This window comes from Psammomys obesus, unplaced genomic scaffold (genome assembly GCF_907164565.1).
Source record: "Psammomys obesus unplaced genomic scaffold, mPsaObe1.curated_primary_1811, whole genome shotgun sequence".
Classification (NCBI taxonomy): domain Eukaryota; kingdom Metazoa; phylum Chordata; class Mammalia; order Rodentia; family Muridae; genus Psammomys; species Psammomys obesus.
The window spans coordinates 4202355-4343174 of NW_026596443.1; the positions used below are offsets into that span (position 1 = coordinate 4202355).

General features: G+C 50.2%; 4 protein-coding genes across 10 annotated transcripts in view; all 4 read left to right on the top strand.

The window, feature by feature from the left end:
• Tmem9 (transmembrane protein 9) overlaps nt 1–10233 on the top strand; it is a 17353-nt gene extending 7120 nt beyond the window's left edge. The window contains exons 5-6 of the mRNA XM_055598225.1: nt 2899–3030; nt 9918–10233. Of these exons, the coding sequence (XP_055454200.1) occupies nt 2899–3030; nt 9918–10070 (285 nt within the window). The 3' untranslated portion in view covers nt 10071–10233. The remainder of the gene's footprint in view (nt 1–2898; nt 3031–9917) is intronic.
• Nucleotides 10234–26219: 15986 nt separating this feature from the next.
• Ascl5 (achaete-scute family bHLH transcription factor 5) lies at nt 26220–26786 on the top strand. The gene has a single exon (XM_055598046.1). The coding sequence runs from the start codon at nt 26220–26222 to the stop codon at nt 26784–26786; it is 567 nt and encodes a 188-aa protein (XP_055454021.1).
• A 1456-nt stretch (nt 26787–28242) lies between these two features.
• On the top strand, nt 28243–94289 carry Cacna1s (calcium voltage-gated channel subunit alpha1 S). The gene is made up of 44 exons (XM_055598074.1): nt 28243–28394; nt 29810–29915; nt 44800–44939; nt 46465–46607; nt 46744–46896; nt 49214–49419; nt 50562–50665; nt 52223–52368; nt 52927–53008; nt 54578–54738; nt 58581–58806; nt 59643–59850; nt 60888–61008; nt 62119–62233; nt 63121–63214; nt 63890–63959; nt 66102–66234; nt 67002–67131; nt 67743–67802; nt 69367–69473; nt 69944–70031; nt 70255–70362; nt 72607–72659; nt 72922–73068; nt 73491–73692; nt 73840–73998; nt 75535–75645; nt 76494–76577; nt 79685–79741; nt 80527–80655; nt 80867–80932; nt 81394–81485; nt 81981–82140; nt 83060–83187; nt 85986–86082; nt 86712–86814; nt 87944–88045; nt 88346–88470; nt 90148–90276; nt 91413–91663; nt 92764–92846; nt 93485–93582; nt 93824–93967; nt 94116–94289. The coding sequence occupies exons 1-44, from the start codon at nt 28243–28245 to the stop codon at nt 94287–94289; spliced, it is 5547 nt and encodes a 1848-aa protein (XP_055454049.1).
• A 12230-nt stretch (nt 94290–106519) lies between these two features.
• Kif21b (kinesin family member 21B) overlaps nt 106520–140820 on the top strand; it is a 47233-nt gene continuing 12932 nt past the window's right edge. For 4 of the 7 annotated variants that reach the window (XM_055598086.1, XM_055598087.1, XM_055598082.1 and 1 more), the window contains exons 1-26: nt 106520–106829; nt 119556–119778; nt 120083–120265; nt 122302–122451; nt 122536–122670; nt 123011–123181; nt 123489–123604; nt 124081–124276; nt 126296–126485; nt 127398–127461; nt 127559–127777; nt 128180–128261; nt 128642–128759; nt 129514–129705; nt 131516–131715; nt 134083–134190; nt 134832–134900; nt 135598–135830; nt 135999–136146; nt 136376–136570; nt 136668–136769; nt 137794–137959; nt 138129–138180; nt 138359–138416; nt 138744–138949; nt 139028–139105. In XM_055598086.1, the coding sequence (XP_055454061.1) occupies nt 106789–106829; nt 119556–119778; nt 120083–120265; nt 122302–122451; nt 122536–122670; nt 123011–123181; nt 123489–123604; nt 124081–124276; nt 126296–126485; nt 127398–127461; nt 127559–127777; nt 128180–128261; nt 128642–128759; nt 129514–129705; nt 131516–131715; nt 134083–134190; nt 134832–134900; nt 135598–135830; nt 135999–136146; nt 136376–136570; nt 136668–136769; nt 137794–137959; nt 138129–138180; nt 138359–138416; nt 138744–138949; nt 139028–139105 (3695 nt within the window). In that variant the 5' untranslated portion in view covers nt 106520–106788. Of the gene's footprint in view, nt 106830–119555; nt 119779–120082; nt 120266–122301; nt 122452–122535; nt 122671–123010; nt 123182–123488; nt 123605–124080; nt 124277–126295; nt 126486–127397; nt 127462–127558; nt 127778–128176; nt 128262–128641; nt 128760–129513; nt 129706–131515; nt 131716–134082; nt 134191–134831; nt 134901–135597; nt 135831–135998; nt 136147–136375; nt 136571–136667; nt 136770–137793; nt 137960–138128; nt 138181–138358; nt 138417–138743; nt 138950–139027; nt 139106–140820 lie in introns of all 7 variants that reach the window. The other 3 variants (XM_055598085.1, XM_055598081.1, XM_055598083.1) reach the window with 1 other exon arrangement.

The window sequence follows — 140820 nt, forward strand, 5'->3', positions numbered from 1 at the left end:
TTACTGTTATGAATCATAATGTAAATATCTGATATACAGGATATCTGATACGTGAATCGCAACTCATAGGTTGAAAACTACTGCTCTAGAGAGAGCGCATTGAGTACATCTCTGGGAACCGGACTGTCTGGGTACAGTGTACAGAGCTGGGAGCAGAGGTAGACTCCTAGGGAGCTTGCAGGTTATCCAAAATGATGTCACTGCCCTTTGAGAAAGCCTCCACAACCACATGAGGTGTTAGACATCAGACTCGGGGTCTTTTGCTTTTCCTGAACCTCGCCCTTGTCAACCATCTGGGTGAGTTGAAGACAGAAGTGATAGGTATGGCCACCATACAGGGCATGGAGACAGGTGTTACAAAGTACTTGTCTGTCCTTCTGTCATGAGGCCTGAAGCCAACCATCCTCTGACAAGTCGAGAAATAGCAACAGACATAATTCACCTGAGTTTGAAGACTGAATTCTCCACACTGACCCTCCTACCTGCCCTAGGGAGCTGTGACCCTTTCTGGACTGTAACTCCCTGTACTGCCCCCTTTGTGTGGGAAATGGCTGTCTGCCCTTTCCTAGCCCTGTCAGACTGTGCAGGGTACGCCCTATTCACCCTCTGCCTGGGGCAGCCTCTCCTGATGGTTTGGACTTCTTCATAGGTCCCCACCCTCTAGAGACCATGTAGGTGCCCTAGACCCTCAGTTCCGAGCCTAGTGTCACCTCTTCCCTGTGTGGAAGGGAAGGTGCTTCCAGCATGGGAACCACATCAACATAAGCCCCTGATCTCTCACAGCTTGCTCTGCCTAGGAGCCCCAAGCGCTTGTATGACCTCCCCTCTCCTTGCCCCATCTTGTGTGTAGGCAACAGTTCTGAGTGTGACCCTGTTTTAGGTGCATGAACACTGTTACTGTTTGCCCAGGGTCAGGAGGAAGTGAGTCCAACTGACCTTGGATTTTGACAAAGCTGAGAATCAAGCTAGTAAGTCCTGAGGTTCTCCATTTCCTATGTGTATCCATGTCCACGAGGAGGCCAGCGGTAAACTTTGAGTGTCTTCCTCAGTTGCTTTCTGCTTTGTCTTTTGAGACAGAAGCCGGAGCTTACCAATTCAGCTGAATTAGCTGGCCAGCAACCCCCATCTCCACTTCCGAGCACTGAGGGTAACAGCGCATCCCATCACCCTTGCAGGTTTTTGAGTGTGGGTTCCAGGGAATTAAAATCATACCTTCATGCCTGCATGGCAAGCACTTTACTGACTAAGCTATCTTCCCGGCCCACAGTGTTGGTTGGTTTGTTTTTAACCCCCCTTTTACAAAGAATCAGGGCCACTGCTGGAATCAGAAGCAGCAAGGGCTAGGCATTTGGGGAGGGAGTAGAGTGGGTAGAAAGTGCGTTTGAGGTATAGCCAGCAAAGCTAAGTCCAAGTTTCATCTCTACCATTTCATCTACCGGCCTTGGGGTACTGGGTAAATTCTTTGGCCTTGTGGTGCTCACAGCCCCTCAGGACCATTTCAGGCTGAGCGAAGATGCTTCTGTCATCTTAATAACAAGGTATTATTAGTGACATGGTAGAAAGACCTCGAGTGCTGGATATCATGTAGGGGCCCACTTAAAAAGCCTGTAGTTCCCACGCTTCACCTTGAATTAGTTGTAAAGGTAACTTTAATTCACCTGATTTTATTGTCATCTTGGAGGCTTGCTGTCTCTGTCTGCTAACCTAGGCCTAGTCCTGGAATCTTCTAGGCTGTGTACAATCTAATCTAGGCCTGGAATGTTTTCATCCTCTGAGATTTACTGCTGAATAAGCTCACCTTTCTTGCTCTTTCTAAACTCAACATTTCTAAGCTGACTGATTCATGCTCATCCTCTGACTGAATTGCTCTGCTTGGCCTCAAACTAACTCTAGCAATCTGTTCTAATTTTCTGGCTCCTTCTCATTCTCTGGCTTGTTCTGTCTTTACCTGTGTCTAGCTTGTTCTTTTTTCAACCTTTCTCTGTAAAACTCTTCTGGTAAAATTGCCCCTGAATTCCACAAACTCAACTACCATGAACTCAGCTCCACTGCACTGCCTCTCAACTCGCTGGCTCAACTAAACTGCTTGAACAGAACTGACTATAACTCAGAGATCTACATGCCTCTGTCTCCTGAGTACTGGTATTAAGGACATGTATCACCACCCCTGGACCTAAGCTTTTCTTTAACCGAAACTTGCTCTCTATCAGGCTGTCCATGAACTGGGAGATCTGCTTGCCTCTGTCTCCTGGGATTAAAGGGGTGTCTGTGTTCCAGCCAGAGTACCCATGTTGCTGGATTAAAATTCCTCTATAAGTAATCTTATTGAATCTGCCCTTTAAATTTTTTCGTTTTTTTTTTGTTTTTTTTTTGTTTTGTTTTGTTTTGTTTTTGTTTTTGTTTTTTTTTTTGTTTTTGTTTTTTTTTTTTTTGCAGCCTCTCATCCCTGTATAGTGATCCCTGCATGGAGCAGCATACCCTCTCATGACATGAGCTGCCCCTGCCATCCTGCATCCACAGTGCACCCAGCCTAGATTCCCAGGCTTACTCTTCTTGGTCTCTGCTCTCTGGCCTCCTCAGGTGGTCATCCTTGCTCTAGCCCACTTTCTTATGAATCTCTACTCTTTGATATAGGCTCTCTTATGACCCTGCCTCTCACTTCACTTTACTCTTCTGTCATTTTGGTGCCTGCTGGAATGTTGTTTCTTGTCATAGAACTGTCTCAGACTAGCACAGAGCCTGTGGTGTGGGTCATTCCTCCTTCCTTCCAGGCCCACACCATCTCCTAGTACCAGTATCTAACCTGATGGTCGCTGGCAGCCAACACGGATATAAGACTGGAAATAGGGTCCTGACTCTGGATGCTGGGTCCCTGAACAAGGCTGATGTCTTCCGTAGGTCATCATCGTCATCTACCTGTCTGTGGTAGGGGCCCTCTTACTCTACATGGCCTTCCTGATGCTGGTGGACCCTCTCATTCGGAAACCAGACGCTTACACTGAGCAGCTACACAATGAAGAGGAGAATGAGGTAAACATGGCTCTTGGCTCCCAGCATGTGAATCTCTGGGCTAAACCCAAAAGCAGGGGTTCCCCTCCTCTCTGCCCCTGTCTTTTTAAGATTGCTTTTCCCTGTCCATTTCTCCATACTTCACCAATACACAGCAGCAAATTGCCCTCTGCCCCTCCAGCTGCAGGGGGTGGTGGCCCTGAATTTCCCTGACACCTGGCCCCAGGCAGCCTGAGTACTTGGTGTTACTAGGCCTGGGTAAAGAGCTGCGTGGAGGATGATCCACTCAGGGCCTGTTGCATGGAGGTACACATGATATGCTGCCTGCTCAGAACGGTGACAAGTATACGGAGGGCTCGGAGGCGGCAGGTTTATTCTTTTGTTCAGGGACTCTACAAACATCTGCAAATGCTTGCTCAGTTCAAAGCTCGGCCCTGGGGCTGGATGCAGAGACAGAACTTCAGAAGCAGAGGGGCCGGGTGGGCGGTACCCAGCATTGCTGTGTGCAAGAGCAGAATCTGGTTTTTTGAGGAGAGGATAGGTGCAGGGGCTGGAGAGATGGCTCAGCGGTTAAGAGCATTTGTTCTTTCAGAGGACCCAAGTTCTATTTCCAGGACCCACATGGCAACTCAAAACTGTCTGTAGCTTCAGTTCCAGAGGCTCTAAAGCCCTCACACAGACATACATGCAGGCAAAAACACCAGTGAACATAAAGAAAAAAAAGGTGGGTACTAGGAGAAGGGTAGGTACTAGGAAAAGTGGCAAGTAAGTGCCCAGGAAATTCAGCCAGATTAATGAAGGCCTTAAATGTCAGACAAAAGGGTTTTGATTTTATATGATAAGAAAATAGGAACCACTTCCTCAGGCAGCTTATATACCTATCTGAGGGACAGGCCCTCTGGGCTCGGTCCCTGCAGCTTAATTGCTAAAAGATACTATGGTCTGTCAGAGAAGTGGGAATTTGGTACAGGGACCTAGATGTGTCCAAATGAGTGCACAGTGGGAACGTGCCTGAGCCATGTCCACCTGGTACCTGGGAGATTTCATTAAAGAAACCAGAAGGTGGCTAACTTAAGAAAGAAAAGGTGTAAAAGGCCAGCTGCTTTTTGGTGTTTGTAGACAAGAGCTTGGTCCAGGGGACAGAAGGGCCCGCAAGTTGGAATGGGAGATGTAACAGGTGTGTTCTTACACAATTTGGTGGTGGAGAGGATGGCTTTTTAATATAGTGAGCTGTGGGTCACTAGAGGTGACCAGGCCTGGGCCAAGCTGCCCTAGGCAATTATAGTTTTAGAGGTTTTGAAGTTCTACATTGGAGACGAGGAAAGACAAGTTCAAATCCAGAGCGAGGACCCTGACACTCAGGTTTGTGTGAAGCTTCTCAGGTGGTTGGGTCTGGGCCAGCCCAGATAGTGAGGATAAGGACTGTCAGCCAGGCACTCTCACCAGCCTCCTGCTGGCATGGATTTGGCCAAAGGTGGGGCAGAGGTGACGAGCCTCACCCCCCTGGAAGTGGGACTAGAGAGGTGGTAGCCCTGGCAGTTGGGTGGTCTGTGCTTGGGAGGAAAGCTCGCTTGCCTACCTGGTTATTAATGTAGAGTAATAGCAGCTCTGATAGGAGAGGAGCATCACTAATAAACATGGGGTGATTAAGGGTAATGTGGTAATTGCAGTCCTGGCCGGGGGAGTAATTGAGAGATGCAGCCGATGATTACACAGCTCGCGCCATGGTTCCGTAGGAATGCATGGCTCTTGGGCATGGTCTTGCCATGTCTCCTGCCATCCCATCCTAGATATGGAGCCAGGGGAAGGGTGGTTTGCCGCCTCTACGTCTGAGCCTAGGCCTCCCTTCCTATGAGCTACCTAGGTGCTCCATACTCAGAGCCTATCTGTGTGGGGCCTTGAGGATGTGGAATCAGGGTAGATGCTCCCTGCCTGTAGGGTTGGCCTGGTGGGAAGGATTCTCTAAGAAGGATTGCAGCGGGCTCTTGCTGGCAGACTTAAGCCAGAGCTTAGGAGCTCATTCCCATTTGTAGAGGACACTGCTCACCTCCCACCCAAGGCTTCTAAGGGTCGTAAAATGCTGTGTTTAGTTTCTTGGAGACTCTGACCTGAAGTCAGCTTGCTCTGCTTGGTCTCAAACTCTGGGGGGAGGGTTGAGGATGGTGGGAGATGGGGGCCCAGGATGAGTCTCATTCAGTATCCTCAGAGTAGGCCAGAAAACACTGTTCTCATTATATGTCATCTCACTTCCATCCCCTGACTTCCTGTTATCTGCGTGGTGTCCAGGCCTAGGTGCCTGTGGCTCAGCAGCTCCCATCCTCTCCTGCTGTGTTCTGAAATCCTGCAGGCTGTGGAGAGATTTGCTAAGACCTTTGGCCCGTCCACAGACTTCAGCCCCATGATAGCTGAAACCAGATGACTGGGCCAGGACCACAAAAGGCAGGAAGTTAAGATCTGACTTTGTGGGATGGCAGTCTTTGGGGAAGCTGGGTACTTTGGGAAAAACCCTCTTTAAGATCTAGTAAAAAGAGGACGTTTTCAGTAAAAGCATTCTGTTAGGAGGGAAGGCTTCCTAGCAGAGAGGGATTCTGAGCGTGGCTCTGAGGGCTGCTTGGAGAGTGAGAACTGCACCTTCTGAGCTAGAATGGCCTTGGGGTGCCTTCTTATGGGGCCTTTGACAACTCCAGGCTGGGATGATGAGGGACAGCCCCTGATATTCAGTACACAGGAGAAAGGTCTCATGGCTGCCTTCTGAACAGCTACAAGGTTAGGCCTTAGCCATATCTTTGGGCTGTTTAGAGGCCTGGGCAGTGTTTACCTAACACAGGAAGGTCAGAGGCCTCCCCTGACCCAAAGGGACTTAACTTTCAGCTCAAAAAGGGAAAGTTAGGGTGAGCCTTCGGGTTTCTTTAAAGGTCATATGAGCTTATGCAGCCACTGGCCTCAGAAGTGTCTGGTCCTCCAGGACTTTGCCTCCCATCTCCCAGGAGCCTGGGGCCCAGGCTGAAGTAAAATTTAATAGCCAGAGTGTTTGTCAGGATTGGGGGGCTCCTTGACTCCATCACCCCAATTTTGTAGGTAGAAGCTCTTCTGCCAGGAGCTGGGGGCCTGGCAAAGAAAGGGAGGCACCCCCCTACACACATACACACACACAGCAGGGCCCAATCTGCAGAGGGAGATGAAAGCCTGTCATGCTCCCTTTGAAACCGCTGGCAGAGCCTCAGTGGGCCTAGCTGCTGGGCGCTGCCTCCCCGGATTCCAGTGGCATTAGCCCTAATCCCTGGGCTCAGACGCCCTTTGAAAGGAGGAAGCAAGCATGTTTGTGGGGACAGAAACAGCAACAGAGCTGTTTTAGATGTACAGAGCTGGCCCCCTTTGAAGGAGAAGTGAGGGTTTCTCTGAGGCTCTTGCTTTCTCCTCCACTCACCCCTGAGCTCTGACAGGTCTTCAAAGTTCTCACCCCAGTGGGAGGAGTGGATAGAGTTTGTTCTGAGACTTCTGTAGAAGAGGGTGTACAAAGAAGCCAAGAAAGAGGATAAGGATGATGGGAACTGAGGACATTGAGGGCTAGATGAAAAGAAAGCCAGGATCTCCAAAGAACAGCTCATCTTCCTGTGGTTGGATGGGCAGTATGTACTGAGAAGCCTGGGCCCCTGCGGTCTGGGGACCACTGATCCAGACTGTTCAGAGACCTTTCACCCTGATGAGAATTGGTGTGCCATTCAACAGACACGTCTAGAAGATCTTGGGGCTGGACTGCATAGCACTTGAGAGTAGTCCTATTTGGAATCCCAGCTCTGCCACCCACTGTCCTTCTTATCTCAGGGTGCAGTTTTCTAAACCTGGAGCAGAGGCAGTAGCTCTTGCTTCTGTCAGTGTTTGGAACCTGCACTGAAGCAGGCATTGGGTGCTCTGGCCTGGAGAGGTGAGCCTCTGGCCACAAGTGACCTGCAGATAACTTGTCTTTGATCTAACTCTGGGGTGAACTTTGCCTGCTTCTTTGGTTGTCCAAAGATGAAAGCAGCTGAGTCCTAAGACAGGAGATAAGGGTATATGTGTAATTTCAATTCCGCTGCAGCCAGGTGACCTCGGCTTGCAAGGTGATTTCTCCTTCAGAGTCTAAGCTTTGTGCACCAGATGGAGGTAATATTTATTACCCATTTGCTAGTAGGAGCCTGTAAGTAACCCCTGGGAAGTGCCTGGGAAGGAGCCTGTCATATACTGGTGTATGTCTGTCAGAGTCACATCAGTCTGGCTAACTGAGGACCTTTAGGGAACCATCCACATTAATGCCTTACTATGGGAGGCCCTCCATCCACCCCTGTCCTAACTCTCCCCTGCCTCCCTGCATTCCTCAGTCCCAGCCCTGATGGGAGAAGGGAAGTTAAAAGTGATGACTTACCTTCTCCCCCCACCCAGCCACCTGCCAGCTCTACTACTGAGCAGGCAGGCATGAGGTCCTCCATGGGTCTTCTTGGGAACAGATGTAGCTATTCTAATACCTTTTAATCAGACTGTTAGGGACTACAGAGCCTCTCAACAGCAGCTTTTTTACACTTGGGAGCTGTCTGCTAAGACTTCACATGAGCGCTCCCAAGAGGAATTATGGTAATGCAGTGAAGTTGCAACACACTCCCTTAATGCTTTGCTCCAGCTCTCTCTGGCTCCCATTTCCTCAGACAAACTAAGAGCAGAGATGCTGCCCTCCCACCCTCTCCAGTCTGTACAAGATGACCCTAGGTTCATATCCAGGCACTCATTTGCCAGAGCCCTCATGGCAACCCTGGGACTAGAATAGACAAGAGTCAGAATGGGGAGGAAAGCAGGCCCTTGGGCTCCTGAAGCTGGAATGGGGTCCTGGTAGACCTTTTGTCTCCCAGGCAGGCAAGTCTTTGTTGCCCAGCCCAGCCTCACAGCCATTCGAAGAGCAGTGCTCTTTGCTTGAGCCACTGAGGTGGCGCAGCCAGCCTGAGGAGGAGCAGAGTAAAAAGGCTGTGTTGGCCATGGTGATTATTCAGAGGCAGCTCCCCTTGACAGCCTGTTTTTACTCCCCGCCCTGCCTCAGTGGATCCTCAAATCAGCATTTGAAACTCCTCGCACTGACCTTGAATACCTACCAGCTCTACATGCTGACAAAGTTTCTGTATTCGTTGTGTCCTTCAGACCACCTCAGTCTCCATTCTGTATGGAGAGATGGGCTCTGAAATTGACTCACCTAAGGTTGGTAGGAGTCAAAGCCAGGTTTGTTGAGTCAGTACCACTGTGCTGAATTCCCAGGGAGAAGGCCGCTTGAGCCCCCGTCCTTGCTTGCCATTTCAGTTGACATATGAGTCTCCCTCTGACAAATACATCCACTAGTCACATTGTGGTACTCAAAGCACATTAGGTCATTAAGGAATTTTGTGAGGCATGGCTAGGATTTATGTTTGGGTTTGCTCTTTGGTTGGCGTGTTGCTAAAAATTGTACCTACAGCTTCACACATGCTCAGTCAGTGCTTTATTTACTACTAAGACCCATACCTAGCTCTTCAACCATGGTTTAAAGAGCAGCAGCATCTCACTAAGTTATTCCTACTGGCCTCAAACTTGCTATCCTTCTATTTCTGCTTCCTGTATAGCTGGGATTACAGGCCTGAGCCTCACTTGGCCTGCCAGTGATGCCCAGCTCAGGGTCCTGAGCAGGAGTTCCCAGAGGACCATCTCTAAGTCACCTTAGAAACAAGTGAGCTCTAGACAAATTGTCCAGTACTAGGCTTCAAGGATAAGACTATTCCAGCCCCTTCGCAAGCCAGCCACCTCTGTCAGCCCGTCTATATCTTCCCACTCCACCCTGCTCTCCAGCCTGGCAGCTGTGTGGTGACAGAAGCTATGCCAGCTCAGGGCATTAGAAGCAAAGTTGCATTTACTGGGCGGCTCTGGGCTTAGAGGGGTACACTAATCCTTTAAGAGATATGTGGCAGGAGATGAGAGGCGGGGAGAGCTGGGGAGGAAATCCCCATGGGCTGTGGGCCTGGCCCTCGGCACTAATTCTCCCCCAAAGATCAACTTTGGGTCCTGCAGGAAATGCATGGGCTCTGGAGCTTCAGAGGCAGAGGGGTGGTAATTAAGGGGAGACTGATGACAAAAGCGAAGCAAGTCTGAGAGCAAAGGGGAAGGGGACAGGCAAACAGGCTGAGAGGGAGCAGAGCTGCCAGGCAGGGAATGGTCACAGCAGGCCTTGGAACGGGAATGTTGAGGCCTAGATTTATACCCTGCCAGACTCTAAATCATGTCCATCTCCTCTTCCTCAGGAGAAGCAAGCTTTGTGTGTGTGTGTGTGTGTGTGTGTGTGTGTGTGTGTGTGTGTGTGTTCCCATCCATTCATCTGTCCACTTGTCTTCTCCAAGAGACTCTGCAGCTGGCTCCTTAAGAAGCCCCTCATCCACCTATTTCCAGGAGCAATCTCAGGGTAGCCAGGCTCTGGTCTCTGGCCTTCCTGATGTCCCCTTGGCAGTAGGATAGGTAGGGGAGTGTGCCAGCCTATTACCAGCCCTGTGCATTTGGGTATATATCTCTTGAAGCCTTGGTCTATTTATGTGAGGTCTTGAAGCCAATAGTCAGTACTTCTCCTGAGGCTTAGGAGTGGGCCTGTGGGGTGGGACCTAGGTTTGAGCCAGCTCTGCTAAAAGAACTAGGGCTCCAGAAAAATGCTCCTTCTGCCTCTTGAAGACGACAAAGCTTTTCTGGCCAGACACAGTGTTAAGGTTTTCAGATGACAAAGCTAGGCCCTCATGGAGCCCACAGCCATGGGGGAATTTAGAGTTTAGAAGTGCTCGTGGGGCACTTAGTTCCACGGCAGACTTGAAAGATCCAGAGCCCTGACGCAATAATCGTCATTTCAGATTGCTTCCTCTCCCTGTCCAATGCAGGATGCACGCTCCATGGCAGCAGCTGCTGCATCCATTGGAGGACCCCGAGCAAACACTGTCCTGGAACGAGTGGAAGGCGCTCAGCAGCGATGGAAGCTGCAGGTGCAGGAGCAGCGGAAGACGGTCTTCGATCGACACAAGATGCTCAGTTAGATGGCTGACATGGTTGCATCAGGGACCCAGGCCATGGCTACCAGCTTCTGGGGTTGGACAGAGCCAGTGGCTAATTCCCTTCCCTATTTGAAGTCTTCCCTCAAAAACCCATGGCATCTGTCCTTCTCCCTCTCTAGAAATGTACTTGACTGTTAAAACTAGGGAGTGTGGTTGGGTCTCTGGTCTCTAGTGTCTCTTTAGGTCCCTGGGTAAAAGGGAGGGAAGGGAAGGCAGATGGGAATAGAGACATTTGAGACGGCCACAAGACTGGGTGGGATTCACCCCCCTATGGTCACCATTCCTCTCAGCTCCACATCTTAGGGAATCTTACAGCCCCTTGGGAGATGGAGCTGTGTCATCAAGAACTTGGTAGGTGCAAGGAAAATATGACCCAGCACTCAGCCTGTGCTCCAGGATGCTGTGGTCCTCATTCCCACTTTCTCCAGTGCCAATATCGTAGCTTGGCCTGGCCACAGCCTCAGGAACTGTTGTGGTGCCACTGCGCCCATGGTGGTCTCCAGAGCCCACCTGGAAGCCTGCTTCCCTCTCCTCAGCTCCTGGCCCACTGATGCATGGCAGTGTCCATGCATGGCAGCACACTCAGTAGCTGTCACCTTACTCCCATCTCAGGAGGCCACGCAGCCTCCTATCGTTCCAGTGACTGCAGCTGCTGAGCCATAAAGTTGGACCACATGTCACAAGGCTGAGCAGCAGCCCCTGTCCTTGGATGGCTACTTGTCCCTGAGTTTCATTGTACCATGCATGGAGAGAAACATTTGTCTTTCTGTTGTCTGTAAATCAAGGAAGCCATTAAATTGTTTTCTTTCTAAAATGTTCTAGATTTCAAGCGAGATGGGGAGCCATGAGAAAGTGTTCTGCACTTTCTCATGATCTGGTTAGGTGTGCTATCTCCTGCAGGGGACAGGGCATGGTCCTAGGTGGGTTCAGACAGAAGCAGAGCTTTGCAAAGCCAGGGTAGACTCTTGTCCCCTGCTGAGGGAAGAGGCACAGGCTCAGGTACTGCCGCTGCATGTGCATGCCAGAAGGAGACAGCAGGAGTTATGTTCACTTCACCTTTGGAACTGCACAGTACCTGCCTGATGTCACCCTCATGCCCTAGAGGCCCATTAAATGGGTTGCTTGCAAAATGTTGCCAAGTAAAACCCAGATAGGGGAAGGATTAAGAGGTTAGTCGAGAAAAGTGTGCCCTAGAAAGAACTCGGTGGCTTCTGGGGTGGCCACTCAGCAGAGCCCAGCGCTGGGTCAGCTCAGCCCTCAGTGTGCCCAGTGGGAGGTGTCGCCTGTCAGGAGCCATCTGTTGGATCGGAGGGTTGTCCCTGTGAGCATGCATGGAAGATGTCGTGAAACCTGTGGTTCTTGGTGAGTGATAGAAGACAAGAGAATGACTCGAATTGGGAGTTTCAGTTTGCAAGGACTGCTGAAGTTCATTGCGGTATCAGGGAGATGGGAAGGGGGACATGCAGACGAAGCTTCTAGAAGGTGCAGAGATGTGGATGTGGATCAGTAAGAAAGCCGATCATGGGATCCTAAGCAAGCATTCTTAACTGGTGTGAAGTTCCAGGTGAGGTTAACAGGAGGTACATGATCTTGAGTGCAAGGTCGGGGCAGGACCAGGCTTGATTACAGTGCTCTGCTGCCCAGTTAGCCTGGCATTTTCTCAGCCCCTCCTAAGGCTCATCTCTGATTGGGAATCTTGCGATTCTGGTGTGCTTGTTTCATAAAAGAAGCAGATGGGTGCATTTATTTACCAATCACTCATCTGGAACCCGGAGTCTAGAATTGCTAGACCTTCCCTTTGCAACCGCTCTACCTGAAAGAGACCTTGAGTACCTGTGAGTCCTGGGTAACTGCAGAGATCTGCCCAGACTCTGATAGCTCTAAGGATTTGATGTGAAGCAAACACCTGATGTTAATTAGAAATCAGCCTCGACATAAGGAAGTCCAATATAGGAAAATTCTTAAGATTAGAAATGGGCGTCTACCACATAGTGTTTCAATGTAACCAAACACCTAATTGTGTTAGAAATTCATTTAAAAACAAAACCAACTTGATTTTCAGACATGGACTCCAGACTGCATGGCAATACCTCCTGCCTCCAGAGGAGAGACCATGTAGCCAAGAATGAAAGACCGGAAGTAGCATTCTCCGTTGTATCTCATATGATGGGAAACGAGCACAACTGTAATATCCTATCTGGAAATCTCATCAATCCCACCAGCATGGTGTTGTGCAGTGCTTTGGTCCGACCTGGAAGAACAGCTGGATGGTTCCTCCTTGGAAACCGGAGCCTTAAACTGGCTAGCGATGGATAGAGAATGGAAGTGAAAAGGAAGGGAATGGAGGTGGAAGCCAGCTGCTGACGCAGGTCTTATGTCAAGCTACCCTCTGAGCTGCCCTCTGGAGCTTTTATTCTTGCCAGGAGGCCTGGGCAAGAGCTAACTCAAGCTTCCTGTGACCTAGTCACTGCCTTCCTCACTTGTCTAAGGCTATCATCATCCTTACACTTCTGTTTCCTGGCATCCTTCCTCATATACCTGCCAGCAAAACCAACATAGCCCAGCCCAGTTGCTCTGATCCCTTCCTGAGCTACTCTGTGCTGCTGTAATCTCTTAAGTGGGACCATTTCAGGTCCATGGTGTTCCCTGCAGAGGCACCCATCCTGTCTTGAGACCACTAGTCTGTATTTTCCCTTTGCCATACTCTAGAAAACCTTACATACTAATTATTCCAAGAAAACTAGGTCATTAGCTGTGATCTGAAAATCCCCCTATCTTTCATTCCTACTCCTCTTGACCAATTTAGCTATGGTCAACTCAAAACCAGCCTACAGAGGTTCCTGGGACCCTCACTGTCTCCTCATCCTCACCCTCTATCCTTCCCCTTTCATTAGAGTACCGACGACTTTCATAGGGTCCAGTCTTGGCCGTAGTGGGGTCTCCTCCCTGTAACTGTCTGCTGCCATCCCTTTCCAGTCACCCACTCTGTGCCTTCTGTAGGCTGACCTCACACTCCACCTTCTCCGGAAACAGTTTCCAGCGGACTCGGGTGGTCCTGCAGTTGCCAGTTGCAGAGGATGTCCCTATTATAACCTTTGTGCTCCTGTCTGCCTCACTTGATTCTTTTCATCGTCTCTCTCCTTCACAGCGTTCTCTGCCTGGCTTCAGTGACAGTGCCCTTGGCCTCCTCTCTCACAACACTTCACATCTCCCTGAGGATTGCTCTTTCCCAGGCTTCTGTCCTCAGCCTACTTGGGCTCAATCTACATAAGTCAGAAGTCCTGTGCTCAGAAGTTCCTTCTCTTGGGGTTCCCTGGTATCTGTCTGTCCCCAGGCTCCTGACTTGTCTTTCTGCCTGTCAGATGGAGCAGTCTTCTCTAGTACGTGTTCAAAAGCAGCACACTTAAGATTGAATTTACCTTTCCCCTAAACAGTCTCCCTCACATTCTTAATCAGTGGTGCGACCATTCACCAAGTCATTCAAACCAATAACCTGGGGGTTTTCAATTCGTGAGAAAATCTGATATCCAAACAACCCAAACCAACTTTGCCACCAAATACTCCCAGTAGCGGTCTCTCTGCTCCCTGCCCTCTCTCCCTGACCTAGTCCGAGCTCATCATTTCTCATTCACTGACCATTCTTGTTAGGAAACACCAGAGAGCTCGCTCACAATCCAATCATGTTATTTTCCTGTTTCAGAATGTGCAGAGTGGTGGGGTTCCTAAGGTATGTGGGTTCTTTATGTCTGCCTGTCCCTCAGTAGCATGCGCTACTGAGCTGGGTCTATGCAGGCTCTTGGCAGAGGGGCCCCTTGGGACGCCCTACAAAGAGACATTTGCAAGAGGTGTCAGGTCTTACGTCAAGCTATTCTCTGAGCTGCCCTCTGGAGCTTTTATTCTTGCCAGGAGTCCTGGGCAAGAGCTAACTCAAGCCTCCCATTGCTCCCAACTCATTAGTACTAGTGCACAGGGCTGGAAAGCAAGCTGAGCTGGAAGGAGAAACCAGTGGGATGTCAGAAAGACCCCCAAGCCTGAGTGTGCTGCCCAAGCAAGCCTACAACTGCATCTGCTTCCCAAGGTGCACGCCCTCCAGAGCTCCAGAATCAGTAGGCAGCGGGCCCCGGCTGAGCTTAGCCCTACCCCTCGCTGCCAGTCCCCCAGTCTGTGGTAGTGCCACAGCCAGGGTCCAACCTATGATTTGTGTTTGTCAAAGGATGCCATCAGAGGGGCCAGGCAGAAGTCTCCACATGAGATCATTCCTTCACTTGGAAGCAAGGGGGATGTTAGCACGTAGATACAGGCCAGCAGTTGGGTACAAGTCTCTCTGCCACTCACCAATCAAGTAGCTCTGAGCCGAATTTAAAACTACAGGTTGGACCAGCAAGATGACTCAGTACTTGCTGCCAGGCCTGACTGCAAATGTACATACCTAAGTGGAACTTTAAAAGCTCTACATACACTGATCTATGGGAATACACATGAAATTCTTAAACAATAAAAAAGCATCACATTGTATCATATGAATCCCCACAATTATTATCTGACATTATAGATGATTAATAGTAAAATTTTAATATATTCTTAAATATTTCTTAAAACATATCATTTCAGGACTTTTTGTCCCAGAGCAAATACCTTTTAAAAATACTCTACCTGCCTCACTTTCTTCACTGTGGCAAGAAGCACCTACCTCCACCCTGGCTATAAGGATGAGGTTTTTGATGCAAATCCCTGAGCCTGACCCATAAGAGCACATGTTGAGTGTGGGCAGCTTTTGTTTGCATTACCACAATGACTGTTCAGCATGGCTTCCTGTCACTGTTACCAGAGACTCCCAGCCATCAGGCTATCTTGACCAACCAACCTTCAGCTAGCTAGACCACCCAGTGAGGCTTGATTCAGAGTTTCCAGGGGCTGTTCTCCTCTTCCAGACATAGTATCTGGGGGCAGGCAAGCCCAAGGATGCTCAGAGCCTCTGATAGCTGTATGCACGGACACAGAAGGCCAAGGTTCTGGTCCTAGTACCAGATCTGCAGCTCCTCGCTATGTGACCCAGGCCAGCCTCCTCACTGACCCCCTCTTTTATAGATGACTACAGAGCCTACTAAACTTGCTTGTGGTTTCTCAAAAGGTCAGTTTACATGAGCAAGATGATTTGAGGCTTGCTTGTAATAATGCATTTTTTTTTCTCAATTGCTTACACATTTTATTGAGTATTCCAAAGAAATAATTAGTACACACACACACACACACACACACACACACACACACACACACACACTTGATGGCCCTGAAGATATTGATACTGAGAGCACAAAGGATGCTGGGAATGAAAAGCAGACATGGTGGAAGCAGCCTGTACAAACAAGTTTGGAACAGCTGACATCTGGTCCCTTCAGAGCTGACACCAGTCAGTGACTTGCTCTCTCTAGGTTTCTGTCTCCTCATTAAGGAAATTTGGGATGAGAGGGACCAGCAGAGGGCTTCCCAATGCTGGGCTTCTGGTGTGATACAACAGCAGCTCAGCGCAGGCCTGAATGAACCTATATTGGACCCTGGACCTTCTCCTGCCCCATTGGGCACTATGGTGGTAGCTGAGCCATAGATGCAGAGCTAGCCTCCAACTCCCAGTGCAGACCCTTCCTAGCATGCCATCTTGGCCGGGTCAAGTTGCCTTCCTCTCTGGTCTCAGGTCAAGCTGCCTTCCTCTCTGGTAGTGCTGTTTCCCTGGGTAGAGTGATGTGTGCACACGCACACATCAGCACACTAGCATACACTTGCAGCAGACCCGGGATGTCATAAGCCTTCAGGAGGTGTGTTGTCTGTTATTCTCAGCGTATGTGTATGTGGTGGGAAGTAGGAATTCCCACTATGGATGAGAAAAGTCCTTGCTGGCTCTACAGCCCCTGCCTAGGCTCCCATCTGTGGAGAAGCAGCATGGGGTGACGGTGAGGTAGCTGCCTACTGCTGGAATATGGGTCTCCCAGATTCTAGCCGATGCCTTCTCTCTGGTTTGGCTGTTCTCCTTAGCCAGATCTGGGCTACGTGCAGTTCCACAGGCCAACTCTTCCCCTCTCTCCGGCCCACTTTCCTCAAGGAGTCCTGAGGACAGTAGTCTAGTTAACCTTCATGGGCTCTGCTGGCTGGCTTTGGGTAGTTCTACACACATGCCGCTCCCTCTGCATTCTGCAGTCCTTGGCAGCTGCAGCTGTGTAAAGTCAGCCACCTCCACCCGCTTCCCCCCACCCCCAACACTACCACCACTAGCCTTGGAACTGTCCTGGAGGGCCACTGTGGTTCTAAACCCCTCCATTCAGCCTAGTAGGGTCTGGCAATCATCAGACAGCCCCAATCCTATCCAGTACCATGAAACCAACTCTAGAATGATCCCCATTAAGCAAAGAACACCCCTCCCCAAGCCCTCATGTGTTCCCTCTGCGTGTTTTCGGTGTCCTTCCTAAGACCTTACTTCTGGGCCATACATGCAATCTCCCCTTACCCCATAGAAGGGCAGTGCTTGGAGGACGGCAAGGCTGTCTCTAGACTCCAGCCCAGTCTCTCACCCAGGTTCAGGGCAGCCAATCACAGCAGGCCAGGAGTGGCCTATCCCCTACTCAGGAGCCCCCTCCTCTCTTCCCTCCCTTTCTGGGTGTGTCACACACACTGAAGCTTAATCAGGTGAAGTGTACCTGGTTCCCAGTGCTGTGGCAGTGCAGCTGGGCCAGAGGCGGAGGGAGAAGCAGAGAGGCACACAGGCAGCTTGGAGGGCCTGCAGTCACCTGAGTCCCAGGCGCCCCTGGCCAGGAACAGCAGTTCAAACAGGAACGAAGCTGAAACCCCAGGCAAGTAGCTGATAACTGTGTGATGGGGATGGAGGGATGTGCTTCAACCTGAAATAGAGTTGGAGGAGGGAGGTCGCTGTTTACTTAGGGCTTAGTCACCCCTTCACACTCGCCTACCCAAAGGAGAAGAAATAGAGCCAGGCCACCTGCTGGTGGGGTTGCAGCACCCACCTCTTGTGGGGTGGGGGGGTGGGATTAGCTGTGCTGCCAGGAACAGTGCCACCAGCCAGGTCCATGGACCTGCCCCCTAGAGAGCCCCCTGCGGTTGGCTTAATGCCTGGTGGTGCCTAGAGATCACCGTGGGTTTTTTGTAGAGATCAGCTGGGAGATGCCTTTCTTGGACAGAAGCTAAAATTCGAAGGGATTCAATAAAGGAGAGAGCCTTGACCTGGGTCTGAACTTGAGACCTGGGCCCCCAGAAGGAAGTGGGGGCAGCAGTGAGGAACAAGGCTTTTTGAGCAGATTTGTGATAGCTCAAATCCAGCTTCTTCACACAGCAGCTGCACAGCAACCTTGGCCCACTTGCTCTTCACATCTCCGCTTGCACCTGTTAACGGGGTCAGTAGTGGCTGTCTCCCAACGCTGCTGGGAAAATGAAATGCCTGTTTAGCAGTCAGCACAGGGATGAATGTTAGGGAAATATTTTGCAGCTTCTGACACTGAGGTTTACTAGACCTACAGCCTTCCTGAAGCACAGCTCAGCTCTCAGGCCCTCAGCTCTGCAGTCTGTGAAAGGGGGTAAAGAGCTACTCAGAAGGGAACTCGAGGGAAGTAAATAAATTGCTAGCATCAGGTAGGTGTCCAATAAGCAGTCACCCTTCTCTGTGTTATGAGCCAGTGTTGTGCCCGTTAACGATATAGGTTTCCTCCCGCTGACACTGGGCATTTATCTGGAGCAGGGCTTGCACAGTGGGTTTTATCTTTTCAGGGTGCTGGACCTCTGCATATCTGCTTAACCACAGACATTAGGTATAGATGTGGCTGTCAAGACTGTGTGCTTGCCATAGCCACATTCAGCTCAGTAGCCTGTTCTAAGGAAGAAGCACATTCCCGTTTATCTTAGGCTAATTTCTGGGCACCTCCAGCCTGTCAGGAACAGTGATGGGCCTTACAGGATGAATCAGTGCACAGGGCAGCATTCTGCCTTCTCTAGAGAGAACAATATGCAAAAATGTGTGCAGCAAGGTCAATGACCATGCAAGAGACCCACCAGTGTCCCACACACACTATGACCAAGGAGTGACCGAGAGACAAAGGCTTCGGGAAAAGAAAAAGAATAGAAACAGGAGAGGGAGAAGAAGCCCCCATGGACAAAGATGTACTCAAACAGGTCCCAGCAGGAGGAGAAGGAGGGGCGGGAGGGTGGGTGGGTAGAGAGAGGAGTGGCTGATGTCCCTGGAAGGGAACATCCCACCAACACAGGCTTGGAGGAGAGGGCTCGGGGCTGATAGAGGGAAGGAAGCGAGCAGAGCAGCACTGTGGTGGAGCTAAGGGCTGGTGGGGACTGGGAGGAGGATGATAGCAGCCCGCTGAGAAGCCTATGTGCCAAGCAAGGAAATCAGGACCACAGGAGGCATCAGTTGTCTCTCTCGGGGCACCATGACCAAAGCATTGTTTTAGGCAGATGAATCCGGGCATCCAGAGCCTGGACACCAGCTACTGCCCCCATCAGTAAACAGCAGCTGCTGTTCCCTGAGCACACAGCCAGGCAGCCTTCGGGACCTTAACCCTAGCGGGTCTGGTGCCAGCCCCAACCAGGAGCGGCACAGAAGGTACTAAGCTCTTCATGCCCCCAACTGGGAAATGCCCACGCCAGGGTTCAGGCCACGTCTAGCTAGTCCAGAATTCCAGCTCTGGAATTGAGGTAGGAAGAAATGAGAAGGCAAAGGAGGCAGATGAGAGAATTCAGGGCAGCCAGGTGAATGAGGTGGTGATGACCTCAGCTGCCATCAAGGGGACAGTGGTGGCAGCTGAGAAACTAGGAGAGCAGTTCAATCTGATCTCAGGTCCTGATTCGACTAACCTCATCTTCCTCCCATGGAGTTCACTGGAGACATCTGACACAAACACCAGGACGAATGCCAGCAGGAGTGACCCAAGGGCTCCACCTGCTCTGTCTGCTCCCTCCTTTCAGATGCTATAGACCATTGAGCCCCGGAGTGTCGAGTCACTCCCCACCTCTAAGTTCTGAGTCTGATGTCTTCCCAGGGGAATCTCAAAACTTTTCTTCGTGCTCCCCAAAGGATTTCCATGACGAAATCCTGCAAGGGAATCCTTTGTGGAAATGGACTCGAGGATTCCTTTCTCCTCTGTCCCCTGGGTTGGCAATGAGTGACGTGAGCTGAGCCCTGTGGTCTAGAGCAGGACCTTCAAGGAAGCAGGCAGCCATGGTGATGATGGCCAGCTCCCCCAGGCAACGTCTGCCTCAGCGACACCCCCATCCCAGCCACGGCTCCAGCGTGCACGCTGACTGTTCTACACAGGGGGATACTCCTAGAATTTCACAATGGATTTCTTCATCAGAACTTCCTGCCTCGTCCCTACCATCCTTCACTGTCCACAGGAAGGTTTCCATTCTGTGTAGCCTGTCTTTGAGATCAGTGTGATGGAGCCCAAAATCTTTCTGAACACCTTGGGGTGGGGGGCAGTGCTCAGGAAAGGAGTCACAGCGACACAGCCTTGGGACAGCAGTAGGTATTCCTTCAAGCCAGATACCAGACTCCTGGTCAAAGCTTATCAGCCCCACCCCCATTCTCCAGTGGTCTGATTCCCACCCCACTGGACTTGTTGGACTCCTCAGAGGGGATTCCACCTTGGAGAGTGGAAAGGGCAGTTTTGTCTTAGAATAAGAGTTAGCTTGGAAACAAGAATACAGATGTCCTGGCTCCTAAGCCATAGCCTCTTCCTCTGTGTTTGGTGTAAAGTGGGAAGCAGTACTCAGGTTTGGCTGGGTGAGCATTGTGGATGAAATGGACTTTATCTCTTCTGAATCTCAGACTTGCTCACTCTCCTGGACTCATAAAGATTCCTCGCTGGACTGGCTAATGACTGGCTTGTCCCAGAACACATACTTGATTCCCAGCTAAGATTTAGTCATCAGAGTGACCTTGGGAATGTCACTTCCTCTGTCTTTCCTACCTGTCCAGTAGTGAGAATTAATGGACTTCATACACACACAGAGAGACCACGCGCACACATATGCATGTAAGCACATACATGAATATTTATTGTTTAGAATAGAGACTGGCATGGAAGATCCCGGCCTTCCAGGGTTAACTATTATTGTCTGGTCTGGGCATGCTCCAAATTCTAAAATGTTGCTGACTCCTGGGCCAGCATGCCATTGCTTCTGTGGGTGAGTCTATCAGGTCCCCTGACGATAAACTAAGAGCAAATGTTTCCCAAAGCTCATTGCAGGCTTGAAAAGACATTGGAAAAAAATGGTCCCAAACCAAAGAGAGGGTGATGCTGGATGGGTAGCTGCTGTGACAGATGACAATCACAAAAGTTAACGCCGGTCTTTCTCTGATACCAGTCTGGACTCCAGTTCACAAAATGGTTTAGCCAGCCTACCGGCCGGATCCTTAGTTCCCGGTTGCATCAGACACACAAAACTGCCCACATGTGCCAGAAGCTAGGGGCAAAGCTGATGCGGGCACAGGACACTTCCCACTCCACCGCGTGGGGCAGTTTATTCCCTCCTTGGCTTCTCTTGGGTGGGATTGGTTTTCTCTGTCATGCACAGTGAGTGGGGCTTACACAGGAGCCTAGCTGCCCCAATATGAATCAACCTGACTATAACAACCATGTGACCTTGTGCAAGGCACTCGGCTACCCTCTACCTCAGGCTCCTCCTCTGCGACTAGGAATATTATCACTACCAACACTAACGGCTTGGAGTAGTTCCCGGCACACTTAGAACAGTGCCTGGTACATGGATGAATGCCTTATGCATAGGAGGCATGGCTACTGCTGTAAGGTCCCGCCCTCCTCTGAGGCTGAGGACAATCTAGGTCATTCTCAGCTGCACTCAGGCCACAAAGAGCTCCTAGGAAGAGCTCAGGGGACGTTTGTGGGAGTGGGTTGACAGATCACATCTGTGCATGCATTTGGCATAGAATCAGGTGACTTCTGTTACCTTTCTCGTTCAGACCTTTGAGGGGAAAATTGGGACTTAACATACAGAATTTTCCTTTTTTATGTGGTTGTCAGGACAGATGCGATTCTGAGAGCTGTTAGGCACAGCATCAGGGTGCTTGCCAGCTGCAATATAGGTAGAGGGCACTGCCACCTAGAGCTTCCTCACAGCCACCACCAGGGGCCCTACAGATCTTGGTAGCTCTACCCTGGGTCATGTGCCTTAGTGACCAGAACTCCATTCTTAGATATTTCACGTATTCCATGGACGTGACCCTCATCTACAGTGACCACAGAGGTAAACGGCATTACTCTCATTTGGCTGTTGAGAAGACTGAGGCATGTAGAAATCAGAGCTAAGGCTGCTTGGCCAGAGACAGGAGCTGTCAGTGCCAGCTGACACCCAGTGCCAGGGCTTCCTGCCTCAGGCTGCCTTTCCCATAGGCCTCCTGGAGAGCAGGCTTTCTGAGGCTGTGCTCCCCAGTCCTGGAACTGAGAAGGTAGAAGCCCTTCCTATAGAGTGGGGAGTGCTCTCAGGTCATCTTCCTGACTCCTCCTAACAGTACCAAGGCTGAGGGTTTAGGAGAGACTAGGTCCTTTACCCAACTCCAGCTGCTAACACACCCCTTAATGATCACAACTCTTATTAAAACCTTGGGGCCCCTGTCGAGCCAAGAAGACCCTCCTACATCAACCAACTAGAGCCCGATAAATTGCAACCAAGCTTTGGGACCATGAAAGGCTCTCATTCTCAGTTCTGGAAACAAAGGAGGTCCTGGCTCCTCTCAGGTGTAACATGAACTAAGGAAACAGCATGCTAGGCAAAGCAGCAAGCACCAGAGGGCGCCTCTGTGATAAGTCCTCGGTAAAACTGGCTGCAGAAATGGGACCTGGGAGTAGACCCCAAAGCTGAGGCAGGAGGGGCAGTGTGAAAGGAAGATGACGGCCTTTCAGGGGTTTCACCTCATTCTGGAAAAATCAAGGGCAAGTGGGACTGACCCAAGCTGCTGAGTTGACATGACATTTTCTAGGCCATCTAAGGTACAGGTGAGCTCACCGTTACGGGATGTGATATTGGTCACCTCTGCTTGATCCCATAGCTGTAGTTACCATATCCCATGTAGCATAAAACATCCCAAAATGTCTGCTCGTGTTGATGCACATTTGAAGGCATTAATATGTACTTGTGAGAGTGGCCAGGTTATCCTTCTAAAATATCTATAGGCTATTAGACATACCCCCCAACGGAAGTTGTGATATTTGGCATTTATTTCCCTTCCTTCCTTCCTTCCTTCCTTCCTTCCTTCCTTCCTTCCTTCCTTCCTTCCTTTCTTCCTTTCTTCCTTCCTTCCTCCTTCTCCTCTCCTCTTCCTTCTTCTTCTTTTCTTCCTTCTCCTCCTCTTTCAATAGGGTTTCTCTGTGTAGCCCTGGCTGTCCTGGAACTCACTCTGTAAACCAGGCTGTCCCTAAACTCAGAGATCTGCTCACCTCTGCCCTCCAAAGTGCTGAGATTAAAGGCATGTGCCACCACCATCCAGCCCTTTTCTGTTTTAAAGTATTTATTCTGGATACTTTTGTCGAACTCTCGGAAAGCATATATAAGGCTTAAGAATTTCTTAAAGTGTTGTGTATAGTTCATTTTGAATTTTCAGGTTCAACACAAACAGGTTTCTTTACTGCAGAGCTTTTCAGGGCCCCGTGTATCCCTGAGGAGGAGAGTGCAGGCTGTGTTCATCAGAGTGTTTGACTGTGGACATTTCGGGAAAAGTGCCTACATTGTCCAGGGATGGGGGAGATGCTGCCGAAAGCCCAGGATTCCATCCACTGAGTGCTTCTTCTGGTTTAGGGAGGTTGAATGGAGGGGAGGTTCAGGAGGTGGTCTCCTTGCTGCTAGGAAGTACCACTGTACACGGAACACCAGCCAGGGGCCTCTCCGAGCCATAGGACAAGCAGCCGAGTTGTGAAGAGCTTGCGTTCCACAAACCCTCTTCCAGAGCCACGATTGCCTGTGGAAAGGGTTATTCTGCCATCCTCTGGCCTCAGATCCCAACTCTGGCCCCAGTGAAGACAGTGAGAAAAGCAAGGCCGCTGGGGATGACATGTGCAGGGAAGGCTACAATGCACTATTTTAGCGCCACCCCCTATCCAGTGAGGTGCCTAGTACTTACTCCGGCGCTCTCTATTTTTATTCAAATCAAATAAAAAGTAATAATTGCACATATTTGTGCAAAGAAAGTTTGTATGAGGTGTATGTTTAACAAACTCAAGGAAAAATAGTAGCGTTGACAGAAGTCCATGAAGCTTTGCTTGCTGACCCTAAGACCTTCAATCTCCAAGAAGAGCCATGAGAGGAATTTTAGAACTTCACAGGATTGGGACCTGAATTGTATTCACCCCCATCTACTTGCATTTCTCTCCATCACCACACTGTGGTGAGGTTGGAAGCCATTTCTACTAGGGAGACCAGGGGCAGATACTCTGGGCCTTTGAAGTTGGGAAGAAGGCCACTGCTCCTGTTTATTTTGTTTTTGTTTTTGCTTAAACTTGGGGAAAAAAGGTTCTCATCATATTCTCAGCGGTGATGTTTGGCTCCAAGAATTCCATGCCCCATCCCTAACAAGACCCTAGTCTTCCCACGGGTGACCCAAGTGACCCCTCTCAGCATAGGTTAAAAACCAGCTCCATAACTTCAATCTGCAGGGGGGCATCCCTCCAGCAGGAGCTCTCACTTAATAAGATCCTTTGTTAAGTCAGTGTGAACCTTTCGGATTCCCTAATTAGGTGCCAAGTCACCAAGAGAACTAACACAGAAGAGCAGGAAGCTGAGCATGATTGGTTAGCACTTACTAGTTCATGAATCCTAACCCAGAGCTTTGGACAAGTGACTTCACTTTCATGCATCTTCTGTTTCCTCACCTGCAAAACTAGATAATATTAGCTACCTCACAAGAATGGTGTGAGAGTATTTAAGAATAGCATTTAGAACAGTGTCTTACACAGCTGAAATTACTACCCTCTCATGGCAAGTCTGCTGACTGGAGTGGGCTTCTTGTTTGATTCACCTTTCTGAATAGTTTTATGAAGAACAAATGCTAATTCGTGGACTATTTATTTTTAAAAACAGTTCTCGGAATATTGAATCAACATGAGAAGTTAAGCTGTGTTCTTAAAACTGCCGTTAACACCACTTAACTTCTGCCCTCTATCAGACCAAATATAGGCAATCAAGTCTAGATCCTGTTTTTAAAGATATAGAACAATACTAGCAAGTACCCTGAATGTGCTCCCAGAACTGTGTGAGGGACTTTATCTTTAGATGAAAAAGCCCAGCCCTGACCACTGAAGCTCATGTCCTGAGTAAATTCACAGAATCTCAGTCTTGACAGCCTAGGCTGGGATCTGGAAAGCTCTCCAGTGTGGGCCAGACCCATATTTAAACTCTCGCATGGGTAGCAAAAGGATTAACAAGGTGAGAGAGGTATTCAGGACCCCACAATTGGAATATTAGCCAAGGTGTGAGTGAGGAATGAACAACAACAACAGAAAAACAACAACAACAACAACATTAGATTACCCTAACAGAGCCAAGGGTTCATTAGAGAAAAAAAAAAATCTTCCAGTGTTCTTCTACAATCAGTGGGAAGCTCCAGGGTTCTGCTAAGAGCAGGGAGATAAAGACTTAGGCCTTGGCCTCTTAAACATCAGCTTCCACTTGTGAGCAAGAGTGAGTCTCTGTGAGGCTTTGGATCATTGTTGATTCCTTGTTCTCTGTCAGCATGGAGGAGAAGGCTAAGGGGACAGACTCAGGGCCTGCCAAAAAGACAAAAGCAGAAGGGCACAGAAGACACCCAGTAATCTGAGATTGCCACCAGCTTCTCAGCAGGGAGAGGATTGGCTCTTTTCTGCCACACAGACAGGTCACACTGCCGAGGCCTGGTGAGGTCTCATCGCTTTCAGCGCAGGTGCTTACTCCCCCATTCAGTAGACTCTGGACGTCATCCTCAAAGGGGACAAGGAGAGCGATGAGCACTACAAGGATGCCTAGGAACATGGTGGACACACACTAGGCAGGGAGCAGGGCCAGAGAGGCAGAATATACACCTTGAACCTGATAAGCACAGCTGGTGAAACCTGGTGGCATTTAAGCTCAACACAGACCAATTGTTTCCAAAATAACAGCTTTCTGAAACCTGGGGAAGCTACGTGTAATTATGCCCCACCCTGACAAACCCAGTTTTTGGCCTAATCCCCTTTCTTGACTGTTCAGCCAGGATCTATGAAGCATCTATTACATGCTAGGGAATGGGCTTGGCTTGGGCAGATACAGAGTGAGTTCCAGGAGCTATGTCTCCAGCCCCTCAGTAGGCTTTTCTCTCGCTGGTTTTAGATGTAGAAGGTTCCAGCAATGAGATGATCTGCATTTTCAAAGGAAATGACGTAGATGGCCACTGTTATCAGCCAGGCCAGGTCCTGGATGCTCCAGGATATGCTTTTACTCTTTTTGCTTCTTTTATCTTAGGAGCTGTGAAGGATGTTTTCCGTCTCTCCAAATACAGAAATCTGACTCAAGGATGTCATCTGACTATTGAAGGGTGAACACAAGATTTGAGCTCAGACCAATAGCTCTCCAAGTCCGCACTCTCTTCCCTCCTGATCGTTTCTAGAGATAGGAGTCCCTCAAAGGCCTTTTCTTACTGACATGTTCGCTCTTGTTTTAGCGAAGTTTTGGGGCCTCTTCTGCTGCTGCTTCCCACACTTCCCCGCAGCTTGGGAATCCCACAAGAACGAGTGAGGAACAAGTATCCACTAGGGGATCCCATCATGGAGGCCCTCAGCTAGAGCCAGGAGCAGTGCCGAAGCTGGGCTGCAGGGAGAGCAGGGAGAGCCAGGGAGGAGGGCGACAGTCCTCAGATTACTCAGCCCATGGCACCACACGCAAGATCGCGGCAGGTATGCGCTGAGCCTCTGCAAGGTGCTGCACTTGTCCAGGGCTATGACTCACATTAGGAAGTCCAAGCCAACCCAAAAGGGCAAAATGAAGCCTCAGCAACTAGCGGCGCCTCAGAGCTGCTAGCGATGTGACGTCCGCGTCGTCAGGACCAGACAGAGCCCGAGCAGGGGCCTCACTCGGGGTCCAGCTCCACAGGGCACAATGAATAGCAACTTCTGCCGAGCCCTGGTGGACCGCGGTGCCCCCAGCGGCATGCAGCTGGGTGTCGTGGCAGCGGGACAGACGCCGCTGGCAGCCACCGAACCCCTGGGCAATGTTCCCTTCTTGCTGTACCCGGGCCACGCAGAGCCGTCTTACTACGACGCCTATGCTGGGGTGTTCCCCTACGTGCCCTTCCCCGGAGCCTTCGGGGTCTACGACTACCCGTTCGAGCCCGCCTTCATCCAGAAGCGCAACGAGCGCGAGCGGCAGCGCGTCAAGTGCGTGAACGAGGGCTACGCGCGCCTCCGCGGCCACCTTCCCGGTGCCCTGGCCGAGAAGCGCCTCAGCAAGGTGGAGACGCTGCGCGCTGCCATCCGCTACATCAAGTACCTGCAGGAGCTGCTGAGCGCCGCCCCCGACGGAGCGTCACCCGCCGCCACACCCCCGCAGCCGGCCCTCGCAGGTCACGGCGACGCGCCGCAGCTCCCGTCCCTGGTGGCCAAGTCCAGTGGGTCCTCCTCTTTTTCCTCCTCGCCTTTCTTGGAATCGGAGGAATCCAGCCTTTGATCTGGCCAGAGGCCTGACTTGTCCCTCTAGGGAACAGCATGGGGTCTTCTGGGTCATCTGTGCGGGCGGGGGCAGGACAGTGATGTTCGAGGTCTGTGATCCCACCTCCACCGACTTGAGCCAGATGTTCGGGCCTAGGGAAGAAAGGGACAGATAGGGATCTCAGAAGGTGGTTAGTGCAGTGAGGAGCGGAGCCCTGGACAATTCCTAGACCGGCCTCGGCGGACAGCAACAGGCTCCCTGGAAGCCGGCAGTACTTTGACTATTATGCGCCATGCTTGAACCTTCCACAAGATGGCCTCAAATACTAGCGAGGAGTTTGCCTCTAGAGAGCAGGAATTCAGAGGGAGGGACTAGGGAAGGGAGGGCAGGCAGCTGCTGGAGCTGACAGACTTGAGAGAGAGAGAGCCTGTAGCTTCCCTCTCCCACCCTTCAGTATAGTTTCCCGGTCTTTTCCCATGCTAAGGACTTCATGCCTCCCACAACCACAAGACTTGTACACTTCTTGTAAGCTTCCATTGACATTGTGTTTACATCAGGGGTTAAATAAAAGGACTATGAAATTTGTCATTTCTGAATTAGTGTCTATGCCCACCCTCCACCGTATTCCTCTTCTTCATTTGATTCCACGGCCCAGGATACTTTCTGCAAGGGTATATGGGTGTTTACTAGCTCATGCAGCCAAGTAACATTTCCAGAGAGCTGAGTGTATACAGAGACTGTATACAGAGACTGTGCAGAGCTTGTACAGTGAGGGCTATGAGGGCCAGGGGGCAGGGGAGAGCCGTGCACACTCAAGGTTGGGTTGCCTGGGAGACTTTCACTCAAGTGGGAGAGGGGCCCCTGCCTGACAGGAGAAGACACGTGGTGGTAAGAGCGAGAGGGGGCCTGGTCGGATCCTGACCGATGCTGAGGCTGGAGTGGATGGAGATACGCCAGGCGAGGCTACCGCCCAGCACATTCTCTGGACAGAGTCATAGAGCTGGGCTGGGGGGGAAACTTTATCTCAGCATGAGGGACCTGCCTGAATTCTGTGCCTCCACACCACAGGCTCCTCTCCCTGAACCCCATTGCCCCAGCTCCGAAGCCTTCCTGTCTCCCACCGCCCCTGCCCCATCTCAGGCCTGGGTGTAATAAGGGACACCGTCTACTCGCTCAAGTCTCACCCCTTTGCACCCAGCCTTTGCCCTCCTTGGGGGCAGATTGGGATGTCATTGGCTGGACTGGAAGGAATGACAGCTGCCTGGCCTCAGGAGCTTGGGCTGGGCAGCAGGGGCTAATTTTACTCGCTGGGAGTAGAGAGAGTAATCCTCCCACCCCCACGCCCTCCCTGTCTGATTGCCTCAGCAGTACAGGCTCAGTCAGGCCCAGTCCCCAACGTGGGGGCATTGGGGACACAGGGAGGAGAGGGCAGTGGGCTGGGGGAGCAAGGGAAAGGAAGGGTGTTGGGGAAGCCATGGAGCCGTCCTCACCTCAGGATGAGGGCCTGAGGAAGAAACAGCCCAAGAAACCTGTTCCTGAGATTCTGCCGAGGCCACCCCGGGCCTTGTTCTGCTTGACTCTCCAGAACCCTCTAAGGAAGGCCTGCATCAGCATTGTGGAGTGGAAGTATCCTTTTCCCCGCCTGAACAAGATGGGGCGGAGAGGGTGTAGGAGGTGGGTGGGTGGTGGTGCCATGGAGTGGTCACAGAGCTCAGATTATCAGCATCTGGGTGGCCAGGCTCTGGGAACGGGGCAACCTATTACCTAAGACCAGCAAAAGAAACTCTCGTGAAGGTAAGCAGGAGGCCTTCACCACAATGGAAAGCAGAGCTTCAGGGAGCCTGAGGAGACCAGCTGTCTCATAGGCCACAGCCAGAGACAGCTCTTGATCATCTTAGGAAGGCTTGTGCTCATGGGGGCTATTTCTAAGTGTGTCTGAGTCTCTGTCATCATGGGGTACCCCTCAAGGTTTTGAACAAGAAGATGAGAGATGTAGCACTCCTGAGGAAATCTTCCACAGCCCAGGGACAACCTCTGCTAGCTCAAGTCGCTGTTACAGATGGAGCTGGAGAAATGGATTTGAGGGAAGCCCTGCCCTTACTGGCTCCAGGATGCTGGGGAGTGGATGTTTTAGCTCCAAAGTAGTGCTCTGGGGACAGGGGCCTCGATCTCTCTCTGGGTTTGCATGATTTCTGGAAGAAGAATGATGAAAATATCTATGTTATTTGGGGGAAGGAGGGGCTGCAGAGAGGAGGGAGGTCTGTGTTGAGTGGGTTCTGAGACAGTCAGGAATATTTGAAATATTTTTGACATGCTCTGAAAGAGTGGGAATCCATCAGCTGTTCCTTGGAAAAAAAGGAGAACGGGGGATGACCGGAAGGGTGAGGAAGATAAGGAGCCATGCAGATACAGTGGGTCTGGGGTCAGGCCTGATCCCCCACATGCCAGGCCCTTCCCTCCTTATCTGTCTCCCCTGAAAGAATTTCTCTTTTCTCCACTCTCTACTCTCCTGAGCTCACTCCTCCCACGGAGCTATTCCATGACACCCCCATCCCCTGTCTCTCTTCAAACACGGAAGTTTCTGGGAAGAGAATGAATGGGGTTTTTATCCATATCTATCCACACAGCATGGCTTCTGCTCCCAACCCTAAACAATCCCCCAGGGACTCTGTCTTGCTTTCCCCTCCCCTCACATTTGCTTTCTAAGTGACCAGGAAGGGTGGGTCCCAGAGCACCCTCTGGGAGACAGCTGCTGCTGGGGAGGAGGTGTATCTGGGAGGGGGTGTGCATGAGTGTGTGCCCATCATTCTGTAATCTGGCTTTCCTCTCCATTTCCCCCTTTCCCAGTCCTATTCAGCCTGATCGTGGTCAGCTCCCAGCCTCCCTGGCCATTCTAGGGTGCAAGCCCCCACAAATCATGTAGCCTGACTATCTCTTAGCATTATACTGATTGTCCAGACTGGCCATTAGCAGTTTCTTGCTCTCAATCCCCACAAATCCCACAGATAACTTGAGGGCTCTCCTTAACCTGGTGCCACCAGACCCTTTGAGACCATCATCTTGCTCACCATTTTTGCCAACTGTGTGGCCCTGGCAGTGTACCTGCCCATGCCTGAAGATGACAACAACACTCTGAACCTTGGCCTGGTAAGAAAGCCCTTCCATCCTTCCTCTTGCAGCCCAGGCTGGGCGTCGTCCTTGGACTCTGTTTTGGTGGAAGATGCTGCTGTCATGGCCGCTGCCCTCACACTGCCAAGGTGCTAAGTGGCCCTGCAGCTTACCAGATTTAACCTCTTCAACCCAATTCCATGATAACCATCAGTCAGCATTCCTTATACTAAGCGTCCAACAGGCGCAGACTCATGGAGCTTTCCCAAGAGCTCCCAGGAGTAGTACCAGTGGGCAGACGTGGAGCTGACCACAGCAGGGTGAACCAGGGATGCTGAGGACCAACCTCCCCTCTGGACAGAATCCAGAACGTTGCTTGCACTGAGCTGGCCTACTATCTCAGATGATACAGGAAGCTGCAGGAAGGGCATTGCAGGCCTACAGTGCTGCTCTCTCCTACCTCTTCCCCAGCAGCACAGCCAATTCTGTACTGAGGAGGTTTCATCATTGAATTATTGAATCTGAAAGTAAGTAAGCAGATAAACAAATGAACCAATATACAAATAGATAAATAAGTAAGTAAGTAAGTAAGTAAGTAAATAAATAAATAAATAAATAAATAAATGGAACAAAAGCCTACCTGAAACCCCTGAGGACTGCAATCTAGGTTTATTATGTGGAGTAGCACCCATATAAGCTTCTAATAGGGCCTCATATCCTGGTCTTACTGACATTGAGACTTGCTTTTATATTTTAAAAATATTTTTTTTAAATCTTTGTATACATCTGTGTCTATGTATGAGTATTTACAGTATCCTCAGAGGCTAGAAGATGACTTTGGATTCCCCCAGAGCTGGAGTTAAAGGCAGTTATGAGCTGCCCAAGATGGGTGCTAGGAACTGAACTCCGGTCTCTTTCGAGAGCAGTACTCACTCTTAACTACTGAGCCATCTCTTCAGGTCCTGGATATTGTCCTTTTGCTGGTTGTATTCACAGGGTGGTAAACAGAATGAGGACTTCCAGAGAAGTCCACTGGGAACCAAAGAACTGACACTCAATGGAGGGATACCTGCTTAGCATCCAGAAGGCCTAGGCTTTTACTCTAGTACCACACACACACACAACAGGACAGGAAAATGGATTTCCATTCTCCAGGGCTTTCCCCTGCACTGAGACCACAGGGCTTGGAGAGAGGAGGCCCATCTGCACGCATCCAGGGCCAGAAAGAAAAAGTGTGTATCTCTGCCTCTTCTCGGGCTGGTTTCCATGGTAATCTATTCCGAATTGGGCAGAAGCTTGCTAAATGTGTGCTTGCTGGGAATGGAAATAACTGAGTTCCTGGAATGGAAAGAGAGCAGGGCTGAATGAGGGCAGGGCCAGTGCAATTTCTGCTGCCAGGGAAGCTGCTGTGTGCAACTAGGACCTTCTATAAAAAAAAGCCCAATTATCCGTGTCTGCAGATTTAGGGACAGTCCTTGTCCACCCCATTCTTCATGGCTTCCTAGTTTGGCTTCGTATGCACTGGATGCTTTTGGTAGAGTGTGCTTGTGATCCACTGGGAAGGTGGGACAAAGTAGTCACTGGGGCTCACTGGCCAGTCATCCCAGCTGAGTCAGTGAACCCTAGTTCCTAGTAAGAAGCTCCATCTTAAGAAACAAGGTAGACAGCGCCTGGGGAATGATATCATAGGTTGTCCTCTGGCCTCCACACACATATACACATATGTACACATGTACTTGCACACACATGAATACCACAAGGTGGCACACACGCATGTGTGTGAAACACACACACACACACACGAAGTTGATATTTTGCAAGAATCTGCCTTCTTTTAAGGACATTAAATCACACCTCAGTGATTATGTGATCTTTCATCTTCTAAACAAAATGGTTTCCGGAATAGTCCTATGCTGTTTCTCTTTAGTCTGTGGCTGGAGCTGCAGAGCTTCAGACAAGTCTAGAGCGCAGAGGCATACCATAGGTAAGCGCCCTAGAAGAGGACAAGCTGGCCAGCATCACCCCATGAAAAGCCATTACTCCATGGGACACTAACCTCCTGGGAAAATCTCTAATCTGACCCTCTGTTGAGAAGTCAGAAGACAATAGGCCACACCCAGGGTCAAAGGCAGCTTCTGCCTGAGACCTCCTCAGCATCCTGAGATCTTCTAAGAAAGAATCCTAAGGCCCCTGTTGCTGCTGATAAAAACGGTGTTGGCTAAATAATGCTGCTATTGTTATTAGCCCTATGATTATCATGGCAGTATTACTTAACCTGCTATCACAATTAATAAGACACAGACACCTGTTAGATTTATAATTGCCTTATTTACCTTGATCTGGGCAGATATTTCTACCTATGCTATCTCAATAACCTCACCATCCACCTCCCAGCTCCCATCCAATGCCATCTGCCTTAACCATTCCTGTCTAGACTACCTTTCATCCATAATCTTATGAATACTTGCTTATGTTTTTCATCTTGGTGTTTTCTCCATCCATGACATCCTTGGAGTCCTTTCTGCTAGCTCACATGGTTCCTTTTCCACACTAACTCATTGTGGCTTTGTCCTTCCTCCTTTCTTCATGTCTGTCTGTCTGTCCATCTGTTTCCTGTGATTCTCCAAAACCTGAGAACCTTGGCCATACCTACCCTGTTCTGCCCTGTCCAGGTTTTAAGCCTTTTAATCAACTAACCAGGAATAATGTCTAGGCAGGTTTACACAACCAGGATAGGACAGTAACCAGACCTTGAGGGCCAGTAATTAGCATCAAAATACAAGCATCAGACCAACCCCCAACAGGCCTCCTCAGCATCCTGAGGCTCCCTGTAGCATCTTTAGCATCTGGAGACCTCCTCAGCACCACTTGTCAGGCACATATTCATCTCTCCAACACCCAGAAGAGGACAATGAGCTGTGGCAGAACAGGAGGAGAACAGATTAAAGATTTATCTCTCCCCTATACTTTATGACTACTTGAGAGTCTACAGAAATCTGGCAACATTCCAATTGTCTACAACAACACTTAGCTTTTAAAAAGGGAGACTCTAGGATAAAATCTGAATTAATTTTCTCATTCATTTTACAAATATACATTCAGTGCCTGGAAATACTCCAGAGATGTCATTGTGAATCAAGAAGACAGTTCCCATCTTCACAGAGCTCAATTAATTAAACCAATTACACAAATAATTACAATTTAACAAGTTATACATGTACTTAAAAATGAAATAAGGCACATGTGAGGTATGAGAAAGAGACTATAAACTGGTCTGGGATCAGAGAGGCTCCCTAAAAGATAGAATATTTAACCCAAGGCCTGAAGGATGTGGGTAGGGCAAGCTTTGTGGTGATGTCTGTTCAGAGCACCGCCCCTTAGAATGGATGCTCTCAGTCATGGCATTGAAGTTTTAATTTCACCTTGGAATTCATGCTTTGTAAGTAGAGTCCACTGGGACAGTGACCCATACTCTGGGAGCTTGGAGTTCCCATACATTCTCAAATTCTGCCACCTTCTGACTCTAAGCACAGGCTCTTACCTCCCTCCCTTGGGTCCTGGGCTCCCTGGGAGTGGGAGTGGAAAGGCCTGATTAGAGTATACATCTTTTGATATCTCAGAGATGGGCATGGTTGGGGATGTCCCAGCCTTGGGCTGGCCAGGGCATAGCCCACACAGTGGGCTGCTCTGCACAGCTGAGAGTCTAAGGTCCATCTAGGGACAAAGCATCTCCTGAAGTGGAGGTCTAGATGCCCTGAGGTGTCTCTGTTCACTGTGGATGGCAGTAGCAGCTTTGTGTGATGGAGAAGTGCCTGGCCCTCCTTCTTTATCTCTAGCTGGGTCACAGGATGGCGACTGTTGGGTGGTGAGGATAGTGGAAGAGGGATTAACAGAATTCTGGTGCTTGCAAATCTCCGACTTCACCCACACAATAGTTAAGTGGCGGTTAATGCCATGGCGATTTCAGAAGAAAGATAAATTGTTTTGTTTTAGCACCTCTCTGAGTATTGATTTCCTACTTTTTGAAAAAAAAAATCCTCCAATTTTCTTATGAGTAGAGTCCCCACTCCTCTTTCTGCTCTCAGCAATACACCGGGTCCTTGGTGAGGAGTGAGAGTCTGACTGTGAGTATACCTTCACAGTGCTATGAGAAGGTTCAGCAAAGAGAGGGTTAGGTTGAAGGAGCTACATGCGCAAAGAGATTAAAATTTTTTCTTTATTTTTTTTATTCCATATGTAGACAGTTGTGAGCAGCCATGTGGGTGCCGGAATTTGAACCCAGGTCCTCTAGAAGAGCAGCCAATGCTCTTACCTGCTGAGCCATCTTTCCAGCCCACCAGGGTAACATTTCAAAAAGCCTTAAATTTAAATTAAAAAGAAAAAAAAAGCTTTTCAGGGCATCACCTGGGGCATGGACTGGGATGAAATGGGAGCTAGGAAAGGCACACAAACCCACCCCTGCAGGAACTGAAACAGGCACTGGAGATGGAGATGAAAGATTTATGAAGTGGGCCAGATGGGACCTGGTGACTAACTGAGAATGTAGGGACAGAGTGCAGGGAAGGCATGAATGGCACTGGGGTTTCAGAGCGGGGGCAGACAAGTAAGCGGTAGTGTCACTAAGCAAGAGAGCTTGAGGAGTAAGGTAAATTCAGACTCAACCATTTGGGATCCGGGTATCTGTGTCTACACCCTGGACAACTGGTTCTGCAGGCCCAAGTATTTAGTGACAATGGTCCTCCTGCTATGGCATGTGCCAGACCAGCTAGGGTGTGGGGTAGGCAAAAATGGTTTCCTCACTTTGCACAAGCCAATTCTGAGAGTTGAAGTCATGGTTATGACTGAGTGCCCTGACACTTGTCAGAGGGGATGGGCTCCCTTGGGCTGTCTCCTCTCCTGCTCTCTTTCCTTACCTCTAGCATTCCATGAGCGTATCAGACCTGTATTTGGGCCTGGGGTACTCTTCTGATTCTGCCCTATTCTATATCATCAGGAAAGCCACAGGTTCTCCCTTAACAGAAGAGGAAACTGAGGTCCAGACAGGGCAAGGAGTTCTGGCAATACACAGTGGTCAAGAGTAGCAAGATGAGGATCTTGAACAGCCTTGTGACCTGGTGGTGGATGGGGGTGTGGGCTCTAAAATCAGCCTTACTGGAGGAGCAGTGCAGCTTGGTGGCCAGGGTCTGGACTAAAATGAATACTCTTGAGTCCTGGCCCCTTCATGGAGATGTGCTCTTGGACATATTGTATGATCGCCACATCCCCTCAGCATCCTTGTTTGTGGTGTAGTAACCTGGTATACTTCTGAGAGGTTTCTGTGTGAAAGAGGGTTGTATCTTGTATCTTGTGCATCAATATTAAGAGCTTCATGTTGAGGGTCCCCCCTGTTCCTCCTAGGGGATGATCCAGCAAGGCAGCCCCAGGTCACTAGATACCCAGGTAGTTCTAGAATCCAAGGCTATAATCTCCAATAGCTGTGCCAAATGATTATGCCAGATAAAAAAAAGAATCCTCTCTTCTGTTGGGAGGATGTACTTCAATGACAATATGTTTGCCCAGCATGTACAAGGTCCTAGGTTTGGTCCCCTTATAATGGGGGGTTGGGTGGAGGAATCCCTCTTCATCCAACCTGCTGTCTGTCCCTGTTCTCTATAGCCCTTCATCTTTCTCAGAGGCCTCAGTGTGTCCAACCAGCCTTCCTAGGTCCCTGTTATCACCATGGGCAACACTGAGTGTTTGCGGAGGGCTCCATTCTATCCAGCATGTCCGACCAGCCTTCCTAGTTCCCTATCATTACCGGTAACACTGAGTGTTTGTGGAGGGCTCCATTCTATCCAGGGTGTCCGATGAGCCTTTCTAGTTCCCTATCATCATCACCGGTAACACTGAGTGTTTGCGGAGGGCTCCATTCTATCCAGCATATCTGAATAGCCTTCCTAGTTCCCTGTCATCATCACAGGCAACACTGAGTGCAGAAGGCTCCATTCTATCCAGTATGGTTCAGTTGCTTCCTCCAGATACAAAGCGGCTAAATCACCACCCAGCCCAACAAGCAGACCTGTGCCTTTGCAAACACTCAGCACTGGAAGAGAGAGGGCACGGGAAGAAGCAAAATCAATCTGAGCTCTGGCCCTTCGCTGTAATCCTGTTTCTCCTGACTATGGTACTGCTGCTCACTGCAGAAAAGATGTTCCAAATACCTGGTCTGGCCTCCAGGACTGTCTTGCCCAGAGATAACCTTACTGTGTCTCGGCAAGGGGTAGGGATGGGGGCTGTGGGCTGGTGCATCCTTGCTCAGCATTCTCCTAGACACAGACACTGAGCTGTCCTAGGAAAGAGAGCAAAACGTTCACCCACAACTGGGAAGCAAGACAAAAGCCCAGAGCCTGCATCCCCAGACTCACTGGTCTTGCCTCAAACCCAGGCTTCGATAGGTGTCTGCTCCTGGCTTGTCTTCAATTGAACTAAAAGGCGATTTTGGGAGGGCCACATCTCTAGTCTTGGCTGACCTTAGGGGACCCGTAAGAACCACCAGCCATGATCAAAGTCCCTAATTAACAATTAGAAGCAGATTACTTTTGCTATGATCTCTTCTTTTGCCCTCAAAGCAACTCTGTGTCAAAGCATGCCTTTCACAAGGTGAGCCCTGAGCCAGAACTCAGACAGAAAAAACACGTGTCGACACATGTTATTATTAACATACAGAAAGAACATATGCCAACATGTTTCTACACCAGGAAGAACTCATCTCTATAGGACCCAATAGTGAGAATGAAACTCAGGAACACCCCTCAAGGCAGTGCTTTTCAAAGGAGGGACAAAAGGAGGATTTCGGCCCACCAAGGGACATTTGCAATGTCTAGAATCAAGAAGTTGGGGGCAGGAATGCATGTACTGGCACAGGACAGACAGAATTCTGACCCCAATGCCAGTTAGGATTGAGGTTGAGAGACCCTGCCTTAGACAGTTAAGTAACTTATAAAATATTCCTTTGTGAGGCTGGCCAGATGGCTCAGAGGGTAAGATGCCTGCTGCCAAGCCTGATGGCCGGAGTAAGAGCCCCAGAACCCACACAATGAAAGGAGAGAGCCAATTCCCACAAGTTGTCTTCTGGCCTCTACAATGGCATACTCACTCTCCTCCAGCAGCTAACTAACTAAGAAATGTTTAAAAAACAAACAAACAAACAACAATAGTGTCAGACATGGTAGTGCATGCCTGTAATCCCAGCACTCAGGGAGGCAGAGGCAGGCAGATCTCTGTGAGTTCGAGGCCAGCCTGGTCTACAAAGCAAGTTCAGGACAGCCAGGGCTACACAGAGAAACACTGTCTGAAAAAAACCAAAAGTTATTAATAAAAGTAATAATATTCTACCTTGATGTTACAAGAATCTTGTAATGTTACCCTGCTTGCTTCTAAGTTCTGAATGGTTTTTCCTAACTACCATAGGGGACATTGTCTGCTGTGTAGGCCATGGTGAGTTACTCTCCAGACTGCCACCCACTAAGTTCCTTCTCAGTTCCAAAGCAGCCAGCCCTAAGCCATCAGAGGACTCTCCATGCCTCTGCCACATTCCTGGGGTTCAGGTTGCCACCCGTCGTCCTCCACAGGCTGGAGGCTAAGCCTCTGGCAGCCAGGGCGTTTGTCTTTTTATAGGGTCCAGAATGTCCTGCTGACACCTGCGGCCAGTGGCCCACTCTCCTTCACCATCTGGGGAAGCTGGGCCTTCAGCAGGGCCCTGCTCAGGCCTTGCTTTCAGAGGGTCAGAAACAGGTTGTTCCTTAACCACTGGGGGCTGCCTGGCTGGGTCACCCACGCTGAGGGACAGATCTGTGAAAATAAAACAGATTCCTGGCTTTTGCCCCACCCCACAGCTTGCCCTCTCCCCACTGTAAGGGCTCAGCTGCGTCTCTGGACACTCCATTCCCCACCAAATCTCCACACACAACCTTCACAACACATGGGCTGCACAACAAAAGCCTTGGGAGTGTCCCTGGTATGTGTCACACTCTTCAGTCTTCTGAGGACATGTGGAGAAAAGCAAAGAGCGCTCAAGTCAGACAAGCCTGCAGCTTTGCTGGCACCTCCCTAAACTCAGTCTCCGTTGCCCTGCCTGTGAGCAGGGGCCAGTACCTCCCCTTTCCGAACTGTTAGAGCTCTGTGAAGTGAGCTCACATGCAGCCTGGTACACAGGTATTAAGCAATAAGAGTTCATTCCTTTCCTCCTCTGCCCTTCCAGCCCTGATAGCCCATAGCCAAAGTCATACTGTGCCCGGGCCTGCAGGAACAATGTGCTCTTGTGGGCAGGCTCCAACAGATGCGTGTAGTCTCTCTCCACTGTGGCTTGGTGCTTGAGACTGTGGGGCTTTGATTTAGACTCTGCACACGTATTTCAGTCCTGCCACTTGGCTGTGTGATTCTAGAGAGTCCTGTCTGTACTTCAGCTTACTTGTCTGCAAAGTGGATTTGAGAGTGCTTACTGTGCAGGGTTTCTGTTAATGTAGATCTGGTGTGTATGTATGGCTAGAACAGGTCCTGGCAGGTAAGTGCTGCTTAATAGGGCTAATTATCATCCAAGACAGTCCTGTCCCCAGCTGGTTAGGCCTTCTGTTTTCCCTACCTCCCCTCCTATCATTAGGTCCCTTCTCCATAGCTACATGCTCCTGACATGTCTGCCAATTGACCTGAAGAAGCTCGGGTGGAGGAGGAGCAGTGGGATGAAGAGCCCCCCTCCCCTTAGGTATGTAGAGTGACATGAGTGAGCCACCCAGGTCACATCTGTTTGAACAAGGATTCATCGGGCTAAATTTAGCAACTTCCCTCACTCCTCAACTGGTCATTGTCCAAACCCTCCAGAATGAGGGGTCAGAGAGATTCCAGGCCCAGATATCAGTGAACAGCATGGCTGAGCAGTGGCCTAGCAGGCTGGTTCACTGGATAAGTTTTGCCAGGATGGGGGTTGGGGCAAGGGCCCACTGCCCCCAGCAGAACCTCTCTTCTACTTAGATTTTTGTTTCTCCCATATAGGAAACAGAAAATATGGTTCTGCATCAGGATCCAGCCCCAGTCCACACTGTCTTTTTTGCCTGTGAGCTAATTTTAGAATCTTCGTTTGCATTCTGAGTCCACCACTGTCTCCCCTGAGCCTGGAGTACAGAAAGCACCGGCTGCACTTGTTCTGGGTGATTGTGGCCACCTGGCCTCCTTTCTGTCCTGAGTTGTACCTTTTCCAGTGCTAAGGTCACAGGGGTCATGGGCATTCTGCACTCTTATTGGAGCAGGAACCTGAGGAAAGCTGAATGGACTCCACTCTCAGGGGCCCTAGGGCCTTCAAACCCTGCCTATCTTGGAGCCATTTTCAACACCACCATGTAGACCTCTCATCCTGGGGTAAACCTCCAGTGTTAAGAAACAAAAGCAGGGTACCATGCCACAGACTTCTCCAACTTCTCCTGATGTCTGCTCCCAGAACCAAGAAAGAGGACGAAGCCCAGAGACAGGCAGCCATTACTGCTATAGAAGTGTCTTGTGCCTGTCAGGCATGCCCCCAAGCACCTGCCTGGGAGGACCCAGGTGGAAAGGGATGTGTGGGGACACCCAGCCGACCTCCGCTGCACTCTCAGCCCAAGTTCTAGCTAGCACCAAATTCCCATCAAATTCCCTTGGACCCCCTAAAGCAAACAGGCCCCAGCAAGTGAATTCTGTGAGTCTAGCACCTCTGGCTCCTCTAAGCTTCGTGTCTGTGCAGATCACATGCCTGAACCCTAAAGAAGAAGCCCCTCTATACCCCATGATGCATCTGAGCTTCTGCCCGGAAGCTCTGTGGGCTCTTTTGGAGAACTCTGTGGGAAGACTGAGAGCCTTCCAAGGGGGACATAGAAGACCTCAAATAGAAGTGCAGACCAGGCCATGGTGTTTGGGGCAGGGCAGGGGAAGGAAAGAGTGACAGCTGGTCCTGTGGTCCAGACAGAGAGACTGCACTGGGCAAGCCCCTTTGCAGAAGGGTCTGGCCAGCTGCCATTATCTGCCCTCAGAGCCTAAGCCATGCCTGGGCGGGAGTCACTGGGAGATGGGGACAGAGGCAGTGCAAATGGTGTGTGCTATGAGCCCTGGTCTTCAGCCCAGGACATTGGGGATGCATGATATGGCACAGATGCAAGGCCTGCACTCAGACTTACCCGGCTAGAAGCTCCCTTAGCTCCTCTCTGTGGGAGGACAAGACCCTCTTGCATGTGTACCTGGTGATGAAGGCCTTTGTAGGTGGAGCCACTAGAGTTTTTACCTCACAGGCAGCTTCCTACCCTTCCCGAGAGCTCAGAAAGGCAGGAAGGCAAAGAGCCTGGCCAAGGGTCAAAGACTATCCCCCTAGTCTGGTATCAGCCAGCAGTCAAGGTCAGCAGGGGTCATTTCATAAGGGACCACCTACTCTATGTGATTGCCTGATCAGCTACATCACCATGGGAGACCAAAGGTAGTGAAGTGGCTAGAGGAGAGCTGGGCTAGGGGAGAAGGGAACATCAAAGGGAGCAAGTGAGGGCAGAGCTGACAATGTGATCCAGGCCACATGCAGGGGCAGCTCCAACAAAGACAAGATGGATGAACCAGGCATCAGAGCAGTGGATCTGGTGGGACTCAAGCCCAGAAAGACCCTTGTCTTGAGTAAATGAACACTATTGGCCAAGACAGGGACTTATGAGGAAGAGAGGTTCAGGCTCAAACATGTTGAGATCCTGGTTGAATAGAATCATGCCTTGGCGTGCCACTCACTGATGTATCCCCATCCAGCAGCCCTGTGAAGACCAAGAGAGCATTATAGATGCCATGATGCAAGCAGAAGGAGTTCTCCACAAAAAGCCAGGTGTACAGAAAACCTGTGATGTACTGAGCAGTGGGTGCTCCCCCTTATAGGAGTCCATTTAATCCTCATGACAGCTCTTGGGAGATGGGGGTCAATTAGCCCAGTTTAAAAATTTATTTAATTTATTTTATATGTATGGGTGTTCAGCCTGCATGTATATATGTGCACTGTGTGTGTGCAATGCCAACGGAGGCCAGAAGAGGGCATTGGATCCCCTGGAACTAGATTGTAAACCACCACATGGGTGTTAGATATTGAACTGGGTTCCTCTAGAAGAATAGCCAGTGCTCTTAACCTCGGAATCAGCTGAGTTTTACACACGAGGAAACTGAGGTTCCTAGAAGAATTTGAGTAAAGGAACAGTCAGTGAGGATGTACACCATATTCCTTCCACAACTAACAGCAGAGTCCCCACAGACAATGATGGAAATGCTTTGGGAAGGCTATGACTTTGATTACAGGATGACAGCCAGTTCGTGCCCAGGGGTTTAGTCTCAAGCTTAATAATAAATACCTGGCGAGTGAAGAGCCCTTATTCCTCTGTGGATGACACATGGGCTAGAGAGGCATGAGGCCAGCACAGTGTAACACTGGTAACACTGTCCCTGTGAAGCAAGAATCCACATTTCCTGGTCCATGTCTACACAGCAAGGGGCATGCTGTGTGCACTCCAGGATTAGGTTGCAGAGTGGTAAACAGAGAGAGTTGGGTCTTGGAGCTGGTGGACTATGAACCCCAAGTGACTCCTACCTGAGGCCCATAGCCCCTGCAAGCTTGCTCTGCTGCCAAGAGACAGACAGACAGACAGCAGCAGGTGCCGGCAGCTCGCTGGTATACGTGGCCAGCCGCCCGGCCTGTGAGCACTGCAACTATTTTGAGTCCTGTTTTCCCTTCCCTCAACAAAACTTCTCCTGTCTGTCCCCTGGGTGTTGAATCAATCTGAAAATTTACATGCTGACTTAACCTCACTCTCCTTACACGCATCTTCCCCTGGGAGAAGGGCCTGATGCCTAGACACTTACCACACGGAGAGAAGACCACCCAGCTGATCTCTAGAAGGCCCTCCCAAGGTCTTTACTGTGTTCCTCTCAGCAGGGATGATACCCAGTCTGCCCCTGGCAGCTCTCTTGTATGGAGGCAAAATTTGTCCCATAATCCACCGCCCCCCATGATGCTCAGCCTGGGACCTAGTAACAGCCCCATTAATGGGCTGGTATAGAGGCACCTTTCCGTTGTACACTACCTTTCAGTTGTACACTAGTTTTGGAAGGAGAAAAATTTGAGATTGCTGACTGAGGAGGAGTTGGGAGCGAGCGAGATTACAAAGAACAGGTGTAGGGCATAGATGCCTCCGTTTCTCCTTCCACGACTTCCAGGGTGTTCTTGGGATGGCCAGCTTCCCTATCTGGATGTGCCCACAATAAAGGAACACGAGTCATAGTAAAAGAGGCCCCTGAAGGGCTCTTGGAGAGCCCCTAGTGCTGAGTTGCTTTACTGGGAATGGGTACTGGTGGGTGATCGTAGTAAGGCTGCTGGGCTGTGGGCGCGGACCTGCTCTTGCTAAAACAACTTTGTGTGCGCCAGTAAAGCCACTGCTGGAAGGTAAGGTATCAGGAGTATACAGCCCTGATATCTTGTCAGGAGGCTAGGTTGTTCGAGGAGCCTGGAGGATCAGGGCCATTGGGTTCAGATAGCTGCAAGAAGAGCAGTTTCAGCCTGGAGCCCAGCCAGGAGGGAACTGTTTTCTCAGTTAGAAATAGCTCTTGCCTGGGCCCTGAGTAGGGAAAGGGTGACCTGGTAGGCTCAGGGTGACCCAGAGGATCAGGCTACAGGGCTGAGGATGGAAGAGTCAGCAAAGCCATCTTCAGGGTGAGGCTGAGCTGAAACCTCTTACACAGGGCACTCTTTTCTCATCCCCCCGCCTGGTGGTAGCTGCCTGAAGACAGCTGTAGCACATGTGGAAAGGGAGATGCCCAGAAAATAAGTAAGAGCAAAGGCCCTTGATGAGCAAGAGATTGTCGTCTGGGGGCTAGGTCCACACTCCTTCCCACTTTTAGTCTAGTGGGAGGCGGAAGAGGGAAAACACCGCACTGGAAGCCACCTGGGGAGTCTCTTAGTTAAGGTCTCTATCTCTGTGACCAAACACCATCTCCAACAGTGAGCTGGAGAAGAAGGGATGTCTTTCATCTTACAGCTGCCACTCCACCACTGAGGGAGCTCAGTGAAGGCATTTAGGGTGGGAGCCTGCAGGAAAGAAACTGAAGCCATGAACACTGCTCACTGGGTTGCTCCTCATGGCTTGCTCAGCCTATCTTTTTTTTTTAATTCTTTTTTTTCATATTAATTACAGTTTATTAACTCTGTATTCCAGCTGTAGCCCCCTCCCTCATTCCCTCCCAGCCCCACCCTCCCTCCCTCATCTCCTTCCTGCCCCTCTCTAAGTCCACTGATGGGGAGGTCCTCCTCCCCTTCCATCTGACCCTAGCCTATCAGGTCTCACCGGGACTGTTCGTCTACTATCATGTACAACTCAGGCCCACCTTCTCATATCTGGCACTGCCCACTGGTGTGGGCTGGGTATGCCCGCACCAATCACTCATCATGAAAATGCCTGACAGACTTGCCTAGAGGCCGATCGTATAAGGCATTTTCTCAACTGAGAGTCCTTTTCTCTAAATGATTCCAGCTGTGTCAAGTTGAGAAAAAACTAGCCAGCATAAGATCATTCATTCATTCATTCAATTCTAGGTCCTGCAAGTAAGGAAGGAAATGGGCAGAAATTCCACCGTGTTGTAGAGTTTCTTGATGGTGTAATTATTGACTACTTTATTAGGTTCTTATATCTTCCACCCTTCTCTACCCCTATCTTTTTTTTTTTAAGATTTATTTGTTATGTATACAGTGTTCTGCCTACATGTATACCTTCATGCCAGAAGAAGGCATCAAATCCCATTATAGATGGTTGTGAGCCACCATGTGGTTGCTGGGAATTGAACTCAGGACCTCTGGAAGAGCAGCCGGTGCTCTTAACCTCTAAGCTATCTCTCCAGCCCCTCACCCCTATCTTTTACAACACCCCAACACCCAATAGGAGAGACAGAATGTTAGTGGGGAAAGTAAACATTGAGAACTGTTTAGACTACTTCCTTCTGATTAGGGGTGTTGAGTTCCTTGGGGCAAGTCCAACCTTCATCTCATCATAATATCTCTAACTTCTTCTTGATGTCTCTTTTCTCTCCACTACTTGACAAACCAGCAACAGCAGCAGCAGGAGCAGAAACCAGCAGGAAGAACAGCCACACCCTCTCTTTGACTCCTGGGGCTCTGCTCTTTTTATACCCTCTCTAGAGTCCCCAGAATTAAAATATCTTCAGCTGGCTGAATCACACCCCTGTCAGAGCATGCACAAGGCGAAAAGTCTGCTGCTGTGGACAGTCTGAAGCAGCTCCATATCCCACACCTGGGACTAAAACAGACAAACAAACAAGCCGATGTGGTGAGGTAGAACACTCCTTTAATCCCAGCACTCAGGGAAGCAGAGGCAGGTGGATCACTGTGAGTTCAAGGCCAGCCTGATCTACAAATCGAGTACAGGAAAGCCAAGAGAAACCTAGTCTCAAATAAAATAAAATAAAATAAGATAAGATAAGATAAGATAAGATAAGATAAGATAAAATGAAATAAAATAAAATGTTTATACAACATAACTGAGTTTTTAAAGACACCAAATTTTTCACTACAGTTTATGTTCTGGTGAGTAAAGAGTTAATGGTCACAATGAAAGCATATATGTGACACTCAGCACATATGTGACAACACATGAAGCTTGGAAAAAGAGCTGGAAGGTTGGAAGTGGCTTAAATCACATTTGGTAGCCAGGAAAGACATTGTTAAGGGGATTTTGAGTGAAGAGTTGAAGGGGGTAGGGGCTCCCCAGGTGGGAGGGAGCATCCAGGAGTGGCAGGAGCTCCTGGCTAGAGGACAGTTCAAGGCTAGGGCAAGGGGCCACTGTGGAGTGTGCAGAGGAAGAAATGATCACGTTTGCCACCGCCTTCTCTCCTCCAGGAGAAGCTGGAGTACTTCTTCCTCATCGTCTTCTCCATCGAGGCCGCCATGAAGATTATAGCCTACGGCTTCCTGTTCCACCAGGACGCTTACCTGCGTAGCGGCTGGAACGTGCTGGACTTCATCATTGTCTTTCTGGGGTAAGACTTGGCTGCAGCTGGGGGCTAGAGTCGGATATGCCCTGAGGACTCTTATCTCAGATACTAGCAGCAGTCCAGGCGCAGGATGGGACCTCAGCATGGTGCTGACCATTCTAGGGTGTGGTCAGTATTGGTGGGAAATGAACCAGTGACCCCAATGCCTGCCTGAAGGTCACAAACAGTTTCCCTCATCTTCCCCCACCACATGCAAGAGGACATGTGAGTGGCTCCAGTGGCCAACGTTGCCATTTGTACATCGGCTCCACAGACCTACATTATGTACATGCTATTTGAGTACACAACTGTGGACATCCCGTAGCCTGCATGTGTGCTAGGGATGGCCGTCAGACTCTGCAGGCTGAGGGCTTACACAACGGAGATTTGTCGGAGGTGCCAAAGTACAAGGTCCAATGTAGACAGGCCTGGTGTCCCCGGGCCTTCCCCCTTGGCTGTAAGCAGCCGCCTTCTCACTGTGCCTTTTTGTGGACTGTCTCTGGTGTCTTCATACATCTAGATTTCCACCTACATATCCAGCAAATCAGACTACACCTTGATGACCTCATTTTAATAGCCCTGTGTCCAGGGCTACATTCTGAGTTACTGGGTGTCAGAACTTCAACAAAAGGATTTTTTTGCTTTCCTATAACATCACTTTTATTAATCATTGCCTAATTACAACAGCCGCATTTACTGAGGGCTTACTGTGTTTTACATGGAACGTTCTTCCACAACTCTTCCGTTTCCTCCATTTCACGGATGAAGAGAATGAGATACAGAGAACTGAGCAACTTGGCCACAGTCACACAGTGAGCAGGATGCAAACGGAAGCAACCGTGGCTCCAAAGGCTGCACGGTTAACCACTACACTCTCCCTCAGCACAATTATATCATGGTGCTTAACTGTTGGTCTTTCAAGGAAGACCGAAGCATTCTCAGACTCAGCTTGACCCTTGTGAGGTGCTCTGGTTGGAAGCCATGGCAGATGAATAGAGCACCAGAGAACAGCATGGCTGTTTCACAGAGCGTCGTTGTTTCATAATGAACTCAGGGGTCATCGTCTGAAGATGTTCCTAGAAGAGAGTTGAATGGGCTTCAGAGCTCTGCGGCGGAAAGGGGGGTGGAGCAGGAGCACACCCAGCATTGGCAGAAAGGCCAGTTCCAGGGAGAGCCCAGGAGAGCCCCCCCGCCTCTGACCTCTGGTTTCTCTGGATCACCTGATGAGTAAGGAGCTAACCTGCAGCTATTCTCATGTCCTCTGCCTTGGGGCCAGGAACTGGGCCATGGCACACTTGTATCTCAACCTGGAGCCTCCCATCTGTACCCAGCACCATCCATCACCCATAGCCCAAAGCTGAACTTGGCCTCAGAATCCCTGAATAAATACATTTCTTCAGCGCTGACAGTTGGGAGCTACATTTGCCCTCTGGACCCAGGCCCTTCACGTGCTGGGATACAAGGTCCCAGAGCACTGGGCCTCTGGCTCAGCTGACTGCTGACCCCCTTCTCTCCATCTTTTTTCTTCCAGTGTCTTTACCGTGATTCTGGAGCAAGTTAACATTATTCAGACGAACACGGCCCCCATGAGCAGCAAAGGAGCTGGCTTGGATGTGAAGGCCCTGCGAGCTTTCCGCGTGCTCAGACCACTGCGGCTGGTGTCAGGGGTGCCCAGTGGGTGACAGCATCTCTTCTCCCAAGCCCTCCCTTGCCCCTTTTGGCCTGGGAATCCCTATGTTTATAGAGGCAAGGTCATGAGACTGGGAGGGGAGTGACTCTTTTTTTCCCCTCTCCTTGCTGTTTGTGGCAGGCCTTCAGGTAGTCCTCAACTCCATCTTCAAGGCCATGCTCCCCCTGTTCCACATCGCCCTGCTTGTCCTCTTTATGGTCATCATCTATGCCATCATTGGGTTGGAGCTCTTCAAGGGCAAGATGCACAAGACTTGCTACTTCATTGGGACGGGTGAGCTATTTGGACTGTGAAGGGGTGGAGGGCCCCATTCAACTCTGAATGGGACCATGGAAGCTGCTAAAGGAGCTCTGGGTCAAAGCCAACCCCCTCCCCATTGCCCACCAAGGGAACAGGCATCTCCTGAACTCGTGAGAGTGGGAGGAAGGACAGCTCCACCCAGATCAGAGATGAGAGGTCAGCCTTGGGGGCAGCATGCTTCACCCAGCCTGTACCTTCCAGGCTTCCTGAGCCAGCTGTGGATTAAAGCATGCATGGGCTTAGAATGAACTTGAATATTTCATATTTTCCTTGAGGCCATAGTTTACTTTGGTCTGAGCTGTCTCCCAATCAGGCCTGCAGGATATGGTCTGAATGAGATTGGGACGGGGAGGGGCTTTGTGGGATGTCAGAACCAACCCTTACTGAGGCCCAAGTAGACTCCAGGTCCTAGAGTCCAGGAAGTCTTCGTAAAACAGAAGTTCTCACCTTTCTGGCTTTAGGACCCCCTTCACATCCTCACAAGGTAATGAGGAACTCAAAGAGCATGCTTTGTATAGGTCTGACTCAATGTTATTCATATGGAAATTGGAACAAATATAACAACATTAATTCATTTCTAAGAGCAGCAATAAGCTGATGACATAAGAACAGAAACATAGTTTTGTAAAAATGACTATATTCTCCCAAACATAATCTACTTAATGAGAAATGACACTGTTTGCTTTTTTTTTTTTTTTTTTTTTTTTTTTGCAAGCCTCCTCAATGCCTGGCTTTACGAAAGTGGGCTGGAGCTGACACCTGCTCTGCATGAGGGCGTTGTCACATCTCACATCATGTGACTGCTGGGCAGCTCCACTCTCCACTGAGAGACTGGGATGCCAAGCTTCTAGCAAAATCTTAGCATCACTATGAAGATAGTTTTGAGGAGGCAGATGACTCGGAAGGCTCTCTGGCTCTTGCCTTTAGCCTTGCTACTTTACAGCAGTTTCCAAGAACTCAGACAAGTTCCTCAGATGAGTTCCTGGAAACTTCTGAGCCTGGCCTACATCAGAGTCTTCAGGGTAGAGAGGATGATACAGAGAGAGGACAGGCCCTCCACTAGGTCTCAAATATACAACTCACCAGAGCAGCCCCTGCGCTCACTGACTCTTGCGGAGAGGCTACTTGCTCCCTCAGTCCCATGGGCAACAAGGGTCTGTCAACACAGGGTCAAACCTAGCTTCTAAGAGTGAACTCTGACATGTTGCTGTGGGCAGCTTCCTAGTCCTCTCCCACAGCAGCCTCTTCCACTGTCAGAACCGTCCACACCCAGTAACCAGCATTGGTGTCTTCCATCGCCATGATTTTGCACTTCCCATAATCATTGCTGTTAGGCAGATAGCAGGGGCCATCTAGAATGAGCTTTTGGGACAAATTTGGAGGTGCCAAGCCATCAGCAAATGCTGAGCAGCAACATTCAAATGCCCCTCTCGGATCAGAGGCACCAGCTTCATAGAACCAATGATTCCAAGCTCCAGAGATAACCTATCCTCAGAACACAGCAGGACGCCATAAGACAGACACCCTAAGATAAGGAACATTCCAGGGTATTTCAAAATTGCTAGATTTCAGTGGCTAGGGACACACGTGGGTAAAGTGCTTACTGTACAAGCATGACGACCTGAGTTTGGATTCCCAGAACTCACGTGCTGGATCTACAACCCCAGCTCTGAGGGTGGAGACAGACAGATCCTAGGGGCTTGCTGGCCAGCCAGCATAGCCAAAGCAATGAGCTCCACGCCTCAAAAAATAAAGTAGAAAACAACTGAAGAAGACAGCTGATATTGATCTTTGACTTTCAAACATATGTAGTAGCGCATACAGAGGGGGGAGAGTTTTAGAGAAAATAAGACCCCGTGGGGGAACACAGAAGGGTGTGATCTGTAGTCCCATAGCAGCTTCCCTAGAAGGCAGACCGAGCCCTGTGTGCTTCGTGACTTGGACAGCTCAGCTCAGTGCTGTTGGAAAGGCTCCATGTTGACTCCCCAGACTGAATCTCAGTTCAGAACCCAGGAGCCCCTGTCCCTAGTCTACCCCAGCAGGACAATGCCTCCCTTTAAGTCTCAGAAGGTACAAAGGCCCCTCTGCTCCCTCCTGCAACATGAACCTCAAGAGACAGTTCATCCTAGGTGTAGTTTTTTTCTAAAGCTGTTTTAGTTCTTCTAAAACATAACTGCTGCCACCAGTATGTGCTGACGGCTGTCTTGGTCCGAGGCCCCTCTTCATCTCTGTTCATCTATGGTCCTTGAGCAGTTTGCCTCTGTCTAATGCTACTGCCTTCTGCCTCCAGACATTGTGGCCACAGTGGAGAATGAGAAGCCATCACCCTGTGCTAGAACAGGCTCTGGGCGCCCCTGCACCATCAACGGCAGCGAGTGCCGAGGAGGCTGGCCAGGGCCCAACCACGGCATCACCCACTTTGACAACTTCGGCTTCTCCATGCTCACTGTGTACCAATGCATCTCCATGGAGGGGTGGACGGATGTCCTCTACTGGGTGAGCCTGTGCCTCCAAACCATCCCTCTCTTCTAAAGTCTTACTAGGGAGCAGGAAGGGAGAGCTTCTAAGCCCCGCCCCAGAGGCCAGCCACTGCCCAGTGCCATTGGTTCTGTCTTGCGCTCCCTGGACATACATACAGGAATATGGCCTTTTTCTCATGCCTAGAGATTGCCCAGTATTTACTGGAGCAAGTCCCATAGTGAGGGATGGATACTAGGAACTCCATAAATTCTAGTCTCGTGACTGAATTTGCTCTAGAATGTCAGTGACTCTTTCCCAGTGTTCTGTGTCTTAGACACTTGAGGGATGAGGAGCCCATGTGTTTGTCTCCTTATCTATAAAGATAATACCACTTACATTATAGAGCTAGGGAGAAAACTAACAGGACTGTAACATTGCTGGTATATAATCATCATTGCAGAAGCCTTCTTATTAGAGCAAATTCTTTGTAAGTTTCTTTTTTTTTTTATAGCTATGTTGCATTCTTTATTTAATGCCCTAACAATAAACAACATCACTCCCATTTTACAGGTAAGGAAACTGAGGCTCAGAGAAGTCATCTAACTGTATTTGTGACTCTAATGAACAACTGAGCCAAGCATTGAGCTCGCACCCATCTGGCTCCAATCCAGAACTCCCAAGAACAATGTGCCTGTGGCGGGTGGGAGGGGGAATTGTAAAACTGTCAAATGCTTTGCAAATATAAAAGATTAGTACGAACATTTCTCACGGCCTTACATTAGGGAAGCAGATGATTAAACATGTCAAAGGAATGTCACACATGCTATTTCACTTCGCCTCAAGTTTAGGAGGAGAGAACTGTCATATCCTTACTAGATAGATAAGAAAGTGCTCAGAGATGTCAGGACACTTGGCTAGGGTCTCAGAGAATTGTCACTTTGAAAAGTTTGAGCTGTAAAGAAACACCAGATGAATAAAGGATCTGCCTGGGCCAGGCACACAGTCAGAAAGGGTCCCTTGGGAAGATCTTTCAGCCCAGACCTTGGTCCTCAGGCTGGAAAAGGTCTTTTCACCAGGCCCACATGGCTACTTTCCTTACAGAGCCTGAGAGGACAGAATTGGAGACAGGAATTATCCTTTAGGTCAGAGTACTAGACTCACACTTTTGTCTGGACCAGGTCAACGATGCCATTGGGAATGAGTGGCCCTGGATCTATTTTGTCACCCTTATTCTGCTGGGTTCCTTCTTCATCCTCAACCTGGTGCTGGGTGTCCTGAGCGGGTAAGTAAGAATGGCAGCTGGTGGAGGGGAGTGGATCCAAACCCTCAGCTCCTCTCTCAGCCTCACTGGGGCTGGCACACTTCTTTCCATTTAGCTAGGAAGGCGAAGTTGCATCCTTCAAGCTTCCTCCCATTCCTGCTTCCTTCTGTCCTCCAGGGTCCACACTCCTGTGGGGGCCTGTAAGCCCTAGACCCCCACCTGGCTGAGTGTCAGCAGTGACAGCAGCACAGTCGGCTGGTTAAGCACTCCCCTGAGGGAGACTGCCTGCATTACCCTTCACTGCCTACTGCATAGTGGAACCCTGCCTAGTTCTCTAACTACTGCCTCACTGTTCATATCTGTCAAACAGTAATTTCAGGAACTGTTTCCTGGGGTTGTCATGAAACTTAAATGAGTTTAAAGTCCTTAGAACAGAGTCCAGCACATACAAATCCCCGTCATTAATGAGTGCTGTCCTCAGCAGAGTGGCTCTACTGGCATCCACTCCAGCCACAGTGGCGGGGCTGAGTGTAGCCTCAGCTCCCTTCTGGGTTGACATCACCCGACTCCAGAAGTTCTCCCTAGGCAGCCCATAGGCAGAACTCAGACTCTGTGCTGTCGGTTAGGGGACACCTATCTTTACTTTCTATTGCATTAACTGAGATGTTTCCTTTAATAATGAATGCAGGCAGCTAACCACTGTGGCATTAGCAGTGCCCGTGCAGACTCCTAATGGAAATCATCTCACATGTCTGTTGCTGCACTCCTGTTTACACTCATTATTGCTTGTGAAATGGCGATAGTTATTAGACCTGCAACGGGATCCTTGTAGGTAATGAAGAGGCAACCTGCAGTCCTCTGTTGACATTTGTCCTATTTCCATGATTACATTTCGGTTTGATCAGTTCCGTTATAATTCTGTGTTCTTATTTTTGTGCACTTTGTGACCTTATTCTGAGGCACCATCTCTGGGTGGGCTTCATTGTACTACCAAAAACTTCATGCATAAGATGCACCCAGCTGGACAAGAGCACCCAGCTAGACACCGCAGTGCCAGGGTGAGGTGACTGTTCTACAAGCAGGCCCCTCCTGGCCCCTGGGTTTAGATTAATGCTAAAGACCAAGCTGGTGTTCAGCGCACATTGCGTTCTGCTTGGTGGCCAGTGCTGCCCTCTACTGGTCTCGGGGTGCCTCTGGTCCTTTAATTCCCTGTGAAAGCCGAGTCTATAATCTGAAATCACTTTAGAATAGTTAAAAAGACCAAGAAGTATGGCAAATTTGGAATAACATTGGGATATGGAATTCCTGTCAACCCTGACATCCAAGGATAAATCCAGGGAGAAAATGAGATAGGCTGGGGAGGAGGCAGCGTTCTATAACAGTGCTTGGAGGTGTGCCTGGACATGGGGCTGGGCAAAGGGAAGAGAGGGGGAAACTTTGACAGTCCCTGACCCACAGACAGTGTCCCGGATCCTAAAAGGACATGTCCAGAGGCAGAGGTGTCCACATGCCAAGGAAGCTCAATGAGCCTTGCCCCCTTTTCTCCTCTCACCTCCTATTTCACTGGTTTTGTTTTAGAGAATTCACCAAGGAGCGAGAGAAAGCCAAGTCCAGGGGAACCTTCCAAAAGCTCCGGGAGAAGCAGCAGCTGGAGGAGGATCTTCGCGGCTACATGAGCTGGATCACCCAGGGCGAGGTCATGGACGTGGAGGACCTGAGAGAAGGTGGGGCCCAGGGCCACGGCCATGGAGGGGAGCTGCTTACAGGCTTGCTCAGCCTGCCTTCTTATAGAACTGAGGACCGCCAGTCCAGGGACGGCCCCACTGCAATGACCTTTTCCCTCCCACATCAGTCACTAAGGAAGGAAATGCTATATAAGCTTGCCTACAGCCCAGTCTTATGGAGGCATTTTCTCCACTGCAGTTCCCGCCTCTCAGATGACTCTACCCTCTGTCAAGTTTTCGTAAAATTAGCCAGCACACCCAGAGACGCACTGAGAGGGTATAGTGCTTGCGTTAAGAGGGTGACAACTTGTGTAAAGCCTTGCACCTCAAGGTGACACAACCCAAGTGCATCCTGGCTCTTCTCAAATCATTCTGCGGCCTGCGCATGGTGGCCACATGCCCTGAAGATGGGCCTCTCCAGTTCACAGGAATCTGGGTCACAGGCCCACCATGAGTGCACAGACATAGGTGTCATATCCAACAATGCCTACCCAAGCGTGTCTGTTCCCAAGGGACCCTGAAAGCTGCTGACTATAGCAATATCTGTCCCGTCCCTAGGCAAGCTGTCCCTGGATGAAGGGGGCTCAGATACAGAGAGCTTGTATGAAATCGAGGGCTTGAACAAAATCATCCAGTTCATGTGAGTATCTGCCCGGGGACCTGAGGCCAGAACCAGTTACCTCTCATCATGGCACTTTCTTGAGCCCTTAGAAAGGCTGCCTGAGGAAACAGGGCCATCTCTTGCTCTAAGGACTCGGCAGGGGCTAGATGTCCAGGGAATGTGTAATCAAAGAGAACCCTGAGTAGATGACCTATTTATACACTGGTCGAGGTAAAGCAGGAGCCCTTGGAAACAGCAAGCACATTTGGCTATTTCCTCTGAGGAGATGGAAGCTCACGAGAGGAGGGGGGCAGGGGTGGGGTAACCTGCAGGGAGGAGGTGGCCCTAGTTGAGGAGTTCATGGCCAGAGGACACTCCAAGCTCCTGTCTTTGTTTTGGAAGGAGAGCTGTGTCCTTTTTCAAGTACATACTTAATTACCACTTTTTAAAGACCCAACAATAGAGAAAAACAGCAAAGAAAAGATGAAGGTCCCTGCTGCCCGTCAAAGAGTAACCATGGTAACAAATGTGCATTCTACTAAGACCCTTTCTGTGCTTTTGTCTTACACACACACACACACACACACACACACACACACACACACACACGGATATTTTGTTCTTGTTTTGCTTTTATAGGATTATTCATACTAAATGCTGTCACGATAAAGACTAAAATAGTACCTACTACATAGGAGATACTGAAGAATATTTGTTGAGCAAATGAATATATTCTATCTTGTGACATTTTTCCCTTAAACTCTTCTGTTAAGGCCAATCTTCACACCTGAGTGTGACATACACCTTTAAATTTGTTTATTTATTTATATTTAAAATGTGTGGTGTTTCACCTGCAGGCATGTCTGTGCGCCACATGCACACCTGGTGCCCACAGAGGCCAGACGAGAGCATCAGAGTCCCCTGGAGTTACAGATGGTTGTGAGACACCACGTGGCTGCTGAGAACTGAACTGGATTCTCTGGAAGAGCAGCCAGATCTCTTAAGTTCTGAGCCAGTTCTCCAGCAACTCCCCCCCCTCACCAACACACACACACTTTTTCAGAACAACTTTGGCTATAAAATGTCCCAAGGTGTAGATATACCATTTTCTATTAAACCCATTTCTCCTGATAGACCATGTAGCATTCCAAGTAGAATTCTAGAAGTAGAATTGCTGGGTCAAGAGTAGATGAGCCTAACCTTTAGTAAGGGCTGTGAGGTCACTCACCAAAAGGGCTGTGCTAACTGTGGAACATCTTTGCTACACACCCATCTGGAAATCGTCTTTGAGTTAGTAAAACTTCCTTTAAGAATAGGTAGAATTGGCACCACAGTGTTCTTTAACGGAAATTGAAATGCGTGGTGCTCCTCGTCTGTGTCTCTGTCAGATGCCATGCTAAGCATTTTGTTTGCATTGTCTCATTCAATTCCAGTGAGATCAGCATTGTTATCATTCTCATTTGAAAGGCAAACTTTGCTAGTAAGAAGCCAGTAAGTTGGCCCAGCCCCATGGCCTTCACTCCTCTTGCATGCCCGAAGAGGAGGGTAAGTGATGAGATGCCATGGCTAGAGTGTCACTAAAAGTAATGGATCCCTATCCTCCTACAGTCGGCACTGGAGGCAGTGGAATCGTGTCTTCCGCTGGAAGTGTCATGACCTCGTGAAATCCAAGGTCTTCTATTGGCTGGTGATCCTGATTGTTGCCCTCAACACCCTGTCTATTGCCTCAGAGCACCATAACCAGCCACTCTGGCTGACCCATTTGCAAGGTGAGTCAGCAGGGCTGAAGCCAGGAATGAGCGCTTGGGTGTGAAGCTCCTGCCAAGGGTGCTGCAGGGAGTGCAGAGGTCAACGAAGCTGACATCACCTTCAAGAAACTGTGTTCTGCTGATGTTGGACCATTGGCCCAGCTGCTTCCTTTCACAGTGGGAAAATAGAACCTTCCAAAGGCAAGGTGGCATGCCCAACTTTTTAATCCTGGCAATGTTCTGACCTAGGGTAGTGTCAATGATACATAGGACAATTTTTAGTTGCTTCCCCAGATATCTAGGCAAAGTATTCAATTATATATCATTGCACATAGACTGTCAATAATTAAGAGCTCCAAGTATTCAAGTTCAAATCTTACTATATGTATATATAAAGAAATTAATATATTTAGTAATTAATATACATAGTAACTTTTTACCAACTATGCAGTGGTTTTACTACATGTAAAACACAGGAAAAGAACTATAAACAGAGCTAATTCATTGCTAGTTACTTTAAGGATCATGCTTATCCATGATCTTATCCATAGAACAAGTTGGATGTTAATGGCTTCCAGCCCACCCAGGAAAGGCAATGAAAGAGTAAATGTAAGATGGTAAGGGAAAGGTTACAAGAGGAGATGCTGATGGCCCACAAATCTAAACGACAAAGAGATAAATCCCAGCTGGTCAAAGGTTGGCAGCGACTCCTTCAGAAGACGCAATGTGTGCCAGCACATGGAATAGTCTGATGAATTAAGGGATCTACAGAGCTTTCTATGTGGACCACAGGAGTTGTATGTGCTCATACGGGTCCTTGTATACTGTCATGATGCTTTGGGTTTAACCTCTGGGTACAGGGAAGCCAATGAAAATATAGGCATGGACACAGTATGACCAGAGTTGAGGCTCTGAATGACTCAGCCTTGCTAGAAGATGAATGGGTCAGCCTCATCCTTGAAGTAGATGACCCACCCTCTACAGAGCTCTGGACTGTGACCAAGAACCAGTCAAGAAAAAGAAGAACCAGACTCAGCAGCTGGATGCCCTTCCCACTGCAAACAGCAGTGTGGCGTGGGTTATGATTCCAATGTATTGGAATGATATATTGGTTAGTTTCCTCTTTGCTATGATAGATACCCGAAAAATAACTCAAGGAAGGGAGAGTCTGCTCTGGCTCACCCTTAAGGAGGATCCAGCCCATTCTAACCGGAAAGGCACGGAAGCAGGATCATGAGGTGGATAGTCACAAAGTGCCTACAGTCTGGAATCAAGAATGGAGAGAAAGCAGAGCCATAAACTCCAGGGCCCGCCCCCAGTGACCCACTTCCTCCCGTGAAGTTCCGCCTCTTAAAGATATGACAAGCTTCCAAAACAGTGCCACCAGATGAGGACCAACCGTTCAAACACACACATGTGGGGGAACATTGCACACTCAAACCATAATAAATCACAAGAAGTTCTCTGAGTGGTGACGACAGGGAGCTCATGAGCTCACTTACAGAGACATTTTAGACCTAGATCTAAACTCCTAGATTTGGTAACGAGGTCTTCACGCCCAGCAGGGACCAGAGACAGGACCCTGAGCCTGTGTAAGGTGAGGAGCAAAAGCCAGCCTGGAGCCAGGGCCTGGATGGCTACTTCCATGTAAGGAGTGTCTAAAATCTCATTGTCCGTTAGGACAGGCAAGGAGTCTGGAAGTTTCCTCTGCTGGGGGTGCTGGGAGAGAGGAAACATGTCACCAATGAAAATTTAAACTCCAAAGCCAGGCACATACCTGTAATCCCAGCACTTAAGGAGGCAGAGGCATGCAGATCTCTGTGAGTTTAAGGCCAGCCTGGTCTGCAAAGTGAGTCCAGTGAAGGAAGGAAGGAAGGAAGGAAGGAAGGAAGGAAGGAAGGAAGGAAGGAAGGAAGGAAGGGAGGGAGGGAGGGAAAGAGAGAGAGAGAGAAAGAAAAAGAAAAAGAAAGAAAGAAGAGAGAAAGAAAGAAAGAAATGAAATGAAATGAAAGAAAAGAATGAAAGAGAAAGAAAGAAAAAGAAAGAGAAAAAAAGAAGAGAGAAAGAGAAAGAAAGAAATGAAAGAAAGAAAAAGAAAGTAAGAAAGAAGGGAAAGAAAGAAAGAAAGAAGGAAAGACAGACAGCCAGGAAGGAAGGAAGGAAGGAAGGAAGGAAGGAAGGAAGGAAGGAAGGAAGGAAGGAAGGAAGGAAGGAAATGTCAACCTATTTCCTGTGTAGATAAGGGGTCCAATTTGCTGAACTTTTCACAGTGCAAGGATAGTAAACAGAACCATAAAAACCAATTAAAGCCAAATGTGAATCCTGAAGGGAGTCCAAGAGAAGCAAACACAAGTAGTCTTTGTGGAATTTCCTCATGCCAAGGCATATGAATCCCTGAGGGAAAGGACATCTCCACTGATAAGCTCCTAAGGGGGAAAAAGTACAAATCAAATAAGGAACCAAGTTACTCTGAAAAAGAGTCGCCAGTTTGGTGAATTTGAGTGAACTGAGCAGGATCATGGCCTAATGAGACACTACAGAAGAGACTAAGTTTAAAATGAATGAAGACAAAGCTGCCATTCAGATGCATGCATGCACCCATTCATTTTTTCACTCATTGCAGCCAGTCTTTTTGAGAGCCCCTTGAATGTGCTACACATTACCACAGTGTTAGTGAACTGATGTGAAGATAGAACACCACACATCAGGTGGTGAATTTGGGGGTTCCTAAACAAATAGACAAATAAACAAATAGACAGATGGTGGCGGTTCCACTTTCTAATATGGCAAAGAAAGTCAGTTGCAGGTAGTTTTGGCAGGTGTGGGCTGACAGGCAAGATCTACCCTTGCAGTACTGGACATAATGAATTGAAGGTGCCTTTGAGATATTCTAATGGCAGTGTCAAAGAAGCTGATAAAAAAAAAATGGGTCTGGATTGCAATAGAGAGGCTTGGTCTCTAGTGAAGATTTAAAGGTGAGTCCTTGGCAAGAGCAGCAATGGATCTGTGACAGTAGAGCATCAACAGACAGGGATAGTGTGTGGCTCAAGTCTAGCATCCAGTGACTTGGTAAAGAACGCAGTTCAGAGGGGATTAGGAGAACACGGGGCGAATGGAAGAGCAGAAGAACGTGGTGTCACAGAAGCCAAGGTGGTGGGGGGACAGCAAGCAGATGATGAACAGAATTATGAGGAAAGCAAGTACATGAGAGTGCATGTCTGCTGGCTTTGGCAACGTGGAATTGACCCTAGAGGGAGCTGGGTAAACGAGCGTTTGAAAGGGGTAAAATAGCTAAGGAAGACAAAAGCTGCTTCTGGTGGGCATTCCAGATGGGCCCAGTGAATGCTCACAAGAGCAGTTTTAGTGAAACCATCCTCTACCAGGAAAAAAAGACTGTTTAATGAGGAAGGGCCAGCGAACCTTCATAAACTTATACAACTTTCTTCCTGTTAAATATGGCACAGATTAGCCTGTTGGAAATACAGATTTAGGTTTTTTTGATGGCCAAATTTACCAGGTTGTTTTATACTTTTTTTATACTTTTCTTTCTTTCTTTCTTTCTTTCTTTCTTTCTTTCTTTCTTTCTTTCTTTCTTTCTTTCTATTTGAGTGTGTGTGTGCATGTGCGTGTGCGTGTGCGTGTGCGTGTGCAGGCCAGAGAACAATTCTATTCCCTGCTTCCACCATATGGCTTCAGGTCATCAGACTTTGCAGCCATCTTGCTGGCCCTTCCTAGGTCTTGAAAATTAAAAAGACTCAGTGCCCTGGTAAGATAGGGAGCGTGCTGGTAGAGACTCAGCTGGGACAGAGGCTTAGAGGATGAAGAGGGGAGGGAGCAATACTCAGGCCCCACTCCCTCTGCAGATGTTGCCAACCGCGTGCTGCTGGCCCTCTTCACCATCGAAATGCTGATGAAGATGTACGGCCTGGGCCTGCGCCAGTACTTCATGTCCATCTTCAACCGCTTCGACTGCTTCGTGGTGTGCAGTGGCATCCTGGAGATTCTGCTGGTGGAGTCGGGAGCCATGACACCCCTGGGCATCTCAGTGCTCCGCTGCATCCGCCTTCTCAGGCTCTTCAAGATCACCAAGTGAGTGCAGCTCGGCCCTCCAGGGTCTGATGCTCAGGGGATGACCAAGTGTTCTTGGCCTGGCCCAAGCCTCTGCTTTCTCTTTAAATAACTGTCTCCGGGGAAAAGAAATCCCACTCACACCACTTGATGATCATTCCCTCTTTTGTCTCACCATCATCTAGACTAGGGTAAGAGAAAGGAAGGAGTGGGGAAGAGGAAGAAAGGAGAAAAGGGAAGCCCTGAAAGGTGGAAGGAAGAGAAGGAAAGAAATTCTTGAGGAGTGGAAACAGGAAAGAAAGGGGATCATACAGGGAGAGAAGGGAGTGATTTCATTTGTGCTTCTTCTGCTCTGTGGGGATTTGTCAAGATCCCAGTGGGTGCCCTAAATATACCATGCCTTTTCCTAAACATTAACACACACAGAAAATTGCAACAATTGTAATATCTTGTAACAATTTCTGTGACTATGGTCTTTCTGAAAATATATCACAGTACTGCATTTATACGATATAATGCTGTCTTCTACAGTCTCCAGACAACCGAAAGCACAGATGAAGGGGTTCTACTGTGTTCTCAAGTATTTGCCCAGCCCTGCCATGAGCACAGATCTTTACTTTTACCACATGTTAATAGTGAGGACAGAAGTTCATCCTCAGCTCTGCTGAGGAGTGTGGAATGGGAACGAGGGTAGAGAGACATTCAGCAACAGGCATGCACCGTGGATCAGTGATTCAGACGCAGGATGCCCTTTTCATTATGTCCCCAGTCTTGAGCCATCACCTCATCCCTCCTGTGTTTGGGAGCACCGGTGAGAAAGGCTGTCTACTCCCCACCCTGCTGCTTCTCTTTCTCAGGTACTGGACGTCGCTGAGCAACCTGGTGGCCTCACTGCTTAACTCCATCCGCTCCATCGCCTCCCTGCTGCTGCTACTCTTTCTTTTCATCGTCATCTTTGCCCTGCTGGGCATGCAGCTCTTTGGAGGTAGATATGACTTTGAAGACACGGAAGTACGGCGCAGCAACTTTGACAACTTCCCCCAGGCCCTCATCAGTGTATTCCAGGTAGGTGTTCTATCTGTGAAGTCCTTGTCCTGGGAGATTTCTGAATCCTACTTCAACATCTGCCAGGAAGCCTTCTCTGGCCTGTCAGCTGAATTCAACAGCCTTCCCTCTTCCCATCGCCTGTACTTTGGACCATTGCACTACTATAAGACTCGTGTCTTTCTTTGGAGCTATATCTAATAATGCCTAGTCTGTCTGGTTTCTTTTGGTCTCTTTTGGTGCCTGGCAGAAATGCTAGAGCAGTAGATGAAATACTTGAGGCAGATCAGGAGTCAGAGGTGTGCTGCACACCTCTCTAGGGCAAAGTCAGACAAGGTGAATGCTCCCTCTGCAAGCTGGGAACGGCACAGGCATCTGAGACCCAGTTCTCACACTAGAGGCAAAGGGCTACCTGTTTACCAGAAGCCACTCATGGCCGTGGTTCAGGGAGCAACCTCCAGAGCCACAGGCTCTAGAGCCACCTCCCAGGTGCCCACAGATAGAACACCTACCGTGCTTTTCTTAGTGTAGAACATGGAAATGTTCCTTTCCATGTCACCAGTATCTCACAGGCCACCCCACCACGCCATATCGACAGGAGTGGTAGGGGACAATGAGTCATTCCCACAGATGACTTCATCCTGCCTTTCTTCCATTCACTACCTCCCTGGCTGACCAGGGATGGTGCTTTTCAAGGGGTTTGACATAGGTACTATTTTTGGAAGCCTGGATAACAGAGGCATGGCTGAGTTCAGTCCACTTCAGCCTGGGGATTAAGAGCAGAGTGGTGGTCCCATGATCAAACTTGTTGGCTGGCTAGAGGCTTGATAAGACTTTTTCCAATCATTCCAGGCAGCCCTTCAGTCTTGTGCTCCTCCCCCAAGAGCATTCAGTCCTCCCCAAGCCCACCCACACCTTGATAACACTGTAGAGCACTGGAAAAGGAGCAATGAGGACAGTCAGGGGTGGTCACCTGGACCATGGGGAGTGGGAGAATGGACAGGTGACAAAGGCCCTTTGGATGACACATGCTCCCATCCCATGCACCCTCCTCCTAGGTCCTGACGGGTGAAGACTGGACCTCTGTGATGTACAACGGGATCATGGCCTACGGAGGCCCAACCTACCCTGGTGTGCTCGTGTGCATCTACTTCATCATCCTTTTCGTTTGTGGCAACTGTATCCACTTTGGGCCAGGGTGCAAAGAAGAACTTGGGGGAGTTGGCTTAGAAGGAAGAATCGGGGCTCCCCATGTGCCAGGCAGTCAGTCCCTCTGGCTCCCAGGCTCATGGAGTGGCGAATGGGACACAGGAAAGGTAATTGCAGCAACAGTACAATTCTTTCCACCAGAAATGTTGGAGAGTAATGGGAGCAGTTGGTTGTGAGGTTGGTGAGCACTGGGAAGAAGCCCAGGGCTTAACAGAAACAGTGGAGATGGTGGACAGCCTGGTCCAGAAGCTTGGATGCAGGCAGGGAGGAGCCAAGGTGTCCTCCCACTTGAAAAAGGAAAGGTTTTATTTGGCTTATACTTCCATAGCATGGTCTATCATTAAGGGAAGTCAAGGCAGGAACTCAAGCAAGGACCTGGAATCAGGGAACTGAGGCAGAGACTGGCAGAATGCTGCTTACTGGCTCTAGCCCTCTGGCTTGTTCAAACACCTTTTTTATATAACTCAGGACCACTTGTTCAGTGTGGGCTGGGTCCTCCTACATCAATTAGCAGTTAAGAAAATGCCCCTCAGCTATACCCACAAGCAAGTCCAATGGGGGGGGATTCCTAAATTGAGGTTACCTCTTCCCGGGTGGGCAAGTTGACAACTGAAGTTCACACAAAGCTCTGATCAGGGAGCAGTCTGAGCTCTGGAACTAGGAAGATTAAGTTAGGATAGGCCAAAAGGTGAGAGAAGTAGACAGGAGAGTGAAGCAGATGGGCAGAGAGAGGCTAACGACACCTGAAGGGCCCTGGCTCTTTGAGGTCAATGTCCCTCGCTTTGCCCACTCCCAGGGTTTCCCAAGGATTCCTGTTGGGGAGCAGTGGTCTGTTCTGGCAGAAAAAGAATAAAACTCAAAAGCTACAGTGACTCGGGCGCCATCGTGGCCGCTTTGTGCAGACAAACTTCCCAGAGGACTTGCCTACGCTCCTGAGCCTATGCCCTTCAATGGGGTGTAGCTCCAGCAAAAAAAACTGCCCTCCCGGGGATTAAGGCCTGAAAACGCAAAGGCAGGCAAAACTCCTGCCCCAGAAACTGCCTTCCACTCACAAGTCAGGGCTCCTTAGCTGACCCTTAGACATCCTGCTCAATGTCTTCCTGGCTATCGCTGTGGACAACCTGGCAGAGGCAGAGAGTCTGACTTCTGCCCAGAAGGCCAAGGCCGAGGAGAGAAAGCGCAGGAAGATGTCTAAGTAAGTACGGTGCCGTCTAGGTGAGGGCTGGGATGCAGGACTGTGGCCTCTGGGCTGTAGGCAGGGTTCCTCCTTCAGCCACATGAGCAGGGGCCACATTGCACCTGCTCTATGGGCAGGCTTCTCCAAGCCAGGCTTGCTCTTGAGTCAGTGCAGCTCCACGGGGGAGTCATTCACTTCTCAGTTCTCTGCAGATCCGTCCACCTGCATGATATTGGTCACATCTCTCTGTACCTGGTGCCTCTGGGAGCAGATGTAGGATAGGTTTTCTAGATAGTATTTCTCAAATTTAGGCTGCAAATGCACCATCTGGAGGTCTTGGGAAATGTAGAGTCCACGTCATAGGCCTGACCCAAGTAGGGTGGATGAAGGTTTGAATTTCTAGCCAGTTTCCAGGCAATGCTAATGCTATTGGGGTTGGAGAATCCTAGTTTAGATAACCGAACTTTAGTCTGGAGCCTGCTTCTTTGAATGCACCTTTCTGCAGGAATGGGATGCTCATTTCTTGGAGGCAAGATAGAAAGAGCTGGGGAAGAAGGACCAGCAAAGGCCCCAGACATTTCCAGGATTGGAACTGTCTTAGACAAGCCACAGTTGCATTCTGAATCCCACATAAAACAGGTGCAAAAACCACTCTCCAGTCATTCACTGAGACAAACACTGACTGGATGACCACTGAGAATCTAGCCTGAGTACAGCATCACACCCTCTACCACAGAGAGGAAACTTGTCCAGGCCTACTGCCCTTCCCAGCACTGGTGACCAGTGCTGCTCCTGCCTCCATGCATACCCCTGAGCCCTTGGTGTGAATCTTTCTGAGGGTGCTGGCAACCCTGGAACCGTTCTTGTTGGCTTCCGCATTGGATTTCCTTGGTTTTTCACTTTAGGGGGCTCCCAGACAAGTCAGAAGAAGAGAAGTCCATAATGGCTAAGAAGCTGGAGCAGAAGTCCAAGGGTGAAGGCATCCCTACCACCGCCAAGGTGAGGTCTAGCATGGGGAATTTTACAGGCTGTCTGTAGGGCCTCTGAGATTCCCACAGCTCCCCACCTCACTCGGGGTACTTTGGGCATAGGGAGAAGACACAGGATAATGAAGACATACCCCTTTGCTTCTGTAGTGGGGAGAGCCAACATCTGTGCCTCTTCCAGGGACTCCTGTGTGGTGAGGCATAGGTCCTTCAACCTGGAAGCCAGACTTCCTTAGAATCCTGTACAGAGCAAGAAGGCAACCCACATACTCACTCCCTCTGTTCCACTAAGAGCCTGGCTCTCCACTCCTGCTAGCTCTGCCCTGCGTGTTGCAGCCTGGCCCTGCTCACCATGGTAGAGAGTGAGGGGAGAGTTCATGATCCAGAAGGGTCCTGGGCTGCAGAGAGGATGGACAGCTTGGCCTGGGGAGCTCAAGTCTACTGTGAAGAGCCAGAGGAGCTCAGGGCAGCTCAGACTGGCCAAAGCCTTGGTTTTGCCCAGCACAGGTTTGGACAAGTTGTGTCCCTTGCTGAGCCTGACTTCTTATTTGTAATCTATAATGATCCCACTACTACCTGCCTCTCAGATTGTAAGGAACATTCAGGAAACTGAACAACAGCACCCCAGAATGTGCCCATCAAGTCCAAGCATCAGTTTTTGCTTTACCATCACTGTTCCTTTCTACAGCTGAAAATTGATGAGTTTGAATCTAACGTGAATGAGGTGAAAGACCCCTACCCTTCAGCAGACTTCCCAGGTAAGGATCCCCCAGCGTGGGCTAGAGCAGGGTGCTGGTGAAGAGGCAACGTACGGATGCTGAATTCTCTATGTGGGTGTCTCTTGTGTGTGTCCTACAAGCACCTCTCCACGTGGAGGCCAGGACCCTGGAGACGTCTTCTTTGCCTTGCAATATACAGGGCAAAAATAATATTCCACACACACTTTGATTTACTTTTACTGAGCTCCAGCTATGTACTTCAGTATTGAATGCCCAGTTTTCAAAGAGCACAGGGCTGGTGGGCATACGTGTCCTCTTTGCCCACTGGGGTGTATCCGAAGAAAGGCCTTTTCATTCATATGGTGATGGGATAAATCACTCTCTACCCTATATCTCAAACAAAACTGTGACTGCCAGGCTGGCCTTGTGTGACAATCCACAAAGGCAGCATGGGAATTGTGGAGTGTGTAAAGCAGAGCTGTTATAGACCAGCTGCCAGCATCTCCTGAGTGCGTGTTGCCACTGGCTGCTGCGTGAACCCTACTCACCTGGACCAAGGGCACGATGCACGGCAGACACAGAGCCAGGCTGAATGAGCACAGCCTGGCCTCTTGGAAAAGCCTGGGGCACAAGTGCTCTCAGCCCTCTCAGCTCCCTCACGGGTCCTTCTGAGCATCTTACTTCTTATTGTGGATAATCGGCTGGTTTGCTTCTGTGTCGCTAAGCTCTAATTGGACTTTCTGTGCTATGAGTGGCAATGTTTGGCACATAGTAGGCCTTCCCCAAATCAAACAAATGATCACACGAAATGATTTTGCAAAATGAAGTGTGGGAAGTAAGGATGACAGAATTTCTTTAATTATCTGGCGGGAATGAGTATTGAGAAGACTTCAGGTGGAATTGTGTCACCTAATGATTATCCACTATTGGATATCATATAGAATCATATGCTCGTGGCTGGCGTGGGGGTGGGAGGGTGACAGCTGTAGAAAATCTGATATGAAGGGAAATGGAAAGGGCCAGAGAGAAATGAGAGCAGGAGGTAGAAAGCATGTGGGTTGGAGAGCAGTCTCACCAAGGCCACCAAATATATTTATATCTAACCTCTTTCCAAAAATAAGTCACGGTGGCTTATGGCAAACTCTCTGTGCAATCTGTGCCTAATGCACAATCCTATAATCCCAGTCCCCTGGAGGCTGAGGCATGGGAATATAGGTCAGTGGTAGAGCACTTGCCTACCACACATGAGACTGTCGGTTCAATACCCAGTACGGAAGGAGGGAGGGAGGGAGGGAGGGAGGAAAGATATGTGCAATAAAATCAACAAAACAAACATAGACAAAGGAATGAAGAGTTAAGGGGAGCTTCAAAGATGCAAACAGTAAGGATGAACCCTTTCTGCAATTAAAAGGCAGATGGATGTGCCATGTTATGAAAGAGGTGGGGCCTCTTAGGATCACAAAGGAGTGGGCATGTGATTTGGGTTGGTTGAGGAACCTACAGGTAGCCACTGTGGAGAGAGCAGATTCAGGCATTCTTGGCATCCCTGAGGGTCTTAGCCAGGCTGACAAGGTGGGGAGGAGGCATTGTCAGTGGAGGGAACCAAACAGAACATGACTTTAGGCATATGCTTGGAATATCTCTGCCTTCTGCTTTACTTCGGTGGCTATGATCCTGGCCACAGCTCAAGAGATGTTGGCTCCATTCTGCTAATGCTAAAAGTTCTTTGAATATACTGTTTTTAGAACCTTAACCCAGGATGGAACCTCAAACTCTGTTTTCCCACAACCCTATTCTCCTTGGTCAATTTTACAATTGAGAAGGAGAACTTAAGAAAGGACACAGACTTGTCTGATGCTCCATGAGGTAGTGGCAGAACCAGGCCTAGAGACTGTCGCAACCAGCTACCGTTGAAGATGTTGTGAGTCTATCCCTGAGACAGACGATGTAGCAACTGCACTCCTTAACCTTGCTCCTGGCCCAACTCACAGAAGGTTTTTGGGACTTCTGCACTAGATTCTGCACTATGCACCAAAAGGGGAAGGACCAGGCTATACTTTGCTAATGCCTCTTGTCCCAAACGAGCCTTTGCTTCAGAGGTGCTTAGGAGGGTTCTGAGCACAGAAGCCAGAGACCTGATGAAGTTTGGGGAAACCCTTATTTCTTTCCCTCTCCCCACAGGGGACGATGAAGAAGATGAGCCTGAAATCCCAGTGAGCCCCCGACCACGCCCCCTAGCTGAGTTGCAACTGAAAGAGAAAGCAGTGCCGATTCCAGAGGCCAGCTCCTTCTTCATCTTCAGCCCCACCAATAAGTAGGAAGTGCTTTGGCAGCCATGTGGGGTAGCTGATGAGGCTCTCAAAGACAGTGGCTTCCATCCCTGGAGAGTTTGACTCTTGATTCTCCCTGTCTTTGGTTACCTTGGGCACAGGCCATTCCTTTAGATTATGGTCTTGTGCTCTGTCTAAAATGCTAGCAGTGAACTGGGTGTGTAGCTTCATGACAGAGAGTTTGCCTAACATGGATGAGGCTCTGGTTTCAATACCTAGCACATACAAAATTAAAGTACCTTTAACATGAACAAAATGCTAATATTTCTGGAAGAAAAAATGCTTTTAAGTCTTATCAGTTACTTCCACTTAAGAGGGTCTGTGATTGCTAGTTCCCCTCTTAAGGGCAGTTTCAGGCGGGGCAAGGAGAGGTGTGGGGAGAGCTGGAGTTCTTATTAACGTTTTAATCTCCAGCTCTGGAATAAGCAGATTTCATGGAGTTTCTTCTGCCCAGGGGAAGGAGATCAGCCTCTCCCATTCTTGGCTGAGGAATCCTCATGATGGTGGGTGCTGATTGAAGGGATAGGTGATGGAAGGGCTTAGTTGGGTGTTATGACTAAGACTAAAGGAGGAAGGTGGAGGCTGGGTCCTGCATGTCTCGTCAGGGGCTCATGCAGCTACAAGGCTATACTTCCTCCCTGACTGTTGGGGGGACAGCAAGTGGATGAAGTGTCCCTCTATAGGACAGAAGTTAGTGAAGCCTGAACTTCCTGCACCTCACAGCTTCCATCCTCCCAACCTGCCCCACCAGGATCCGTGTCCTATGTCACCGCATTGTCAATGCCACCTGGTTCACCAACTTTATCCTGCTCTTCATCCTGCTCAGTAGTGCTGCACTGGCCGCTGAGGACCCCATCCGGGCCGACTCCATGAGGAATCAGGTGACAGTAGCCCCTTTAGCTGGTTCAACAGCCACCACACTAGGAGTCCCAGTTATAGCTTCTGTGTGGCCACAGGCAGCAGAGTTTCTTAGAGCTGAAGTTTCTGGAGGGCCAGAACTTCCCGCTGCAGTTTCTGAACAGCGCTGCCATAGCGGAGGCAAGACAGGCTGGATCTGACTGCCTGCCCTGAATAGCACCAGTGCTGGCGATTATAATGGTGGTAGTTGCCGTAGTGGTGATGGCAAGGGTGGTGAGACTAATGGTGATAATGGTAGTGATATTAGTGGTGGCAGTGATAGCAATGGTAATGGCCATGATGGTGGTGATCATAGCGTTGGCAGTGGATTATTGTTAATGATGGCAATACTGATGTGATGAGGTAGTGATGTTACTGGTAACGGTGGTGGTGACGATGATGGTAGCAGTCATGGTGATGGTGGTGGTAGTTATGGTAATGACTGTGGTATGGGAATTGTGTTGGTGGTAGTAGTAGTGGTTGTCATGGTAACGATGATAGTGAAAATGATGGTGGGGATAGTGATGATGGTTGTGGTGAAACCATTGCTTTGCCAATTCTCTCACTGGTTGCCTCTGCTTTGTCCCATCTCCAGATCCTTGAGTATTTTGATTATGTGTTCACTGCTGTTTTCACTGTGGAAATTGTCCTTAAGGTGAGTGAAGACTACAGGACTGATATCTCTGGATATCAGTTTCTCTGGGCAAAGTGGCTCCAATTGACACACAGTGATTCACCTGGGGACACCACTAAGGAATGGGAAAGAAAGAAGACAGAGATGAATAATGGTAGGAAATTGGATCCAGGAGACCACACAGGGCCTCAGCTCCTAGACAAAGGGGATCAAGGCAAGGGAGCAGGTGACTGAATGGAAGGCTGGAAAGAGAGATGACCCACCTGTGGCTGCCACCTCCCAGAAGAGCACAGGTCTTCTACACCGAAGACACAATCAACCTAAAAGTGGGCCTGGAAGTTGGGATTTTCCCTTAGACCCTTACTCCAAGTACCTGGCAAGTACTCTGGTCCTCCCAGAGTTCTCAAAGAAGTGACCATTGGGGAGAGAGTTTAGTAGCCTTGTATACTGGCTTTACTGCACTTGCTACAGTTTGTAAGTATCTTGGCCATGTGATATGGAGTCTAGTTGTTTGAAGAAGCAAGCTACAGGTCCTGAAAAGCCCTCTTTGGGCATTTGGGGTGGGAGGTTCCAATGCCACACCTTGCTCCGCCACATAAGGACAATTTTATATATATGAGGATTTCCCAGATTTTGAAAAATCTGTTAAAAGTTTAATCTCACATGGGCCCAGGATGCAGGCCCATTGATAAGAGTATTTGCTTAGTGCACATAAAGAGCTGGCTTGGATTCCCAGCACCACATACAAGCATGCCAGTGGTATATGCTGGGGACCTGTTCAGTCCAGAAGTAAAGGCAGGAAGATCAGCAGCTTAAGATCATCTTGACATACATAGTGAATAAAAGGGGTCCCTGATTATCAACTAAGACAGAAAGCAAATCGCTCTTATCTAAAGAAAGGAGCATTGTCCTGGTTTAGCCTTTTGCAACACAGCCCTATTTGCCTTCTCTGAGGTGGGCACACTGGGTTCAGGCTATCATAGTAGCAGACTCTGAAGAGCAGGGGGAGGCTCCATATCTGACTGGAACCCAGAGCCATAGGCCTTTATCTCTTCCAATAGAAGAGGAGTCAGCCACTGTGTATATTGACCAGAGCAGAGGAAGGAGTGCTCCCTTTTCAGATCTTTAGCCATTGATGGTGGAGCAGAGGGAAAAGGCAGCTGTGCAGAGGCCAAGGAGGATTTCAGAAATGGGTTGTTAGAGTTAGACCTTGATACCAAGCAAGGTAGTGACTATGAGGTAGTGAGTATGAGTTGTGGGAGGGCTTCTAGCTTGCCCCTCAGGAGGGAAGAGGGCCAGGCCTCCCGCTCCTAGGAAGGAAAGGAAGCTGAGGCCCAGGAAAACATCTGGAGAGAAGGATCTCTCCTCTAAGACTAGAGACTGGCACAGGTGCTCTGAGAGTGCCCAGGGTCTGTCTGAAGCAGAGAACCAAGGAAGCACCCTTGGGCTACAACAGGAAGTTGAGTAACACGACACTCTCTGCCACAGCAGGCACTCTCCCGAGCAGACCCAGAGGAGCCGCCTTGTCTAGGACAGGCACACCTGCTCCTCCAGCTGCTCGCTCCACATGTGGCCTCTCTCCTAGATGACCACCTACGGAGCCTTCCTGCACAAAGGCTCCTTCTGCAGAAACTACTTCAACATCCTGGACCTGCTGGTGGTGGCTGTGTCACTCATCTCCATGGGCCTCGAGTAAGCAGTGGCGGTACCCAGTTCCTGTGCACGGGTGCTCTGTGCCTGTGCCTCAGAGCAAGAGTCCCCACCCTGTGGATGGCTGGGCTCCTGGATGAAATATAAGGGAGGCTTGAGGCTGTGGTTAGGAACATCCTTGGGTGGTCTTCAGCTGGGCTAAAGTGGCAATGTTCAGATCTTAATCTTGTAGAGCAGGAAGGGAGGCAAAGAGGAGAAGGCAGCCAGGTCCCTAGAATGGGGAGTAAGTCCCAGCTGAAGGCCATCTCTAGTCTGATGAAAGAGATAGGGTCTATATCCACAGAGAGGAAATAAACCAAGGAGACCATACACAATGGTAAGGGGACAGCTTTACCCTGGGGTCAGGGAGGCCACATGTGAGAAACTCTAGGTAGGAGGTGATGAAGCTCCTGGCTGTAGCCCCCTGACTGGAGCACACTGCTCTAGGCCCCACAGCAACTCGCTTCCTGCAGGTCCAGCGCCATCTCTGTGGTGAAGATCTTGAGGGTTCTGAGGGTGCTACGGCCACTCCGAGCCATAAACAGAGCCAAAGGGTTGAAGGTGAGAGAAGGGGCGGGGTCTGCAGTCCTGGTTCCAGGTCCTCGAGTGCTCAGGTGCTTATCTTGTCCATTTCTGATGGTGAGAATGAGGCACGCCAGCCAGTTTTCCCCATGGGCCTACCTCTACAAGGAAGCAGAGTCTTGAATTCCCAGCATTCCCAGGACAGGATGGTGGGGTGCGGTGGGGCGAGCCCCGCACTCAGCACCTGCTCCTGCCTCTCCAGCACGTGGTGCAGTGCGTGTTTGTGGCCATCCGCACCATCGGGAACATCGTGCTGGTCACCACCCTCCTGCAGTTCATATTTGCCTGCATTGGAGTCCAGCTTTTCAAGGTGAGGCCCCACCTGCCCAGCAGCCCTTCCTTCCCCACCTGGGCCAGCTTGAGGGTCTTGACAAAAGCCAGCCACATCTTCCCAAGCAAGAGAACCCCAAACTGTGAAAGCAAATGACCCTGAGTCTATGGTTTCAAAACCAGAAACCACCCATATCCCGTGTGCTAAGTGGTTCCGGTTGCTAGCCTCTGAATCTCTGGCCACCCTGGCCATTGTGTCCACTCTTACCTTTCCTCTCACCCACTTGCCAACCTCCACTCTACTCCATCAGATTTGTCTCTAGCACCCCTAGCCCAACCACCCTCTTTGCTGTAGCTAGGCTCTGCAATCCATGGTCCTGGCTGGGATGTCTGGCATCCCAGACATCTGCAGGGGCAATCTTCATTGCTCATCCACAGTTGGCCTTATCCTACTGATAACCCCCTGCGAGGACACAGCTACTCGCTTTCTCCCTTGGAACCTCCTCCCACAGAATTTTGATTTCTGGGTGCCTCGGGCTCTTATGTCTTCTACAAGACACTGAAATTGAATGAAAGGAGAGTGTGCTACTTCCTATCATGACTCCATTCATGTTGACATAACCTCGGGCAGCCTTAGACAGGCAGTGGTGTCGTTTCACTATTATTCATTCAACCAGCATGTAAGAATCACTTTCTCTGTAGATGGGCCAGGACCTTGGCTAGGACTGAGGGACTCAAAGGCAAATCCATGATCCTTCTTATGGACAGGGTACAGGCTTTGAGGAAAGGGGTCAGTACCTGGCCTCTCAAGGTCCCTCAGAAGAAAGGGTCCTGTTGGCCGCTGCCCTGGACACCCTATCAATCAGCTGGACACTGCAAAGGGAAGCCACCTTCCCCAAAGCCTCCTCATCTGTTGCCCTGCTGCCCTAGAATCACCAAGGGAAGAGACTGTATTACTTAGCTCTCACCAAGGCACCAGATCCAGGGCCTGACATGCAGGGACCCCACTAGCACACGCCCCGAAGCAACCAATGAGGATCCACCTTTTCTTTGGTCCCATGTCCTCTTTATGCAAGAGCAATCATTCTCCAACATTTCACACCTGTGCTCTAGTTTCATCCAAAGCCCTCGAGGTCTGCCCATCCTGCAGCTAGAAGCACTCCTGGCACAACCTGCCATTTACATCACATCTTTCCTTTGAAGCGTGTCGCATACACTTTTTACGGTATTGCTTTCTTCGTAAAATTACTTGGATGCTGGTTTCTAGTACCCAGAATCCTACCTAGTGCCAGCTGGGTACGATCTCTGCTTCTCCTCCAGGGTCTCTTCCCTCATCTCCACCCTCTGCTCTGGCAACCTTAAAGGAGTGCCCTGAGCAAATGACGCCCTGGAGATGTGGCAGCCAGGTCCCTTGACTGAGGCACTCCCCTCTCTGGGCCTTCCAAGGAGCTGGACCAGAATTCATGCACTTCAAGCCTAACTTAGTCTTGGGGTGACCTTGCATACAACTCTTCTTTCCTTTCTTGTTTTTTAAAACATATTTGTATAACATAAATGAGTTTTTATTCATTTATTTTTTATGTACATTTGGCATTTGGCATACATATATGCCTGTGTGAGGGAGTCAGATGCCCTGGAATTTGAGTTACAGACCAGACAGTTGTGAGCTGCCATGTGGGTGCTGAGAATTGAACCAGGGGCCTCTGGAAGAGCAGCTAATGCTCTTAACTGATGAGCCATCTCTCAGGCCCCCCACAACTCTTTTTTTCAAACAAAAGCTTTTGTAGGTGGGCAGTATGTGGTAAAGACTAAGGGGGAATGTGCTCTTGCCGAAGACAGTTTTGGGGAGATCGGACCTTGTCCAGGCTGTGCTTTCTAACTCTGAGGACAAATTTCTTAGAGCCCTATCAGGAGGGTCCATCTGGATGGCTCTTGTTTCCTTAGGGCCAAAAGAAGAAAGGTAAGAGTGGGGCAAGCCCTTCCTGTGGAGCTACTGTGGCCACCGTTGTCAAAGGAGCAGAGCTGGGTATATTCACATCTTCTGGTCCAGCCTTGGCCACTCCACAAATGCCCATCTAAGGCAGCAGCCAGGCTGGGTGGGAAGCAGCTGAGGAGTGTGAGAATGGCTGATGATACCCTTGCCCTCAGACTAAGAAAGTGAAAGTCTCCTCCCTCCAGACAGCCTGCCTTCCCTTTTCCCTGCAAACAAGCACCCACAGAGCCCGCTTTACTACCTTATTTCTATGACCACATCTCCACCCCTCCTCTTTCCCCCTGGGTGCAGGGAAAGTTCTCCAGCTGCAATGACTTATCCAAGATGACTGAAGCGGAGTGCAGGTACAGCAGGTTTTGCCAGCTAAGGGATATGGGAGGCTCATATGAGGAGCACAGTGACCTTCAGGATGGGGACTGGGTACCAATTTATAGAAGTCCAGGCCTTCGGTAGCTGTGGGGAGGGAAAACCCAGCAGCATCCTTCCTTTCTGTCCTAGAAATGGACCGTCATTTCTGTGGCACAGTCACTACACAGGGCTCAGGGGATGTGGGTGGGGTTGAGGTGTCCCAGCCACACTGGGAGTGACTGGGCCTCTCTGTGTCAGGGGCTACTACTACATATACAAGGATGGAGACCCCACGCAGATAGAGCTGCGTCCCCGCCAGTGGATACACAATGACTTCCACTTTGACAATGTGCTCTCAGCTATGATGTCACTCTTCACAGTCTCCACCTTTGAGGGTTGGCCTCAGTGAGTAAGACCCGGGGTCCAGTATGGGCACAATTAGGGTGGTGCCAAGAAACCAGCAGCCCCCACTCTACCACACCAGCCTGTGGCAGTGCTCAACAAACTCATTGATTCATGCTACTCTAAGTGAGCCTGCCCAGAGAACTTTGACAAAATATGCCCAGCCCCCCCAACCTTACAAATGCATGCTTCTCTACCCACAATGGAGTCCTCATGGTTGACTGAGGATAGCTGAGATGCCCCATGAGAGGCAGGACCATGGCAGGGTGGGTTCTAGCCTTCCCTAAACTAGTTCTGCCTTCTCTCCCACTGCTTGGCTTCTCAGAAAGTTCCCACGGGCAGTGAAATAATGTCCATGTTCCTGGCATGGCTCTTGGTCTCTTTAGCCCAGCCCTACTTACCCCCTCCTCTCTGCCCACTCCAAGGCTACTGTACAAGGCCATTGATGCAAATGAGGAGGACACAGGTCCCGTCTACAATAACCGAGTGGAGATGGCTATTTTCTTCATCATCTACATCATCCTCATTGCCTTCTTCATGATGAACATCTTTGTGGGCTTTGTCATTGTCACCTTCCAGGAGCAGGGGGAGACTGAGTATAAGAACTGTGAGCTGGACAAGAACCAGGTACCAAGCTAGAGACGGGAAGCAGAGACCCACAGGCCTGTGGAGAGAGCCCCCATTGAGGTCCAGCCCTGGTCTGTGTACCTCATTTATCTCCAACCTGAAGCACATCTCACTGGTGCTGACCTGTCCTGTTCTTTTGTGTCCTAGCGCCAATGTGTACAGTATGCCCTGAAGGCCCGCCCACTGAGGTGTTACATCCCCAAAAACCCATACCAGTATCAGGTATGGTACGTCGTCACTTCCTCCTACTTTGAATACCTGATGTTTGCTCTCATCATGCTCAACACCATCTGCCTAGGCATGCAGGTAAGGAGACGAGGGACCTGCCAGACTAAGACCTGGGGCCTGGGCAAGGCAGGGACATGGAGAAGTGCCCTGTTTATCCCAGTGCTTGTCTCTAGAATACCTGCAAGGCAGCTGAAGGATACAGGAATGAACGGATCCCAGCCTGTCCCTTCTGGCTCATTTGTTAAGGCGCTAATTCAATTCTCCAGATAGATGGGATGGCAATTCTTCAAACAGGAGATGGCTGCTGCAGGCAAGGGAGATGTACAGGGAGCAGGACACATGCTCGCTGTTTTCCCTTCACTGTTACAAATCTGGAAACTTCTTTCCAACACCAAGAAAAATAGGTTAGGACTCACAAGACAGGTCTCCCTCTCATAGGTAATATCATAGTCGGTAACATTGCTATAATGGTTTAATTAAACATCTGGCCCTATGTAACTCAACTTCACAGTTAGGCACTGTGCTCCTAGGAGCCCAAGACACATTCAGTATACATTAGTTGACTTTCTCATAAGTGTGACCAAGCACCTTACAAGAAACACTTAAGGGAGGAGCAGTTTATTTTGGCTTATGATTGGAGCGGAAAGGCCCAATGGCAGGCTGCTACATGGTGATGGGAACACGTGTCAGCTGCTTCCATCTCAGCAGAACAGGAAGAAAAGACGGGGTGGGGAGCAAGCCTTAGCAATAAACCTTAAGGTCTACCCCAGTGATCTACTTTCTCTCAAACCATTGCAGTCTGAACTGGTGTGTTCAAACACACCAGCCTGTGGGCGGTATTTCACATGTAAACAATAGCGCAATGAGAAGACCAGGCCCTGTAGGTTCATGGGTCATTCGGGGAGACTCACTGAGCTGCCGGCCATGGTCAGGTAGAGGGCTAGAAGCAATGGTTTCTTTGGGGCTGAGTCAGGAAGCAAACATAGGCAGCACTGCTGAAGAGCAGGCCTGTCTCACCTACCTGTAAAGTTTCTGTAGAAGATGCTGAGATTTCACCAATTAAAAAAAAAAGAGTGAGAGTTTTGGGTGGTCCATAAAGGTGGTCACAGAAACCAAGGCTGTTGACTGAATGGTCACTCCATCCTCATCACTAGAGCAGCTGGCATATAGGATACTGGAATCCTAAATTCTAGCTAGCTTTTTTTTCCCACTAAACAGTGGTGATGTCAACCACAGAACTGAGGGTCTTCTCTTTAGTCCTATCCCATAATGACCATGCAAAGCTCTAGCTAGGAGACTGCCAGTTTTGGTCACCCAAGACCAATAAATAATATTTGCAGCCCTGAGCCATATTTGGTCACACTCGTGGGTGTTGAACCTCCACTCTCCCATCTGCTGTTGCCTATTATGGGATGGAATGGGCACGAAAGGTATCCTTAAGATCTGGTGGAAGTCAGGGGATTGCTAATCTCCGGGCTTGCTGAGATAAAACAGGTGAGACGTGGGCCTAAGGACAGGAGAGGCTGCCCATGGAGAGGAGGAATCTGGGTTTATGATCTGTAGCTGGTAAGCCTGGCCCTCCTGACCCACCTCTCTCCCATGTTGCCTCTTCAGCATTACAACCAGTCAGAACAGATGAACCACATCTCAGACATTCTCAATGTGGCCTTCACCATCATCTTCACCCTGGAGATGATCCTCAAGCTCATAGCATTCAAGCCCAGGGTGAGTGCCTGGGCCACGGGGACAGAGCAAGAGTTGTGACCTGGGAGAAGAGCCTTTCGCTCCTTCTACCCAAGGTCCTGCAACCTAGACTTCTTCTCTCAGGCTGCTCATGCCTTTGCTATGCCTTCCATCAGAGGCGGGCCCAGCAAAACTGCTTGAAACCAGAATAGACTGATGGCATCCCAGATGCTGGGCACTGCGTCCGTGAACCTGTTCACGTTCCCTGCCTCCCTTTCTGCTTCTGAAGCACAGGCCTCAAGCTAGGAGAGGATCTTGTTTTGTTTCTTAGGCTCTCAAATCTATTCCCAGAATCTCATCTCAGTCCAAGCAAGTTCTATTCTGTTGAGCTCTGGGCAGAAGTTTTAAATGGGGCTCTAGAGTGAAAGAGATTTCCATCTAGACTTAACTCCTGACAACCTTCTTACCACTGATGCTCTAAAACAACAGTTCTCAACCTGTGGGTCACAACCCCTTTGGGGGTCACATATAAGTTATCCTGCATATCAGATTCATAACAGCAGCACAATTACAGTTATGAAGTAGCAACAAAATAATTTTATGGTTGGGGGTCACCACAACATAAGAAACTGTACTAAAGGGCCTTAGCATTTGGAAGGTTGAGCACTACTGCTCAGAGGAAGAGAATTACAAGCCAGAAAGAGAAGAAACTTGGAATGCTGAAACCTTCCTTGGTCTGCCCAGCATCTTGATGAGTGTCATCATTGTCTGTCTGTCCATCCATGCCCATTCTCTGTGGTTGTTGTAGCCTCCCCCCGCCCTTCACCCGGCTGTCAGAGCTGCTTTTATCCACAGCTCAGCCCTTGCTCTTCCATGACCTTCTTTCCCAGGGCTATTTTGGAGATCCCTGGAATGTGTTTGACTTCCTAATCGTCATCGGCAGCATCATTGACGTCATCCTCAGTGAGATCGATGTGAGTATGGGATGGGCAGAGCGCTCACTGTTGTAGAGCTCTCATTCACTCTGCAAATGTTCATGGAATACCCATGACAAGTGCAACATGGTACCCTGGGGTTAGAACAGTGTAAAAATAAGTCTTTCGCCTTCAAGGAGCTGAAGAGCAGAACGATGCCTGGGTACCAGATGGATACAGGTGCCTCCACACAGCAGAAATCAAGAACTCTAGCGGCTAATCTGTGGCTTGAGGGAGGTGGAAGAGGTGGCAGTAGAGCTGAAAAGGGAAGCAAGCCCAAGGCGGGAAACGTTTTGGAGATATGTGGGAGAGAACGTGCAAAGGTCACACATGTTGGGGTGTCTCAGTAGATCCATATGGACATGCAGAGAAGAGAAGGAAGCTGGACAAAGCTGGGGAGGGTGTGAACTTCATGAGCCCACTCACTTTATAGTTTTGAATAAGTAATTGAAGGGTTAGATCTCTACTTTTGAGATGTGAATCCAAGTGACTGAAAAGGTGGCTTTTCTCTAGGGATCTAGTCATTGATGCCACTTATTAAGCATTTACAGAATACCTATATGTGCCTTGTATGGCTCTTGGTGCTAGGAGCACAGTGGGGAAGAAAATTGTAGGGGGTATCAAACAAAAAATAAAGGTATCACATGGTAAAGTAAGTAAAGGTAAACAAAGAAGGGTAAGGATGAAGCATGGAAGGGAAAAGAGGGTGGTATCAAGAGCATTGTTGAAGGGCTGGAGAGATGGTTCAGCGGTTAAGAGCACTGTTTGCTTTTCTAGAGGTCCTGAGTTCAATTCCCAGCAACCACAGGGTGGTTCATAATCATCTATGCCCTCTTTTAGCATGCAGGTGTACATGCAGATAGAGCACTTATATATATAAAATAAATAAATCCTTTTTAAAAAGGAGGAGGAGGGGTATATTGGAGCCAAGATCTGAATAAAGAAAGGGAGTAAGCCATGCAGCTATGGGGAACACTGTTGTAGAGCAAACAGAGAATCTGCCGAGGGCCTGTGGAGGACATGGCTGCTGAGCGCCCAGAACAGCGGAGGCCCTTGTAGCTGGAAACAGCAAAGACAAGAACACTGTGGTCAGGTCTTCTTGAAGGCCACGATTACCTTGGATTCTGTTCTGCGATAGTAAAGGTGTACCCCGCCCTTTGGGAGCTCTAAACACTGTCACACATTAGTTATGATGGGCTCACTGTGGCAGCTCTGTTGAGAGTAACCAGGGCTGACCCAGGGACAGCAGCCAAGACAGGCTTGCAGTGGTCCATATGGCAGAGGAGAGAGTGGGGTTTTGGTTGTGAGGATGGTGAGAGGTGGTCAACTTGGGGTATATTTTGAAGGCTGAGCAGGAGGGGAGAGAGGAGCCTGGAAGAGGAGATCAAAAGATCAGAGGCAGAAAGCAAAAGACACTGACCCCTTGGATCATCACTGAGCCACACCCTGGAGCCAGACAAGGGCAGTGGAAGCCAGAAAGAGAGAGAGACAAGGAAGGGCATTTGTCTTCCTAAGCCACTCTAGCTGGGGAATCATGGGATTCTACTCCAGGATTAGCTCATGTGGGGCAGCAGACTCACCACAGGCAGAGCCTCCTTCTGAACATCTTACCTCCTGGCCCAAAGCACCAGGCTAATGGGAAAGATAGATATCAGCCCTGGAAATGCCTAAGAGGGGGAGTCCAGCTGAGAGAAGCCTGAGCCTATGAGGAAGGGGCTGCGGGCCCTGGGGGAAGTGGCACCTTCTGGGAACTTGGCTGCTACACCAACTGTCTGTTGTACTAGAGGAGGATCCTGGGATCTCTGCTCACCTCATCAGAGAACGGTGACAGACAGCGCCATCTGCTCAGGGCTGATAGATGGGGGGCTCTGGGCAAAATGAGGGAAGAGAGGGAATATAAATGATGTGTACCGTGCATATGCCTGTGTGTTTCCATCCAAGCTCAGTGCCTGTAGGAAAATATTGCTCCGTGGTCTGAGAGCCGTGCTTGTCACGTGCGACCGGAAGAGAGGATTCAAATCAGCCAGAACAAATATCCCCAACTCAGATGGTCACTTTTCAGAGTCTGAGGCCCACATGCCTGTGGCCATTCTCTTGGCTATGGAGGCTGTCGTGGTCATTCTTAGATTTTCAGAAGTGGAAAATGTCCCTTGCCAGGAACATGTGTTTGATTCAGGGTTAAGACTGATTTGCCTTGCCTGTCAGTCAGAACTTCAATGACAGCCCCACTCTGTCCTGTCCATGTATACCTCCCGGCCCTTCAAAATGCGGCTGATGGCACTGAGGAGCTAGCTTCTAGTTTTATTTGATTTTCATTGTAAGTCAGATGGCCAGTTGTGGTGAGTGACTATTAGTCAGACAAGTGAAGGACACATTTGTCATCCAGCTACACATGAGACTTCTGCTGTGCACCGGGACCTCTGAAACCAGGCTGTGTTCCACAGTCGCTGGCTTCATTGGTCTGGTGGGCCCTAGCAAGGGCGTATGTCCAGTACACGCTCTAGATGAGTCTGACATGCAGCCAGGATTGAGTCCAGTGGTGCAGGGAGCCTGAGTGCTGGGGCCCACGGAAGCTCCGTGATTTCTTCTTTCACCAACCAAGGACTCTAGAAGATGGGCAGCTCATGAAATGTGAACAGGGAAAAGATCCCCCACCACCACCACCCACTTTGCCCCTGGGAGATGGATCTCTGTGAGGGCATCAGCCCTGGTTACAGGGGTCGGGGTGGGGAGTCTGCTTACAACTCTGAGCAGGTATTTCCCGGCATGCCCTTGGCAAGGATTCTCCCTGTACCACATAACCTAGACCCAGGAAGAACCCAAGCCCTTGCCACCCATAGACGCACCTCAAAGACCAGCTGGGACCTGTCTCTGTCCAGTCTTCCCTCCCCTCCTGTTCCCTCGCCCAGGCCTCCTACCTCTCAATTCCCACAGAGCTTCAGCCTTGCTCCCACCCAATCTCTGCCCCTGACTGCAGCCATGGGAGGTTTCCATCCCTTGCCTGTCTTTTTCTTTCTTAACTCCCCTTGTGTCTGTCCTTTCTGACAACTCTCTTCACCTCCGTCCCATGTGTTTTTCTCCCCTTTCCTCGTCTCTTTTCTCCACAGACTTTCCTGGCCTCCAGCGGGGGACTGTATTGCCTGGGTGGAGGCTGCGGGAACGTTGTAATTTCAGGCTGCATGAGCCTGTTCACCCTGCCCTGCAGCTTGCATGCCGAGCTGGCTGCGTGGATTGCATGGAGTGCCCTGAGAAATCAGAGCTCCTTTCCCTAGAACAGGCCCAGTGAGGGTTGGGGTTTGGGTAGAGGCTGGGGCCTCTGTGATAGAACATGCATGGATGTAGTGGCTTCCTTAGAGCCCTGAGAGGATTCTCTCTCCACACCCTCTCTATAGATGACAGCACAGTCTGTCACAGGGCCTCCGTGACTGTTCAGCAAGCACAGGGAACAGGGCTACAGCTGGCACAAGGGCAGGAACTTGCCCAACTTACACCACTCAAGAGTAGGGTGGGACAAGTGGAAGTGACCACACTAAGTATATGGCAAACAGCTTGGTGAAGCTATGGATACTTCTGGGGGACATTATGAGCCACCGGTTACTTAGTGATGGTTTACAGAGAAGGAGAAATGAACAGGAAGCCAGCTGCAGCCTCACCTCAGGAAGAATCCCTGCTCTGCTCCCAAGCATGGGCTTACGGCATAGCTTGGGCCCCACACCCAACCTTCTTGAGACTCTCGGCCCCATCATAGCCAGGATGATCCAAGGCTATGAGACAATAGGGGCTGTGAAGTGGGTCTGGAACAGTTCTGCTATGGATATCACACACACACACACACACACACACACACACACACACAAAACACACGCGCGTGCACTGCATTTCCTGCCTGCCCTGCCCCTTATCCCTGAGTGCCACCCCAAGACTGACCTCTGGGGCTGCTGCCCCACAGGACCCAGATGAGAGTGCCCGCATCTCCAGTGCCTTCTTCCGCCTGTTCCGGGTCATGAGGCTGATCAAGCTGCTGAGCCGGGCAGAGGGCGTGCGCACCTTGTTGTGGACGTTCATCAAGTCCTTCCAGGTGCGAGTGCCCAGCTCGACGGTCCAGGCCCGGGGTCCTAGAAACTGACCAGGGGTGCCACCAGCCCATGGGGAGACCCCCAGGTTCCAGAGCCAGGCAGGTCCCTGGCGAGGCGGGGAGGACAGGCTGCAGGACGTGGGGCTGTGGTTCCCTGGGCTGCAGAGCGGGCAGGTGAAACTCTTAGCTGATGCTCCATCCTCTTCCTCCACAGGCCCTGCCATATGTGGCTTTGCTCATTGTCATGCTCTTCTTCATCTACGCGGTCATTGGCATGCAGGTGAGGGGCAGGTGGGCCAGGCTAAAGGATGAGTCTTAGCCGAGCTATAGGGTGTGGACCCAGAAAGGCCTATCAAATGTTCAGTGCAGCTGAACACTGAACTTTCCCTGTCTCCCTCATCCTTGCAGCCAAGGGGTCAGCTCCAAGCTGAGAGAAGAGGCAGAACTGAGCCCCAGATGCCCCAGTTTTATGAGCCAGGATACAGATACAGGGTACAGGAGAGACCCTAGCATGGGATGGACATTAAGGACCAGATCTGCCCAGCCTCTGGTTTAATAGGAAGAAAATTACAATGTTACCTGTCCTAAAAAAGAATGCAATGTATTTGGCTTCAGACCTGATATGGCCTGAAGTAAAAGGTGCTGAGAAGAAATAAGGGTGAGGATGTGAAGCAGGTCAGGCAGAAGTGGCAGGAGAAGAGTTGAGGAGACACTTGTATCCTGGTTGTGTGTACTTTGCAGATGTTCGGGAAGATCGCCTTGGTGGACGGGACGCAAATAAACCGGAACAACAACTTTCAGACTTTCCCTCAAGCTGTGCTGCTGCTCTTCAGGTAGGAGCCCCCTTGGCTTTGCTGGGTTCCCTTCTGCACTCCAGGCAGTGCTGGTCCCACACAGGCCCCCTGGCACAACGCCCTGCTGTCACTGCTGTAAGACCTTGCATTGCTGTTTGGCACTGAATTCCTCCTGGGTGGAATGCTGCCTATTTACCCACTGAAGCAGAGTTCAGTGGTCAAGTGTCCTCCCCCCACCCTTGAGAGCGATGAGGCCTCAGTGACCCTTGACATTAATCTATGACACTCACTTTTGCTGTGGCTCTAATCATGGGTAAGAGCCACCCCCAGTCTAAGAAAGGTTTCTCTGTAGCTCGGTTCTACTTTAGCCCTGCATAAAGGAGGAACATAGGGGCTACAGCAAAGAGAGGACACAGTGACCATGCTTACGGGGATCCTTCCTCTAGGGAGCAGCCCAGTTCTGCTCATCCTACCCGGCTGTTCCTGTGGACCAAGCAGATGTGCATAGGCCAAGAGTGTCTCTCTTCTGCCCAGGTGTGCCACAGGGGAAGCCTGGCAAGAGATCCTGCTGGCCTGCAGCTATGGAAAGCAGTGTGACCCAGAGTCTGACTACCTGCCCGGGGAGGAGTACACGTGCGGCACCAACTTCGCTTACTACTACTTCATCAGCTTCTACATGCTCTGCGCCTTCCTGGTGAGAAGTCTGCAGGCTCTGGCCAGGGCTTGAGGGGTGAGGTAGGGTGGGGACATCTTAGGGATACCGGGAACTCTTGTTAGACTGTTCCTTGTTCTGATCCTTTGGGGAATCTGTTTTGTGAGCTCTTTTTTCTTGCTCCAAACGGGCTGCAAGACATTTTCATTGTAAGTATGGTATTCCTACTATATGTATTATACACATTACATATGTAGTTTGCATTCAAGAGGCCTGAGATAGACTAGTTCTCAACAGGTAGAGGCGTCCAGTACAGACATTTAACCCAACTATTCCTCCTCACAGAAAGACGCTGTGTTACAAGACAACTGAGACTCTAAAATTAGTCTTTCAGGAGGTCCTAGTCAGGGTCAGAAACAGGATCAAATCACTTGGGGGAGGCACAGCTGACCCTGAGGAAGGCCCTCGCTGGGTCCCCTCATACTGGTGCTGCTGTTTATTTCCCATATTCACCCAAAGCCTTTAAGTCTAATGTTTGCCAGACACAGAGCTGGGAAACATGAGTGTAGAAACATGAACAAAACCTAGTCTCCTGTCCCTGATGGAGCGAGTCCATGTGTGAGCAAGCCTGACAATTCAAAGGGCCCCCATGTAGTCAGGAAAAGGGTGGTGTAGTGGGAGGGGCACGGGCCAGTCCCACAATAGGCAGAGAAGCTCTCGGAGATCGGGAGAGCTCCCAAAGGGGCATGCTCACTCGGTTTCAGCGAATGGTCACCAGCGCATGCTGGGCAAGAACAGAGGCAGGGCCCAGTCTTACTTGCATGTAGAATGTGGAGTGAACTGGAGGGCTGGGAAAAGGAAGGAGCCCCATGCCCTGTCTACCTCTGTTCACCAAGCTCCTCACCCTGACACCAATCCCTGCATCACTTGCCTGTGCTGTGGGACCCCTGTCTTTTTGCAGATCATCAACCTCTTTGTGGCTGTCATCATGGACAACTTTGACTACCTCACAAGGGACTGGTCCATTCTGGGCCCTCACCACCTGGATGAGTTCAAGGCCATCTGGGCTGAGTATGACCCCGAGGCTAAGTGAGTCTTTGTGGGCAATGTTGGGTACTTACCAAACTACCCTCTCTTCCATCCTAGTACTTCCTCAGGGGTCTCTCTGTCCTCCCTTAATCTGCCCCAGGTTGGGGAGCCAGTATGACTTTATGAGGACGTGGTCTCAAAGCTTCTAGTTGGACACTTGGTCCTCGGGGGTGAGGACTGAGAACTTGCACACCAGGCCTGTGCAAGTTCTGCTCACTGCTCACATGTGTGCTCTGCTCTCCAGCTGTATTGCAGACAGATTACATACAATGCAGAGCCCCAGGCCCCACACAGACTGTCTGAGTTAAGGCCCGCACTGCCATTAGCCTGATCCTCAGGACATCTGCCTGCAGGTTAAACCGTGGGAAGCATTTCTCTCTTACTCCTCCTGAGTGAAGAGGTGGTAAGATCACATTTGCTGAATGTTTCCCAGTTCTCGGGTTTAAGTATTACACATATTGGCTCATCTAGTTCTTCCAACAACCTATAGCACAGGTCTTCTGGTCTTTGAAGTCTCACAACAGAGCAAATGGAGGCACAGGAGAGTAAGTTGTCCTGGGTCACACAGTAAGTGAGGGCACCAAAATTCAGGACAAGTTGCCAGAGTCCTTGGCAACTGCACTGTAAAATGCTTCCACCAGGAATACTAAAAGCTCCTGGGGTGGGGGAGGGGCTGGAGAGATGGCTCAGAGGTTAAGACCGCTCGCTGCTCTTCCAGAGGACCTGGGTTCAATTTCCAGCTCTCACATGGCAGCTCACAACCATCTATTATTTCCAGTTCTAGGGGATCTGACGTCCTCTTCTGGCCACTGTGGGAACTTCACACATTTGGTATACAGACATACAGGCAGGCAAAACAATCTATGCATAAATTAAAAGACAAAAGAACCGACCTGGGGCCTGGAAAGATGGCTCAGCAATTGAGAACACTTCTTGCTCTTCCAGAAGACCCAGGTTTGGTTCCCAGCACTGTGACAAATGATTCACAGTTGCCTGTAACTCCAGCTTTAAGGGATCAATTGTCCTTCTCTGACCTCCATGGGTACCTGCACACACATAGTATTCACATGTACACACACACACACACACACACACACACACACACACACACACAATCCTTTTAATCTACTTGCTTCTATCACTATCTATAGTCCTAACTTGAGCCTGGGGAGCTGGGATGTGGCTCAATGATAAAATGCTTGCCTGTCACATGAGAGACCCTGGGCTCAATCCTCTGTGTGTGTGTGTGTGTGTGTGTGTGTGTGTGTGTGTGTGTACTCAGCACTTAGAATAAGACAGCATGGAGAGCTCTCCAAATACCACAGCAGCAGCAGAGTAACATCCATGTGAGGCAAGAAGAAAATCCAGCTTAACACGACCCAGGAGCCCACATTGGCTCTAACCCTACAGTCTGACACAGGGCAGTTTATTTTAGCCATGTTTAAGTACAGTACAACTTGGAAAGAAGTTTCCTACTGTAACATAATCCCTTGTGCACAAGGAGGCGTAATTACATCTAAACTCTCCTCAGAGTACGTGCCACTTCTTCCACAGTGACAGGCTGCACATGTTATCTTAAGGACCTGGGGGATCTGGAGTGGTCTCCGTCAGGTCATGCAGATAGCACAGAGGTTACTAGGTTATTAACTACCTCTGGTCTGCTTGGGGGGGCTGGGGGAGCCCCCTGGCCATATAAATAATGCAAAGGTCATCTAGACTGTTGGCCACCTCCAGTCCTGGTTGTGGAAGCTTGGGAAAACTAGGTATGACTTGGCCCTACAGATAGCACAGGGGTCACGCAGGTTAGTAGCCGCTGCCATTCTCAGCCTTCACGCATCTTTCTTCTTTGCAAAGACATCCCTATGTGTTTAGCATTCCTGGTTTTCCTAGTGCTTATCTGTGAGCATAAAGAACCTTTGTTCTCCCAACCAGACAGAAGTGTCTTTCACAGACACTGAAGATGAGGTGGTCCATAAAACCTTCCGATCGAGTATTCCTAGGGCATCGCTCTGCTACTGCCAGTGTTAATGTGTTCACCTGGCAGTCCTGGTTGTTCTGTTTTGTGCCCAGTCCAGGGTTGTGGTTGCACTGCAATTGTGTCCCCAGCTCTGGAGGAGTCTCCAGAGTGAGCTGCCACCCCCTTGACCTGGATACAATACAACCCAAGAGCCCTCCTTTCAGCTTGACCAAAGCCTATGGAAGGTCTTAGCAGGGAGAAAATGAAACTCAGATCCCCTGCCCTAGAGAATAACTCCCTGAAAGAAAGAGTGTATCTCCCCCAAATGGAAAGCCCTATTCTGTGATGGGCACCCATGAACCTCATCTCATCTTTTGAAAGGCTATGGGACAGGGGTCTCAGAAAGGGTTGGGGGAGGTTGGGGCAGGAGTGAATATGATCAAAACACAGTGTATGAAGTTGACAAAGGACTAATAAAATAGATTTAAAATAATATTCTAGGCTACTAGACTAGGCCTTTTTAAATAAGGTTAAAAACTAGGAAATGTGTTGGGTGGTGGTGGTGCATGCCTTTAATCCCACTCAGGAGGCAGAGACAGGAAGATCTCTGTGAGCTCGAGGCCAGCCTGGTCTACAGAGTGAGTTTCAGGACAGCCAGGGCTACACGAAGAAACCCTGTCTTGAAAACAAGCAAACAAACAAGACAAAACAAAAAACTAGGAAATGTTCCTGGCTCCCTGGCCCCCTGGCCCCCTGCCTTTCTTGTCCACTCTCTGAGTAGGGAGCGGGGCAGGCTGGGCGACATCCCTGGCTGTACACTAGTCTGCATGTCCTCCCACAGGGGCAGAATCAAGCACCTGGATGTGGTGACCCTGCTGAGGAGGATCCAGCCCCCTCTGGGCTTTGGGAAGTTCTGCCCACACAGGGTAGCATGTAAGGTAACCTTTGAAGCAGCTGTGGCTCGGGGAAGGAAGATCAGCAGGTCCTGTAGGGCCGGGTGACTAGAGAGAGCCTGACAGAAGGAGACATTAACAGTAGTGATTTTCTGGGTTACTATCAGCTGGCCACCACCACAACAAAGACGGGAGAGAAATAACTTACAAAGAGAAAAGGGTTGTTATAGTTCCCCATTTGGGGAGGGGGTGGGGAGTTCCAATCTGTAAGTCAGACAAACTCATTGCAATGGGCCTCTGGTTGTGGGTGATGGGCACAACACAAGGGGTCATGGTGGAGCAAAAACCACTCATCTCGTGGCAGAGACCCAATGAAAAAAGTAGGCCTGCTCCTCAATTACTCCAAAACTGCCCTCTCTGTCCACCCCTTACCGTTGCCACCACCTCCCAGCAGTGGCACCCTAGGGTGCAAACCTTTAACACGTGGGCCTTGGCAGACATTTCCGATCCTCACAGTTTACAAGTCTCTCCCTGCTGACCACAAGTCTCATAGACACATTGTGATCCCCCGCCCCACCCCACGGCCCTTGCAGCCACCCGCTTCTATCCACACCGGGTGAGGATGCCCTGATGACTTGGTCCAGGGCATCAGTAAGCCCTACCTCTCCCTGCAGAGGCTGGTGGGCATGAACATGCCCCTGAACAGCGATGGCACCGTCACCTTCAACGCCACGCTCTTTGCCCTGGTGCGCACAGCCCTCAAGATCAAGACGGAAGGTGAGGGACTTCTCATGGCTGTCCCTTTCTCTGGGAGGGAGGATTCAGGCACAGATTTCCAGGAGTGTGAACGGAAGCACAGGAAACCCAGGCCACAGTCGCCAACTCCTCGTGGCCTTCAGGTCTCACAGGGTGCCATGCCACCCTCTGCATGGCAACATCACTAAGATTATGTCCCAGCTGGGTGTGGTGGCACAGGCCTTTAATCCCAGCACTCGGGAGGCAGAGGCAGGAGGATCTCTGAGAGTTCAAGGCCAGTCTGGTCTACAAATTGAGTCCAAGACAGCCAGGACTACAAGAGAAACCTTATCTTGAAACTCAAAAAAGCCAGGTGCAGTGGCTCATGCCTGTGATCCCAGCACTTAGGAAGGCAGAGGCAGGTGGATCTCTGTGAGTTGGAGGCCAACCTGGGACAAACAAGGTTACACAGAGAAGCCCTGTTTCAAACAAACAAAAAACCCCAAAACAAAAACAAAACAAAAAGATTATGCCCCATCTTCCTCAGCTGTGTCAGGGCCAGAGGCTTGACAGTGTTCACTCAGGGCTGGCGTCCCTCCTGAGTGGCTCTGGGTGGGACAAAGGTAGGACTCAGTACTGGTCAGGTGTGATTCACTAAACCTGTAGGCTACCAAATCAAGAATACAGACAAGGTGGGATCACGGGAAGAAGTGGGGTTGAGGTCAAGGTGCTGTTCCTGAGTCCCCCGTCAGAGTGCCAGTGCCTTCTGGGCCATCCCCTTATCTGGGCCAATGAAGTCTGAGGCATCCATGTGCAGGGTACTTGGGAAGAACAGAAAGAAGCCAGGATTCAGGAAAGAATAGGTTAAAGCAACAGGACGACTGCTTGGGGACCAAGGGACAGACGTGTGGGACCGTGGGAGTATGTAGGGGACTTGAAATTTTGGCAGAGAGAAAGGGTGATGCCAGCCTACAAAACTAACCAGTTCGATCATTGTAAGCCGAGGCCTGGGAGGATTAAATGCAGGACACAAGTGTGGGCTGCCCATGCCCTCACCCCATTGTCAGTGAAGAGTATATCAGCTATCACAAAAGAACGCTGAGCCAGGGTGTCAAACGGCAGCTCTCTAGGGCTTTGTCAAGCCACCCCTACCTTTCTCCACCACTCCCAGGCAACTTTGAACAAGCTAATGAGGAGCTGAGAGCTATCATCAAGAAGATCTGGAAGAGAACCAGCATGAAACTCCTGGACCAAGTCATTCCTCCTATAGGAGGTAGGTACTGCTTTGGGAGACCAGAGCCTAGGACAGACACAGAAAGGCTGAGAAGCTTCTTCAAGGTCCCTTGAGAATCTGACATCTAGATACAATTAATACCGTAGGCAGATGCCATGCAAGCATCTAACAGAGACACCCCAACTCGGGGTGAAAGGTGGGTGCCCATTCACCACCTCAGCAGAATAGACTGAGTGACCGAGGCTGCTGCCCCCCCACCCCGCTCTCTCTTCTGAATCCAGCGTAAGACTCACACTGGCTCCCACTGGCCTTCACCACCTCCCTTTTGGCTGTCTATAGATGATGAGGTGACGGTGGGGAAGTTCTATGCCACATTCCTCATCCAGGAGCACTTCCGGAAGTTCATGAAGCGCCAGGAGGAATACTATGGGTACAGACCCAAAAAGGACACAGTTCAGATACAGGTAAGTCCATCCTAAGTGGGTCCCAAGAGACGTCCCGGCTGACCCAAGTCCCTTTCTCAGTCCCTCATCAACAGTCAGGGATGGAAGCAAAGAGAAAGAAGCCCAGATGAACCGAATGAGAAGATAATTCAGTTTGGCCCATGGTGGGGGGTGTTTTGGCCTCAGGAGAAGATCTGGGATCTCCTTGTCTCTGAATGACTGGACCAAAGAAAATTTGATTTCTTCAAAGGAGAGACCACATAGTAAGAGCAGCAGTCTCCAAAGAAAGTGGAATCCATCCCCACCCAGGGGTCTGTTCCTCTGAGTATGAGAAGAAATGTTTAAAACTGTTTTATCTCATAGGGTTTTGATTTCTTTCTCTTTTTTTTCTGTGTTCATTGTAATGCACATGACTTAAACATTCAAAAGTAGACATGTAGGGCTGGAGAGATGGCTCACCTGTTAGGAGCACTTGCTGCTCCAACAGAGGACCTGAGTTCAGTTCCCTGCACCCACAAAGCAGCTAACAACCATCTGTCACTCCAGATCTGATGCCCTTTGCTGGCCTCGGCGAGTATTGCACAGACATAATATGCTGGCAAAACACCCACACAAATAAAGTCATGAATAAATCTTTAAAAACAAAACACAGCCAGGCAGTGGTAGTGCACAGCTTTAATCCCAGCAATCTGGGAGACAGAAGCAGGCAGATCTCTGTGAGTTCGAGACCAGCCAGGTCTACAAAGCGAGTTCCAGGACAGTCAGGACTGTTGCACAGAGAAACCCCGTCTCAAAAACAAAACAAAAGAAAAAAGACTCACACACACACACACACACACACACATTTGGGCTGTCTGTTCAATAACATATTTGCCCTTGTGGTGTTGAAACAACTATACTTTACACAATTGTACGTTTTTATATGAGCCATTTGTGAGTAGCTCTCGCACGACAGTCCATCAGCTCAGAATATTTTACCGTGAGTTTCCAGAAGACATGGCCTTAGCCCACATAATTTTCCAACATAGCCACAGTACAGCGACGGAAACTAGGAAGTCAGTGTTCGTACACAGCTACCCTCCACTTTATTCAAGCTTCACCTGCTGCTCCAATGATGTCCTTTACAGAAAAAGAATCCATCTCAGATTATCTTGCATGCATGTCATCTCGTCTTGGTAGCTTGCTTTCTGGAACCACTGGGCATTCTTTCCTTAACTTGACCTTGACCCTTTTGAGGACACAGGCCAGGCTGTCCCTCAGGTTGGGCTGGTCTAATGTTTCCTCATACTAGATAGAAAATGCCCATTTGGAGGGAGAATGTCATAGATACAGGTGCTGTGTCCTCTTTGGAAATTACCAGGGGATACTCATTTTGATTTGTTCTATTGGTTGTGGTTGGAAGTGTCATTGGCTAAAAAACACCTACCAATAGAGAAATTTCTCCATTAAGAAGCCTAGGTCGGGGGAGGGTTGTCAAATCTCTACCCACAGGGTTATAGAAAACCCCTTAGGAACTTTTCAGAATATAGACTGTCTCCCCCAGGCCAGAGAGGGACCATGGGACCTCATAGTCCTGTGATACTGATCCAGGATGGAGAACAGGTTTTGGGAGAGCTATAGGTGCAGGGGTACCAGGAAATTCATTTCTGGTCTCCGCTCCTGGACTGCACGATCAACCTGTCACTTGACCATCCCTAGGCTGGATTACGGACCATAGAGGAAGAGGCAGCTCCTGAGATCCACCGTGCCATCTCAGGAGACCTGACGGCAGAGGAGGAACTGGAGAGAGCCATGGTGGAGGCTGCCATGGAGGAGGGGATATTCCGGGTAAGTGAGGGGCATGGCCACTTCTGAGGGACCAGTAAGGAGAGAGAGAGAGAGAGAGAGAGAGAGAGAGAGAGAGAGAGAGAGAATGGCTGGAAGCTAGGCTGCACTGGGGCTGGATGTGGGAACTGCAGATAACCATCTCCACCTTGCCACCCATATCTTCCAGGACTCAGAATCTATGACCCCAAATATTAAATATGATACACCCTTCCCTGCATTACCCACAAATCCTCATCTTAATTCCATCTCCCAAGGATCTGTTTCCAATCTGGCTAGCCCTTAGTTCTGTAGAGAGTTGTAACCCATTGGATGTTGTTCTTAACAAATTCTCAAATGTTCGAGTTTGCCAATAAAAATTTGGGAGCCAGATGCTGGGGTGAAAGCCTGCTATCTCAGAGAGGCAGAGAAAGCACCCAGCTGACCCTCCTCCTCAGCTAATAATCCAGAAGGGAAAAGAAAAAAGTCTCCTTTGCTATACCATCTCAAACTGAATGTCCTTTCCTTTTACTTCCTGTGCATCTCTATCCATCCTCTTGACTTCCTCTTACTCTCTCTATTTTTTTCTATGTTCTCTTCCTGGCAGCTGGTTGCTTGTTCCACCTCTTGACCTATGGTTGCCTTTATTTAATCCTGTTTACAATACTCAAGTAGAAAGCTCTTGGATAGAAGCTGTGTGCTAAGGCTGAGCTGTACACTCAACTAAAACAGGTTTTTCCAGTAAATAACACAAACTCAGGGTTCACAGTGTGATCAAATGTCCTGCAACAATTGGATCTTGAAGATTCTTCATGGATACCCCGTTAAACCCTATTGGGTTTTCAAGAAATGGTGGCCCAAACAGATGACATGCAATGTCTCATATTCCTTGATTAGAGGGGAGCTAGAACACAGTTCTGCAGACTCCCAAGTCAGTGTGACATGCTTCCGTGTGTGTGTCATCTGTATGGTTCCTTAGGTATATCCTGTCTGTCCATCACATTTAGACCTTGCTGAGGGTATCATCTTTCAGTCCATTCCCTTCTGGCCATATAGATACATCTTCAATCCTATCACCATTGTCTTAAGGTGACAGCCCACCTCATATTCTCATACCCAGTCACTGCTTTCAGTGTCCCCACTCTCCCACTTGCCTTTAGAGGACTGGAGGACTGTTTGGTCAAGTGGACAACTTCCTGGAAAGGACCAACTCCCTGCCCCCTGTCATGGCCAACCAAAGACCCCTCCAATTTGGTGAGATAGAGATGGAAGAACTGGAGTCACCCGTCTTCTTGGAGGACTTCCCTCATAACCCGGGCACCCACCCGCTTGCTCGTGCCAATACCAACAATGCCAATGCCAATGTTGCCTGTGGCAACAGCAGCCATAGAAACAGCCCAGTCTTTTCCAGGTAACAGTGGTTAACTTCTGGCCATGGGTGTACAGATTCTGAGATAGGTTTGAGAGGGGAGGAGGCACCCTGAAACTTGTAGAATGTTCTTGGTTTGTTGTGGCCCTTTTTGTGACCTCTCTGCTAGCCTAACACAAGAGGCAAACCAGTACTGAAGGGGTGTCTTTGGCCAGCAGGGGGCAGCCTCTTGTCAGCATTGGCCACAGACCTGGGCCAGCTTTTCTGTGCTTCTCAGTAGGGAGGCACTGAAAAGCATGGTCACGGAGTAGAGTTTAAGAAAGGGCCTCCAGCAGCAGCATATGCTACAGGAAGCCCTGGATGATGATAAGGTCAACTGCTGGATTTTGGTAGTTCCCATCCCACTAATCCCAGGCTGTGATTTAAGTGTCATGAAATACAATAGGATGTGGAACAGAGCCAATTAGTCGTCATAACACAAGGGCTGGGTTCCCAGTGGGCTTCTGCTCTGGACAGGCCAGCTGAGTGGCGGTCTCTTGGGGAAGAACAGGGCAGAAGCCAACCGAGTAGCTACTTCCCTGGTGAGGACTGCCAACACCTCACTCCAGTCCAAAGAGGCCTCTTGAATGCAGCCCAGAAGGCTTGAAGGTAGCGTAGAAGCACAGAAGCACCAGACCTGGCCTCTGCTGTAGGGTGTGTGTCATGTGGTATAATTGTGACCAACTAGGACCAATTAGGTGTACTGAAAATACAGAAAGGTTACCGATGACCACAGGCTGGAAAGGCCCAGAACAATTCTCGGTTTCAGTTGCACATGAGCAATAGCTGGGAGCTTCTAAAACTGCCCGTGTCCAGAGTGAGTCACAGCCAATGGTCATCACAGCTTTCCAGGTGAGCCCATGTGTAGTCAGGGTTGAGAACTAGAGTCCTAGGAGGGCTGAGACTGTTCAGAATGTGAGAAGGGCAGGGGGAGCACTGAGCAGGCGTGAGGGCAGCCATGAGTTTGGCTTGCTCCCTCAGAGTCAAGGACGGCTACAGTCAAGCACTGCACAATCAGCCCTGCAATGAAGGCTCCTGCTCTCTGATGAAATTGCCAGTGGTACCTCAGTGGATGGGTTCAGCCTGTTCTCCTTCCTTTTCAGCATCTGCTATGAAAGGGAGTTCCCAGAAGAGGCAGACATGCCTGCCAGAGAAGGACCCTTCAGGCAGCCCTGCAGGGTTTCTGGTCAGAATCTTCCGTGACTAAGAAGCTGGGCTTTCTCCTGGGGTGGGGGCGGAGATTGAAGGTGCTCCCTTCCCACTTAGAGCCTAGGAGAGCCACTTAGAACCTTTATGATGGGGTGGGCGCTGGCTGACCCTGGGAGCGGGAGCTCTATTTCCAGGTTGAGGAAGGCTCCAGGTGGGACGCTGAATGAAATGGGAGGGGAAAACTTGTTCATTTTAACCAGCCTTATGCAGGCCTACACCCCTTCTGCGTAGCCTAGCCTGGGGTTCCCCTTCACTAGGCCCCTGGAAGGATAGCCGCTGCACAAATGACCCACGATCATGCAGCCTCCCTATGGGTCCTGGGTCCCTGTGTGACAGTAGGATCCCCGAGAATGCTGGAGTGCAGTAGTAATAAGGGCACTTCCTTGCTCCCCAACACACTTCAACATGCATGCACATAGCCATGATAAGGAAGAGCTGCTGGTGAGCCTGGCCCTCAGCTTCTCCCAGATGGCAGTGACAAAGCACTGGGCCAAAAAGCTGGGACAGTTCTGCCTGGCCTGGAGTTGCTGAGGCCTCAACATGGGTCTACCCTCTAAACCACCTTCTGTAGGGGCCAAGCCAGGCTCTCACACTGACCTCTTACCTTGCCCACAGGCCCTCAGAGCAAATCTGGTGTGGAGAAACTGAAAGGACAAGTGGCCCAGAGAATGTCTGGAGGCCAGGTGCCTCCTTCCCCATGCCAGGTAACGAAGGCAAAGCCCTGGGAGGAAGTGCCATATAGATCCCCATCTGGCCTGATGCTGGGAGAGGGGCTCTGGCAAGGGAAGCACCCTGTAGGCAGCAGTCCACCCATACAGAAGGGTCCTGTGTTCCTGTACTCTCCCCAGGCTGTGGGTCTTGATTAAGACTGCCTTGGATGAGCCGTAGGGTCCAGCGTATCTGTGGACTCCAGTGTGTCTGTTTGTTTTGGGGGGGGTGTCTTTGCTCCCCCAGGCAGAGCCTCCTGTGCAGGAAGAGAGAATGAGCACCTTGCCAAGATCTCTGGAAACACCCCACAACAGGAACTTTGAGGAGAGAGTTCCCAGGAATGCTGCTCGCAGGTGCACAGCTCCAGCTACTGCAGTGCTGATCCAGGAGGTGAGGTGGAGCTGGGACAGATCAGCAGGCCACAAAGAAGGGTGGCCTTGTGACAGTTTGTCGTGGGGAGAAGGTAGGACCAACTGTGGAGGGCCCCAGAAGGCAATTTTCCTGGAAGAACCCACCCAACCTCCTCTTCCCTATGCAGGCTCTGGTTCGAGGAGGGCTAGACTCCTTAGCAGCAGATGCTAATTTCGTCATGGCAACTGGCCAGGCCCTGGCAGATGCCTGCCAGATGGAACCAGAGGAAGTAGAGGTGGCGGCAACAGAGCTACTGAAGCAAGAATCGCCAGAGGGCAGGGCCATGTCCTGGGAGGCTTGAGCCTCAGGCCCTCCCTGGGCAGCCTAAGACAGCACCGGGGCTCCCAAAAGTTTCTTATTCCTCCCAGGTGTTAGGCCTACACAGAATGACACACACTTAGAAATGTTATGACCAAGAGCCAGAAGGCGCTGAATTGGAGAAGGGTTAGCCCGGCCCAGCAGCCTCCCCTCCCACGTCAGTAGCCAACTGTGTGGACTGAGTATCCATGGTCAGGAACCACCTCAACCAGGCTGTGGATGGGCAGGACAGGCCCTTTCCCAGCCAGCTAGAGGCAGGATTTGGCAGAGCTTCTTATGTCATTCACAAAGGCCTAATTAATGCCAGGGTCTGTTTGTCATAAAGCCACTCCAACCAGCTGGACATTAAAGTCTCCAGGCCTGACACTGGCACCTGGCTTCTGCTTGTGTGTGTTATTTATTTTTATTTATTTGTTTGTTTATTTACTTATATATTTATTTTAGAACATCCAGGACTCCCTCTACTCCCTTTCTCAGGGAGCCTGGACCTTGCAAAAGAGTACCAGGCCATCTTCACTTTCCCTCCGATAGCATTAGAAGCAATGCCACACCCTGGTTACACCATGGCCAACCTTTTTTGAAACTGTGACCCTGTGACTTTGGCCAGAGTCCACTGCCAATGCCAATGCCAAACTCAGTGGCAATAGTTTATGGCTATGGTTTTCATGTTTGTGTTTCCATGGTCCTTCTTCCATACCACCTAACAATGACAAACAGATGCTGTCTACCAACCAAGAACCTCTGCGCACCCTTTTCACCCACCATTCCCTGTCGAGGGCTTCCCACGTATTTACAAAGCACTTTCACACATAGTCGCATTTAAGATGAGGAAACGGAGATGCAGGGAGAAGGCAAGGCATACCTGTAGTGTATATAGCTAAAGCAAGGAAACATTGGGACTGCCTTGCAAAACCCTTTCTGCTTCACAGGACACTCTTTCCTTCTGCCCATTCCTCCATTAAGAGTGGGCCAAATGCCTGCTCCATGACTGTTGCTGTGGTAACAATGCTAGCCTGCTGTGCAGCCTCCTGGAGAACCCCACAATGGGCTTCTAAGCTTCTGGGGCCTGCCCCAGGATGTACATAGCACAGGGCAGAGGTGACGTTTGTTGACCTGTGCATCCGGGCCCTAGCCCCAGCTAGGCCCCAAAGCTTCCTGGTGCCCTGTCAGTGAAACAGTTTCAACTCCCCCATCCCTGCCTGTACCCCTTTCCTCCTGGTGCCCTGTCAGTGAGGCAGTTTTCCCTTTCCATAAACCTCAGCACCCAATAGCTTGCCTTATCTACCTCACTGATAAACAGAAGCCACCGGAAGGTCCTTCTCCTCAGTTCTCCTAATCATACTGATCTACCCACCCCCTCCTTCTTTCTTGACATCCTGAAGCTGGGTCTTTGCTCCAGGCAAAGAACTTTCCCACCCAAGCCCTTCCACCCTCTCCCTGTCTCTGCCCTGGGTCCTCATTCCACCCTCTTCTAACTGTGGCTCAATTCTGCCAGGCACCACTCTCACGCGGGTGAGGCTTTTGCACCCAGGAGGAGCCACCTTATCTCTGAGCTCCCATGAGCCTCTCTAGAATTTTCCTGAGCCTCTACCTGACCGACCTCTAACCATCCTTCAAGCCTCTTTTGCTGTCATTCCCCAGGGCACGACCATGCTGTTTGGAACCTGGCCCCCAAACACAGACACCACCCTTTTCGATCTAGAAGAACTGCAGTCTTGCTGTAACTGCATTTTTACCTCAGCCAGAGGCTAAGTTCCTTGAAAGCTGAAACTGTACCTAACTTGTTCACAGCTACCCCTCTAGGGCCTAGAACTCTTTACCATTCATTGGTGGTCCAGAAGCTGCTTGTTTAAAAGCTGTTAGAGAAAGCTGAGAAGTGTAGACCCTTGCTGCTCAGCTCAGCTGAGCTCAGCGGGTACCCCAGCCACCTTGGCTAGCCTAGGCCAGGAACAGGTGAGAGGAAAAACCTCTGCCTTACTAGGCATGGTGGCTCACCCCTTCAATCCCAGTACTCCGAAGATAGAGGAGGTGCCTCTCTATGAGTTCGAGCCCAGCCTAGAATGAGTTTCAGACCAGTGAGTTTCAGACATAGTGAGATTCTGTCTCCAAATAAATAAAATAAATAATAATAATATAATAATAATCTGTCTCCCAAAGTGCCAGGCTGGGTTCCACTCTGCAGCCTCCAGGATGGAGGGAGTACCTAACCCACCCACAGTCTTCCACTGTCTGCCAGTCGCCTGACTCGTGTCTAGTGAGCTAATAGCAGACTACATAAAAGGTCTTACTTTTGATATAAAACACTATCAAAAGGCATTGAACTTAGATGAAGCAGCTGAGTCTCTTGTATGGCACTTAGCAGGTATAGAATGCTAAGTATATAACAGATCTTGTTTCAATAGTTTTGATTATATATTAATGTATTTAGTCTTCTTAGCAATTAAGAAAAGAGATTATCTTCATTTTGCAACTCTGACACAGAGAGATATCTTACCTGAGTCTATGTCATGAAGGGAGCTAGATCTAGGCAGTTTGGCTGGCATTGTATTGTACTTTCTTAAATGATACACAATTTGTCAAATCTACGCTGTCCTCCTCGCCTGACTGACAGGTACAAATGTACACATGGGCTCTGGGAAACTAATTCAACCCTTTGAAAAGTTCAGGCAATTGTGTATGCAACAAATACAATGTTCTAACTCATTGAATGCAAATCCCATCCTCTACCCAGCATTAGAAACGGCCAGGGCAGCCAGACTGCTCAAATAAAACCCAGGAGGGAAGGATGATAAGAAGGGGGCTGGGGAGTGGGCAGGTTTCAGATGAGACAGATGTCCCTTCAGAAGGACCACCTAACAGTCCATGTAACATGAGGGCAGGGTGGGGCCCTCTTCTGTCACTGGGGGACTCCAGTGACTGCCAGGCCCTTCTCTGTTCCTGACAGTTCTGTGCAGATTTGGAGCCCAGCTGCTGGGTGGGGACTGTGCCAGGAGGGACAGGAGTGCCTGGGGTGGACACAAAATGAACACAAAGAGTACAGAAAGGAGGGAAGCCTCTCCCATCTGGAAGGTGCAAAGCTCAGACAGAGCCTCCATGCAAAGGCCAAAAATAGTGGGCTCAGGTGCCAACCTGTCAAAGCCACGAGAGCGCTCAGCTCTAAATCGGGCTGCCCCTTCAGGATTAGTTTATTTATTGTGGTGCTAGGGACTGAGTGCAGGGCCTCATACATGATAAGAAAGTGTTCTACTACTGAGTTACAAGTCAGCCCATCCCGCGGCATCTGCAAAGGAGAGAAAAGCCTTGCTGTAGTTGTTAGAGCAGCCTTGGAAACTGTCTTAGTCCCTGGCTGCTATGTCACACAAGGATCATGGATTTCACATTGCCTTGTAAGTCTACTTCTGTTCAACCTTAGGTATAGCTGTAACTACATGAGGACCCATGCCCTATAGGGTTTCTATTTCTGTGATGAAACACCATAGCCAAAGCAATTTGGGGAGGAAAGGGTTTATTTAGCTTATGCTCCCAATTTGCTTCCAAATCACAGAAGGCAGCCAGGGCAGAAACTCAGACAGGCCAGGGGTCTGGAGGTAGGAGCTGGTGCAGGGGCCATGAAGGAGTACTGCTTACGGGTTTGCCCCCTCTGGCTCTGCTGGTGTGGACTATGCCAGGAAGGGCAGGAGTGTAATAATTAATCATCTTGGTTCTATCAGATGCTGTGTGTGAGGGTCAGATCCCTAAGATGGGAGGAAGCAGACTTGAAGGGGATGATCCTAAGCTTTTAGGGGAAGCCTAGCAGTGACGGTCCAGGGAACCAGGCTGGTTCCCGTACTGGTCCTCACAGCCCTTGCCTTGGATGTATATTGAGGCTGACTCCTATTTCAGACCAATGTAGGAGATGCTGCCTCCCCAAGATGATCCTGACTCCCTACCTGGTGTTCCACAGAGACTAGTTCCTGCTCTTCTGCCAGCTCTGGTCATAGCCACGTATTACTTTTGCCCTGGGCATGACAGCTCAGGAATGCTAGGTGACACCCTTTGCACACTATGCTCTTGCTATTGATCTACATCTGCTCTGACTACCCAGACTGCTTGGATGAGAGCTCACCAAGATGGATGTCCTGTGCAAAGCATTCTGGTTGTTTTGGCTAGAGCTGATCTTTGAGACAAGGTCTAGCTACACTGCACTTTGCAGGCTTCCAACTCATGCCTCCCCTCCCTCAGTCTCCTGAGTACTGGGGTCATAGACATGCTCCTCTCAATCTCTTCTGTGTGGGGGAAGGCAGAGACTCATTCGGATTGACAACGTGGGATTTGATGTTAGCCAAGGACTGCCCCCAGTACCCACCTCTCCTCTTGTCTAGCACAAGGGACCCGTGTCAGCCCAGGAGACGGAAGATGCAACACGGAAGATGGGCTTCTTCCTTTGCACTTTTTCTTTTTTCTGGTTTGGTTCTGTTTTTCAAGACAGGGTTTCTCTGTGTAGTTCTGGCTGTCCCGGAACTCACTCTGTAGACCAGGCTGGCCTTGACCTCAGAGAGCTGACTGCATCTGCCTCCCGGGTGCTGGGATTAAAGGCATGCAACATCACCACCCAGGCCGCTGGGCTTTTTCTAATTTTGGTTATGATTTAAAATCTTTGTTCCACCCAGTCTGAGCCCTTGTTTTGTGTCCTCCAGTTTACTTTGGAGATTACAGAGAGGAGAGAAAATGGGGGGAAAAAAAGTCTTTTCATACTTCTCTGCACCCTCCCTTGACCTTCCTGATACTGGTTCTGCTGATTCTGCTTAAGATAATGCATTTCTTCTGTCTACTGCTTCAAGTTTCAGAAAACACCAAGCTACGGAAGGACTCAGGCAAACTTTTTAAGAGTGATGTCACTTCAAGCCAACTTGACTGCCAGAGTCAAAAGGGCCTTTGAACTGTCCCTAATGTGACCCATGAGATCCAGCATACACTGCCTGGAGGCTGGCATCCAGGAACATCCTCAAGCTAGCTGCGTTTCTAGAGCTGGCACCTTCAAGGTTAACAGAGAGTGTAGTGTTAAGTGCTTCTTTGCTGGCAATTTGCTGGGTAGGGCCTGGCTCAGGCAAATGTCTACTAGAGCCAAGGAAATGATGCGTCCAGGGGGACTGAAAATCAATAACTCAAGGACAGAAGTGACCTTTGTGGACTTCCTCAGAGAAGAAAGTGCTGTCGACAGAGGAGGGGGCTAGCTCCTCTAGAGATCCATTTTGGAGGCTTGCTGCTCATCCTCAGGTCTAGGAGGCCTTTGTTGCCTACCCTCATCTGTTTTCTTTCTTTCCCCTTCCCTCTCCTGGCTTGCCCTGACCTCCTGATGCTCTTCTTTGGCCCCCTCTCCTGTTTATGCCACATTCTGTCTGCATTTCCTACCTCCCTGTCACTGCTCTCCTCAAGTGGAGTGGGGTTCTCTTTGAATCCCTATACCATGCGGTGCAGGGGAGAAAGGTCCTCAGGGATTGAGAACTGCAGCTTGCTGTCTCTACCACCCCAGATAAGTCACCCATTCTTCACCTCTGTGCAAAGGGGAAGCTGAAGTTACCTTTCAAAAATAGCTCTGCTGGGCTGGAGAGATGGCTCTGTTGGTAAAATGCTTGCATAAGCACGAAGACTTGAGTTTAGACCCACACATAAAGTCCCAGCAACCAAAAAAAAAAAGCAGGGTATTATGGCACATGTAGGTAATCCCAGCTCAGGGGTGGGGAGATGGGAAGTGGGGGCGGGGAAAACAGGTAGATGAATGGGTAAAGTCAGTCAGTGAGAGAAGAAACTCTGGGAGCAGTTAAGGAGGGTACCAGATGATGACCTTTGACCTCCACACACAAAGCAGCTTTGTTGAGGTAAAATTAACAGTAAATTGCACATATCCAACACTGTTACGGTTTTCTTCGCATTGAGAAATGACTACGCCTGTCAGACCATCTTTCCCTTAACATATATACTGACCACCCAAAAGACTTTGTGCTCCTCTGCAGCCCTTCTGACCTCTTCCTGCCACTTACTGACCCTACAGCCCTCCTTTTGCCAAACAACCACTGATCTGTTTCCTGGCACTTCAGGTCCACTAAATTTTCTAGATGTTCCTGTCAGTGGGCTTGTATAGCACATGCTGTTTGCTCTGCCTCTTTCACAGAGTACAACTGAAATCCTTCTACTCTGCATCAACAATGCATCAGCAGAGCATCCCTTTTCACTGCTGGATAGGATTACAGCGTGAATATGCCTGTTTCTGTACCCACATGCTAGTGAGCATTTGGGCCAATAGCAAAAGCTGTTGTGATCACCCCCATACACACCCAAAGAGATGACTTTCCTAGGGTGCGCTGCTCATTTACTCAGCCCATCAGCTGTCAAGAGGCAGACCCAGTGTCTTCCTTCATGGCAGTTCAATACAAGATGAAGTCACCGTTGGTTGGCTGGGGGTTGAGCCCTGCTCTGTGAATTGCATCATGACCTTACTGGTTTATTTTATGGGGATAATTATTCCTCCTTCCTATGGTTGTAAGAATTACATCACAGCACGAAGCTGAGACTTTTTTTTTTTACCACATGCTGCACACCACATTCAGAAATAGTGACGATTAATATCTTGCTTGTGCCTCTGAGATCTCAATGCTCTAGAATGGGTTTGTCCTATGACCTCTGAGCAGCTACCATAGCCCTTTGTGGTGGCTCCATTTTGCTGAGACTCCTCAGTGAAACTAAGTCCCAAAGGAATGAGTGACCTGAGCAGGGCCAATCTTTGAGCTAGAGACGAATACAGGTATGTCCTGAGACCCAATGCAGACTGTTCCTGCTGCGATGACAGTCAGAGGCAGAGGAAGGCCCTTGCTGGATTTCAGTGACTTCTCAGGTGGTTCCTGAAGACTCCTGGGTAGCAGGACAGCACAGCCAATGTAACGATGGGACCTCAAAGGGTTAATATGTAGACACATATTTGTGCAGTCACCACAACCCAGGCAGCGACCAGGAAGTCTAGTAAAATGTAGTCAAATCAGGATGCATGAGATAGATGGTGAAAGACTTGTCTTCTTCCATCCCCCGAGATCAGAACCCAACAAGGGCTTCTACCTGTGGGCAGATGAGGGCCCTGACAGTCACTTGGGCCCTTTGGCATCTTTCTGTATCAGAGTAGGTTAGGCTATGCCAGGACTATACACAATTTACCAGCGCAGCGGCTAAACTCAATAAAAGTTTATTTCTCATACAGGGTCTGTGAACAGCACAGCTGTGACAGTGACAGTGGCTCTTAAAGCTTCACTTTTTGTTGGTTAAAGTCACATGGCCACTTACTATCAAAGGAGTAAGGACATGTAGTCCTGCCCTATGCTGGAAGACAGAGCGCAGGAAATGCGCGAACAGCACTAATGACTGCTACCCTAAGCCAAGTGACCTTTGAGCCCATTTCCTCTTTTGAAAAACAGGCACGATAATTGTATACCTCATAGATGAGGACATGTATGTAACACAATGTGTGTACAGGTGAGTGCAAAGTCTCTACTTTCGTGGGGCCAGCCCCCAGGGAGGTGGCCCGGGGTTACCTGTGTACAGACGGTTGTAGAGGGCTACAGCTTCTTCCGGGAAAGCACCGTGCCTCCCAAGGTACTGCCATGAAGTCAGCAGGGGGTGATGTGCCTACCCACCCAGCAGGTCTCATACTGACTGGCTGAGGTGGTGAGCACAGGATTCCAAGGATGCAGGGCAAGCCTTCTACCACTGAACTCCACCCCACCCTCACACTAATGACACACACTTCATCCTCACAGCCTGTCCCCTCTCAGCTTTGTTCACACTCACTCCTGGTATGCTTCTCTCTTGACAAATCCACGCCTCTGTCCAGACAGAGGCAGGGTCTCTTAGAGAAAGATGAAGACACCGAGGACAAGGGGCAAGCACCGGGTTCCCTCATCGTAAGCTCACAATGGTCCTGAGATGAGAAGGTGACCCTCCTTGTTTTGGGCTGCAGGAGCCGATGCTAGGCATGGTTTCATCACCAGCCCAGGGCTGCGGAGCTCATAAGGGGAAGAACTGGGATGTGAGCCCAGGTCTCCGTGACTCAGAAGATCACAACTCAGCCTCTGGGCTGTCTTTCGTTATTTCACTCAGACCGAAGTTTTGTCAGGACTATAAACTCACGGCCGTCTAATTTCAGATGTTTAGGTTGGGGTCCTTATCGTGCTGCCATGGAGCCTGCCCTGGGACAGCACAGCAACCAATTTCCAGTCCTGCAGCTCAGCCCCTACTTTACCGTACTATGAAACTTTAAAACAAGTCTCTTCACCTCTCGGGGCTTCAGTTTCTTCACTCGAAAATAAGGTGGCTGGATGTAACCTTGTGTTCAATTGCCACATCAACACTGTTAGAAGGCACAGCAAAGCAGAAGGGTGAAAACGATCACCATGTTTAAGAACCGTGCACAGTCAGGTGTGGTGGTGCCGCCTTTAATCCCAGGGCTCAGGGGGCAGAGGCAGGAGGAGCTCGGAGTTAGATGCCAGCCTAGTCTACAGAGCAAGTTCCAGGACGGCCAGGGCTGCACAGAAAGACATCACCGCAAACAACAACAAAGAACCATGTAACAATGGGTTATGCCTGTAATTTCCATGCTCCGGAGGAGGAACATGAGTTTCAGTGCTTACCTGTGCTTCACAGAAAGGCTCTGCTAAAAAAAAAAGAAAGAAAGAAAGAAAGAAAAATAAAAGAAACATGTTTGAGATTATATAGAACATTAATTAAATCCTAATTGTTATTTGGAGCCGAAAATAGAGTTTGTTTTAAGACTGATGGATGTTTGAGAGCCACAGGCAGCTCTGCCTTCCCTGCTATTTATAACAGACTCTGGTTTCCTCTGCGGCTGAGTCTGCCTCCTCCTAAACACAGGAAGTGAGGCTCAATCCATGTCTGCACTCAGATCTCCTGAGTCTGCGGCTCAGTGAACCTTTTCTGGGGTCCTGAGCTTCCTGCTGGTGGGAACCACTGGGCCTTGCCTCTGGCTGGACATCGGACATAGCTGGACATCTGCTTAAGGACACAGTTAGACAATAGGCTGAGGCCTGCTCCCATGGAACTAAGTGCAGCTGCTGGGTGGGCCTTGGGTTAGAACTCATGGTCCTGAGTGCCCTATCCAAACCACTGTCATTTACACCAAGGCTTATTTAGATTTCCTGATGCTCTCACCCAGTGCCAACCCTGAAGGAGGTGGAAGGGTGGGGAAAAAAAGACTCAAGTGCAGACCACCTTTGGGGACATTCCTGGTAACTATGGGTATCCCTTCCATGTTTTTATTTGTTCCCATAGTGTGGCTGTTAAAAAGTGGAATGTGTCGAAGAGAGCTCAGGCCAGATGGCTGCCCCAAGTCACTGCTGGAGTATTTTAACTACAGTTGCGTGGGAGCTTCCTGACTTGGAGGGGCCCCACACCTCCTCTAAGTTCCCATCTGCCCAGACGCCCACAGCTCCTGTCAGGAGAAATGATGGAGGACCCAAGATTCCTGGGGGAAGGAACTCAGCTCAGAATAGGAGTTGGGGCTTATACTCTAGTCCAGTTAAGGGCTCAGGGCCAACTCTCTCTCTCTCTCTCCCTCTCTCCTCTCACTCTCTCTCTCTCTCTCTCCCCCCCCTCTCTCGCTTGTTCTCTCTCTGTGTGTAAAGCATTGAGGGGCTGCATATGCATATAGTAGCTGATCCTTACAAACATGGGTGTGTGCCAGTTGTGTGTGTGTGTGTGTGTGTGTGTGTGTGTGTGTGTGTGTGTGTTTGTAAAGGCATTGAGGGCTGCATACAGTAACTGATCCTGAGAAACGTCAGGGTTTAGGAAAGAAAGAGGAAAAGGAGAGCAGCTGAGAAGAGGTAGGAGGTGGGAACACAGCAAAGAAACTGTAGCTGTTTACGCTGGATAGAGCTCAAAACCCGCAGATTGTCTTAGGCTTTCTCTGACCTAATCTAAATCTCTCCAAACTGCAGCTTAAGCCTCTTTCTCACCTTAACCTGACCTGACCTCAGCCTGGTTAGTCCCTCTCTCCTGGACAGCAGAGCCTAGAAGTCTGGACCTCACCCACTCCATGGCTGCTTGGTGGCCCAGGAAGGAGGGCTGCAGTGGGTGGGGTGGTTGGAACCCTGAAAACCTAATGGTGGAGGCTTGAGTCTGCAGCCCATGTGCCTCTTTGCTCACTCTAGCTGGACACCCTGGAGATCAGGGGATGTAGAGGGGACAGCTCTGGAGGCATTTCCCAGCAGTGGAACTATGAGTCAGAAGGGTCACCTACTGTTGGAAGTCCGAGCAGACCTTTGGCAGACAGGAAAGCTAGCTAAGTAACAAAGAAGTCCAGGGATGGGTGGGAGGGGGAGCAGTTTGGTAAAAACACATTTTCATCCAGGAGGAAAGGGGCTCTTGTGGCACCTGCAGGGACAGGTGGGCCACTTCAGTTCCCTTTCCCCACAGCCACCCCCTTAGAGGTTATAGGAAGCCTAGAAGCACAGGCATGAGTTCAATTCCTCGCCTGATGCTTAAGAGACTATTTCCCCACTTGCAAAACTGAAAAAAAAAAAAAAAAAAAAGAACACTAGAACCTAGCTCATAAGTTTAGGAGTGTGAACAAGAACATAAACACAACGTACCTGCCTGTGTCGATAGTTCAAAAGCATCATTCACCTCTCTGCATCCTATTCTTGTTGGAAGACAGGGAGAATCTCAACTCAACAGCCCGCCTCTTACTCTAAGAGATGCGATCCACGAGCTTCGGGTTTCAGATGCTAATATTAATAAAATATGTAGGCTCCCACCAGGACCCTCCACTGCTATGGGGGCATGGCAATCCTGTTTGCTATGAGGATAGAAACAATGTACTGACATAAATTCTCTTTTGAAATGATTCCAAATAGGGATCTGGGCTCCTGGGTGGAGCAGTCACAGGTGGGGGTGGGAGGTTGGGGGTGGGAAATGATGGCACCAAGAACCGGATCCTCAAGACCCTAACACATACCCTTGCCAAAATCTCTCACATGGTTTCATCATCTGAAGCTGATGCAAGAAGCTTGGAGTCACACTCCCTTGCCGCCCCTCCCCCTGAGGTCTCCATCCACATCTTGAGCTGCAGCTGGGTCCTCCTCTTGGGCCTTTTCCAGAGGAAGGAGCTGGGTGAAGCCAGTGAAGGGAGGGCAGCTGGTGAGGGGCCCTGTGAATGGCCCTAATGTTGGGAGTTTGGGGGCAGGGAAGAGTGGGGCTCAGGAAGGGGGGGTGAACTGGAAAGGGAATTGATTTCACATCACTGCTCCCACCTCTCTCAAGGACCTGTGTTGAGGTCTCCGGGGCTGCCCCTTGTCCTTTACATACACTTGTGACTGCAGCTGCTGGCCTTCTTCCCTTCTCACCCCCCATTTGCCATCTGGCCTCCCCCAGGTATCTGGAATTAAGTACCCCTTAGTTCCTACTACTTCCCAGGCCGCTCTGGCCTCCCACTTTGACCCTCTATCCACACTGTCACAAGGCAGAGTGTGAACCAGGACCGGTGGGTCAGTGGGACACTTGTCTAGGAGGGAAAGACTGAGCTGACCAGTCATCAGAGCAAAAGATGAGCTTTAAGATGTTGCAGAGTGGAGGTGGGGAAATTTACTTAGACCTTAACAAGAATCCCCTTCAATAAAGGTTAGCCGACTTACAGGGATAAATGCAGAAGGGACACTCTTCTGGCTTTTTCAAATTGCAAGTTGCTAATGTCTGTGGGATGCTCTGAGGTACAGCACAATGCCCAGAGGCCAGGGTTCTTACCCATGCCCAGCCACAGATTCTCTGTATGACCTTGGGCTGTTCCTCTTTGAATCACGTTCCTCATTTAGGAAAGAAAGGTCCCACAGTGGCTGAGGTACCATGACTTCGAGGGCCGGCCGAGGTTTCCGAATGGTCAACTTCCCAGAGACAGTCCATCATGCCACTCCCACCTTCACCCACCGGCCCTCCAATCCCACCCGCCCCTCCCAGCAACCCTGTGGCCGCGAGCCAAGAGGTCCCTTTAAAGGCTCAAGTCCCGCCTCTGATGCTCGTTGGGGCCATCTATTGGCCGCTCCAGGGAGGGGCGGGGCCCTGCGCCGTTCTGAGGGGCTGGGGGTGGGTCTTGAGGCGGCTCGGCCCCCGCCCCCTTTGTTCGCGCTGCGGCGGGAGGTGGCGGCCGGGGTGGGAGGTGTGTGCGCGCGTGTGCCGCGCTGTAGGGAGCTGCGGGTCTCACCGCCTGCTGTCAGCTAGCTCAGCGCCTCCGAGCGATGGCTGGAGGAAACTCGCGGCACCAGCCCCGTGGGGCCGGCCGCGGGTGAGCCCCTCTGCCGCCTTCTGCGAGCATGTCACCTCCAGCCTGCGAGGTCGCTTTCGCTAGCCGTGTCGGTGCCTCCGCCTCCTGCAGCCGCAGCCGCTGCCTGGAGCAGTGGCCCCCGGACCCCCGCCCCTGATCCGCGCCCAGACCCTGGTGCCAGAGGACCATGGCTGGCCAAGGCGACTGCTGCGTCAAAGTGGCCGTCAGGTGAGGGCCGATGGCGGGGAAGGGGCGTGCGAGGAGGGGACTCGAGCTTTGTCTCGCGTGGACTCGGGGAGGGGGGCTCGGGTACCGCTCGAACTGGAGCCTGCAGTCCGGGAGGAGGGGCCGACGGGCGCGTGCTGGCTGGGCTGCCGCAGGGGAGCGGCGGCCCTGCGGACTGATGGAAGGTGGCTTTGTTTGGGTGGTAATTTCTGGCCCCTCTTGGGAGCCCTTAATGATCAGAATATCGAATAAACAAGGAAATCCGGTATTTCACACCCAGCCCTGGCCCAGGCCGGAGCGCCTGTGTGTTTCCTCTTCGCCTCCCCATGAGGTTGCTGTCTCATTCTGGGGTATAGGAGGGAATCCCCCCTCCCCCCATCTACCTCAGTTAGCTAGTTCTATGTTCTTGATCCATCTCACCATCCTGGGAGTGTGTACTACAGACAAAGATCGGTTGTGGGACCCTTGAAAAGGTTGGAATGGTGCCTCGGCCTTCCACAGGATGCCAATGGCTTTTGGAGAAAACCCTGCTCGTCCTACCCCAAAAGGAGATGGAGCTAGGGAAGGGGAGGGGAGGTGTATCTGAGGGACTAACCCTGAAGAGATAAAAGGTGGTAACACGACCCGAATGCTACATTCACAGGAAGGACCCCTAGGTTTATCTGGAGCCCCATTCCCAATATCTATAGGTGCTAGATGTGATCTGGCAGACATTGAGAGGAACGAGGACATGGCAGAGTGGGTTCTTTTTGAAGGGGCACACAGGTGCAGGGCCAGAAAATGCTACAGAGCTGAACCTCTGCTCTTTGTGGTGGGTGGAGATGCCATCCGCCAGCTCTCCCTATTTGGCTCTGGGGTCTTCTCTTTGAGAAGGACACTCTTTGAGAGTACCAATGTAAGCTGGTCACCAACTCAGGGCTGCACAGAAGAGCGTTCATCTCTGTCCCAGTCTTGTAGAGTGGGGGAGGGGAGCAGTCCGGGGTGGGTCTCTGAGACAAACGTCCATATCCCCTGGGTCAGAGATGACCCAGATTCCAGGGATCCTGGGAAGTGGCTCCTACACAAGATCAGAGAAAGCGATGGAATAGATTCCCTCTTCCTGCCCCAGAGCAGAGGCACATCTCCCCCCACTATTACCCCCCCACCTGACCAACTCTGCAACCCAGAGAGAAGGCACTGAAGCTCAGGAGGGGGACTGAGGGCTGCTAGTCCAGCACCTCCCACAGCGCTGAAAACGGCACTTGTGCACACTCTTCTGGCACTGAACTGCCTGAGACAAAGAGGAGTCCTGCAGGTGCCTGGTGGGCTGGTGGGGCGGAGCCAGGCAGTACTGGGGCTGGCATTTCCACGGGAACCCTTGGAGGTCTAGGTGGGGGTGGGAGTGAGACATGGAAATATGGCATATACAGCTACCTACCATAAAAAGAAAATGGAGCCCTAACCCCCAACCAGTGCAAACCAGGACTGGCAGGGCAGGGGATGGGGTACTCCATCAATAGGGACTTTTTTTTAGCCTCCATTTTGCTGGAGAGAGCCAAACAAAGGCCTTTCCCAGTCTGGGCCTGGCAAAAAAAAAGAAAGTGGGAACCCCATGGTAAAATATGCGGTTTCCACTTTAAGAGTCTAGGGGCATGGGCACCTGTGTAGAGAGTAAGGGAAAAGCTAGTGTTCCCTTCCCACAACGACCATAGGAGGTGTCTGGGGCCTTTACCACAGAGAAGGGATGTGCCTGCCGTCCGCACTCAGATCTCTGAGATGTTCTCCCCAATGGGAGTCACCTGTGTAGTTGATGTTTCGGGGAAACTGAAGAGCTAGCCTTTCCAAGGGCTCCAAGAAGGTGAGAGCCCCGCCCACTCACCTCATCTGGCTCTGGATCAGCCTGCCCGGCACACGCCAGACCTCAATGGGCAGTGGGCCGTGCAAGGCAGACAATGCCTGGACAGAACCCAGGTACTAATCAGAGAGCTAAGGGTGGGATGGGGCTGGGAAAGGGAGCCGATGCCGCCAAGGATGTGCTTTAGGGGGAACCCTCCTTGGTTTAGGATCTCTTTGAATGGCCCACCTCCAGAAGTCACTCGCAGGAGGGACTGGATTTGGGGTACAGTCAACAGCATAACTATGAGGAGCAAGGATAGCCGAGACCTACCCCTATGTTTCCCAGCTACTGACAAATAGAGCTGTCTTTCTGACTTCCTGGAAGTCCTTTCTTGTCTCTGAAGTGCTTTCTGAATTCCTATGAGAATCACTTATGGTGTGAGCTCTGGGATCTGGCCCTGTGGACAAGGAATGAGACAGAGCTGATCAGGGGTGTGTGTGGGCAAAGAGGCCCTGAAATGTTACGAAGGGGACCAGGGGCTCTTGGTTTGTAACCAGGATGAAGATAAAGCTGCCTGTGTACAAAGTGCTACTTGGAGGCCTGGACTCCCAAAGTCAGAAAGAGGAAACTTTCAGGATTGGGGGGAGTAAGGGAAAGGGCCAGGTGGTAAGCAGGCCCCCAAATCCTCACACTCTGTTCTCCCCTATTAGATGAAGTCAGACCCATCTGCCCATAAACCCAGGCCAGTCTACCTCACACTACCAGCCTGTGATCCCTTTATCCATTAATCCCTGTGCTCTAAAGGCTGGAACTGGCCTTTACCTGAGGTAGGGGAGAAAGGGGTGCAGCAAAGCCAGAGAGGGAGGAGGCTGAGATGTAGGCACCATGCTGCAGAAACAGGGGGTGGATATAGGTGCAGGGAGTAGCCGAGAAATGCAAGTTGGCAAAGTTGAAGCTGGGGAAGGAGGCCAAGCCACGTGTTGAGTTCATTGAAGACTCTTCCACCCCCAGCTCTGAGCCCCACCGTAAGGAGAGCCCTTGGTGCTGCCTAGCCCCTTTCCCTTATCTCTGCCTGACTTTGCTCAGCTTCCTTCCTTTACTGTGCTGGGGAAGGGGAGGTGCCTTGGCCAGCCCCACAACCAGCCAGGGACCCAGGGGACAATGCTAGATTCCACCCCTGCCTGCCCTGTCCTACTTGGGATAGCTTTCTGAAGCTACTTCCTGAGTATTAGGCTTCTCTGAAATCTTGGTCAATGATGGCTTAAATTTTTAATCAAGACTTTGTCGGAAAGGGAAGAAGAGTAAAGACGGAAGAAACTGTGGTGTGGCTATGTAGTGGTGCCTTCAGGGTTCCAAGGCTAAGCAGCGCTATTCACTGCCAGCTGTGTCCTGTGCTGTCCAGTTTATAGATTTGGGAAACTGAGCCCTCTACGGGCTGTGTGGAGACTTGAGAATCTTGGTAATGGCCTCCTGTTTGAGAAACAGAGCTTATATCATCATAAGGAAGTAGCGTGTAGTAACCACAGGCCCCGGAAATTGGCCCCCTCCACTACCCAGCATGCTTGATTGGATCTTAGCATTTGAAAACAACCCAGCAGAGGTAGGGTGGAGCTGGGGCCAGGGAACCAACAGAGGTGACACAAGCCTGGCACCCTTACTCTTACAGCTCTGGGTACAAAGGGCAGGGCTAAGCCCATATAATTGTCTACCAGGTGGACAAGTATCTCTCTTGTCTTTCTGGACCTCACTTTACCCACTGGAGAATGGGAACGTTTGGCTGGTTCTGATCTTCTCCTTGTGCAGACAACTGCTGAGCATAATTAAGGCCCTTGCAGGGAACAAAATACAAGAAGGTTCCTGGGGCACTGTAGATGAGTAAAATGTTTAAACCAGAATCCCTAGGTTAAGTGTGCTTAAGAGGCATCTTTCTAGTTTAAGTGATAATGACTGTTTCGTAAGAATGAATTTATTTCAGCCCATCTATTTTTTTTTTTTTTTTTTTTTTTTTTTTTTTTTTTAGCGGAAGTATGCTTTAGTGGAAAGAAAACTGTGACCAAAGACCATAATTGCTTAAATTTTTGCTCGGTGCTAGCCACTGTGCCTGTGCTCAGCTGACCAAATAATTGAGGCTACTCTCATAAGCACACACAAGAGTAGGGATGGGAAAGGCTGGATCTGAACTCAGGGCATGCTCCTTCAAAGGCACATGCTTACCAGACATCTCTAACATGCCCTAACTCGATTCTCAGTCCAGCTGCTAATTGGCTGAGTGCTGTGGCCTCTGGGCTTCGCTGTCTTCAGATGCTTTATTGCCTTGCCCTGTTGTGGTGAAAGGGGATGTGGGAAATATATACAGTTGTGCAGATGTGTGCCTTAGAGATTGCTGGGCATGGCTGCCTGTCACCACTGTGGCTGGAGCTCCCAAATTCTTACTATTTTCTTTTGTGTTTGAGAAGCTTCTGCTCTCCTATTCTTAGGTGCCTTAGGCTGGCTCCTGCCTGAGCTCCAAGTTGCTCCTCTCCAGACAATGATGTTCTAGCCATGTTCATGTTGTGGTGATCCCCAACCATAAAATTATTCTTGTTGCTGCTTCATGACTGTAATTTTGTTACTCTTATGAATCGCAATGTAAATATCTATGTTTTCTGGTGGTCTTTTTGGGGAATTGCGACCTACAGCTTGAGAACCACTTTAGGATAGCCTTCCAGTCAAAGGCAGAGCTCCAGGTGTCCTGGGTCTCTAGGCCTCTCATGCTATCATCTGGACATCAGCCTTGAGGGCATTGAAGAAAGCTGTGCCTCCTGCCCCTCCACCTTGGAACAGCTGGAGCTAACTCTACCAATCAGCTGTCTCAGCTTTGAAGATTGGGGGTTCGGCTCTGAGGGGTTGTGAAGCTATGGGGCAGGTGGTGGCCTATTGGCTGCATTGTCCTGGTCTCTGGTGGACTCCTTTGACCTCTCTAGGGTATGGAAAGGAGGGCATGCATGGTCCCTATCCCCAAATGTCTGGCTCTCTACCTTGGTGGCATGGCAGTAGGGCAAACTACCTGTCCTTTCTCTAGTCTGAGCTGCCCGATTTCAGCGAGGTGCACCCCATCCACGAGCCAGCTGTCTGCAGACTTGCAATAGCGAATGGCCGCAGAGCCAGCGTGGTGCAGCAATGCTCACCGCCCTCCAGCCCATCTAGCCAGCCAGCTGCCTGTTGCTTGGCATTCCTCAGCTGGGGAGTGTCCCCTGGGCCCAGCCCCTCCAGAGCTGCCCCCACCAGATGCAGATGCCGGCACAGCTCTGGGATCTGGGCTAAGCCTGATGCTACAGTGTCTCCTGTCTCTTGGGAGGTCATGGAAAACCCCTACCAGATGCCCAAAGATGGGGGGTGGGACAGAGAAAGCACAGCTGAGTGGCACTTTCCTGAGCGGGGCTTGATCTTTTTCTCAGGCTGGGGAGGCAGAAGAGTCAGACCCAGTAGAATCTCAGGAAGTGCCTGGGGCTGCTCACTGCCTGGCAGCTTGGTGGACCAGTCATAGGCTGGGGTTCTCCCCCAGACAGGAGCTAGCCTTCTCCCAGCCTCCTGATCTCTGGCTTCTGACATCTCACTCATCTGCTTGCTGCTTCCATCCTGCCTGCTGTCAGTTCTTCTGGGGTGTGCCCCTGATATTGGGGCCACACTCAATGACACTCTCCCCAGGTGCATCAGAGAAGGCACTTGTCCCTGTTTCTGCTTCTGGGTGTGACTCAGAACTCTAGGATGAACTGAAAGTAAAGTTGAGGACATTTCCCTTGGAGGGGTTTGGTTAGAGCCCTAGACACCCCAGTGGCCCCTGAGGATCTTGTGGAGCATCATGCCCCCTCCCCACGATCTCAGAGGCAGAAGTAAGGCAGAGTGTTGACCCTTTTCACCAGGTCCACCAGGGCCTCATAAACCCATGCCCTTTGACCCCACAATACAAAGCCTTCTTGTTGGGGATGCAGAGCCAGCCCAGTCTTTTTCCAGAAGGCAACCACAGAAGGGTGGGCACCAGATGATTATGAAAAGCCAGGGGAGGTTCCTATAGGCAAACAATCTTACTGCTGGCTCTCATAGGGTCATGGTGGCTTTGCTCCTGCTACTGCTGGGTTTTCCCTTGCTCTGCTGAAGAGTCAGCATCCTGAATTAGATCTTGCCACGCTGATGGAGAGAAGACCAGCCCCTGTGGGAAGATGCCCTGTCTGGGCGAAGTCAGCTAAAAGCCCCTGGGCGCCTGACAGCCAGACTCCCCTGAGAGAGCAAGGGTTTTGCTTCTAACAGCCTTCTCCAGAGCTGGCAGGTTGCCAGGCTGCCTAGGAGGGGTGTGTGTTTTGTGTGTTGGAGGTGGGATGCTACAGAGGGCAAAAGAAGGTCTGCTTTTCTACAAATGGCCCAGCTCAGCCTCCATAGCTACAAAGTGTTGAAAATGCTTTCCCTGCAGGCAGGCAAGCAGCTGCTGGTGGGATCAGCAGGGATTCTAAAGGGATTGGTTTCCTCAAGCCTGACCCTTCTGGCCCTATCTAGGGGTGGCCTGGTGACTACAGCAGGATTGGGCACAGACAAGGCTGATTTGAATTTCGTCTGCATCGTTACAAATTGTGGGAGTCTGGGCTTGTCACCTTCAGAGTTTCAGTAAAATGGGGCATGTGTCTCCTGCTTCCTAGTGTTGTCACAATGTATTACCTGTGTCCATGTGCATAAGTACTCTCGGCACCCAGATTCTCAGTAGATGTTCAGTACTATCCTCAGATGAGGCTAGTGAGTGGGAGAAGGCAGGAAGGATGGCAAGCCTGCTACCCCACCCCAAATGGCTTCCAACTCTCTCAGGCTTGCCCTTCCAGGATTTAACAGTCTTTACAGGCAGGAAATTCTTTTTGCCAGCTTATCTAAATCCCCCCCCCCCCCAGCTGTAGCTGAGTTCCTCTTTGATCTTGCCCAGTCACTGATGAGGACGAACTGATCCTTGGCAGGTCACAAAGCATCATAGCAAAGTGGCTCTGTACAAAGGACAGAGTGGAGACCATGCGGCTCCTCAGTGTCCCTTCTCAGTCCCTTGCATACATGAGCTAAACACACACGGTGACAAACCCAGCAGCTGGGCCTCACTCTGCCCTGACACCTGTGGTTGGAACTGGGCACGTAGGCTCAGGCTGGGTACGAGGAGGGAACCAGTGGAGCTAAGCTGCCTTTGGTTTCTATCAAGCTTGGATACAGCACAGCCAGAGGCTGGGTGATAGGCTCCTTTATAGTCTCCTGGAGCCCTCCCACCAGCCCCCCAGGGCTCCTATTCAAGATTCCAGAAAGGACTCCTTGTAACAAAACAGACACACTTTAGCCCCCTTCTGAAGGATCTATATTAATTATTTTGGCCATCCAAGGGGTAACTCCAGTGCTGGTCTCTGGTTCTGAGAGCCTTGGGGGTAGTGGGTCTAGGGAACATCTCTCAGTCTAGAAGTTCCTCAAGTGCAAATCTTACACAAGTGGGTGTTTGTGTGTGTAATAATTTGCTCAAGCCTCTAGAAAAGACAGCCTTGTTCCTTATTATCCAAATAACCTTGAGCGAATGGACAGGATAGACAGAACTGTCCATCATAAACTGAATGATATAATGCAATGATCCACTGTGTGCAAAATGACTGCCATCTAGCAAGAAGTTGCCTTGCCCCTAAGTGGGCGGTAGTCCTTAACTGAAGTTCAGTACTGGGTAAAATCGGTTCCAGGTAAAGTCCCAGCAAAGAAAGGACATCAGGAATCAGACCCATTCTCATCTTTATGAAGCTAGGACCAAAAAGATGGCCTTTAAAAGTGCTTGCTAGCAAGCCTGATAAATTCAGGACCCACAGAGTGGAAGAAATAAAAAGATGCCAGTGGTTGTCCTCTGGCTTTCACGTGTGCACCCTGCCACACATGCACCTGCACACGTGTGTATTGCATGCACACATACATAAACACATGCAGACTTTTTTAATTTAAAGCTTCTGAGCCTGAAACAGCTCTTGGTTAGTTTAATGTCACCGTCTGTTACTTCTCATCAGCAAAACGTCTTTTTAGGTGTAAGAAGCTGCACCCTTGAGAGGCCTTAGCTGAAGACTTGGGAGAGAGAATAGTTTAGGAACTCTGAGAGATACCTAGCCACTAGCTGAGTGGGTGGAACTAGTTTTACCAAAACCAACCAAACAAATAAGCAAAACAAAACAAACCACAACCTACCCCTAGGAGCTAAAGGTCACTGGGCAGAGCTTCTGGGAGGGGTGATTGATTGGCTACCATTGTGTGATGTCACTAGAGGCCCTAGGGTGAGGCTCCTTCCTTAGAGGTGGCTGTGGGGTCCTAGGCACGCGCCAGGATTCACCTAGCTATTACCCTCTGTAGAGAGCGTGTTTTGCCTTTGGCAGTCTCTCAGCACCCCCACCCCACCCCCCAGGGCCCCGGCTTGCATTCTCACTGTGTCCTCTGCCCTTCTCTTCCGCCCTGTCCTGCTTCTGATGAGCCAAGGAACCGCTGAGCTCAGCTCTTCCCGTAGCCCTGAGCTCCGGCTGGCTGCCTTTGTCCCACCTCACCCTCCCGCCGCCTTTAAGTCTCTCTGCTGCTGCTCAGCGCTGCGGGGGTGGGGACAGCCGCCCACATCACGCCAGCCACTGCTCGTTTGTGAGCGGAGGAAGCGCAGCGACCTCAGCCACGGTGCCAGATCCTGCCTCTGAAAAGCGCTGGCTGCGCTGCCCTGCCTGCCGTTTGCCAAATGGCAAATAGACCGGCTCTGTTCTGCGAGATTCCGGGGGTGTAGAGGGAGGGCCCTAGGTCTTCCCTCCCTACAGTGTGGAGAGAAAGGATAGAGAGACGGTCTGAACTGAGATTCACACTGTCCCTGGACAGAACTGTTAGAAAATCTTTAGGCTGGAAGCCTTTATTGATAGTAATAGGCAACTGACGGGCAGGCAATAGTGTGGCAATGTGGTTGTTTTAAATGTTGCATTTTTCCACTCCCAGATTTTCTATTTTAGGATATATTCTAATCATATAGTGATGGGCTTCAATATGCCTGTCTCGTGTACTTTGATCCTACACCCACCTTCCTTTTACAATGCTTCTGTTTCCTCCTGACTTCTGGTCTCCTCCCTTTTCCCTTCCAGTCTTATTTTTAAGTTCAAATACTACATATGCCAGAAAAACGTGATTAGGGTTTCCTGGGCCCAGCTTAGCAACTCTTGAATAGTTTGGTCCATTTCCTGCAAATAACATGATTCATTCTTGGCAATGGCAGAATAGTATTTCACTGTGTATATATACATTTTCTTCAGCTGTTGATCTACTGATGAGCACCTAGGCTGATGTCCATAACTTGACCGTTCTGAGAAGATCTGTTGTAAACATGGGTGTGCAGGCATCAGAAGGCATTTGATTCCTTCTGGGATGTACCTAGGAATGGCATATTGAGATATTAAGATTTTGATCAACTGAGTCTTGCGTTCTCCTGTTCTGTGCTTACGGTACATGCTCCATTTGCCTCTTTCCAGTCCTGGCCTGTTCTTAAAAAGCTAAAGCTATATAGATCTATCTAACCCAAGTGCAGGCTGAGGCTTGGGCCTTGAGAGCCAGGACAAAGTCTCCTGTCTCTGGCCTGTTGGGCTGAGGGTTCAAAATCTCCACCAGGCACCAGAGATGAGCTCAGCTGTCACAGGACAGTGTGCCCTCAAGGGCAGGGCAGCTCAGTTCCAGGATTGGCCCTGCCTGGACATGTGGCTACTTGATGTAGCTCTGACAGTGGCACTGGAGAGGAAGTCTCTAGCAATGTGGGGGTGGGGCTCTTAGGGAAAGGAAGCAGCCAGAGAGGTAGGAGAAGGCCTTTGGTCTCAGCCTGCGCAGAGACCAATCACCACCCTTGTCTCACTACCTGAGTGACCTAGCTGTGGTTCATGCTGGGAAGTGGAGATTAACACCCCAGCTCATCCACCATGAGGGATGTAATGGCCGGTGTTGGCTGGGCTCCTCCCCACACTTGGGGAGTGAGACCATCATTCTTTACTTGCTCTCATTTCTGTGCGACCGTCATTCTTTGCTTGCTCCCATAGCAGCTCATTATCCACAGACGGACACGCTCTCTCTCATCCACATCAGATGTTCTGAGAATTAGTGACTCACCCAGGCCCTATGTCCTCTGTCTCTCATTTTTCCCCGCCTGGGTGAACATCCTCACAAATTGCATCCTGGTGTTTCAAATAGGCTAGCAAAAGGACAGATGGCTTTCTGATACAGAATCCCATATCAGGATGGGTAGTATCCAAAAAAGAATCCCAGGGAGACCCCCATAACTCTTGGTACCTAAAGCCCTGGCTGACCCTCGGTAGCCCCCTTCCAGACTGCTCTCCTCCACTCTTTTTGTTTTTAATTTTTAAATGATTTATTTATTTATTCTTATTTTATATACACTAGTATTTTGTCTGCATGTCTGTCCATCTGTGTGAAGGTGTAGTTCAGACCCCCTGGAAGTAGAATTACAGACAGTTGTGAACTGCCATGTGGATGCTGGGAATTGAACCCAGGTCCTCTCCAGCCCCCTCCACTTTCTTCTTTGACGCCCCTTAGAAGCTCTGGGGACTGGCTACTGAAGACTTTGGAAGGGCTCTGACAGCAGGCCTGCTCCTTCTGTCTCCAGGGATGTTGATTCAATCTTCTCCAATCTCGGGCATTGCCATCTGCCTGCAGTAATTAAATGGTATTTGAACTGGATCCAGAAATCCCATCACAGGCTGCCACGTGGTGGGGGTGTCCTTGGAAGCTCGTGCTTGTCTACATAGTTGGAGGACCCTCCCAGGCTGCTGCCATGTACCCTCAGTTCACCAGAGAGCACCCATGTGCTCTGGAAGGAAACATCCAGTCTGAGGCCCCACAGGCCCAAGGCAGAGCCAAAGCTCTGATTTCTATGCTATGCCATGCCTCACTCTCTGCAGCTGCCAGTGCTTTCCCGGAGAGTACGAGGTTCTCCCTCCACTCTCTGAGCCTGGTCCCTAGAAGCAGTGTGCCATGGAGGGGTGGTGCGTTCAGCCTGCCTGGGCTTGGAATGGCTCCTCACTGTCTGTGTCTCTGAGTAACACCATCCCAGTTTCCTTATCTGTCAATGGGACACTAGTGAAGACCTCCTGAGGTGGTTGTGAGGTCAAGAGTTAAGATTCGTCAGTTCACAGGCATTGCCGGCCATGCTGTAAGTTCTGTGTGTGTCAGCTGAAGTGGTTAGGGTGAAGAAGTCACGGTAGGAGACTACTGACCCTGAGCTGTGGGGTGGGGAGTGGTGGAGATGGGGAGGTGGGATGGGGGATGGGGAGAAGTTTCTAGTCTGGAAGTCCAGAGAGAATGAATAAGAATCAGTTTTGCTCTTTCTGTCGGGAACAGTTCAGGTGAACAGTGAGAGACTAGGAAGCTGTGTTCCCATCTTATATGGCTTTCAGCAGCTATGTAAGGGTGAGGACTTTGGGCTTCCACTTCTTTCTGGAGGGAGCCACTCACTAAAGTGACTGCCTCCAAGAAAACATTCCCAAAGAAAGCCGAACTCCCTCATCTGGGTAGAGACTGAGTACCCACCCTACCTCCCCCCCACACTCCCCACACCTGTCCCTCCCCAGTCCACTCATTCACAGCAGAGTTGTGGCAACAGGCTTGGGAGCTCCTCACCCAGAGGAGAGCTCTGAGTGGGTCTTAGAGTCAGGGGGGAGTTGAGGCAACCGGGACAAGGACATGATGGTGATTGGAGGTGCCGGGCTCTGCAGCTAGGCCCCTCTAGGCCTTCTGTGGGTGCTGGCCTGGTCAGTCTTGTTCCTTTCTTCTCTTGATAAATGTTGGCTTAGGCAGGGGGGGCCTGACAAGCAGTTCATTGTAAGTGCACAGCCTATTGGGCCGCTCGTGTGAGCCCATGGCAGTAGAGCCTATCCCCAGTCTTGCTTTAGGATATCTGAAGGGTACTTTCTGCCAGTCCTTGCACACGCATGCTTACTGACTCATGCTCGGTTGCCATGGGGACCTCATCATGGTGATGCAGCTTAGAAAAAGGAGTGAGAGGTGGCTGGGTGGGGACAGTTTTGCCCATGGCTGGCTCCCCACTCTGTACCGAAGTCACTTCTCCCTCAATGTAGGGGTTCCTTCTCTGAGCCAGGATCTGGGATGTGAGTCAACCCCCTCAGTGTCCTCTCTCACTGCCTTGACAAGATACTTCCCACCTGACCTAGACTGCCCTGGTTGTGTTTGGTTTGGCTCATCAGCTCTTGGAAAGAACCAGAATTTGTGTCTGAGAGTGACAGCAGGCCCTGGCACCTGGGCTGCTGCACCGAAGATCCTTGCAGCCTCCACAGGCCTCAGCAGAGCTTTTGGCCTTCCCCCAAATTGACTCTGGTTCAGAGGATTGTGGTCCAGATCTGTGGGGAGCTACTTAGCCTGTTGTCTCCCCAACCTTGTCCCTAAGATTTATCTAGCTATCCTCTCCTGCAAGAGGGATACTGACTTCCAGGCCTCTGGGGGTAGGGGAGGAGGGCAGCGCCTTCACTCAGGGTTGACCCCTTCTTTCTCCATTGTGCAGCCTTGGGCTAATCTTTGGAATGTTCTTGGCCCCATCTAAACAATCAGGCAAACAGATACCTTGAAAGTTTACAGTGAAGAACACATGAATTAGTTTATAAAAAAAAAAAAAAAACAAAACACACCACACATTCAGGGTATCAAGCGTCCAGTCAACGTTAGCAACTACTGGTCTGCGTGCTACTCGTGTATTACTGATGCTGTTCCCTGGGGCTTCCTACCTTCCTTCCTTCCTACCATTCCGGGCTTGTAGGGGTAAACAGAAATATGGCCGGTAATTAAGGGGACAGCCCATCACCTCTACCCACGTGGACCTGACGTAGGGCTCTTTCCACCCTGGGCAGGATCCGGCCCCAGCTATCAAAGGAGAAGATTGAAGGCTGTCACATCTGTACCTCTGTCACCCCTGGGGAGCCCCAGGTCCTTCTGGGGAAGGACAAGGCCTTCACCTATGACTTTGTCTTTGACCTGGACACCTGGCAGGAGCAGATCTATTTGACCTGTGTGAACAAGCTCATTGAAGGCTGCTTCGAGGGCTATAATGCCACCGTACTGGCCTATGGACAGGTAAGCCATGCCTACCCCAACCAGGGAGTATTTCAACCTCAGTTTCTCTGCATCCTATGGGGGAGATACACCCCACCAGAGAGCAGTCACTCAAAACCCAGGTGTGCGGTTCTGTCCGGCATCTGAGTTACGGCTGCATGGATGGTTAGCAGAGGCAGGCTTTCCTCAGAGATTTCTGTAGGAGCATGGCTCTGGGATAGAAGAGGGTAACTGGGCTGGAGGGAATGAGTATGAAGTTTTAGCCCAAGCTTGCTGGCTCCCCAGAGGTTACTGGTTACAACCTGCACTATCTTTGTCAATACAGACAGGGGCCGGAAAGACATACACTATGGGTACTGGCTTCGACACAGTGACATCAGAAGAGGAGCAGGGCATCATCCCAAGAGCCATTGCACACCTCTTCAGGGGCATCGACGAACGCAAGCGGCGAGCACAGGAACAGGGCATGACTGGGCCTGAGTTCAAAGTCAGTGCCCAATTCCTGGAGGTACTATGGCCTTGGAGTGTATTCAGGAGGGAGCTATGTCGGAACCAAAGACCATGGAAGCTGGGCCTCTACCAGTGCAGATCAAAGAGCCCAGGGAACCCTGGAGATATCTACAGAGGCTGAATTCCCTGCTGCTGGGGTATCCAAGCAAGGGCTAGGGAAACACTTGGTGGGGATAGCTGGAGTGTTTCCTGTTTCAGATGGGGCCTGAGGAGTCAGACCCTCGCTGACTCTGGCCCTGACCTAGGGCAGGTCGCGCCTCCACCCTGAACTTCCTCTGCAAAGAGGTCTTGCCATCTCTCTTTCCTTAGGGGTTAGTGAGTCTGGCATGGAAGCCTGTACCTGGCACATGGTGGGGACCCTGCTTCTGCTTCTGACCTCTGGCCCTCACTACGTCCTTCCTCTGCCACCACGCATCTATCTCTATCTTTTAAACTGAGATGCAACCTGGCCTCTTAGTATAGAGAGTCCCTAGTGGGGGCTTTTCTTCATCTCTGGTCCTTCAGCTTTGGGAGGCATCACTCTGAACTGTGCAGCTGTGAGCTTTGGGGACTACATGAGGGCATCTCTGGGCTTTTTGACATTTGGGCAGTGCTGACAGCTCAGTAGTGCTATAAATAAATGCTCTATGCTAGAGATGGCCTTCTTGGGGAAAGGGTACAGGAAGGTGATCCATCTTATTTCTCCAAGGAAGCGGATCAGGGTCCTCTGAAACGTGTCTTTGGGCCGTTCTGGTTCTCAGCATCTAGTGTCCTCCACCGGGGAACGCTGCTCTGGTGTGTTTCATGGGTATGGAGCCACTCTGCTCTCTCACCTCCCGACCCTGATGCTTTTCCTGGATCTTGTTGTCCCTGAGAGGGATAAATGGGGCTGAGGCTTGTCCCAGTGTCTTTCGTGTGCACCCACTGCTGCTGCTTTCCCCGTAAGGGACCTGTATGTTAGTCCTGTGGATTACATCTGTGTATATATGCACATGTGTGTGTACATGTGTGGTTGTATACGTGTACGTGAGTATGCAAGTGTGCACAAGAGTGCTTGTGTGCATGTGTGCATGCATGTTTGTGTACATGGGTGTGTGTGTTTCTTGCTGCCTGTGTATCACTGAGCTTTTCTCTGTTCTTCCCTTTGCCATTCTGTTGCCATGGAGAACTGTGAAGAGCATGATGGTAATCCAGGCCAAAGGGTGAACCGCAAGGGGTTAACTGGTCACACAGACATCATGGCACTCTGTCTCCACCATCTCTTCCTTCTGTTTCCTCTTCCCCTTCCTGTGGAGTATTTTTGTCCCCTTAAGGCCATCAAAGCCTCGGATGTCTGAGGGCTGCAGTGCCCCTCTCTCTGACACCATAGGACCTTATTGGCTGCTGCTTTTTTTCCACTCTGCCCACCCTCCAGTATTTGACATCGAAGCCTTTCAGCACTTGAATTTCCACACAGTTCCAATCTTCTAATCACAGGAATCCCCTTGGCAAACACCATCTGAAATTGGCTGGCCACTCCTGGCCACCTGGCACAATGGTCTGGGCCACAGCACCCACTCTTGCTCCCTGAGCATCGAATCAGGCACACAGCCATTCTCCCTCCATCCAAAGATTCCATTCCTTCTACTTCAGGCCCCACAGTGCTCAGAGATTCAGAGTTCAGGGCACTGTCTCCCTGGTCTCTTCAAACTTTGCCTTCTTTTATCTGCAATCACAGCCACATGCCATCTCTGGCAGCCTGGCAATATGAGGAGATCCTCTCAATTCAGGCTCATGGCTTCCCCAACCCTTAACACTGAGGACCTGCATCCCGTGGGTTGCAGGTTGCAGGGGGTTGACCTTGTCCTCAGCCCCCCTTTGGAGCTGAAAGATGCTGGAAACTGTCTGTCAGGGGGTAGAGCCTCAGGATGGCACTAGGAACACCAGGGGTCAGCAAGTTAAATTTCTGAGGCTCGTTCCCACTTTAGCAGACTGAGATGCTGTATACATCTGAGGAAGCCGTTGGGCTCCGGGCTATGTACCGTATGAACCCGGCATGGTTTCTTCCCATCACAGCTCTACAATGAAGAGATCCTTGACCTGTTTGACAGCACCCGTGACCCTGACGCCCGCCACCGAAGGTCCAACATCAAGATCCATGAGGATGCCAATGGTGGCATCTATACCACAGGTGTCACTTCCCGCCTCATCAACTCCCAGGAGGAGGTGAGCATCTTACACACGGGCATCTTTAAAGGCCAGAGCCCCACAGCCCTGGGTCCTGAGGTCTTTCCTCACATCTGTTGCCAGCTGATCCAGTGCCTGAAGCAGGGAGCCCTGTCGCGCACCACAGCCAGTACCCAGATGAATGTTCAGAGCTCCAGATCGCACGCCATCTTCACCATCCACCTGTGCCAGATGCGTGTGTGTGCCCAGCCTGACCTGGTGAGGTGCTCTTGGGGGCCCAGGAGCTACATGCTCTAGGCATATACCAGGGATAGAATAACCAAACATGGATCTAGGCTAGAATTCCAGAAGTGGGGCTTGTCCTGATCATTCAATTTTCCTTTATTTCTCTTCAGCCTCTCACCCCATCTGTGTAATGGGGTAATGGTCATTGATGGTACGTGTAAGTTCAGCATTTGCTCTTAGGTGCTCTGCACACATACGGAATTGCTGCTGTGCACTACCCTCACCCTTGGGGATGGTGGTGATATGGGATGGAAGGCTAGCTCAGAAACAGGAGGAGGGGCATGGGTGAGCCAGGTGTCACCTTCTGCTGCAGGTGAATGAGACAGTGACTGGGCTTCCGGATGGAGCAGCCCCCACGGGCACTGAGTATGAGACACTCACTGCTAAGTTTCACTTTGTGGACTTGGCCGGCTCAGAGCGGTTGAAGCGGACAGGGGCGACCGGAGAACGGGCCAAGGAGGGCATCTCCATCAACTGTGGTCTGGTAGGCACACTGGAGGGTCACCAGCCCCAGGAGCCGAATGGTACAGGCTCAAGCAGGCTATGTGCTTCCATGGCTACCCAGTCCTTTTTGGGATTTTTCTAGCTACTGACTGGAGCGCCCAAGGTTTTTCTTCCTTCACCCTCAGGCCTCAGCCTCTCAGATCATTCTATAAACCCACCCTGGAGCTGCTGGAGCCTGGGGGCTGTTGGAGCTTGGGTGCTGCTGGTGTCAGAGGGTACCAATGGCTAGGGATTGTGCTCACTGCCTTCCTTGTATGACTTTTGAGCTCAGGCTCTTTCTCTCGCAGCTGGCCTTGGGCAATGTGATCAGCGCCTTGGGAGACCAGAGCAAGAGGGTCGTGCATGTGCCCTACAGGGACTCCAAGCTCACTCGGCTGCTCCAGGATTCTCTTGGAGGCAATAGGTATCTGATGACCAATGTCCAGGAAGGGTGGGGAAGTTCCCAGGTGGAGAATACTGACATGGGCTTAAGGCCTGAGTCCCAGAAAGGGGGGTCTTCTCAGCTTAGGCTGCAGACTCAGAGGCAGCAACCTTGGGGGCTCAGTGACTTGTGACTAGGTGAACTTGGTTTCATTATTTCACAGCAGTGAGAGACAACCCTAGAGGAAGCCACATGGCCCAATTCGGCAAGAAATGGGAATGCCAGGTCAACAGGAGCCTACACCATACTTATCTCCAAGCAGAGGATTCTGCAGTTAGGCCTCTCCCCTTGTTAACTTCGTTCTAGGGTTTTCCTCTCTTGCTATGGAAGATCTTAGCCAGGTGGTCCAGGGTCTGACATCCGAGGTTCTAGGTTATTTAACAAATCCTCTGCTGTGGAGCAATGCTTCTGGGTCTGGCTTTGTCCCTTGTCCTCACCCAGCCTGGTTGCGCTTTTAGCCAGACCATCATGATTGCCTGTGTGAGCCCCTCGGATCGAGACTTCATGGAGACGCTTAATACTCTCAAGTATGCCAATCGGGCCCGCAACATCAAAAACAAGGTTGTGGTGAACCAGGACAAGACCAGCCAGCAAATCAGCGCACTGCGAGCTGAGATTGCACGCCTGCAGATGGAACTGATGGAGTACAAAGCGGTGAGCACTTCCAGGCCCCCTCAGGCACTCTGAAGAGGAGCTGATGCCCTGCTCCATACTCTGCCCTAGAGCATCCAGAAACCAGGTCCCGAGCGGGCATCTCACCTTCCCAGCCCCCATCTATCCTCATGTTTCCTAGACATCAGTGTGTATCAGATGTGGTTCCTAGTACTGGGTTTTTGTTTTTTGTTTATTTGTTTGTTTGTTTGTTGTTTTGTTTTTTAAGACAGGGTTTCTCTGTGTAGCCTTGGCTATCTGTTCTGGACCAGACTGGCCTCGAACTCACAGAGATCCACCTGCCTCTGCCTCCCTGAGTACTGGGATCACAGGCGTGTGTGTCCAGCTCCTGGTATTAGGTTTTATGGCAAATCCAGTTCAGGCTTAGCTGTCTAGGCTTAGACTACAAAGGCTAAGAATTAGAACACCCTGGCTTTGTAGCATAGGTGTTTGGTTGAGGGAAGAGGTTTCCCAGGTACTGTTACCTCCACTGAATGTACTGTTAGAAGAGATGAGACCACTCCACTATGGTGGAGTCTTTGACAGTGGGGGGAGGGGCACAGTTCTACAGGGCAGAGGGGGGAGCCTACTTGCTTGGGTGGTGGTGGGGGGCTTTATGGAAGGTACTATTCTCGTGGCTTTTGAAAAACAAATGAGTTATCAGCGGGAGGCCAGTAGGCATTCTGGGTAGACAGTAAGCCATAGAAAATCTAACAGAAAGGAGAAAAAACAGGTGGTTTGAGGGGCATGTCTAATTCTGAATATCCAAGGCTGACGTCACCCTTAGTCTGCATCTGTCACACAGATAGATGGGATTCTACTTGGTTGCAGAAGAATGCAACTTATTTGACAACTTTTCTGAGCATCAAGAAGGAAGTCTCAACTTCTGTAGAAAAATTTGTCTCTACTAACAGCTGGCACTAAGTTGGCTGGAGGGAATAGCAATGCACAGTTTATTATAGGAAGAAATTTCATAGTACAAACACAAACAGTGTTCACAAGTAAACAGTCAAGAGCCACTGACCTTTGCAACTCAGGACACAGTTAGACTCAAAGCAAGGAAGGAACTGATGCAAATTTTGCACTGCTAAAATTTTACCCTCATAATAGTCTCTCTTCTTTGACTAAGCAAAGATTATAGTAACATCTGTGGGCAAAAATAGAGGGGATTTAAGAGATGAAATTCGTTAGTTTGCAACATTTAACTTTTTGTTTATACAATAGACAACTCTGTAAGTTCAGTATCTTGCTGACAGTGCACACAGTTACTGTTTTAGCTTTAAGGTAGACAGTTAAACATGAGAGAGAAGAGATATCAAAAGAGTGTCCACCTCTTTAGACTGTCTGTGACTTTTCCCTACTGCAGTCCCCACCACTTCCTGTCTTACACCGAGACTGACTCACCCATGTATGTCAATTGCCTGGACCAAGTTAGGGTTGTGTCACTTGTTTAGCATTCCAGGATAATGAAAAGTGATTGATAGCAAGATAAGTCAAGAATTTGGACTTTTTTGTTGTCAGAGAGAGAACTGTTTTTTGTTTTTGTTTTTGTTTTTTTGTTTGTTTTTGTTTTTGTTTTTTATACAGCATTCTGCCTGCATGTGAGCCAGCAGGCCAGAAGAGGGCACCAGATCTCACTATAGATGGTTATAAGCCACCATGCAGCCAATGCTCTTAACAACTCTGAACCATCACTTCACCTATTTGTTTTGTTTTGAAGAGGAGACTTATTAGGTAGTCCAGGTTGGCCTGGAGCACATTTTGCCCAGGCTGGCCTTGAATTTGTGAACCTTGTGCCTCAAACTTCCAGGCACTGACATTATAAGCAGTGATCCCCATATCTAGCGCCGTGTAAGGTTTTTGAGACTCGGGAGACATGAGCTCGGTTAGGAAGCGTGGAGATAGGGACCAGAAGTGCCACCCTGCCCTGGGGAAGGCTGAGGGCAGGGGGCAGAGGGGTGTCACTGTACCCCTCCTATGAGATTTAGCATCTGACTGCTCCCCGCCTGTCTTCCTTTCCAGGGCAAGCGGGTTATCGGGGAGGACGGTGCAGAGGGCTACAGTGACCTGTTTCGGGAGAATGCCATGCTACAGAAGGAGAACGGGGCACTGCGGCTCCGAGTGAAGGCCATGCAGGAGGCCATTGATGCCATCAACAACCGGGTCACACAGCTCATGAGCCAGGAGGCCAACCTGCTTCTGGCCAAGGCTGGTAAGTTGGGGCCCAGCAGACTAGCCTGGAGCAACAGATTGTCGCCTGCCGTTGGTATCAGGCAGGTGGTAGCAGCAGCCAATGCACGGATTAGTTCACATATGCGTTTCCCCAACAATTTATCGTGACGCATAAATAGCTTTGTTAAACATGTAAAAGACACATGGTACACTGAGCAAAGGATGAAAATCCCCTCAGCAGGCTTTCCACTCACGTCCTCTCTGCTTCCAGAGGATCCTTCCTGAGCAGCTGAGCGCATGTGTCCCCACCCTTTCTCAGTACAGTTGTTCTGAGCATAAGTGCATTTGAGTATTTTCTCTTTTTTTTATTTTTCAAGACAGGGTTTCTCTGTGTAGCTTTGGCTGTCCTGGACTTTGTAGATCAGGATGGCTTTGAACTCATAGCAATCCGCCTGCCAGTGCCTCCCTGAGTACTGGGACTAAAGGCATGTGACACCATGCCCAGCTCAGGCATTTCAATATATCATGTGTACGTGGTTGAGTATGCATTGCATTTTCTGTATATGAGATCATACTTCATATTTTATGACTTCCTTTTTTCATTTAGCAGCATGTCCAATAAATCTCCATATTCAAATATTCAAAGCCACTTAATTTTTAAACAACTACACGCTGCTCCATATGTGATGTTGAATAATTTATTCAACAGCCTCTATTGATGGGTGTTTAGATTGTTTCCAATTTCATGCCATTACCTAACAGTGCTTGGATACAACTATGATCATGTTCAAGTATTTCCTTCACATACATTCCCGTATGGGAAAGCCTGTGTGAGCTACCACGCTAGAGGCACGTGCAAGTCCACCAGTCTTAGAGCCAAAGTCCCAGTCCTTGCTGTTGTCACCGGTTTGTTTTGTTTTGTTTTTTTAACCTGTCTGTCTTCTCCGTCCAGGTGATGGCAATGAGGCCATTGGTACTCTGCTCCAGAACTACATCCGGGAGATTGAGGAGCTTCGGTGAGTAAGCCTGTGCAATATAAGCAGGCTGGGTGGCCTTGGTCATGCCAACTTTATGTGGCTCACCTGACCCCACCCACTCACTTTGTCCACACAGAACAAAGCTCCTGGAGAGTGAGGCCATGAATGAGTCCCTCCGCAGAAGCCTCTCACGGGCTTCAGCTCGGAATCCCTATTCCCTGGGAGCATCTCCAGTAGGTCCAGCCTTTGGTGGCAGCCCGGCCACCTCCATGGAAGATGCTTCTGAAGTGATTCGAAGGGCCAAGCAAGACCTGGAACGCCTGAAAAAGAAAGAGGTCAGGCAGCGAAGGAAGAGGTGAGTGGAATGTCACCACCCCCCAACCCCCACAGCAAGAACATTCAAAGGTGGAACCCCCCACACACACACATACCATCTAAGAAGACTGCTCCCTACCCCTGTACAGAGAGGACCACTCCTACACACCCTCACCCCATTCCCAGGGCCATCACCAGTAATGCTTGGGAATTTCTGAAGCATTTACTCAATTTGGAGGAGAGATACCACCCCAGCCTTCTCTTGTGAGCTTTTCCACTAAGGCTAATTCCAGGAGATTAGAACAGGGGTGTGTCTGGGGAGTGTGTGGATGCTGGAGAAGGAGAGCTGGTTCTCTACAGAACAGGAGCCTAGTCCTATCACCACCAGCAGCACCCTGTGGTGTTAACCTCTAATCTGGCTTCATTTTCATTCCACAAGCAGCCCAGAGAAAGAAGCCTTCAAAAAGAGGGCAAAGCTCCAGCAGGAAAACAGTGAGGAGACTGATGAAAATGAGGCTGAGGAGGTGAGGGCTACCCTGGTCTTCCTATCTTGGGCTCACCAGCATGTCCATATTGGGGTAGAGACTTCATCAGTGTTGGGAGACAGGGGGAGTTTGCTTTCAGTTGATCCTTGAGTTTCTTGATAATGCTGACTTGTTGCCATGGTGATCTCCATCCCTTGGGCCGTTGTCTCATTTCAAATGGAAGATATTAGCTAGTCTGAGCATCTTCCATAAGGGCTGTGCCAAGGCAACTAGAAGCAGCTGGTCTTCCCAGAGGGGAGGGTATGGCTGGCCCCCGCCCCTGCTGACACACACTCCTGAGGTCTTGTGTCTGGCCCAGTCTCTGCTCGGGGCTCCCATCTTACCAGGCAGGTGCAGCCCTAATGGTACTTCCTGCCTAGGAGGAGGAAGAGCGAGATGAGAGTGGCTGTGAGGAGGAGGAAGGGCGTGAGGATGAGGATGAAGACTCGGGCAGTGAAGAGAGCCTGGTAGACTCAGACTCCGACCCTGAAGGAAAGGGTATGTGGGCTGGGGCTGGGGAGACGAGTTGCTTGTGGCCAGTCCCCATGGTGGGACTGTCAATCAGAACTGGGCTCCCGAGAGGCAATTTAGATAGATCTGGGTGAGGTCAGGCCTGAGAGAGTACTCAGACTGCCTGTCTAGACGGGGCTCAGACTCCTACAGGAGAAGCCAACAAAAACAAGAGTAATGACAAATGGTGGGAAGCACTTCGCTCTCCTTATATGCCCACCACTGTGCTTAGCTTGACCCTTCACAAGGTCCCTGAATCCAGAGCTTTGCAAAGGTATTAGGCTCCCCCGAATCACCACTGAACGTGTTCAGAGAGGTTCCTGACACACGTTGGTGGACTCAGAGACGGGTGTTGAATGACTTCGGCCCTCTCCGTTGTCTGGAGATAGCTGTCCTTCAGCTCTGCCCTCTTGCCATCTCTCCCCCACAGTCCTACAAGGTACTCTCCTCCACCCAAGCAGGGTCCCATGTCATCAATCATGGTGACATAGGGCTATGGACCCATCGGGTGCGAAGGATGTTACTCCCTGCAAGCGCCTGTGCATTTCTGAGGCTGCTCATTAAATGCACTGCGTCCCTGCCTGGCAGCACTCTGCCTACCTTCCTGGTCACTGATTGGTCACTGCTGACCAAAGGATGCCCCACCCCCCCCCCACCCCGACCCCGAACCCCGAACCCGCAAGTCTGCTCCCTTGCCCCTGCACCTGGCATGGGGCTGAGTGTGGCTCTCTCTGGCCCGCAGAAGTGAACTTCCAGGCAGACCTGGCGGACTTGACATGCGAGATTGAGATCAAGCAAAAACTGATTGACGAGCTGGAGAACAGCCAGCGGCGGCTGCAGACCCTCAAGCACCAGTACGAGGAGAAGCTCATTCTGCTGCAGAACAAGATCCGAGACACGCAGCTGGAGCGCGACCGCGTGCTGCAGAACCTCAGTGAGGCTACCGCCATGCTTCTCTTTTCTGACCCCCTCCTCTGTCAAAAGATACCCACCATCGTTCTGATAATGCCTGGCTTCCTGCGCAGGGATCTTTGAGCAACCTGCTGTGACCCTTCACCCATAGTTAAAATTTTCTTGTGTCTAATCCAGTTTCTCTGCTACTTTTGCTTGCAAATTATATTTGGGGGGGGGGTGTGCGCGTGTGCGTGCGTGTGTATATGTGTCTGAGTGCGTGTCTGTGTGCATGTGGGTGCTTGCACCCACACACACTTGCTCTCTCTTGAACTCATTACGTGGCACACATGTAGAGGTCAGAGGACAACTTACAGAAGAATTCTGTTCTCTCCTTCCACCATCTGTGTCTCAGGGATTGAACCTTGATCATCAGGGTTGGCAGCAAGTGCCTTTATCTGCTGAGCCATCGCCACAGCTCCCCCACCTTTTATTTGAGACATAGTCTTGCTGTGTAGCCCAGGCTGGCCTCAAACTCATGCCAATGTCCCTAATGGTAGAACCACAAACAGGATGCCTAGCTCTCTATTTTTTATCTTATATATATTAAAGATACATATTTTACATACATTATATATTAATATATATTTTTATCTTATATATTTTAAAATACATATTCTCTTATCCTTCATCTTCCTAGGCATGTGACTAAGATACCTCCCAACCCCCTCTTCCCCCTCCCCCACAGCCTACTCAGTCGGGGATTCATCTCCTCAGCCACTTACTCAGCAAATGTTAGCTGGCTGTGTTTTATAGAGAAGGTGTTATTCCACGGACTAGAATTGTTTTCGTATGTAAAATCCCTCTCTGGTAGGGGTTGACAGCATAAAGGAAGCAGAATTGGTGTTTCTAAGTGTTTTGGTTTTTTAATATGGCAAGGAAGAGGACAGGGAGCTCAGGGTTGGGGCAGGCTGGGGAGGGCATGAAAGGCTATATAGAGAAGGTGACCTTGGAGTAAGGCCTGAAAAAGGTGGTACATCACAAGAGCAGAACTAGCAATGGGAAGAACATTCCGGACAGAGGGAACAGAAGCTGTTATGGCCCCGAGGCAGCCATGTGCCTGGCATGTTGATGGAACGATGGTCTAGACTAGCCAGAGAATAGGCTGTGTCTGTCATTGTAATATGTTGCCTTGACTCTGGGAGCTGAGAGGGTAAGGAGTTTTGGGAAAGTCAGGGTGACACAGACACTAGAAAGCATTTTTAAAACATTTTTGCTATTGTATAGGAAGATGAAAGTGGAAGCTAGACCATTTAGCAGGCAGACGGGTCAGGTGATAAGATGCTGCCAGGGTCAGGTACTCAGACTTGTTGAGTGGGCAGGAGGGCTAAGGGATCCAGGAGCCATGTCTCAGGTTGCAAGCCTTTAGACAGGAGGTGTTGAGGTTTCCTGAGATGGAGTGAGAGGTAGAAGTCAGGTTGGTCTTGGACCTGCTCAGTGGGGATGTCTGTCTGCAGTTCAGGTGGGAAGTGTCTGTGTGAGGAGCCAGCTTATTCCTTCCGCAGCAGTCACATCACACCAGCTCTTCTTGTGAACCTTCCAATTCCTGCTGGCACCATGTTTTCAGGGACAGAAGTCTCAGTCTGAAAACACTACTGAATGATCAAATGTCAGAGCAGGAAAGGGCTTAGGATAGGAAGCTGCTGAACCCACATTCTTTGTTCAAATGAAGAAGAAGGCTCAGGGAGGGGTCAGCTGTAAAATCAGAGCTCAGCACCTATCTCCCCGTTGAGCCCACATTTAGTGGGAGCTATGGAACCCATGCCTCTGACAGTGCTTTTCATCTTTCTCAGGCACCATGGAGTGCTACACAGAGGAGAAGGCCAACAAGATAAAGGCAGATTATGAGAAGAGGCTGCGGGAGATGAACCGGGACCTGCAGAAGCTACAGGCTGCTCAAAAGGAGCATGCCAGGCTACTCAAGAACCAGTCCCGCTATGAAAGGGAGCTGAAGAAGCTACAGGCAGAGGTAGCAGAGATGAAGAAGGCCAAGGTAGGCAGGGGATATGAGGAGGGGGCTTAGGGTCCTATGCTGTGTCTTAGAATCCATATCCCACGTTAAATATCATCGCTGCTGTCAAGTGTCACTCTTCCACTGAACACACAGAGTCATCCAATTCAGTTCTGCCCCAACCCATGCACACTTAGTAACCTCATCCCAGTATTGGGTTCATTGCAGGCACCCTGCTCAATGCTGCCCCTTGTGTTGGGCATCTGTACTGTACAAGGAAGCCTTGAAGCCTATTTGATACAACCCTTGCCTCTAATAATAATAATTGGTCTGCTCTTAGTTAGGCATATTATGTGCTCAGTTATACCCCATCCTTAGGAAAAGTGAAAGCCATTCCCATTGTGTTCCTGGAGATTTGAGGCTCAGGGAAGGTAATTCCTGCTACCAGGATGTAGCTGGAATACCAATTCTGCTGCTGATGTTCCAAGCTGGTGTGTGTTCTTAGTGGCTCTGGGCTCCCTTTTCCACTTTGCCACAGCTCACAGGGCACAGACTCTAGGATCTGCCCTCATGATGTTGGTGGCTCAGGTCTTAAACTTCTGGCATGTGGTTTCAGGAGTGGTTTTAGCTCCTGCGGTTCTGAGGTCCGCAGATCCTTGCTCTGTGTATGTCCTTCATCACCCTCAGACCTTCATCCCATGGTTCTTAGCTTCTGGTGTCTCCCAGCTCTCCGGCACTCCAGCTAAGCTCTGGGGCTGGATGCCTTAACAAAGACTGGCAAAGGTGGTAGCCCCAACAAGCTGAGTCCCTTGGGAATGGAATAGAAGCCATTACTAACTGTATCTTTAGTGCTGTCCTGACTGATGCTGAATATTGAACACAGGAAAGAGGCAGTTATTGATCTTAAAGGAAATAGAACTGTACCTGGGCAGGCGCTGTCCCCAAGCAGGTCCGGTGCCTCCATCCGCTGATGAAGAAGTTCCCTACTAGCTGTGGTCAGTTCAGCATGGCCGCAAAGAGCCCCATGTTTACTTTCTACTTCAGTACCTCTACCCAGTGGTACCTCTACACGATGCCATTGACAGTAAAAAGGACTTGGGATTTAAACACCCAGAGTCCCCTGGGCCCATGGAACCCTTTGGTAATGCAGAGAGGGTCCAGTGAGTTTTATCCTCAGGCTGTCTGTAGTCCACTGTGACCTGGGCCTTCTACAGGTACTGCTGAGGCAACATTGACATGCTTGTCTTTGTTTGTGTCCCATTGCCCATCTGTCCCTGTCTCTCCCTAACCCCCATCCCCAGCTTCTTCCTGGTGCCTCTTCAGGGTAGTTCTGACCTCTCCTTAGCCTGCTCCCATCTTGAGTGAGAATGACCCTAGAAAGCCTCACAAGAGAACATTCTCATGGGGTTCTGAAACTTGGGGAAAAAAAAAAAAAAGAGAAAAAAACCAAAAAGAGCCAAATGCACAAGACATGGTACAAAAGGAGAAGAATCCACATCTATGCATGGTTCTTATTCTTAGACTCTGAGGCTCTTCATCTGGAAGCCAGCTCTGTCCACTTGACAACACTTTTGTGATACCAGGGTTCACAAGAAAAGAAGAGCCTCGGTTTATCCCAGGGGTGCCCTAGCATGGTCCCAATTCTTCACTAGAAGGGTAGAAAGGGGATCAGCTGCTGGGTGCAGTGATATATGTCTGAAATCCCAGCACTCTTGTAGGCAGGGGCAGGCTGGATCTCTGTGAGTCTGAGGCCAGCCTGGTCTACAAAGCAAGCCCAGGACAGCCAGGGCTACACAGAGAAACCCTGTCTCAAAACAAAACAAAATAAAAACCAAACAACAAAAGAAGATCAGCCAAAGACTGTAAGCAGAGTCTATGTCTTTGGGATCTTAACTGGGTGAGGCCTCGTGGCAGGAGGGCATAGTGACTTGTGTCTCAGAACTGCAGAACAATGCTGCCTCAGTACTGAGGCCTGTTTCAGCGCTGTCCTGTGCCCGGAATGACGGATGCAGCCACACACACAGGTTATGCAGATGATCTGGAGTTGGGAGGTGAAATGACCCAGGCTCCCAAGTCTAGACATTCCTAGCTCTGTGACTGTTAGTCATGTTATCTCAAAGGCTCGTTTCTTTCATTATAGAACAGGAGAGCTGCCTTTCTCATATGAGTGTCCAAGGACGGGGCCTGCCGTGTAGCCAGCTCTCATTATACCGCTATGACTGTGAGACTGGCCCTGGAATCTCAGCTGTGCTGACGATGGTGGCTTTTAGTAGGGCTGGGATAGACTTCAAGCCAGTGCTGTCTAGAAGGCTACCTCCCTGACCAGCGTCCTCACAACCAGCTGCTGACTGAGGCACTGGGCCACCGCTGCCCAGCCCTGCCTCACCTCCATTGCCTCTGCTCTCCTAGGTAGCACTCATGAAGCAGATGCGTGAGGAACAGCAGCGGCGACGACTGGTGGAGACCAAGAGGAACCGGGAGATTGCTCAGCTCAAGAAGGAGCAACGGAGGCAGGAGGTGAGAGCCCCCCGCCCCGAGCTTTCCACCACTCCTCCTGCCAATCACCCACCCCCTCCCAGTTCCTACCGTTCCAATTAACAGCAGCCATGCTTAGAGCACAGTATACCCCATCAGAAAGGCAGAGCCACTGTTGGCTTCTGAACCAGCCCCTCCATGTCTAAAGAAATAACTTGAATCCACAGAAGGGCATGAATCTGCCCAGGGTCACCAGCAAAATCAGACACATGGAGCTTCAGGCCTAGAAGAAATAGCTAGGAGGACTGGGCATATAGTCCCGATTTACATTAATGGTAGAAGAGAAGACCGAGAGAATTGTCCATGTGGGCAGGACATGGCCTCCCCTGGTAGAAGAGATACCATTTTATCTACTATTTGACATGTGAGACTCACTCCACACAAGAAAACCTTGAGCTTTTGGCTACAGAGCTGCCCAGCCTGTTCCCTGACTGGACAGAAAGCAGTGGTGCATGCCTTTACTCCCGGCAAGAGGCATTTCTGAGTTTGAGGCCAGCCTGGTACAGACTGAGTTCCAGGACAGGCAGAGCTATACAAAAAAAAAAACCCTGTCTTGAATCCCCACTCCCCCAAAAGACTGCTGTAGTGGCTGAATGTGGCCCAACCCAACCCTTTTCTTTTAGTTTCAGATACGGGCCCTGGAGTCTCAGAAGCGCCAGCAAGAAATGGTCCTGAGGAGGAAAACTCAGGAGGTGAGTGCGCTCAGCAGGCAGGCTGCATGTACAGAGCTAGCCCTGGCTCTCAGCAGGCAGGCTGGATGTATAGGGCTAGCCCTGGCTCCCAAGTAGGAGCCTGAATCTCCTTTCACTCAGTGAGTAGCACAGCGTTGCGAGTTTGTAGCAGCCTGTGAGAAATGAGTTCTCACCCACTGAGCCGACCCTAGAAGGCAGAATAATAATCCTGTCTTCGGTGCCCAGCTGGTCATTTAAAAAGAAAGAGCAAAAAGGGCTAGAGAGGTGACCCAAACAGTAAATTACTTCCCGCATAAGCATGAGGACCTGTGTTCGAACCCCCAGAGCCCACATTAAAAACTGGGTGCATGGTCGAGACAGATGGATCTCAGAGCTTGCTAGCCAGCCAGTCTGGCTCATCGGTGAGAACATAATGGGGAGAATAACAGGGCATGAGACTCAGGGTTCTCCTCTGGCCTCCACACACTTGGGAACACATGTACATGCATATCCAAATGCATATGTGCATACATACCCAAAAAATACAAGAGAGAGAAAGAGCATCTTATGTTTATTTTACACTGCAGACTTCTTAGCCCCAAGTTCAGGCCTGCACAGATCTGCCTCTGTTCTCCCCCGTACCTCAAGACAGGCTCTCCCTGACCCTCCGGGCTTCCTTGCTCACTAGGTTCCCCCTTCTTGTCCTCACTTTCCCCAGGTTTCTGCACTGAGACGCTTGGCAAAGCCCATGTCTGAGCGAGTGGCTGGGCGTGTAGGATCGAAGCCCCCCAGCCTGGATTCTGGGGCTGAGGTGTCTGCCAGTACTACCTCATCTGAGGCTGAATCGGGGGCGCGCTCTGTCTCCAGCATAGTGCGTCAGTGGAACCGGAAAGTCAACCACTTCCTGGGGGACCATCCTGCAGCCACTGTCAATGGCACCCGCCCAGCCAGGTGAGGAGTATGAGTGGTGCCGGTGGGCAGGACCAGAGTGAGAGCATGAACGTCGTCGAGGAAGGGCTCTGGTACCTGGGCTGTCTGTCTCAGGCTCTGTGTGGGGGCTCAGGAGAGCTGCGGAGGTTCAGAGCAGCCAGCCAAAGCCCCTTTGCCTCTGCCTCCCAGGAAGAAGTTCCAAAAGAAGGGAGCCAGCCAAAGCTTCAGTAAGGCTGCAAGACTCAAGTGGCAGTCCCTGGAGCGGAGGATCATCGACATTGTCATGCAGAGAATGACCATCGTCAACCTGGAAGCTGATATGGAGCGTCTCATAAAGGTGGCACCTGCCTCCCCATCTCTCCCACCCCACTCTCCACATGTCTGGTCACTTCCCACTTCTCTGGCTCCTCACTCTTTTCCCTGTCTCCAACCCTCTGCTCCTTATGCCTGTTCTGACCTCTGGACGATCCTAGACAGGCGGGTGGTTTGGTATAGGAGCTGCAGGCACGGCTTGCCCATGCCTGAGATGCCTCCTCTATCACTGTCTCCATCCCCACCATCCCCAGAAAAGGGAGGAGCTCTTCCTCCTACAGGAGGCGCTGCGGAGGAAGCGGGAGCGCCTGCAGGCGGAGAGCCCTGAGGAGGAGAAGGGACTACAGGAGCTGGCTGAGGAGATCGAGGTGTTGGCAGCCAACATTGACTACATCAACGACAGCATCACGGACTGCCAAGCCACCATCGTGCAGCTGGAGGAAACCAAGGTGCCCACAGGACCCAGCCTGGCAGAGTGGGGTGCTAGCAGTGAGTGGGCTTGGGCAGCCCTGTGTGATGGGTTTCTGCTCTTTTGCTCTCGTAAAGGAGGAGCTGGACTCAACAGACACATCGGTGGTCATTAGCTCCTGCTCCCTGGCTGAAGCCCGCCTACTGCTAGACAACTTCCTCAAGGCGTCCATTGACAAGGTGAGCTGGCTATTGACAAAGCTTCCCTGGCAACAAGGCATGCATCACACACCCTAGGGGGGAAACCCCCACGGGTTTGGCTCCTTCCTACCTGCGTCATTCACAGGCTGGGACAAGCTGCAAGCCTCAGGTTCCATGGCTATAAAATGGGAACCTGGACGATACAGAGCTTGTAGCTGGTTGTTCAGAGTGCTACACGTAAGGGGCTTGGCATACTACAGGGCTTCAATTAAAGGTGACCTGGCCCAGGCCCATCCACAGCAGGACTAGGCTTGGGTCTGTTGGAGGCAGAGGGAGAAGTGTGTGTACATTAGGGATTGGAGAAGAGGAAACAAAAATTACATTCCACCTCCACCCCCCATCCCATCCTTGCCTACCAGAATACCAGGAGTCTTTGGGTCCCTGTCCTTAATCAATGGCCAGAGTATATGTGCTCTTCTGTCCTGGGGCCTGAGTCTTAGGGGCAGACACAAGCCAGTGTATATATAGTTAGCTGGAAAAAGGTTGGGAGGCCACCGGCCAGACTCTTAGCCAGACTCCCTATGGCTCCTCAGTGTTGCTTTGTGTCTTAGGGGACTGTATTAGTATGCCAGGGTTGCCATGACAAAAATGTCCCAGACTGGGCAGCTGGTATAACGGGGATTTACAAAGGCTAAGATCCAGGTGTCAGCAGTGTAGTTTTTTCTGAAGCCTCTCTCCATGGCCATTGTTTCCTCCCATGTCTTCATTATTCTTTCCTCTGTGTAGCTTGCCATGATCTAGTATTATAAGGACACCAGTCATACTGTATTAGGGACCACCCTATGACTTCCTATCACCCTGGTTCCCACTCCAACGGACCTGTCTCCAAGTAGACCACATTTTGAGATAATATGGGCTGGGAGTTCTGTATGTGAGTGAGGGGTGGCAAGTCCGCCATAGCAGGGTATGTGCTAGGTCACTGATATGTGTAGAGGGGTCTAGGAGCTACAGCATCAACCACAGGCCAGGAAGAGTAAGCCCGAACCTTGTTCTTTGCCTCCAGGGACTACAGGTAGCACAGAAGGAAGCCCAGATCCGGCTGCTGGAAGGTCGCCTGAGACAAACAGACATGACTGGCTCTTCCCAGAACCACTTGCTCCTAGATGCTTTGCGTGAGAAGGCCGAGGCACACCCCGAGCTGCAGGCCCTCATCTATAATGTGCAGCACGGTAATGCATAGATCTGGGACTTCCAGCTCCCAAAGCTCCCCTGCCTCAGATTCCCTCAGAAGCCTTCGTCTGATCCTCATGGGTGAGATGCTAGAGAGAGGCTATGTCCCCTTTCTCCATACTCTGATAGGGTCTCTCAACCTCCTTCTTCCTTCCCTTCCTCCCTCAGAGAATGGCTATGCAAGCACAGATGAGGAGGTTTCAGAGTTCTCTGAGGGGAGGTGAGTTTTCAAGCAGGGAGTCGGAGGCTGCCTCACAGCATGCACCCGGGGGTGGAGGAGGGGTTGCCATAGGGACCCAGGCTGGGCTTGGGTTTAGACTCTCTGGGACTGATATGTCTAAGTCCTACGGAGAAACAGTATAACTATCATGGTCCTAAACTTTTTGCTTCTTCTTCAGCTTTTCCCAATCATTCACTATGAAAGGCTCTACCAGCCATGATGACTTCAAGTTCAAGGTAAGCCTGGTGAAAATCAGGCTATAGGTTTAGCAGGGTCAGCCTCTCATGGCCTGATCCCTAAGATCTAACCCTCCATCCCCAATTCAGTTTTGTCCTCAGCAGGAATGGAGTGGCCAAGAGGGATCTTGCCTAGAATTGGAGGTGGTGGGAACTAACCTGGAATTTGCTATGTAGATCAGGAAGCCCATTCTTTTTTTCTTTTTTGCTAGCCTTTCAGCCTCCTGTGTACCTGTGTTTCACGCCTGTGTCATCAGGCCCAGCTCTCACTTCCCCTTTATGGTCCATCAGTTGGACAAGTTGGTCCACTCATCCTTCCTTCCCTAGGGTGAGCCCAAGCTATCTGCGCAAATGAAGGCCGTGTCTGCGGAGTGCCTGGGACCCCCACTGGACAGCTCCACCAAGAACATCACCAAGTCCCTGGCCTCCCTCGTGGAGATCAAAGAGGATGGAGTGGGCTTCTCTGTCCGGGACCCCTACTACCGGGACAAGGTCTCACGCACCGTCAGCCTGCCCACCCGGGGCAGCACTTTGTAAGGAGGGGGATCCAGGTACATGGGGTCAAGGTGGGCAGAGTTAGGTCTCAGATTCACTGGACCCTTCTTTCCTAGCCCTCGGCAGTCTCGAGGTGGTGCGGACACATCTCCTCTGACCAGGAGGAAGTCTTATGACCGGGGACAGCCCATCAGGTAAGAGCATCTTCCAGAATCTACTCTAGAGTTACTGCCAGCACAGGCCTTAGGCACATATGTGCCTGTGAGAGTCTTCTCTGTCGATCGTACACACTTCCTAATATGGCCGGGTAGCATCAATCATTCAGCTTTGCCATGAACCCTCACCTACCATGTCAGGTGTGGGCTCAAGAAAAGCCATGCCCATGAGCCCCGTGAAAGCACATATGTCTAAATCATGGGCTGGAAACTCCTGATATGCACAAACCTAGATGGCTCGCAGCAGCTTTGACTGGTGTTGTCCTAATGTGCATTAGCCGCTTTTTGTGGCCTTAAATTCTTGAAAGTTTCTACTCTTTCAAAGGCTTCCTCCTATGAAGGACACTGGGACTGTCAGAGAAGTCACATAGACATCTCCGGCTAGCCAGGGACACAAGGACCCAGCTCTGTAGAGTTTCCACATAGATGACCCTTAACGGCCCCATGGTTCTATGCTTCATCTTAAGAGGTGTGGTGGTCTTCCCAGCTACATGAGGCGTCAGGGCTCAGAGCGACCATTGCAGCCTACATTGTTTGGAGTCTGACTGGTGCAGAAGAACCTGCTCCAGACCCCGCCTTCCCTCTTCACCGAAGCAGATGCCTGTAACACTGGCTTGCACAGGGCCAGAGGAGAGGAGTTGAGCAGACACCTGTACACTTGTACCCTGATGGACTTGTCTGTGAACTCAGAACATGCTGAAGGTGTGGTCCGAGGATGAAGCTGAACTCATGGTGCTGATCCATGAGGGGAATGTAATGACAGCTTTCCAAAGAGAGGAATGAGCAGGCCATCAGGCCACTGGTCTTAGAGAAGATGGAGGGCCAGGTTCCTGTGAGGAACTGGTAGTGTTTTACATGATGTCAGCATCACTTTTTTTTTGTCTCTATTTAAAGGCATCTTAGTTACTGTATACCACTGATTGTTAGAATTGAGCTCAACCACAGCACTGCAATTCAAGCCCCAATGAAGCCTGTCTAATCTCTCCCAGCTTTCTAGTGCTTAGCAACATCAGAGAGCACTGCTGCGCTATGCTTAGGGACTGTTTGAGTAATCAAAATCACCATATAATTGGGCATGGTAGCCCACACTTATGATCTTAGCACCCAGGAAATAGAGGCAGAAAGATCATTGCAAAGTCAAAGCTGGGGTGCTCTACATTGTTAATTCCAGGCCAGCCAGGGCTACATAGTGAGATCATGTGTCAAAATGCAATAATAAACAAAAGCAGTAAGTAGGACATCACCAGGACACTCGCTTCCAGGAAGGGTGGAAACAGCCTCAGCTGGAATCACACATTGAAATTACTCAGAATTTTCACTGCGCAATCTAAGTCTGAGAATCACACAGAAAGTGACCAGGAACACTGATTGGGGGATTACAAATTTCAAAACGTAGGTGAATCTCCATGAGGATGTGATTTTTAAGAACAGCATCTAGGGGCTGAAGAGGTAGCCCTGTGGTTAAGAGCACTAGCTGTTCTTCTAGAGGACTTGGGTTCAATTCCCAGCTCTCATAGGGGCTCACAACCTCCCGTAACTTCAGTTTTAAGGTGTTTGATTCCCTCTTCTGCCCTCCACAGGCAGAACACCCACACACATTAAAATGAAATAACTACAATTTAAAAGAACAGCTTCTAGGATCTTCCCTGGGGAAGGAGCTCTGAGGTTACTACACAACAGGCTCTGTCTTCTGG

Bases quoted from the DNA above. Each gene is read 5' to 3' on its own strand.
- Cacna1s (XM_055598074.1), top strand. From the start codon at position 28,243: ATGGAGCCGTCCTCACCTCAGGATGAGGGCCTGAGGAAGAAACAGCCC. The intron at 82,141-83,059 runs GTGAGAAGTCTG...GTCTTTTTGCAG, and splicing joins ACATGCTCTGCGCCTTCCTG to ATCATCAACCTCTTTGTGGC. The intron at 91,664-92,763 runs GTAACAGTGGTT...CTTCCTTTTCAG, and splicing joins AACAGCCCAGTCTTTTCCAG to CATCTGCTATGAAAGGGAGT.
- Ascl5 (XM_055598046.1), top strand. From the start codon at position 26,220: ATGAATAGCAACTTCTGCCGAGCCCTGGTGGACCGCGGTGCCCCCAGC.